Below are 126,539 nucleotides of genomic sequence, written 5' to 3'. Positions count from 1 at the left end.
TAACCCGATATGTTTGATTGAAAAGTTAGGAATATTAGGGGTTGGAGTTTGCCGTCTAAATCAAATTTTTTTCAGCGCAAATAGGAAATTAGTGCAGTAAATTTGTTTCTGTCTTACAGTTCACTGCTACTTGACTTTACTCGTCGTAGTGTTCCTCCGTCTTTTGGTCTCCTGTGTCAAGGCCAGTCAGCACTGTCAATCGTTTGAACAACCTTTTACCAACACCGACGACTAGGTCCCTTGGGTAAAGAATTTGTAAGTTGTTGTTCCTCTTCACCGCTTCGATCTTCAATAATGTCGTGAAAAAATTTGACGTTACTGTCTTTTGCGTCATTATCATCGATATCTATTATGTTCCAATTCGTGTTAAAGAGTCCGATGCATCCCATCCGCTCTGATCAACACCTTTGTTTATGACGTCACTGTTTTGGCGAAAAACGATGTTTTTTTCAGATAGATTTTCTTGTACTGTTCAGTTTGGCTCACTCTAGTTTCAGGCGATTGATAAATAGATTGGTAAAGAAAGTCTTGACAATTGCGTGAGGCCGATATATTTGATGTCAATGTAGCTGGGGTCGAGAATTGATCAGTCAGATTTGGTCCACTCTCTGATGTTCATAATAGGGCCATTGCTCTTCTATTTATTAACCCGGGAGCGGCATCATATAAACTCTGACGCAAAACAGAAGTTCGAAGGATTCAATGCCGATAATATATATATATATATATATATATATATATATATATATATATGTATATTTATATATATATATATATATATATATATATATATATATACATATATATAAATATATATATATATATATATATATATACATATATATATATATATATATATATATATATGTTTATATATATATATATTATATATATATAAGCTCCAAAAGTACAAGCCAACAACGTGTAAGCATTATCAAGACAACAAGGTGAAACTTTGACGGCAAGATTTTTTGATGCTCATTCAACAGGTTTTTTGTCTGATGTCATGACGTCATATCAGTTCGTATTCATCCAACAAAAGTCTAGATGACCTAAAAATATTAAGCCGAAAACCAGCTTAATCGATACATATCGTGGTTATATATTTACTCAAAATTAGGTTAAATGAACTTTTTCGGAACTTTCTACGTGTATTAGAACGTTTTTACGCTAAATTCAAATATAAATACTCAATTCTGATTGGCTAATATTTCTTTCATTTACTACGTAACAGTTATGCTCGTTGAAATTTAACTACGAAAACTTCTTCAACGCTGGATAAATTTATTACATCCTGTAACAGAAGAAAAGTTAAGGAAACAGAAAGTAAGAACATTTTTTTGAATTTTTTGCTGGAGTTTTTGCATAAAACTCAAACCTCAACAATTTTTTATTAGAGCAGTTAACTAAATGTAGATTTTTTTTATAAACTCTGATTTTCGCCACTTGTTGACCCATTTGTAAAAAAGGTGAAATATCTGAAAAAAGCGATCGAAAACTTCTTCAACGCTGGATAAATTTATTACATCCTGTAACAGAAGAAAAGTTAAGGAAACAGAAATTAAGAACTTTTTTTGAATTTTTTGCTGGAGTTTTTGCATAAAACTCAAACCTCAACAATTTTTTATTAGAGCAGGTAACTAAAAGTAGACTTTTTTTATAAACTCTGATTTTCGCCACTTGTTGACCCATTTGTAAAAAAGGTGAAATATCTGAAAAAAACGATCGAGCTTTGACTCCAAAAATTTTTAACATTAAAGACACTCACTTTTAAAACTAAATTAACCGTTTGCAATTGATTTCCGAGCATTTTTTGAATGCGAACACCAATCCAGCTGCCGGACGCAATCAAGACTCCCGGTTCCTCGTTCTCGGTGCTCCCTAACATTTTATCCCCTATCAATAATATTTTCAGAAGTAAGTTGCAATATCTCCTATAATTATATGTAAAACTTGAAAAGCTTTTAGACAAATAAAAAATCGCTATAATTTTTCTTTCTGTTGAAGTTAAACCAAATATTAAAACAAATCCTTAAAAAAATGTTTACCCGAAAAACTTTTCAAATGAACGAGTCCTGCCTGAATTTTTGAGGTAGTTGAGTTGAGAAAAATTACCTATGGTTAAATATACGAAGTTGTTGTTTTTTGTTGATAGTTGTAGTGTCTGTGTGTGTATGAGCGTGTGTGTGTATGTGTGTGTATGAGCGTGTGTGTGTATGTGTGTGTATGTGTGCGTGTGTGTGTTTGTGTTTTTGTTGCAGTTATACATATAATCAACTTTTATCTGATGTTGTAACCAAAAGGATTAAGAGTTGTTTGATAATACTTTAGCGGTTTGCATGAGTGGAATAATTTGAAGAGATTCTGATAGTTAACGCCCAAGTTAATTTGAGATAATTAAGTTGAGATAATAAACGGCCAAATTTTTCAAACAGTAGTTGATGAACATCAAAGACCTCGCCAGTTGCTTTTTAGTTGAAAAATTCTCTTTGTATGGAACTGAGATTATTGAACCGAAGAACTGAAAACCGTATACAGAACTGGACGTCTCTTATTCTTAAAGCAAAACATTATATCAAAAATTACCGCTAATTCAACGGTTAATAATGTCAGTTGGTGTATCCTAATGCGTTACTCGTGCAGCACTAGAACTACCAGTCAGCACAAAAAATAGTCAGGCAACTCCAGTGCGTGATCCATGAAGTCCTGGTAACCCAATGCGCAACTCCGGTGGGTCTGATACCCCGTGCGTATGTTGGTGTGATCAAGTTGGTCTGATCAGAACCGATTTGAATCCATGTGGTCTGGTGCCCCTTGTGCGCGACGCAAGTCAGTCCGATCAGAGCTGGCCTGGGTAGCACAGCTCAACCTGGTTGGCAACGAGCAATTCCAAATCGGGTGCAATAAACCTCCCGCTGTAGAAGGAGACAAGATATATTATATGTTGTCTTTGGGTTTCATAGCAGCTGCTATTCATAATAATGTGGTTGATGCAAGGTTTTGCTGCCTCTTGGCATTACCATGATGAATGTGATATTATTGGGACGGACTTGAAGAAAGAAAAAAAACCAGTGGAACCACCAAGATTTTGCATTAAAATTAGAACTCAAAATTTCACTATTCACTCACATTAAAAATAGATGGAAAGCTGTTAAACTGGCTAGCTGGATAGAAAACCAACCAGGACAATATGGTTCACAATTGTACATGATCTACAAAGTTTTCGGTTTGTGTAAACCGAATTAGTAATTGGTGTCTTGTTAAAGCTAATTTTAATTTATTTGGGCATACTGATTAGTGTAATTACTGACAAATTAATTTTCAATCACGTCACTAAAAAAAATTGATAGTTTGTCCCCTTGAAATTAGATTGAATATTAAATTGCTCACGTGGGACGCAGAAGTTGCAGGCATTGAAGCTGATCCGTGAATGAATACAAAAGACATCGACTGGGGATAATGTCTTTTTGGAACACATTGACTGGAACCACAAGTTGTCTCTTGGAAAAATTGAGTGGTTTTCACTTCTTTTGGCTCATAAAGCGCTTTTAAATTTTTCCCAGATATCATTCCGAAAAGTGGCCGTGATCATTGCTGCGGTAGAGGTTTCAAAAATTTGTAACTTTTCAGTTTTTTTTCATTTTTGCTATTGAAAGCGAAATCATTTGAAGGAGCTATTGAACACACGTATGCGACCCTGCAAAACTGATAATACAGACTTACGTCCGTACCACTACAGCTAATAGGCTAGAACGAAAGCAATGTTGCTGACGCTTTCTTCAACAATTCGAGCTAACTTCGCACTTAAACTCCGGTCTCAAAATTTTTAAAATTCGACTAATTCTGTTGTTGGTGTGTTGGTTTGGAGGGAGTGCAGAGTAGTTGCCCAGCAGCGGCGATGAATGCCCAGAGGGAACTGAGGCAAACAACTCAGATTTCAAATGGCAAAGAAATTTTTATCAGACAAAGATTTTTCTTTCCTAACAATTTTCATTCCCACCATCTCTAGTAAACCTCTTGGGCACTATTTTTTCAAATGTGATTACAGCAGTAAAATGAATCAAGAATAATTAGATGAAAAAATCGACGTTAATAAACCAAACATATTTTTTGGTAATAGCTTTACCTATAATTTAATATTTACTTAAAAATTTACTTAACATAGTTGCCCGCGCTTTTTTGGAGGCTAATTATGCTTTAGTTAGCAAGGGAAATTTCCGTTTCATTTTAGTGTGAAAAGAAAAATAGTTTGAAGAATACTTCGCGGAGCTATATTAAAAGAATGAAAAGATAGTTTTCGTTTTTCAGGTGCTCCAATCAGGCTTTCCTTTCATTTCGAATATGTGTTCTCATTATATGTTGTATCGAACATATAACCAGAAGCATCTTTCTTCTAATACCCAGAGCAAACGAAAATAAATTTTTGTATTTCACAGCAATTTTTATTTGCCATTTGAATATTGATACTAGTCCATCCTACGAACTTTTCAAATACACCTGAAAATATTGTTTCCTTTGCTTCGTTCAGTAAGATACTAAAAAACTGTATTCTAATCTTCAATATTATTTGCATTTGATAGTATTTATATAACTTCATTATTCAAAGTAGTATGCATGAAAAACGCTGGCTCAACTAATTTTTAAACCATTTGAAACAATGGTTGCTCCGAAGCACCAACATGGAAACCCAAGAGAAATGATAATCTCAGCTATGAAGTATCGCCGAAAAACACAAAAACAGCCTGTTTTTAAACCAAATGAAACAGTGATTGCTCAGCAGCACCAACATGGAAACCCAATTTGAAATGATAGTCTTATTCATAAAGTCCGGGCGGAAAAAACCGACAGTCGTTGAAAAGAAAAGCTATTAAACTCCAAAAAGATCGCTCCAGTTAAAAATCATCCTGTGAACTAAGTTTTGTTTAATACTGTTCAGTTGAAAATTTCCAGTGAAGTAATTGGTTAGAATTGAGGCGTTTTCATTCTAACTTTTCTCTATTTGGATTGAATTCAGGTTGCGTATTGAAAAAATTGCCTTAACTTCTTCAGTTTGAGAAGTGACACAGAGGTAACTTGGTTGTACTTAAGGCCCAGTGACAATCAGTACTGATTCGGAACAATTTCAGAGATTTTTCAAGTTTTCAAGTCAGAGAGTCAGAAGAAAATTCAGAGAGAATATTCTGTATTCTTTTGAATCAGACGACAATTTAAAATGAATCACTGAATAAGCTCTGAGTCAGAGAAATGCAGTGGAAAATGTGACATGAAATAAACTCTGACTCTGTACAGGTACTGAATTTAACTTGGACTTAGGTACGGGTGCTGTAGTATTTAACAAAATGCCGATCTAACTCCAGGTGATTTCCATTCAGTAACGAAAAACTTGATATGTTCTGTTATTTTTTCTTTTTTGATGCTGCTCTTTTTTTCTTTTTAGTTTTTTAATGCTGCTCTGTCACTGTTATTAACTTGTTATGAACTGTTAATTATACTAGTTTTGCCTTGTTAGTGTCTAAGTTTTGCTGAATTCCCTCCTTTTTCTAATGTCATGAAGTTTCGAGAACTAACTAAAGACCGAGGCTGATAATTTTTCTAGATCTTTTTGCTGTACCAAAATGCTGATCGTGAAACGGTCGAAATTGCTCAATTATAGTTTGTTTTGAATGTTATTATTATAAATGGGCTCGTACTATATTGCACGCAACACGTTATCTGATATTCGTGTTTGACTTGGCAATATTCGCCCAGTTTTGTGTCTGTTAGCTGTTTCTTTCCAGCTTTTTCTTTCACCATTATGAATTCTGGTATAAAAAAGGCTAGAAGAACTTACCAAATACAGAAGTTGCTAATTTTTTCAGATCTTTGCTGTACCAAAATTCTTACATTCTAAACGTTTAGAGCTACGCAATTACAGTTTGTTTTGAATGTTATTATCATAACTGTCTCGTACCATTACAAGTACTTCGTTATTTGAGGTTCGTATTTGATTTAGCGATATTCGCCCATTTTATCAGACAGTTCTAGAGTAATCTGCACACAGTCTTCTAAACTCCTTAGCCATTTCAAATTAACTAACTTTAAAATGAACACGGATTCCGATAATCTCAAATGTGATCAATGCTCCGGCGACTCTGACCAATTATTTCACTGCGAAACGTGCTCTGATTCTGATCAAGATTCGGAGTTAAAAAGACGACTTTTGTGCGACATTTGCGTAGGACCTCACACAAAACAAGGACACTCGATAACTGACTTAAAAGGCTATGAACCTTTGATCTGTCGGCAACACAAAGTCTTGGATCAAGAATACTGTCGATCTTGCGATAAAACTTTTTGCAACAAATGTATGAACAAACACAAACAGCATGACTTTGAACCGTTGGAAAAGCGAGTCTCGGAATTAAAGGGCAAGACATTCGAGATGTTGAGCGACCTTGACAATGATGAAAAACCACTTCGTGCCGCGGTCGAAAAAATGTCAAAATTTGTTGAACAAGAGAAAAAGAAACAACTTGACCTCCGTCAACACCTGGAAAAAGAAATTGAGAAGCTCCGTCATGCATGCTTGGAAACTATTGATAAAAATTGTCAAAAACTTGATTCAGATTTGGGTATTTTTTCTGAAAAAGTTGATAAATCAGTTGATTTACAGAAGCGATTTCGCGACCTGTTGGGTACTTCGAGTTCTCAGTTGCTAAAGGATTTTGATCTAACAAGGAAGGACTTTCTTGAGAGTAAATGCGTCAGAGAAGCGCTTCTATCTTTAGAAAACTTAACTTCAAATTCTTGTTCTAAAGAGTTTATCACCAGCAAATTCGAGGGTCTTGCAGAAAACTTGAAGAAAAATCTTGAATCTGCCACATCAATCGAGAAAGTTCTGAATTCTTCAACAGCAACGGTGCGTCATGATATGTGTGCCAAATCGTTAAACGGGTTTTATATTTGTGGAAAGGGCGGCAATGAATGGTTCAAAATTTCAACTGGAAACAGACGTGTAATTGTCCAGAAGATTAAATTTACAGAAACTAAACCGATTTTTACAAAACAGTGCAGTGTGACTGGTTTTAACGAAAATATTGATCAGTGCTTCGTTTTCGAACGTTCTCGTAACGAAACGATAGCTTTGTTGATAACGGCGAGCAGAACAGGCTATACTTTCGATTGGAATAGCAAGAATGTACAATTAACGAAAATAAGTTTGCCTCCTCAACAACACCTTTTGTGCCCGTATATGGTCCCTTTTTGCAGTAGAGAACAGATTTATTGGTGCTACTGGAGTGCATACGAAAAACTAATCAAGTCAACTCAATCAGCTTACTTCATAGTTAAAAGTGACACGCTTCCTACAGTCAGAAGAAACGATACTTATAACATGTATTCACTTATTTTTATCACAAGTTATGAAGTTATAATTGCGGATGCTGGCAACAGGAGGTTTTGGGTTATACCTGTTAGAAACATTTATAGAAAAATCAGTTGTATAACTGCATTCCCAAATATGGTAATAATTTGGTGCCAAGAAGACGAATCTGTTCTTATCACCACCAGGACGGGAAGTGATCACACTTTACCCTTGAAATTCAAATTGGAAAGAAATTCAATCGTTACTCGGATTGAGTTCAAGGGCGAGAGGATAAAATTGAGAACCAAGTGGAACTCGTTTGACGAGCGCCAGTATTGCTTCATTGCCCAAAAAGAATAGTTTGTAAAACTAGTCAAATTGAAAATTTTGACCAAATTTTGATTTTAGATCTAATTAAATGCACTCATCTATGTAACGTTCACTCCATGATACCACTCCAATTGCACAAAATTAACAATTTTTTGGTAATATTTTTGTGATTTTCAATGGATTTATTTTTCGACTTCGAGATCATTCATATCAAATAACTAAATAACAAAAATCTAAATAACTTTTGATATTCAAATATTACAGTTAGCAAACCAAAAGCCGAGCGACTGGATTAAGTCATACTCGGTGTCAGGACAAAGAAAGCATTTCCAAAATACACAAATTGTACCCAACGTATACCCAATTATTAAATGGTTCAGATAAACTATGTTGAACAAATCTGCCTAGGAGAAAATTTTAAATGTAAAGTCATTCAAGTGACGAGGGGTCATTAATCCGAGAGTTGCTGTGATTCCAAACTTGGATTATGACTTTAAACTGATAACTAATGGGGCATGTCAATGAGTTAATAAAGTCGGCTAAGATTACCTTACCAAGCCATATATTAATTGAATTTGGTCTCGTGTCGTTTAACAAAGGTTCATTAATTTGTCGAGGTGATTGTCCAACAATCTACCGACTGTTTTGTAGAGCCTAGATTAGGCGTGGATTAGGAATATCAGCCAGACTGTCTTTTTACTTCATTAAAGACATTTTTTACGTACTCTGTAAAGTTGAAAAGCGCTCCATTGAATATGGACTTCAAGGAAAAAATGTTGACTTCAAGGAAAAAATAAAAAAATGTTTTTCCCAAGCCAATTGTATATCCACCCCTCAAGATCAGAAACTACAAACTGGTCACTACATGAAAACACACCTATATTCAGAGATATACTGTTTTTCAGAAAAAAAAGTATTAGAGACAGAGCAGCTGAACTCATTGTTTTTTTACAATCAAAAGATTTTAATTTATATCAATCATGGTTTTTAGGCGAATCAAATAGGTTAAGTTTTCATTCACGTTCCATTCGGAGCGCGATGAAAGGAGGTTAGAAAACTTTTATGCTATAGAAGAAGATAATGCTTGCGTTCACGTACTGTACTTCAAAAGCTCGAAAGCAGTTTGTTAAAATCAACTTTAATCGTTCTGGCTCTATTACTTTTCCATATTTTCCATATATGTCTTCACGAGGATTTTTAAAAACCTATGGCACGATTTATTAAATCTTGAAGATTTCATGGAAATTTGTTAATATTTTGGAAATTTTGTCAGTTTGATGACTCGAGCGATTTTTCACTTTCACTCCAACCCTTTCAAATGTCATTTTTGCTTCGAGCAATTTCCAGGAATATTTTCGCTTCGATGAATTCCAGGAATATTTTATGTTTCGATGAATTTTGTTGATGTTTTGATATTTCGAGTGATATCCAGTATTTTTTCTAGAATTTCTAAATTTATACAATCTTATGTGTAAATGGTGCGTAATCGTTTAACACCTCAACCCTTTCCCCTGTTATTCAGTTCAATTGACAACTAACCTCGGATTGAATGGTGGGTCAGTACAATTTCAACAAGTAAAGAGCCTCATATACTGCAAAAACCAAGAACTTCCATGGGTCAGACCATTAGTTTAACTACAGTTAATACCAGTATGGCTCTTCTACGAAGATTTCAAGATAGAGACATTTGTAATTTTGGATAGTTTGAAATGATAATAGACAGAACAGATAAAACCACGCATACTTCCAACCCCCAAAAAAAAGAGAACTCTTCCTCTAGCTTAATTAAATGGACAGCACACAGTGACCACAGCTGACGCCATGATTGGCCTTTGTTCACTTCTAAGCTCAAAACCACCAACATTTCCTTCTAGGTACACATCGTCAATCAAGGAGTTCCATATGCCAACTTTCCCTGACTTTCGATGTCAAATTTTTGCTTCACTATCATAAATGAGTTTCATCTTGCCACTTTTTACTTTGATAATGAATATGAGTAAATGCCACAACCTTGTAAACTAATTCTTAACATACCTACAACTTTATGCAATCACACAAAAAACAAATTTTTAAAAATTTGTTGTTGTTCTCAAAGCAAAACATAGCCGGCAGATTGCCGGAAAATAGCCGCCGTTGACGCGCTGGACGCTTAACGGCATTGAAACAGTAAAAGAAAAAAGAAGAGAAAGAAGTTGAAAATATCTTCCTAAGTTTCAAAGATTGTTCTAATTCTGTGTGCAGTTTCAGATAGATTCTAAATCTATTCTTACTTCAGCTTCTAAACTGAAGGGTATTAAGATTAATACCAAAATCAGCTAGCAATCGCTCTAATGAACTTTGATATCCTTATTCTCAATGATTGGTCTACATCGGTTATCATTTTTCTTCTGATTTTGCTCTTTTGACATTGATTGTTAATCATTCAGTGGATAGAGTGAGGGAGGTAAGCCAGAAGTCAAACCTGGAAGTCGTGACTTATGTAAAACGAAAAAATTGATCAAAAGGTAAAGCGAATGAAACAACATAGCAGGACAAGTCCTGACAAACAACTCAAATAATTTTCACTGACTTAACAAAAACCGAGACCTGTTACGGATTATGAGTGAATTGAGAAAACCATTTCTATAAAATCAGATAAAAAAATTTAAAGAAGGAACAGTAAATCAATGTCAAAATGCCGCATGTGCACAAAAATATACTAGCGAGAAATTAAAATTTAGTTCAAACAAAAAACTAGGCCTAGAATGAACTATGAATTGATTGGGAAAGGAATTTAGAAAAAATCCGATAGCAAAATAGAAAAAAACAGTAAAAATCAAAGTGAAACTGCCGCATGTGATGTTAAAACCACCAGCGAGAAAGCGAATTTTTGTTCAAACACCTCATTCTACTTTAAAATTAGAGCAAAAAAATTCACGCCGCAAAACCACTTGCTATTTTGCTCCACTTCCTGTTTCGGTTTGAACAAAATCACTACTCCAATTTGACTTCAAAAATCCTCAGAAAATGTGTCAACAGATCTTAAAAAAACCTAGCCTGAAGAATTTTGGAAACAACTCGGAGTGAAAATCCACTTAAACGCCATCCAACCACTCATCAGACAAAACGTATCTTCATTAATTTATGATTATCTTGAAACAAAACCATAAAACAAAAAAGTGAAAACAAGAAAACCAAAGCTGTTAAAATATGATACAAAATCTGATCAAATTTTGTCATATATTGATATCACGAAAAAATTATCTCTGTCAAAATTACTTCATCAAAACACTAAAATCTATTAGAACAAACTTCGTGAATTTTTTAAAAAATACCTGAAGCAAAATTATGGAAAAAAATTATGGAAATTATGCTCTTACAAAAAACTTGGACTAAAAAACAGGAGAAACCTAATATTTTTTTGAATTTTACAATAGCATATAGATCAAAAGAAAAATTCTCTTCAGCCAATATAGTATCCACATGCTGGCAACACGACAGGCAAGTCATAGTAGGCTGAGAAACTTCTAAAAAAAGAAAAAAGTAAAACTTTAAAAATATAACCGACTAACGTCGGGCGAATTGCTCTCAAACGACCGGCGAGCGGTTGGCTTGGTCAGTAGCTAGCCACGAGGGGGGGGGGGGGGGGGGGGGGTGCACCGGAAGATGATGGCGGCAGCACTGGGTTGGGGGGGGGCAACAGCGCGGTGGGGGGGGGGGTGGAGGCAATAGTGGGGGTGGGGGTCAACAAGGGGGGGATGTCTCAACCTCTAAGAACCGCCCTTCACACCATAAGTATATGTATAAGTCTCCAAAACAGTTTGAGCTGAAACAGACCTGAAAGGCTCTAAGAGCACTTAATACCCACTGGGCGCTACCTGTTTATCCCGTTTTTGAGGACGAAAAGTCAAAAGCGTCAGACAAAAAATTGGTCAAGCGAAAAATCGCATAAAAAAAGACCGACAGGACTAATATAATTGCTACAAACTTCGTTTGAGAGCAATTAAAAATAAGAAAGATAGTTCCATTTTTCGCCATTTTTGTCACCTTTCTCAACAAAAAAGAATTCATAACCACAAAACTGTAACCGCTTGTTATCTAAAAATTGCCCCAGTAACAGGTGTCTTTTCAATAACGATTTGAGACAGTAAAACAAAACTATCGTTAAAAAATCGCAAAAATTAGCCCAAAAATCAGCAAAATAGTTGAAAAACCTGCGAATTAGCTTAAGATTTATATGAATTTCCAGAAACGTTTAAAACACTACAAGAACCAGCCAAAAATAAAACAAAATTATAGCAAAACACTTCAACAAAAAAAATAAAAAAAAACTGCTTTTAAATGCCGCAAGTAAACAAAAAATTTCGCTCGCTTACAAATTGCTTTTACACCTCAATTTTTCACTCTCTAGAAAACAGCGATATGGACAAAAAACTACTATCTTTTTGCGCCACTCTTCATTTTTTCAGCAACAGAAACACTCCAAACATTATCACGTGTTTCCTTTCCTGCTTCAAATTTCACTCCAATGACAAGTCCTGACCTGACGTACAATTCAAAAAATATTCATTGACTAAGCAAAAAACTAGACCTAGAATGGACTATTTAGAAATGGGAAGCCTATTTTTTAGAATTTAGATAAAAAAGTTTAAAAATAAACAGAAAATCAATGTCCAAATGCCGCATGTGAACGAAAAAACACCAGCGAGAAATTGAAATTTAGTTTAAACAAAAAACTAGGCCTGAAATTAACTATAAATAAATTGAGATAACCATTTAAAAAAAATCCCATCCGAAGAAAAACAGTAAAAATCGAAGTGAAAATGCCGCATTTGAACAAAACATCCACTATCGAGAAAGCGAATTTTTGTTCAAACACCATTTGCTCACTCTACTTTAAAATTAGAGTTTAAAAATTTCACGCCGCAAATTCACTCGCTTTTTCGCTCCACTTCCTGTTTCCGCGTGACCAAAATCACTACTCCAATTTGACTTCAAAAATCATGAAAAAAAGTGTGAACAAATCCTAAAAAAAAGACAGCGCCCCAATGCAATTCAAATTCTTTGAATTGTAAAATTTCTCTGAATTGTAAAAAGGACTTCTCCAATACTCCTGTTCGAGTCGTAGAAAAAGACAGCGCACCAATTCAATTCATACTCTTTGAATTGTAAAAAAAAATGGAGAGCGCCTAAAATAAAAAGCCGTTTGAGAGGCTGACGTCGGCTATTAATGAAACTTTAGAAAACACGGCAATTTCTGGCGCAATTTCAAATGGTAAAGATCCGCTTTTTCCAGAGCCTTTCACTGAAGAACAAACCCTGTGCGCTTAAAGGTCAACTGGTCAGAGGTGTAAGTGTTCTGGGACCTCAAACTAAGAATTTTGTAAAATTTACTAAAACTAGGGTCCATTTTGAAGTTGAATTTCTCCCTTCGTTTTCTCCTTTTTTTTCTCAAATGACAATTCAACGGGAACAGCTCACGCAGTTTCAAACAATGCAGAGATTGCATCACTTTATCTTCATTTTTTCTCTCCAGATTTCTTTTCAATCAAATGATTCCCTCTTTTTGTGCGTGGGCGGTGGCCCTCTGCAGCAGAATATAATTGGATTCCTTAATTTTGTCCAATTTCAATTGCAACAACTGTCTCGTCAACTCACTCGCGTCAACTGATTTGTTTTGCATTAAACCATAACGCCCTCTAGGACCATGTGCGTTCTAAACAAACTTCAAAATCTCATTGTTGCCACGTTGTTTTTTCTAGTCGTCGTCCGCGGTCACCCTGGTTAAGACCTGGGGGGGGGGGGGGGAAGGGGGCAGGGCAAGATATGAGGATGGTCTATTTTCTAAGTCGGGGCCTAAACTTGGGCACTGCATCACGAGCTGCAAAGGCGGCCAGCTGTGACAGTTTAAATGGCATAGAAGCTCCTGGTTGCAGTAATGTCTGGACAACGGTCACTTCGATGTCTGCTCAGAGCAAAAAAAGTTAAAAATGGTCAGATTAGAGGGCAATGATTGAAAAGGGTTCTGACCAGAGAGAAAAAAACTGGCGACCATCAGGCTGGGTGTATCAAGCTGGATTGTGGGCGATTGTGGACTGGACGGGTATTTGCGTAAGCAAAAACGGCCTGGACTGGTATTTTCATTGTTCACGGTCAACGAGGCCTTGAACCTGGCATATTCTCTTCTCACATCTATATAATTTTTTTACAAAACTTACTACAAAGTCGATAAACATTGTCCGTAAAATTAAAATTCACCGCAACGTTAAAACCGTTTTGAAACACCCACAAAGACAAGACTAGAGCTCTCTAATGATTTAATTATTACTAACTTGTGGTCTGACAATGAAATCTTTCCCGTCCCTTTTGACCACGCCCGATTCATTCAAATCAGCTCTCTGGATCATTTTGCATTTTGTATCAACTGAAGAGGTTCTGTTCAACATTATTGGGGTTCCAATTGAGTGACGTCTCATCACCTTTTTATCACCTCCATTGTTCACATCTGGTTGTTTATTTTGTTTACTTTGGGCGTTCGCCTGCTCGTTGTTAGTTTTGTTTATGAGTGATTGCTGATCGGCGCTGTTTAGGTTGATAAATCGACCTTCTCTGGTGGATGACTTAGCTGATCTTGAAGTCGAATTAAAAGTAGATGATGATTTATCTCCACTATCGTTGTTATTGATTTTGTCTTTGCCAATCATCACTCGATCTGCTCAAAAAGTTTCGGTCAAAATAAAAACCAATTTTCTCAATTTTGACGTGGACAAATAATAATAACCACTTCCATCCAAACATTTTTGTTAAAATGAAGTTTTATGCGATTTCGCGATTACCATAAGTTCAAGTTTTTTAGAAGATATTTTGCAAGGAATTCATCTATTAGTGCTGCAAATATCTTGCAACGTTCAAGTTTGAATGGATAAGAGGTAGAATCCAACAAAAATATGCAGTTTCAAAATAGCTTTATCATTATTTTTGCCAGTATGTAAATACCAAGGGCTCTAAAAATCCAACTATCGACAACGAAAATTGAAAGTAACAACAGGTATTACCATGTTTTTCACAGTTTTCGATTCTTCACTTTGATACTGTTGCTGGACAATAACAATTTTCTCTTTCTGGAGAACCTCGTAAAAAATTGTTCAGGTACTGGTAGTTTACTTTTGTTCCAGTATGATCGCAGCATGATTGCAAAATGATGATCGACTTCGGACAAATAATTAACGGAAAATAAACCTCATTTTGAATTTAAGAACTCTCATGGACGAAAATTCCTTAGGGAAAAGACTCCCACTCGACAATTAAGGAGCTGCTCATTTGCATTTGACCATTTCCTGTTGGCAATGTTAGTGCCTTACATAAGGTAAGGTAACTTACTGGACAGGCAGCCTGGGACAACAATTGGGTGTTACTGGGTTTGTAATGGGGGGGACACGATCCGAGCGAAAAAACGAAAAAACTACAAACAAAACCGACTAACATCGGGCGAATTGCTCTCAAACGACCAGCAAGTGGTTAGCTTCGTCAGTTAACCTTAGCCACGGTTTGATGAGGCTAGCTTTAGCTTGATTGGACTTTGCAGCTTTTAGTTTTCTAGTCTTGTTATTAAATAAATCAAACAAAAATACTGATATTTTAAAAATTTGCAAAATGTTGCCAAATTTAGAAGAAAAGCTTCCAGATAGCACAGTGAAAAGGTCCAAAACTATTATTTGTCTCTGGAGTTATGTCATGTCAAATGACCCATCTGCAAGACTCGAAAAGTTTCCTTGGCCAGTAATGATAGTTAAACTCAGAAAAGGACAAAAATGTTGAAAAATTTTGAAAACTATCACAAATTCTCACAAAATCTTGCTAAAATTCATGATATTAAAATGTTCAAAACCATTTCATTGTCCCGAGAGACTATCCAGTACGCAGATTTCAAGCTTCAAATAGTTTCACTTGCTCATAAAGATCCATAAACTTGGAACAAGATAATGTTTTTCCAAAAATTTGAAAAAAGAAGTTCATTTTAATAAAAAAGTTGCTAAAGCTGGAATCACTAAATTATTAATAACCATTTCTTTAACTCTAGAGACTCTTCAAAAGCTTATCAGCAAACCTTGGAGGAGGTCTCTAGGACGCTCGTACCGGAAAAAGTTGATGAAAAAAATCAAAAAGATTTAAATAACTTGAAATAATTGCAAATATATATATTTTTTAAAATGATTGATATTTAAATCTTGGAAAACAATCCATTACATCTAGAATCTATGCAATAAACTTTAATGGAACCTTAGAGGAGGTTAGGTGGCTCTTGAGGCTGGAGAAACCAAAGAAATCACAAAAATCACAAAAATCACAAAAAAATCTGCATACTCGAGAGACTATCTAGTATGCAGATTTCAAGCTTCAAATAGTTTCACTTGCTCATAAAGATCCATAAACTTGGAACAAGAAAATGTTTTTCCAAAACATTGAAAAAAGAAATTAATATTTATCAAGAAAGAAGTTGCTAATGCTGGAATCACTAAATTTTTAATAACCATTTCTTTAACTCTAGAGACTCTTCAACAGCTTATCATCCAACCTTGGAGGAGATCTCTAGGACGCTGGTGCCGGCATGCCGGCAAAATTGATAAAAAAATCGAAAAGATTTAAAAAACTTGAAAGAATTGCAAAATTTCTTTAAAAAATGATTGATATTTAAATCTTGGAAAACAATCCATTTAATCTAGAAGCTATGTAATAGCCTTTAATGGAACCTTAGAGGAGGTCAGGCGGCTCTTGAGGCTGGAGAAACCAAAGAAATCACAAAAAATTGAAGAAAACTTGAAGAAAATGAAAGTTTTATCAAAAAAATTGCTAAAATTTGTCATATTAAAAAATGGAAAGCTATTCCATGGCAAATAAAAAATTTTCAGGATCTTATTATCAATCCCATAAGACAGTTTTCTGGTCCCCTGCGTCTGGATAGACGCAGGGGCCAGAAAACGCGTCGGGAAAGCACAGGGTCCCTTCTTTTTGTCAAAAAAATGCATAAATTCGTGATGTTAAATATTGAAACCACTCCAAAAACACTTTAAACTTTGGAGTAACCTCTTATAAAAACTGGAGGAGGTTCTTTGACTTTAATGGCTGAAACAATTCAAAAAATCACAAATTTTTTAAAAGCTTGAAAAAAATTGTGAAAATTATTATAAAATTGCGTGTTTTTAGCGATCGGTTGTTCGTCAGTGGCCACGGGTGGAGGGGGATGGACTGGGTGGCTGATGGGGAGGGAGGGAGAGTGGGGGGAGGTGGTTGGGGCAGTAATGGGGTGGGGGGCAACAGTTGGGATATCTTCAACCTCTAAGAACCGCACTTCACCTTCACACCATATGTATAATTCTCCAAAACAGTTTGAGCTGAAAGGCTCTAAGAGCACTTAATGCCAGCTGGGAGCTACCTGTTTATCCCGTTTTTGAGGACGAAAAGTCAAAAGCGTCAGACGCAAAATCGATATAGCGGAAATTGGCGTAAAAAGAGACCTACAGGACTGAAATAATTGCTATAAATTTCGTTTGAGAGCAATTAAAAATTTTTTGTTTCCCCTCGTTCCAAACCCAGTAACACACAAATGTCCTCCTCTGATTGCATGCCTGGTTAGACACATTGCTTGACAACTTTTGTACAATTTGTTCGAACCTGTTTTTGAGAAATATTTGCATACCATGGGTAATCACTGTAGTCACCAGAGGTCATTTCGCTTAAGTAGTTGCTTTTTCGTTTTTCATTGGATGACCGATCGACCGACAAGTGTCAATGAATAGTCTATGAAGAAAATCACTTGAAAAATTGTCTGCAGATTGTATTTTTGCTATTATAGCTTAGCGCAATACTTGTATAGTAAAAGAGCAGAAACCTGAAAATCGTTTCAGATTGAGTTTGATTTGTGGAAATACTAAGCCAGTGGTTGAATATTGTACATTGAATTGTGTCAATTTGCTTCAATAGAAAAATTCTGTATATCTGCCTAAATTAAAACCTCTATCTCTACTGCAATCAGGATATAGACAGAAAAAATAAGAAGCTGTTTTTGTTTCATGTGCTTTACTTAACGGATATAATTCATTTGGATAAAAATTTGAGTTGTAATTGTAAAACTTGTTGACATTTAAACACTATAATTGTTATCCTTTGTTCTAAAAAAATTTTTTTCCCTCTAAACGAGAGAAAAACAAAGACAAACATACGCGCAAAACAAATCTTCAAATGTTTAACTGATATTACAGATTTTATTAAGATTTAGCTAATGCAATGCACAAGATTAGAATTGTTTGAATTTAAGATCGAGATTTACGTTTTTTGGAGTAAGACAAGAACTGACAGGCGGCGTATCGAGACTGTTTGCTGCAGAAGCCCAATACATTATGTTGTTTTGATTCAACTTGTTAATTTTGTTGAAGAGGTATTGCAGGCTCTAAGTTGATGGTTGCTAAACCTGGACTTTTGATAAATGATGGGCTTTTCCAGTATTTTTCAATAATCTCCCAACCCGCCAATAACCATCCTGTTTTTCGTAGTAAGATGTTTTTGGAACTTTGAAATCATAGGGAAATTTCCAACGTCGTCTCCTAGAACTGGGAGTCCAAAAATACTCACGACTATAACCAGCTACAAATTCGACAATCAACTCAAAATTATCGACTGAATAAAATTGAATGTAACAGCAGGCATTGCTTTGTGTTTCACAGTGTTCCATTCTTCACTGTAATTTTGTAGCTGGACGATAACAATTTTTTCTTTCTGGAAAACCTCATAAGCAATTTTTCATTTAATGGTAGTTGATTTTTGTTTCAGTTGGGGTTAGCCTCTAGGAACCGCCGTTCTCACTATAAGAATAAGTCGCCAAAATAGTTTCGTTGAATCGCATTTTTGGAGTCCAGTGATCTGAAAGGCTCTAAAACAACTTAATGCCCCTTTGTCTTTTTTCTGAGAACGAAAGGTTAAATTGGTCAGACGAAAAATCGGTCAAGAGAAAAGCTGCATAAAAAAGACCGATAGGACCAAAATAATAGTACAAATTTTGTTTGGGAGCAACTAATAATTTTCTCATTAATAGTAAGAGCCTTACCATTTCGTTACAAAGGCTTTTAGAGTTTTCAACAATTTATTCCGGATTCTTGAAGCTTCTTTTTTGGATATTTCGGATTTGGTTTAATGAAACTATCGACGTTTTCGGTCAACGGACCTTAAGCTATCCCCTGTATGTTTCAGAAATGACCTCCAAGTTTCACGCCTACCAAAAGATTTATCGTACTGAAAAAGAGTCCAAAGTTGCCTCAAAACGTCTTAACAAAATCTGAAAGTAAAATCGAAAATTTAAATATTCTCCAACCGGACCGAACTCCAATTCTATATCAGTAATGTTCAAGTCTGAATCCAAGTATTATTTCGTTTTCCAGTACTGTGTAAGTCTAAATACAAGTCTTACAAGTATCGCAAGTCATAGCCAAGGCTTGGGAAACACTTGGAAGTTGATTCCCAAGACAAAACCAACTTTTCCAAACGATTAAAGAAAGTTTGAACTAATTCGGCAAAATTGAATTGAATTTTAATTGCAATTGACTTTTTATTCAGTTTTATCGAATTAGTTTAAACCTTCAAGTGGTTCGTAATTGAAAAACTCAGTTCGGAATAATTGTGATCGGAATGTTTGTTTTTATAGAAATCCTCGCGTTGGTTAGTAATCAGGTCATAATTAATTACAATTTCTGTAAACTACACACACTATGGAATCCTTTTTTCTAGACAAATGAAGGATAAATAGTTTTTGCTAAAATGTCCTATGAATAATTTATGTACCTGTTTTATGTGGCAACGGAGTCTTGTTATACTTCTTTCTCTCTTCTGTCAATTCGCTTTTTGGTTTTCGAGTGGGCATCTGGCCACTGAACTTTATTGTTCGATCCGACACGCCAGAACTGGTGGCACCTCTATCGGGTAGGCTTTTTGTGAACTGAGTTAACTGGACGTTCGCTTCGGGCTGAGCTCTATATAAAACAATCAAAGATCCAAATAGTCCCCCAATTTGCTTTTTTCGCAATAATTTCCGAGCTTTATGAAGGCGTTCTAGTGAATTGGGAAAACCATTTTTAAAAAAATCAGATAAAAAAATTAAAAAAAAAAACGGAAAATCATTATCAAAAAACCGCATGTTAGCAAAAAAACAGTAGGAAGAAATTGAAATTTAGTGCAAACAAAAACTAGGCCTAGAATGAATTTGAATGAACTGGGAAACCATTTAGAAAAAAATGCGATCCAAAAAATAGGAAAAACAGCAAAAATCAAAGTGAAATTGCCGCATGTGAACAAAAAAACCACTAGCGAGAAAGCGATTTTTTGTTCAAAAGCCCTTTTCTCACTCTACTTTAAAATTGGAGCAAAAAAATCACTCCGCAAAACCACTAGCTTTTTTGCTCAATTTCCTGTTTCGGCGTGACCAAAATCACTACTCCAATTTGACTTCAAAAATCATGAAAATGTGTGAACAGATCTTAAAAGAAGGACAGCGCCCCCAATACAATTCAAATTATTTGAATTGTAAAAAATGGGAGCGCTATAATAGCCGGCTGAGAAGATGAGGGCGGTTATTAATAAGGAATCATTAAATTCCACCTCAATTCTTTTTCATTTTGTACACATGTTTGAACACTTTAGACAAGTTTTCAGTCATTATGCTCACTTTCGGATCTATTCTGTTCCTGACCCCGGCTCAGACATATAACTTTTTTGCCACCACTCGGCTCACGTGATATTTTTTACATTGTAGCATGCTGTGTAAGATCACATAAATTGTAATTGGTGTATCTGTTTTAGTTCATGTTTTGAAGATCATAATTTAATCGCACAAAATTGTTTTAACTGAAGTTATTTCTAAAAATCTATGCATATTTGAAAGTTTTCTAAGGTCACCAACACGAAAGTTACTGTTAGAGACAAGTCAGTTTTTAAGGTGCGGATATCCTTACCCTTTGTTGTCACAAATTATTCATAGAATTGAGATTTTTTAAGAATTTTTTTATTCTTAAAAAATATTTAACAGTGATCGTTATAAATATTAAATGATAATGTTCTGAATCAACCAGTTGCGTCAAAGCAATCCTAATTATATGTTGTCTAAAACATTTTTTTTTCTGCAAAAAAGATCGTAGTACCCCGATTACAAAATGGCAGTTTGATAAATTAGTGTACAAAGCATTTTTTTGTATCCGGTTTTTTGGATGTCTTTTTCGTTTATGTACGCTTTTTTGTTGTTCTTCGTGAACAATTGAACTGCTTTTTGAAATTAAAGATAGAAAATAGTTCCTATCGGTTCTCGATTTGATAATGCAAACACAACACGTTTTGATCTCATTATTATAGGTGATCACTTCGCATTAACTACTGAAAACATTTATCTAGAGTTGATTGCAATTCCTTTTCTCTTTGACACTTGTTTTCTATATGTTTTCTCGGCAAAAACTTGTCTGTGTTGATGCGAACGCTGTGTGAATACCTATCACGTTACTTAATGATTAAAGAACATATGATACATCTTTTCCAAGTCTCTAAAAGATGTTTGCGGATTCTAATTGATTCCCTTTTGTTCACAGTCTACGTTTCTGCTCTTTGTGTTAGAGTGCAGTAGTATCTTACGGGTTTTTTAGTCTTAAAAATTGAGTCTCATAGAGAGATTTAAAGTTTAAATAAATGGTTAAGCCTCTTTAAGACTTTTATAAATCCGTACCTAACTCCAAGTGTTTTTCAGTACTGGGCCAGTATAAATGCAATTCCTCATCGTTACTGAATCATAGACTGATCCATGCCAATTTTTGACTCGTCAGACTTGCGTTCAGCTTGATTTTACATTGATCAAACATGGGGCAAGTGCAAAAAAAAGTTCCCTGCGGTGATCCATCCCAAGATCTCCATCCCCCAAGACGTTTGCCCTCCTGTCTGCAACACCATGACTGTTGAAAGCTTGTCTTTTGCACCGTTAATATATACTTGAAAGAAGCAAATTGCAAGCGAGCAAGCAGGTAAAATATATTACATGGGAGACTTGCATTTAAAATAGCTCAGTACTGATTTAAACTTAAAGTTCGGCACGGGAAAGTGAAAATTAACTATACGAAGAAACATATACAAATATGAGGTTGAATGTAATTTCATCAGATCAAGAAAGTTTGACATTTCTGATATTGTACCGTCTGCCTATACTTTTTTGCATTAAAACTTAAATGAGACAAATTTCTGTTTGGAATTCGGTTTCACAGTGCACATAAACTTCTAAATGTGAATAATCAAAACAACAATAAACTGAAACTTGTTAACTGCTTGTTAACTCCACTGTGAAAAGGAAAAATTGAAAAATCTGTGATTGTATATAAATTTTTTCAAAATTCAAGATAATTTTCGTGTGTGTCTAAGGGAGTTTTGCCTTTGATACTTGCTTTTGTTTATAATTTTTTGAATTCCACACAGTTGCCTAATATTTTTAGGAAAGATCTTTGCCTGGAGCACAGCCAATCATTTGCGTTAGCAGCTTGCTGCCATCTTCTATAAGTTATACAACTCCTTATCAGCGCAAGCTAAAGCGTTAACAAAGCAGGAAAAAATTTCCTTCACTTGAGGGATTCTATAAAATCAAACTTCTCTAACCTTTGAAAATCTGCTTTGCTTCTTCGTTCTTTCTCGTGCTTGTTCTTCATCATTTGTGTTTTATTTTTAGTGGCCTCCTTTTCTCCTAATGATGCACAATTTGTCTCCTTCAATGAACCTATGGGAGAGGGGCAGCTTGCAGGCGATGGGCGACCCTAGAAATCTTCTATTTCCAAATTTTAGCTCTCATAATTACAAAAAATTTAACATTGAACATCACAGAGGACCCTAATTGAAGTTGATTTTGCCTGTCGAACAGATTTTGAAGACATCAATAAGTATCAATTACTTGGCTCCTTGGAGGTCCCAGTCAAGAATTTTTGCTATATAGCAACTAATAGATCTTTCGGGCCTTTTACAAAACAAAAATTAATATTTTTAGGGGTGGAAAACGATGAATAGCATTCCGATGAAGGTGAGGAATTAAATCAAGGAAAACTCAAAATTCTGGAGTCACTTTTTGGATGATCAAAATTCAAGATCTTTTTCCACACTTCTTGGTGGCTCAATTGCTAAATATTTCTGTTTCAATTCAAAGACATTTTTGAGATGACCAGTTTTTTGTAAGTTTTTTAAATTGAGTCATTGCTTCTCAACAGATTCTTTGATTAGGTTTTTGAACATAAAAAATGTGTATTTAGGTACAATTTTTCAAAATATGAAAGAATTGCCTGAATTGAATTCTCACTTTCAAGCGTTTTCGATTCCGATCCACAGATAATTTTTTAAAACCAAATAATTGTAAAACATATTTGTGGGGAAGCAAACCTTTTGTTGGAACTGCTGTTCATTGTTTCATTAATTGAATTCAAATCATATTGTTGCCTTTCGAGAAAAAAAATGATTAAAAACAATGCCGGAAAATAGCCGCAGTTGACGCTCTTGATGCACATCGGGATTGAAACACAAAATTAAAAAAAAAAGAGACAACTTGACTGAGATTTTTCTGTTTTTTTTTAGTGTCAAAAAGTTTTCTGATTTGGCGTGCAGTTCCAGTTAGATTCTAAATAATACTTAATTCAGCTTCTAAACTGAAAGCTAAAAAGCTAAAGGCCGATATCAGCTCACAAAAATGCTACAGGACATTGATAACCTATTTCTCAATGACTTAATGACCGCTTTTTGTCGGTTTATCCCGTCTCTTTTGGTTTTGTTGTTTTGACTTTGACCTTTGAATTTAAAATCCATTCAGTTGAAACAGTGAGTGAAGTAGGTCAAAAGTCAAACTTGAAAGCCGTGACTTGTATAAAACGAAAAACGTGAGCAAATAGCAAAGCGAATTAAAAAAACATAACAGGACAAATCCTGACGTACAATTCAAAGAATTTTCATTGACTAAACAAAAAACTAGATCTGGAATGAACTATGAATGGAATGAGAACACCATTTAGAAAAAAATCCAACCCAAAAAATTGAAAAAAGAGTAAAAACCAAAGTGAAATTGCCGCATGTGAACAAAAAAACCACTAGCGAGAAGGCGAATATTTGTTCAAACACCGTTTTTTCACTCTACTTCAAAATTGGAGCAAAAAAAATCACGCCGCAAAACCACTCGCTTTTTGGCTCCATTTCCTGTTTCGGTGTGACCAAACCACTACTCCAATTTGACTTCAAAAATCATGAAAATGTGTGAACAGATCTTAAAAAAACAAAAAGACAGCGCGCCAATCAAAAAGGAGAGCGCCTAAATAATAGCCGTTTGAGAGGCTGACGGCGGCTATTAATAATAAGAATATAACTGGCTATCATCGGGCGAAATGCTTCCAATCAAACAACCGGCGAGGGGTTGGCTTCAGTGGTAGCCAGCTGCTTCTTAAGGATGCTGGCATTAGGGAGTTTAGTGGAGAGGGTCGCATGAATGGGGGAGGGGGGAGTGTTGAAGGCGGGGCGGGCGTAGGGTTAGTTGGCTAAAGGGTTACAGGGGGTTCAAATCGCCAGCAGGCAGAGGAGGGTGTACTGATATAATTGCTATAAAGGTCGTTTAAGTTCAGTTAAAAAACTGTTAAAATTGTCCATTAAAAAGACATATTCACAAATTGCTTCAACGTTCGATCGGGGTGTAAAAGACCAACACGTTTACAGTAATTGCTTGAAACTTCGTTCAAGAGCAATCAATACAGCCAAATAATAATTGTGAAGCAAAAAATAAGCGCTGCAAATTTTGCGGCAATTAAGTGAACTCCAAGAGATCATTTGTGTCTTGAAGTAATCTTTCTTTTGCAAATTTTGGTCGAGCCCGCTCGTTTTTTTCATAAGTCAAAATCCAAACCAAATAAATTCTCAATATTGATAGAAAAAATCGGTTCTGACCAGGTAACATTGCTACAGAAACTTGTCAGTAAAAAACTTCCCTGTGAAGACGGCGCTGTATGAACTGCTGAGCTGCCGTCAATTTTCCTTTTGTCGTCTTTAAATCTATTGTTTTTGTTTGTGGTGTAATTGTTGTCGTTATCCTCTCCTGAAGAACTCTTTACCCACCAATAGGAAGAGGAGAAGTGCTGTTTCTTCATTGGTCTGTTGTTGACTTGATAAGTATGGGGAATATTTGAATCTGTCAGAATTGTGGATGAAGAAAGATCTGAAGAAAATTACGGGTCTTTCCCATTATAGCCCCCCATGAAATTATAGCCCTCCATTATGGTATAATTACCATGATTGGGGGGCTATAGGTTATCTGACCACTAAGCTGGGGAGGGCTATAATGGGAAAGACCCAAAATTACAACCGATTTTTATATTTCATGCGAATGGACCTGCACACTATAAAAAGTTAGTCCTGTAAGGTCGTCTGATAGAGACAACTCAAGATTGATCGGAATTCGGGTCTTCTAAATGTTTTTTTTCTACAGCGGCATTCACTCAATGTATTATTTTCAATAGAAAAATGATTGTCGTCACACTTTTTTGAGCGTCTTTCAAAAATTGTACGAAAGATTACCACGAAAACATACAAATCATATATGACCTTGTATCGGCCTTGTAACACCTTGATGACAACCAGATAATATCAAGTTGTTTTTCTAGTTTCCGGAATAGTTACGTGTAGCATCGCATAAGTTAGTATTTAATCTGTAATAAAGCCTTATGACTAAGAATGGCGGCTGGTTTAACGCCGGAGAAGGTGGCCGTTCCTCAAAAATCATTCAGAAATGATTCAATTTTGCGGAAAAATGGCAAACAAAAGTTATGAAACCAATCGCTATGAGGTCCCAGATGAAGTCAAGTATGTTCAGACTGAAAAAGAATGCACGAGGAAGACATCGTGCGTTAGAAATTACATAATGAGAAACCATTGAAAATCGAATTAAAATCGAACATTAACGCACCAAAGTCTGGTGAGCACAAAAGAGGACCTCTTCATGTCCTCTTCAAAGCCTGCACATGAAACATGAAAATCTTGTGAATGCGCAAAAGTTTGGGCAAGAAGGCAAGATTTTCCAATGAACGGAGAAAATCTGGAGAGTACAGGAAAATCTCGACATCAATGCACAAAAAACGGGACTTGAACGCACATAAGTCTGGTGAGAATTCTGACGTTGGGCGAATTTTCTCAATTGACTGACAAGCGGTTTTCTTCATTAGTTGCTAGCTATGGTTTAGGCCGGCTAGCTTTGGCCCAATTGAAGCAGAGTTAGAGCTTGCAGTAAGGAGGGGGGCGGGAGCGCGGTTGGAACGATGAACAAATGCATTGGATGAATACAAATTGTAGATTTTGAACCATTTTTGTCGAAATCATAATTAATCGCCCTTGAGTATAAAAAATAAAGCTCAATTATAGGAGAGTAGATATTTTTGTATTTAATCATTGACTAAACTTTTAAGTTTACTCAATGATAAAAAATTTTTGAATACCGAACTTTAGAGTTAAAAAAGACATTAGAATTAAATAAGGTAGAATTGTTTTCTCATTTTTTGCGAATTCCACTGTCAAAATTCTGTAAGTGTACGCCATTTTGCATTTTCAGTGTTTTTCACTAAACCACTCAAAAAGCAACCTGTGGAAAACACTGTCGGATTAATGTGAGTGTAGCTCAAGTTTCCGTAAGATGAATCCACAGGGCTAAAATAAGGGCGAATTTGAACTAAGAACATAACCGAATAAACGTCGGAAGAATTGCTCTTGAACGAATAGTGGAAGCTCTAATCAATTGAAGCCTGCTTCAGACGGGGGGTGGGGGAGGGAGGGGGAGGCAGGGAGAGGGAGCCTAAATGGGACTAAGAAGTTCAATAGTGGGCTTTAAATAACCATATTAGAGGTTAACATATATCACTATTAAGATTTAAAGTAAAGAATGGCACCAGCTTCAAAGCGCTTTTCATTTGACTTTCAGTATTAAATTGCCACCAGCTGAATTCAACTGCTTGAAATTGTGATTGGGAGAGAATTTTAGATCACGCGAAACGCAAAAAGTCAAGGGCGAAAATTCACTCGAAAAGTCAAATTTGTCAAGCGAAATTTTTCCAAAAAAAAGACACACACGTTTACAGAAATTGCTATGATCTTCGTTCAGGAACAATTAATAAGAGCTCTCTATCGTAGTCCATGTTAACGCAAGTCTCCAACTTGATCTAGAACCTCCCTCATGATCTCCACTCAGTCTTCACTCAACCAGCAAAAATATCATGCTCAGAAATTTGGAGGTATTTCATTACGCCGCAGAGGTATTCCTCAAAATCTCCCTTAGTCAAATTTGCTCGAAAAATAGATGCATAAACTGAACGAAGTTAGGAGACAAATTTCGTATCTTTTTTCGCAAAAGTGGTTATGCCAGTTTTGCGAATTTGAGATAATTAAAATTGTAAAATAGGCGAAAAGTCTTGTAGCAGGTTTTCGTTTACTTTTTTTGCATCTATATTTCGTATTAATTGTATCTCTAATCCGCAACTTAGCCTAAATAAACGCAAGCTTTTGAGCGTTCAAACATGATTTAAAGCCCAATTTTTGAGCATGCAATAATTTATTGAAAGCTTTAAAGTGCTATAAGGGTGGAATTAGTGATACAATATATAATTGTTTTGAAATGTTGTCGTTAATTTTGATTTCTGTAAGCATCTGTAAGTATCGCTTCTCAATTTTTGTTTTTGAGATTTGTTTATAGAGAGAGAGGGAGCAAATGAAGAGATTTTCCAGAAAAAAATGGATTTATTCTGTTTCCCCCGCTTCAGCTTAGTGGCTTATATCTTTTAAGCACCCCAGTTGCACGTGCTATTTTTTGTACATTGTAACGTGCTACATAACAACAAAAAATTTTTATTTGGGGCGCAAAAAATACGGGGGCTAGCAAATCAGAGTAGATGGGAAAAATTTTTTAGACAGTTTTAGACACGAAAATAGACGGAAAAAGTAAGTAAACACCTATAAACCTGTAAATAGACGCAACATAATACTGATTCAAAGATTAATAGACACCTGTAAACCTGTGAATAAGCACAAAAATTAGTCAATGAATGGAGGGATTTTTCAAAAATAAGTATTTGACATATAAAACAGACGCAGAATTGATAAATTTAGCACAAAAAAATTGTTATACAATTGAAAACCTGTAAACAGACAAAAAATTTTGACAAATTTCATATTGAGATATTCATCTGCTGAATGCAATTGGGAATCGTTCATTAAATCAAATTCCGGAAGAAAAATTTAATCATTTCACATGTTGTTTCTTACCAAAATCTCCTTCTGTCTAATTTATCTTGTTTTAACAAGACGAGTGATGAATTTTTTACAGGAACAACCATCGTTTTATATATGGAAAAATTTACGGAAGTAGTGGAGCAACAGTTAAAATCTCAATTGAAGTTAATTTCATTTTCATTTAAACTTAATTTTACAGTGATGCTTGAATACAAATAGAAGCCTGAAAAACCATGAAGAAAAAATGAGAGGACGTTTAAGAGTATCAGTTGATGGTATTTTAATTTTCCATTTCTCTAAATTGAAAATGAGGGACTTTTCAGAAATTAACTTATTTCAAATTTTTCATAGAATTGTCTCAAAACGTTGACGATTGAATTCAAGTAAAAGCCTGAAAAACCATGAAGTTTGTACGATATGGTATATTTTAATTCTGTAAGCCACTTTTAATCACTTAATTCCTATCAATTACTAAAGCTTTATACCACTTTTAGAGACTCAGAAACGCTCATTAAATTTGGCCCATTTGCATATTGTAGATGCAAAAGCGGAAAAGAGATACATAAATCGAGCTGATTCCTGATACGTAGCGAGCAAAAAATAGAATATAGCTTGTATCTCAATTTCGCGGTTCAAATCTGGACACTTTGCAAACACAGGTTGCGCAATTCCCTTCATTTTTGCATGTTTTTGCTAATGTATCTATTTTTTTTAATTTTTTGCAATTTATATGTATAAACATAGGAAAAGCGAACAAGAGATACACAGATCAGGCAACTTTGCTCGTGACGATTTCGGTAAACCTCTGCGTCTTAATGTAAATCCTTCTGTTGGTACATACCCAATTCAGAAGATGTTAGGGAGTGTCTTCTATTGTACAAATTGAGATCAGCAGTAGACCTCGCTCTTTTATCTTCCGATTCTTTTGGCATTTGTTGTCTGGAGTCAACATCGCCAAAACTACTCACCTAAACTTACTAAACTTATGATAACATCAATTCTACTCTTTGCCCTACTGTTTACACTCTTTACTCCACTCTTTTTAGTTACACCAGTAAAATTACACTTTAAAATGGAATCAAACCCTTAATAAACACGGGCAATAACGGTGTAAAAATACTATTATTACACTCTTTACACTCTTTTCCCCGTTATTTTTGGGCAAAATCATCGGCCCGGGTCATGCGACCTAAATTTCCAAACAAATTCGTCAAATTTGTTGATTTCGCAGGATGCTAAAAAGTCAATTGCATAACAACGTCCATTCTATTGATAATTTTATTAATCGATATTTCTTTCGACAAATTTCCTGACAGTAATAAAGGCCTTAGAAACGGCTCTCAATTTTGAAATCAGCCCTTTTGCCCGATTCGAGTAATTACTGCAAAAATGTAAACACAGTGTAGTTAACTAATTTACAGCATCGAAGATCCGAGAATGTTGTCAAAGTTTAACAATTCCTTAACAAAATTAAATCAAGTCTTTTTTACAAACAAAGCAAAATTCAGCAGTAAAAATTCATCATTTTAGCTTACAGTTTATTCGGTTAAGAGTCAAAGAAGCGAATTGCAGTGTTGAAAGCCTCCCAAATCTTTCCATCCTTGTTTTCCTTTTCAAAAACTCTCCTGGTAATTTTTTCGAATATCTAAAAACAAGATGTGCCTGGTTTCAAAAAATAGTCACTGCCGTTTTTGAATTAAAAAATAAAAAAATCTTTCGCTTTGTTCACAATTTTTCTTCTCGAGAATGTTTTCTTTGGTCCTTCAACATGCGTATCCACCCATTTCATCGAACAAGCACAGTTATAAAAGGGAAAGATTTACATTAACGCTCAATTAACAAAATTAATAGTTGGTTCAATAGAAATCGGTTCAAACCAAATTTTGTTTATCATATAATGAATGAGCTTAAAATAATGGTAATCTTGAAAAATGAAAATTGGTAAGTCAGTTTGAGTATAACATTATGTATCTTAGAATTTAAGAAACAAATTCAGCATCTTGGAACAAATTCAGCATATAATTTGTTATTGAAAGTTTTGTTAGGTCTTTAATAATGCCGTTTTTCATGGAAAGAAAAATTCATGTTGCAGAAAAAAAACGATAAAATGTTTTGAAACCAAAAAGAATTGTCCGAATGAACAATTTTGGTGCTGAGCAGAATTTACCGCAAAATATTCTTTGAAGGGTCATAAGTTCTAGATACAAATAACACTCTTCAAGGTAACTGAAAAAAAACATACCCGACTACCCTCGGGCGAATTGCTCTCAAACGACCGGCGAGCAGCTGACTTTGGTAGTAGCAAGCTGGGGCTCAGAGATGCTGGTATTAGGGGGAGTGGGGTTAGTGGAATGGGTGGGGGAGGGTGATAAGGGATTAGGGAGTGGCTAGGCTTGGGGAGGTTGTACTGTACGAGGGGAGGATCAAACCGCCAGGTAGAAGAGGGAGGACTGGGGGTGTGTTGAAGGAAACGGTTAGATATTCAGAAAAAATAACGAGTGGATTAAAACGAGTGGATAATAACAGTGGATGGGTGGATAATAGCTGTGGATGAGTGTGAGGGGGAATACTTGGTGGTCGCTCTTTCAAGATTAGGAAGCACTCTTAAAAAAATAAATTTGTCTCCTGAAAATAAAAGTTTTTCGGGAATCGCATTCTTAGAAACTCGTTAGACGTAAGGCGCTGAGAGAACTCAATGATCTCTGAGCGGTACATATTTATCCAGTTTTTGGAGACAAAGAGCCAACAGAGTCAGACGAAAAATTGGTCATGCAAAATACAAAAAATCGCTTTAAAAAGACCACCTGACTAATATAATTGCTACAAGCTTTGTTTGAGAGCAATTAAACCAAAATTTTCAACGAGATTGTTGTTGATAAAGTTTTTGTTGACATTCAGTTTTAGTGCATGCTTACAGAGAACAAAGATTTCAAAAACCGGAAATCTCTCAACGATTTTTAAGTTGCAATTTTTTTGGGTAAGCTGAAAACTTCAAGTTTTGTCCTTGACTTTATCTTTTGTTTTCTGCAGATGCAATAAATCATCAATATGAGAATAATTTGACTGAAAATCAACTTTTGGTTTTTGTTCACTTTAGCTTATGATGTTCTCCAAAATAACGGGAAACTTAGAAGTTATAGTTATTAAAGCTTTATAAAACAAAAAAATGAAAATACATAATGATCTCCAGAGTTTGCTCAATAAATTATGGCCGAAAGCTAACGTTATCAAATAACGTCGGGTAAAAAGCTCTCAATGAAACGACTGGCAAGCGGTTGGCTTCGTCAGTCGCTAGCAACGGTTTAGGAAGGCTAATTTAACTTAATTGAAGGGGATCGGCTAAGCACAGTGGGGTCGGATTATGCGGAGAGAGGAGGTTGACGCACGAGGTGTGGGTTAAGCGTGCTGGGTTGAAGGGAACGATGTGTAGGGGATACGGTTGAGGGAGGGGATGATGTGCGGAAGGTGGTGAAGCGAGGGCTCAAAATCTAACAACCGCCCTTCAAACCATGAGACTCTGTCTCCAAAACAGTGCCGGTGAATCGCATGGTTAGTCTAATAAGTCAAAAGGCTCTACGAGAACTTAATGCCCTCCGGGCGTTACAAGTTCATCCCGTTTTCTAGGACGATAAATCAAAAGGCGTAGACAAAAATTTGTTTGTCATCTCCAACAATTAAAGGTTTTGAAAAAACAACATTTTTTGCGGGCAAGCACTTCAGAGAATTTATTCAGCTAAGTTCTTCTGGTCGTTTAACGCTTAACTGATAGAGTTGCTATACCTGTTGACATGCAACTACTGGATGTGATGCAAATTCACGGTGATGACTATTGTGATGATGGTGATAATGTTGTTGGGTCTTGGCTCTGCTTTCTCCAATTGTTGATTCAGAAGCTATTTCCTCCTGCAACAAAAAAATAGAAACAACTAAGGTTAAAGTCCGTCCATTTTTTCTCTCAATAATTTTTTCCCTTATAGAGAATGTCCACAAAGTTAACACTCTTGATATTACCAACATACCCGGCAGGTTGCCGGAAAATAGCCGCCGTTGATTCCCAAAACTCTATTGGGATTGAAAAAAAAAAGAAAATATCAACAAAAATTGATTTTTGTACAAAAACGTTTCTAAGTGCGAATCATTTTGATGTCATTTCGTAATTGAACATGCTTCTGTCTCTCAGTGAGAGGCTACAAGGTCTAATATGAATACCAATAAGAATTATAGATAGTAACTAAAACTTATGGGAACAAAGTTCAAGTACCGGGCGTCTAAAAATGAGCATTGTGGGTTTATCGCGTTTCTAATTCTTACTTTAATTTTTTTTATACTGACTCTCTTCATTTTGAAATGCTTTGGTGAGCAGCTGCTGTTTAAAAGGACTTTGAGCAGAATGACAGAATAAGGAAACTAGCCTAGAGCAGTCAAAAAGATTTCACGCAAAATGTCGAAAAAGCGGCAAAATGGGAAAAAGTGGCAAAAGGGGTAAAGCGAAAAAAAGTTCGACGTAAAAAACATAGCCGGAAGAATTCCGGAAACGACTCGAAGGAAAAAAGTGCGAACAATTATGACTTAACAACTAAAACAACTATTGTGAAGCTTAAACTTCCACAAATGCCATAAAAATAAGGAAGAATAGAAACGGCATTCAAAAACAAATTGAACAAAAAAAACTTGAAAAACTTAATATTAGTTTTCTTTTAATAAAGCCAGGAAACATAAAACCGAATAAAATTCCTTTGCAATTAGAGCAATGAAAAGCTCGCAAAGCAATGGGCAAGTCATAATAGGCTAAAAAACTTGTCTAAGATCTTAAAAAAAGTAAAACTGCAAAAAAATAAGAAAAATGGTTTAAAATTTCTCAATTTTTCTGTCTTTTTTCCTTAGAAAAAAATATTTTATACCAAAAAAACTTTAATCAAATAGTATCTAAATATTCCTTAAGGAACAAGCTTCTATTCAAATCCTCTTTAAAGCTGTAAAAGAAAAAAAAACAGGCAAAAAATCGTCAACTTTCGTCTAAAATTCAGCAAAACTGATCAAAAACCTCCAAATTAGCAATAAACTCAAATTAACAACTTGAAACCTTCAATTCCTATCAAAACAAGCCTAAAACTAATACAACATCATAATCAAACCTCATAACCATAAAAAGTTGCAAAAAAGCTGCTTTTAAAAGCCGCACGTGAACAAAAAAATTCGCTCGCTTAGAGAAAATTTTTTCACACATCAATTTCTCGCTCTCTCAAAAACAGCGCTATGAACAAAAACCACTCTCTTTTCGCTCCGCTCTTCACTTTTGTTCAGCTCCAAAATCACTGCAAATTTTTTCACGGGTTTGATTTCCAGCTTCAAAAATCACTCCAATAAAATTGATTTAAAAAAAGGACTTCTCCAATACTCCTCTTCGAGTCGTAAAAATAGGAGCGCTATAATAGCCGGCTGAGAAGATGAGGGCGGCTGTTAATCAATATTAGACACAATTTCAAAACGAAAACAGTTTGTTTCAAGTTTTTGAATTCTTGAATGTTTTGAACCTTTCAAAAGACAATTGTTTTGATCTCGCTTTCATTAAATTTGCATTGTATACTTATACCCAACACCCTCTTTCTCGATATAACCTCAACCTTAAGCTCTTTCTTCGTTTCTTCCAACTCTTAAACCTCCCACCACGGCTGCGACCTGACAAAAGCTGACAAATTTTCCTTCGAAGTCTTAATCAGACAATTCATTCGCCAAAGTCAAGAACAAATTCATTTCAAAGGCTATTTGCAAGAGCACGGTCTCTTTGTATCACTTTTCGATCGAGCGTAGATTTTTTATATAATTTGAGGTTGCTAAGAAGTGCTGATATGATTAAAAAAAACTGTGAGAATTTGATCAGTTGTGAGAATTAGTGGCCTGCATACCTGTCCCAACTCTCTTCCCTCCTCAATACTGATGAGAGAAGAGTGAAAGGGTGCACCTGTTGACAGTCCCAGAGATCCCTTGCCATTATTGTTATTGATTATATTAGAGTATTGTTGTCTTCCCATTTGTAATGCAGAGCTATTCCGAGCGCTGTTTGAGTTTGAAGTATCTCTTCCGTCACCTTAAACAACACAATTTGGTCAAAAAATAAAATTATAGTTTAGAAAAATGGTTGATAAAGACATATGGGTAGATTAGATATCCACGGACTGAACGTCAAGTCTTAATTAGTACTGATTCAGTGAAGTTGCAAGCCATGGTTCACTACTGTATCAGCGCTCTGATCATGCCACTTTTTAGATCAGCGCTCTTTGCACGGCCTTAATCAAGTCTTAAGTCTTGGATCAAGTAGTGATCAAAGTTTTTATTGTTGGTTTGCTTTCGTTTGGTAACGAAAGAAGACCTTAGAGCGGCCTGCCTATAAAACTTCACAGTGGAAAAAGAGGCACAAAAAGCACAAGAAGCACAGGACAACACGAGCACTTGCACAAAGTTCACTTGATAGAGAATGAAAAAAAATTCTGATATCGCCCAACGATGCCAGTCATGTCCTCTTTTGCGACCCACTGAAAAAAAATTGTTTCCAGTGTGATTATATCAGACATTTGAAGTTGGTGAAAACTCAAATCAGAAAAAGCTGGGTCAGATTAACAAATATCTGGGGAAAAAATTAATTTTTAAACAATTTTTGCTTATTTTGAGATCCATTAATTATGAATAGTTTCCTATTAAAACTCTTCTTTGCCTGATGGAGCAATGATTAAGACTTCCAACGTGATTAAGACTGCCAAGACTTGAATCAAGAGTTGCCGAGTCTTGACTAAGACTTCACTTAAGACTTGACAAGTCTTGCCAGGCCTTCACAAGTCTTAAGACTTGAGATGAGACGTGATCAGTACTGATTTGTCAATACAAAACGTGTATTTCACCGTAGAAGTAATTACCGAGACTTGAAATTCGTCCCGGGTCGACTTCCAAATTTCTAAATGCAAAAACGACGAAAATTATTCTCTCTCAAAACTTGTGCCCACCTCAGGCTGATGTCCCAAGCCAAAATTAAATCTAATCACACTCAGTCAGGTGCACAAATATGCATTCTGCGGTCAAAATTAGGATGATCATGAGACCTAAAAATCATCATGAGTTTGAATTCGAGTGCTCATGAGTCTGCTCAAAAACTGTTTCAAACGCGCGTTTGTCTGATCAGAGACAATTTTGAGCAAAGGATAGTCTGATCAGAGACATTCCCACGCACAAGTGTGTGAGAACAAAAACGGTTTCAAGTGCATGATAGGCTGATCAGAAACGGTTTGGATCGCATATTTCGGTCTGACTGGAGATGTTTCCGATCACATGATTATAAATATTTGAAAAGGTCACATCTAAACCAACTTTGGAATTTTGCAGTATTTGAAAGCAATGAGAAGTTGCAAACAACAAGAAGCAGTACATGTACATGCATTATTTGCTTGTAATATAATATAAAAGTACAATAACAGAGTATACACAACTAAAAAGAGACCAAATAGTGTAAAAATAATCCTAAACTTGACAGAAAGGGTTTTTTTCAAAAAATGTGAAATACGTTTGGAAATAGAGGAAAATGTTTGATCTTCAAATTATTTGCAAGTGATTGAAATCTTAAATAAGAGGAGTTAAAACTTTGGAAAAACCCTGCAAAGAAGCTAAAAACATAACAGACTAACAGTGCGCGGATCACTCTTAAACAGCGGGCGAATGGTTGGCTTTGGTATTACCCAGCCTGTGTTTAGGGATGCTAGCACCAGAGGTTGAGCATTTTGGGGGTTTCAAGCGTTGGTGGAAGGTTTGGAGGGCTATACAACAGGGGGTTTAAATCGCCTAGTGAAGGAGGGTGGACGGGAGGTGTAGACTGGATAATTTAAACAAACAAATTGCTTTCCACCGTCATGAGGGGCATTTTAATTCAGAGAAGGCTGTAGCATAGATACTTAAAGGTTGAAAAAATTCGCATAATGAGGTGTTCCAAACCCCTACCTCTACCGTATTAGTCTGAATCATTACCCATTTGGCGCGCTTATGGTCGAATTTGTCAAAAACAATGTTTTCTGAAAAAGCACAATTTAAGTCACCTAAAGATCAAGTAATCAAGAGTGAAAAAGAGAAACACATTTAAAAGAACAACTTCAAACTTCGTTCCAGAAAAACTAACTAATTGCAATGAATATAAGGGGCGTGTTCAAATTACTAGACATCGTGCAGTGCAACTGACAGTGTAACAGCCCTTTCCCATTCTGCCTTAGCCATTAAAAAGTTTCAATTTATTAATCCGTTAAATTTCGACGCCTTTCCGCCTAAACTTTGTTTTACTTTTGCGCCAATTGTGCCTAGTAAATTCATTTTCTATAGCAGAACTTGGCACGCAATTTATTTAGCTTTTGAGTGTTTCAAGCGCTAATTGAGATTTTGTTCCGTTGGCCCCATTCATTCGCCCATTAACACATAATATTTTTCTGCTTTAAAATCCGGTTAGTTGAGTTCTTTCTCAACAATTTTTCTGCAGTAATTTTATCAGACATAGTTTATTCTTATTCAAAATTACTGTAAAATAAAGCAAGAAACTTTGAGGTCAGTAATAAGGTATAATCAATTAAATATAAAACTTATTTAATTTATCTAAAACAATCCAAACCACGAATTCCGCATTTGAATTTTCTAAGTCAGTTAATTACAGTTACAAACCGGGTTGTTATTTTGGTGACAGGTTAGGGATTTTTTGTTCAAGAACGTAAGTTCCTGCACCTTTCGGGAACATTAAAATTTATTGTCTTTTTTTAAAGAAAAAACTAAAATATTTGCTCTCTTTGGTAGTCTGCTTGAGAGATAACCGTTGTTCCTTTTCTTAGTTAGATAATAATTGTTTTCAAATTTTGGAACGCTTTGACAAATAGGCACTGATTTCAGAGGCTTCTCAGGAATTGTCCGATTTATCGGAAAATAGACGCTCCTCGCTTCCGCAGCTTCTACATTCCCAGTGTCTGTAGGTTCCACGTAGTACAAATAAGGGTTTTAGCCTGGGAGGTTTTGGTGGCTGCTACGGCAACCTCAACGATGTATAACTGAAAACGAGAGAACTGAAATAATCCTAGGTTTAAAAAGTCTCAGCGTTCCTTTCTTTGTTCGGTTAGCAGGCAACTTTTTCCGGCACCATACTCGTGAACAACCGGTATCTGACTTGCCGGTCGGTACCAGGGTGGGAACTTTGTGCAGCATTTCTCTCAGATGTGTTAAAGTCAACAGCAATAAAAGGCTGACGCAGCTCTGGAAGCCAAACTTCTTCTACCAGAGCCATTCAAGGGAACAAGTGATATTCAATCTTATGTAACACAATTAGAAATTTTGAGTTCGCTAAAAAAAAATTGGCCTAAAAAGCATACAATGCTTATGGTACTCCGCAACAAGACAGCGCTGGTCAACAGGTTTACATTGATAAGCGCCATACTTTTTTCCCTTTGCGATTACGAGGAAGAGCTATAGAATTTTATACGTCACTCGATGACGCCGCAAAAATAGATTTCTTAGAGCTTAAAAAACAGTTATCTTGCCCCAAAACCAGGAGCCACTTTAGTTTTTTCGTTCATCACTTGCAATACGTATTCAAGGCGAATCATATAAAGTCAGTGATTTTTTAGCTGAGCTCAAACTTCTAGCTAATATGGCTTATCCACAAGACACGCAGCCAATCAGAGACCATATTGTGCTTGAATCATTTATTGATGGACTTCACAATGTTCGTGTACGAGTCGAATTGAGACAAAACAAACCCACTGCTTTTAATATGGCCTTAGAGTCAGCACTCCACTTCGACGCAACTTATCGTCTCGAAGCAAATGCAAATGAGACTCCGACATCGGCGACTTCCGTGAGCTCCATTGAAGCGTTTTCTCTGCCCGCAAGAAGGAGGAGATACACGCCAGCCTATGGGTCCTCTGCGAAATGGTCCAATCCGCCTAAACCTTTTGGCCTATTTATCAAATCTGCAGGCAGTGTTGCGTGTTGTTGACTTTTAAAGCAATGGAAAATTCGTCTTCAGGATCCTCGCAATGCAAGGCTCAAGAACGTGACCTTTATAGCCACAAACGAAATTGACAAATTAAGGGCTTGCGTTTCCGAGCTCACTGACATGTTAGACGAGTCTTGGACGGCAAACCGTCTGCTTTCCACAGAAGTTGTTACTTAGAGAAAAAAAAACAACCTAAACGGCCAAAAACTTCTAAAGTACGCAATACTGGGTTGAATACGGACACTGTCTCTGCCTCTGCGTCTTTTTCGACGTTATGCCGTCATCTCAGAGGTCTTCATACAGAGATTTTCACTCTCTGCGTTCTCAGTTACTAAGGGAAAGTCAGAATTCAAAGCCAAAGAAAGTAAAAAGGAAGCCTCGCTCGCGTTCATCGAGCTCTTGATTCTGCTCTTGTTCGGAAACCGAATAATGGGACATGAGGACATGTCCTTCCTGAGCGGGGTGATGTAGCAGCTCTACCCAATTCGTCCTTAGGCATTATTAAGTTTCAAATTGTTAATCCGTTAATCTTTAGACGAGTTTCCACCTAAACTTTATTTCACTTTCGAGCCACTTTTGCATCGCCCATTAACACATAATATTTTTCTGCTTTAAAATCCAGTTAGTTGAGCTCTTTCTCGGCAATTTACTTGTAATAAAATTATCAGACACAATTTATTCTTATTCAAAATTACTTTGAAATCAAGAAACAAACTTTGAGGTCAGAAATAAGGTAAGATCATATATATATGAAACTTGATTAATTTATCTGAATCAACTCAAACCACGAATCCCGCATTTGAATTACAGTAACAAGCCGGGTTGTTATAACAATTTTGTTGCCAAGCGGCGGAAAGTTTTTGAGATAGAAGAAAAAGCCAAATTCTGGAAGTTCTCATTAAAGTGTGAGGAAGCAAACCATAAAAATTTTCTGTGGAATATAGATACTTCTTAGGTGACTATGATTAGGGTAATGCCAAGTTTGTTCCGGTCGCGATTATAGTAAATTTAGTGGACTCCTTTCATCAACTTTCCCATATATAGCTGTACCAAGCGATTCAGGAGTAGACTTATTCCCCTTCAGGTCAAATTTCTTCAAATTAATTGTTATCAGATACTCATTATGAGCCAGCGCCCATTTACTTTTAACTAACATTGCACTGATTTGTAAAATTTGTTGACAAAGTACAGAAGCATTGAATAATAGCCAATGAATATAATCGCTCCTTTGTTGCCCTATGCCACAAAGGTCTTTTTACATGCATTAGAATAGGTTTTGTTGAATTACATGGATGTAATTACCTGCGTTTTACTAATAACTATATTAATTTAAGAATGGAAGAAATTGACAAAACGGTCCACTTTATTTTGTAGGGAGGGGTCACGGCTCGTAATGCTTTAAGCAATAGCACAATTGTCCATTCATTTTAGCCCGTTCATAACTAATTCTATTTTCTGGTAACCTCGCCATAGATCGTCAGTTATTGCCTACGATTTAGCCAAGTTTAAATACCAAAGGGGTCAAGGAAATATACTCGCAGGGAAATTAACTCCACCGAATTAACCCCCCCCCCACCCCCCCCCCCCCCCCCACACCACCACCCACCGAACTAAGCCCGCAATCTGAATTTAAAAATTGGTCGTGAGAAAAGGGGTTTATTTCGTGGGGTTTTATGTCCGTGAATTTTTCCCGAAACCAACTTTGAAAACGGTTATGACCATTCAAAAGCTTTTTTATAGCGGTGTTGTATAAACACATGTCTAACCAGATCCTGCATCTATTTGAAGTTGTTGTCGTTGTTGCTGGTTCTGAACCATGACTTTGTCAATTGTATCCTCAGCCACTTTCACTTTGTTCTCAGTTGCATTTACGCCTCCTCTATTATGTTCATGCTTCCTCTGATTTGGGTCGTCAAACTTCTTCAGAAAGTTGTCAACCTTTTCAATCTGACAGTCGTAGTGGAACACGGGAAGTTTCTTCTTTAACTGGGTTAGTTCTGTCCGTTCACCTGATAAAATGAATATTTCGGTTGACCAAATTGACTTATTTACTGAAAATTCGTTCCCTCAATTAAAACTTTCTCAAATCATCGGGAAAAACTGAAGATGAGGCTAGAACAGAAAATGCAAGACCATTATGTATTTTTTGACTCAATCAAAAGACATCAACATTCTGGGGTTAAAATTTGGATTTTAGATTTAGTTCCTGAAAAACAAAAAAATGCTACTCTCACTTTTTCACTTGTTCTCAAAGTATTTCTCATAATCACCAAACTAAATATATGCTCACAAATTGTTGGAAAATGAAAAGAAACATACCAGCATAACTTTCCTACCGTTATTGTAAGAAGTGATTTTGTCACAATTAGCCAACATGAATGTCTTGTTGGCAGCCTCACTCGAATCGTCACTCAGTGTTGTGCTGATGACGGAGGAAGACGAATTCTCAAACTCGGTTGTCGTTTTTCCGATTTCAAGTACATCTTGAGCCGGGTTATCTAGATAATTCCAATACTAACATTTGAGGGGCGTAATTTTTATAATTTTATATGAATTTCCATGAAATCTTTCATCGCTGATTTCGTGAAAAGTTGGAAAGTAAGAAAGCAATTTTACGTATTTAGCTTGATTTAACCAAGGCCTGTACAGGTACAAAAAGAGTAATGAAAGTGGAAAAGTAGACAGCAGACTCTTGAAGAATGACCTTCGTCGACCGCAGTGACCGATGTTGGGATACCCGGAATGAGTTTCAAGTCTTGATCAGTACTCCTTCAGCGAAATACACGTCTTCAATTGAGAAATCAGTACTGATGACATCTTGTCTCAATTCTTGAGACTTGTGAACATTTGTCCAGACTTGCTCAAGACTGGTGAAGTCTAAGTCAAGTCTTGGCCAAGACTTGGCCAAGACTTCACAAGTATTTTCTTTTCAAATCTCAAATATTAAAAATTCGAATAACCACAAGGATAAAATTACATGTTGTAATATTATAAATCAAACATACTACGTATTTTTTTGAAGATTATTGCACAGTTAATAAGCAATGTAGAGTTTAAAGACGAAATCTGAGCAAGCGATTTCTGAAGTGAGATTATACGAACTTAAAATATCCCATATGTTCACTCCGAAAGCAAACTGTTTTCAATGGACAGGAAAAATGACCAGGGAGATATCAGATTTTTCATTCTATATCAAGTGAACTTTGAGGAAGTGCCCGCGTTTTTTTGTGCTTTTTTTCATCTCGGAGAGTTTTTTAGGTAAACCATTGTAAATGGCGGCCTCAAGTTTTGTTACGAAAGAAAAACAAACAACATTAAAAACTGTGCTCAATACTTGACCCAACACATGTCATATCTTGGCCAAGACTTGCTTAGGACTTGTCAAGTCTCGGCCAAGACTTGACTCAAAACTTGCCAAGACTTAAGAATTGATTTAAGACGTGCCAAGGCTGAAAATGGATATGATCAGAGCTCTGATACAGGACAGATTCAAAACTTGCGATTTCAATGAACTAGTACTGAATAAGACTTTACGTTCAGTCAGGGCAGGGACTGACTGGTATAGGAAAAATAAGCAAAAAATGAAGAGTCATATTTTTTTTCTATTTGGTCCTTAGTTGGCCTCAAATTGTAGAAAAGAAGTTAAATTGGGCAACAAATATCATATGGACAACATCAGTTAGTATTTACTCTAACATTTTTTGATCAGGTAATGCAGAAAGGTTTCCAGACAGGGCCTTAACTGTTCCTCTCTTTTTTGTCAATTGGCTCTTTTTACTGAGAACGTAACTCTTATACCGCATTATTTGTTTAACAAAACCTAAAATTTTAGTCAGTAGAAAAAGTGAGCGAAATTGGAGTAAAAACTTTGCACTAAGCATAACCAAGCCTACGATCTACTCCTATTTCTCCTTTGGCGTTATCAAAGTCAAACCATAAACATAACCGACTAAACGTCGGAAGAATTGCTCTTGAACGACTAATGGGATAATGGGAGCTCTAATCAATTGCAACCTGCTTCAGTCGGGGGGGGGGGGGGGGGAGCCTAAATGGGACTAAGAAGTTCTATAGAGGGCTTCAAATAACCACATTAGAGGTTAACATATACCACTATTAAGATTTAAAGTAAAAATGACACCAGTTTCGGCGCACTTTTCATTTGACTTTTAGTATTAAATTAACACCAATTGAGTTCAGCTGCTTGAAATTGTGATTGAGAGGGAATTTTAGATCACGCGAAATGCAAGAAGTCAAGGGCACAAAAGTCACTCGAAATGTCAAAATTGTCAAGCGAAAATTTTGCATTAAAAAGGACACACACGTTTACAATAATTGCTATGAACTACGTTCAAGAGCAATTAAACATCAATGAACAGAGAGGCCTTTATAAAGTGTCGTTGAAATACAATAATAGATCTACCTTCTGAAGAACCAACATTGACGTAACAGAGAATGTTACCGCCTTATTGGCCTTGCTTTCGATTTGAAAAGTTTTGCGCGGAAACTTTTTGCTTTTTTACTCTGTTTAAATTTACTGGAAACTTTTCAGTGTATTGTAAACAAGTAAAATTTCGTTGAAATCAAAAAGCGAATTATTAATTATTAATGCGAATTTTTTTAATGTATGGAGACCAGCATAAACTAGGGTTATCTTTTTCGTTAAAATATCTCAGGATCTGTTTTGATTTTCCAAATTGAACTCTTTTCGTGGGACGGATGCCTCTGAAGAAATGTTGCCAAACAACTGGCAGGGGAGAGTGTCTGGCTTGCGCAGTAGCTAGATCAATCTTTATTATGAGGATAAATTTATAGAGTAGGGGCGCAAAGTGGTGTGGTAGTCATTTAATCATCACCTGTTGCGATAATAGCAGGTAAATAAATTGCCAGTGTAATAAATTTTAATTCCCGATCGACACTGGAAAAACACTTCAGCATTAGACTACAAGTTTATCACACACTTTTATCGCCATTGAGACTAAGTAAACAGTGGCGATAAAAGAGTGGTGATAAACAGGTAGTCTGATGATGGAAACAGTTACATAAATTTGTAGTTTAATGAATATTACCACACGGTTGTTATCGCCACCGAGAAGCTATCAAACTCCGAGGCGAAGCCGAGGTGTTATGATAACTTCGAGGGCGATAGCAACCGTGTGGTATTTTTTTTAATCAACACATTGAACACATTCATTTTGGTTTTTCATTTTGATTTTTTGTGAACAATTATATTTTCAAAGGTAAGTGATGTTTCTTCGGATCTGTTCTTTGTTTTGCCCTCATGCCCCCCTCCTCCCACACACAGATACACACACACACACACACACACACACAAAAGCACAAACACACACACAAACGCACACTCACACACACACACACACACACACACACACACGCAAACGCTTAGTTGCAAACATACAAACACACACATAAACACACACACACACACGCGCGCACACACACACACGCAGATGCACGAACAAACCACAAACACACAGGCACACACACTCACACCACACTCAACACACACAACTTACACACACACACACACACACACACACACACACACACACCACAGACACACACACACCACACACACACACCACACACACATCACACACACACACGCACACACACCCTCTCACACACACAAACACAAACGCACGCACACATACAGAAAAGCAAAAACACACGAACAGACACCCACGCACACACGTACCCACGCACACACGCACGCACATGAACACACACACGCACGCACACGAACGCATACACTTACAAATACGCACAAATTTACACGCACAAAACCACAAACACACACACACACACACGCACACGCACGCACACACACACACACTCACGCTTACTTACATACTTACAAACACACACATAAACACACACCCTCACACACACACACACACACACACACACACACACACACACACACACACAAACACACACACACGCACACACACACCCGCATCACATTCAGCACAAACCACTTACAGACACACACACCACACACACACGAACCACACTCAGCACACACACACAATATACACCCGCACGCACACACGCACGCACACACACAAACAAAAACGCACACACACTCACACACAAACACACACACACACACACACACACGCACACGCACGCAAACACACACACTCACGCTTACTAACACACTTACAAACACACACATAAACACACACACGCACACACACACACACACACAAACAAACACACACACGCACGCACACACGTACCCACGCACACAAACACACACGCACGCACACACACGCACACACTTACAAACACACACACACACTTACACACACACATACACACACACACACACACTCAACCACAAACACGCACACACGCACATGCACACACACACGCACCTACGCACAAACTTACACACACACGCACGGACACACTACACAGACACCACACACAACAAACCACGCACAAGTTTTTTTAGACTACAAGTTTATCAAACTTTATTTGTTTCCATCATTAGATTACGAGTTTATCACCACTCTTTTATCGCCATTGTTTACTTAGTAACAGTGGCGATAAAAGAGTGTGATAAACGCGTAGTCTAATGCTGAAGTGTTTTTCCAGTGTCGATCAGGCATTAAAATTCATTACACTGGCAGTTTATTTAACTGTTATTATCGCAACAGGTGTTGATTAAAAAAAACAAACATGATTGCAACAGGTGTCGATTAAAAAAAATTACCGGAGGGTTGTTATCACCCTCGAAGTTATCATAAGACCTCAGATTCGTCTCGGAGTTTGATAGATTCTCGATGGCGATAACAACCGTGTGGTAATATTCATTAAAAAATTCTTGTCGCTATCGAAACAGTTTCTTAACTTTATCACACTGTTTCCGCGATTAGACTACGAGTTTATCACACTTCTTTATCGCTGCTGTTTATATGGTAACAGTGGCGATAGAAGATTGCGATAAATTGATAGTCTAATGACGATGCAGATTTCTTAGTTTTAGGGCGTTAACTTGATACTTTACTGACTAGTTTTGTAACTGCTCTTAATTAGTAGATAAAACAAGGAAATCAACCACCAGTAAAATTTGACCCTTTCTCCTAACGTTAATCGCGCATGTCGAATTTTACTGCTTGTTGGTTTCCTTGTTTCATCCACTACTACATATTACCCTTATATTCACTCAAAATCTATCATTTCTTGTCTCACTTAGTGAAATCCACTGGTACAGAGTTAAGCTGGTAATTGTCCATTATCAGACGGATAGTTCGGGTTCTATCCCTACCGACTCCGGTGGACGTGTCCCAGATACTAGTATAAAACTAGTGAGACCGTGTAACAAGCACGTAAAACCAACTTGCGAAAATCAACTTGAACAAAAAACCAGCTTAGCTCTTTTATAAAATTTAACTTTTTGCTAATATTTATATAATTTTAAGATCCTTGTTTTTATTTACTACTACATATTCACTCTAAGTCTAACATTAAATTAAGAAATGGCTCAATTCTAGAAAATAATAATAAAAAATAAAGCAATATCAGTTAAGAAAAAAGGTCTAAATCTAAAATATCAGGGAACGGACTCCGTCCGTGGCATACCAAATTGCTTGCTTTACCACGAGCAGAGCTCGTTTGCAGATATATCAATAAAACCCAAAAAATACATGACTAATAAATTAAAAGAAGAAGAATTAGCTTCTTGAATATTACACTTATAAACATGCTCCTTGAATTGATTTCTAGTATGACCATAACTATATCTATGAAGATAAAAACACAGACTACATTTCCTATTTCTAAATCTATATAAAGATATATGTTTATAAACATTACACATACTACATGCTAGATATTGATCAGGATCGGAGTAAAGATATCCCAAAAGTTCTATATAATCTTTCACTTTAACCATATTTTTACATACATAACAAGAATGTTCGACTTCTTTACAATTATTACAACATTCTTTCCAAGGTTTATTTGTACACTTATTGCATTTCATTTTCATTTTTCGAATTTTTTTTGATTATTTCCCTAAATAAATACATCATGTCTCAATCAACTAATACTAGTGTCATAAACTTCTGCGATGTTTGTAATTTATCCTTTGAATCCAAGAAGGGTTTATACAGGCATCAATCATATGATCTCAAACATAAGGAACTATTGGAGAAAGTGTTTGAGTCTGAAGAAGAAGAAATTTTGGAGAGGGTGTATAATTCGAATGAAGATGATTATTTTATTAAAACTAAAGCCGAAACCGAAAACAACATCTACTCTAAAATTAGATCGGCGAAGCCATTTCACGGATATGAATGTAAAGAATGTCATGAAGAATTTAGGAATTAATAGCTCTAACTACTACTCATATAGTCATAATCGTAAGTATCTAGAAAGCACAGGAGACTTCGATATAAACTCCAGTCAGAACATGAGAGAGTTTTATATTACAGATAAAGGTCGGAATTACATTGAAGATATAGATGAAGCAACTAATTACTGTTTAGAAGAAATTAAAAACTGTTACCAGTTCAGAAAAGTTCTCAGTTTTAAATATAAAGTAACAGCCGAGTGTGAGTATAAAAAGAGAACCGAAGAAGAAGTTAAAACTACTAAAATGTTTTTCAATACTGACTTTATTTTTAATAATGCTATATATGATTACGGTGACTTCAAACAATGGCTAGATTTCGAAAAAGAAATATATGAAGGTCATGGTTATCATTTCGAGTTTCTTGGAATAAGAAGTATTCAGTTAAACATTGAACCAACTAAAGCATCTATTGGTACCCATATAGATTTACCAGCTGATCTCAAAAACTCTAAACCGATATTAAATATACGAAGTTATAAATACAACTGCTTGCAACTAACTATCACCGCATGGTTACATCCAGTCATAGGTAATGCACCTCGAGAAAGTAAATATGTAGATAAACGAATTGAACCAAGACAACAGCATGAAGATGACTTCGGCTATATATTGAGAATAAAGAAGTCATACAATTTTAATATTTGGTTATACACCCCCTGTCGTGGAGGTAAAGTAGAATTGTTTAAACAAGTGGATAATTTTAATAAAGCTAGAAAAGATGTCAGAATATTGGTTTGGGGAATTAATAAAGACAACAGTCATAAAACTGGTGAAGATCTAACTATAGAGTATTTACAAAGTGATGTGGAAATATTAGACTACTGCATGAATCAATATGTTAAACTAAGAATTCAAGCTCAATCCCCTACACTATGTAAGTCTGCCAGGCTATAGTTTTGATTGTTGATTAATGTCAAGCGGTGTAACATCAGATACATTACAAGATAAACAAATGCTAGATGATTTCGTTGAGGCAAAGAGAGGTGGTATATGTGGTATAATGGGTGATAGGATGTCAACAATGGTGAAACAGCGATAAGGTCACATAACAGAAATATCTGGTACATCGATGCAAACAACCTATACGGCTATGCAATGATGCAAAAGCTACCTTATAAGGACTTCCAATTTACTACTACTACTCTAGATGCAATATTGAATAGTCCAGATGATAGTGATCATGGTTACTCTATAGTTTGTTATATTGATTATACTAATGAATGAAAAGAGAGAACAGAACAGTTAGCACTAATGCCTAATAAGAGAAAGATAAATGATAGTGCATTAGAGAAAGAGATGGAGGCAAGGCAAGATCAGAGAAATTAATCTTAGACCAAAACAACAAAACAGAATATATGGTTCATTATAGGATGTTAAAGTTCTATGCTAAGATGGGAGTAAATGTAACTAAGATACATAGAATAATTAAATTTAAATAAAGTTATATATGTAGAGATTATATACAAAACAATACAAAAAAAGAGCAACAGCTAAAACTGAAGCAGAAAAAGATTTAAGGAAATTAATGAATAACTCCCTATATGGAAGAATGTGCATGAATCCTCTACACTTCTTTCAAAGCCAGTTCTTGCATGATGAAGAAAAGATAATGAAAATTGTAAGTAAACCAACATTTAAGAATATAACTAGATATAGAGATTATAGCCAAATAGAATTTATAAAGAAAAAAATAGAATATAGCTCACCTGTATATGTAGGAGTAACAATAGTCGAAAATAGCAAATTACATATGTTTGATGTATTCTATAATATTCTACAACCATCCCTCAAAGATCTAACACTTTACTATATGGATACGGACAGTTTCGTATTAAGTTATCGTGATAGCAAAGTTAGTGATGAGCATATGGACTTAAGTAATCTAGACATACCTATAAAAACTAAAAATAAAGTCCCCGGCAAGTTTAAGCACAAGCTGGGGAGAAGGATTATTGAGGAATTTATAGCATTGTCCCCTAAAACATATAGCTTCAAAAATTATCCTAAAAACATTAAAGAAAAAGGAAAAAAGAAGCATAATAATGCTAGGCACATAGATTATTATGATGCATTAATGAATAATACACAGAGAACAGTAGATGAAAGCAGAATACAAAAATTTGGGGATAGCAAGACAACAACAAAAACAGGTAAGATTAGTTTAAATATATTTGATGATAAAAGGTTTTATGTAAACAATATAAAAAGTTGTCCACATGATGAGGAACTATATTTATTTAAAAGGGATTTGATAAATAGGATTGAGAAACTATATAAGGATAAGGATAAGGATAAGGATAAGGATAAGGATAAGGATAAGGATAAGGATAAGGATAAGGATAAGGATAAGGATAAGGATAAGGATAAGGATAAGGATAAGGATAAGGATAAGGATAAGGATAAGGATAAGGATAAGGATAAGGATAAGGATAAGGATAAGGATAAGGATAAGGATAAGGATAAGGATAAGGATAAGGATAAGGATAAGGATAAGGATAAGGATAAGGATAAGGATAAGGATGAGGATAAGGATAAGGATAAGGATAAGGATAAGGATAAGGATAAGGATAAGGATAAGGATAAGGATAAGGATAAGGATAAGGATAAGGATAAGGATAAGGATAAGGATAAGGATAAAGATGTAGATAAACTGATCTGCGAAGCATGTTCCATGGTTAATGATATTAAAGAATTACCTATAGATAGCAAAAGAAAATTAATAGAAGCAGCTATTATGTTATATAATGAGTTATTATAATTAGTTATTTTAATTATAAATATAGATCTAATTCATACTTAGTATACAATTTTTATTTAAAAAATGGCTAAGTTAGATGAACTTATAGAATTAAACTATCTAGAAAAACAAAGCAGAAAGAATCGATTAGAAGATAAATTAAAACAACAAGAAAATTATGGTGAAATAGAAGAGTTATTTGATCCTCTAACTAAAACTTTGAATACTAATAGTGAAATACAACAAGCCCACCAAACACAAACAATGGAAGCAATCGGTGAAACCGCTTCTCGGATTGGTGAAAAAACTGCGCAGATCCAGGAAGCTGGTTCCCAGATCGGTGAAACCGGTTTACGGATAGAAGACAACACAAATGCATTGAAAGCTTTAGAGTTCTCCCCCGTTCAACAAAGCGGGTTCTCTGTCAGAGAGCCTATCACATTACCAGGACGAGAGGGCAAGTTGTTTAAACTAAGTAACGAGAAGCTTGATATTCTAGCAGATATGAGAGAACAAACGAATATTCAATTACGATTAGTCCCATTCGATGCAAATGAAAATAAGTTTACAATTAATAATGTGCCCACTCATATAACACCGAATGGTATAAAACTAAGAAATAACATATATGATTTCACTAAAGGTTTCCTTATGTTTATTACTAATAAAAATGTGACAGAAAGAGTCGTAAAAGGTGATGAAAACAAAATAAAACGATGTCTAAGGGATATTGGTTATAAACAAAGAGGGGATAATAAAAGTATTAGATCAAAAGTTATAAGAGGATTATCAATTAGTATCGCATCACCGAGAAGAGATTCCTTTAGTAGTGAATCCACTGTTTAGGATACTAATGAAGAAGAACAAGTTAAAGCTAGTGGTCTTACTAAGACTGACCCCAATAACTTAATCTGCAAAGCAGGTTCCCTGATAGAAAGACTAGAATTACTAATACTAGAAACAAAAGTTGGTCATGATGGATTATATGATGAAATGCTACATATATCTAAGCAACTATTATCTATGAATATTATTACTCCAGAGCAACTAGATAATTTTGTTTTTAACTATGGTAAATAAATAATGATGGAACAACAACAACAACAACAACAACTTTTAGCTAAAGAAGTATTCAGTCCTCAAATAACAAAGTTTAGAAGAAAAGAATAATACCATTGTATAAAGTTGAAACATGGTCAGCTGATTTAATTGATAAGTTATCTCTAAGTAAATACAATAATAATTATAAGTTTATATTAACTGTTGTAGATATATTCACAAAATATGCATGGGCTATTCTATTAAAGAATAAATCTGGTTTATCTATAACTAATGGTTTTAAAATAGTATTAGGTGTAAGTAGAAAACCAGAAAAGTTATGGATAGATAGAGGTAGTGAGTTTTACAATAAAACATTTAAATCTTTACTTAAAGAATTTGAAACAAAACTACATTCTACTTATAGCGATTTAACGGCTGTATTCATAGAGAGATTTAATAGAACATTATTACTCATAATTAAAAACCAATGTCCATCAATTGTGATGGCAATTGCGTAAATATGTTAAATGATGCAGTCATAACATATAACAATAACATTCACTCAACAATTAACATGACACCAGTTGATGATTCTAATAATCCTGATAAAGTTAAATACTATGTTAAATCTACCAAAGCAACACCAAAAATTAAAGTTGGTGAATGTGTTAGAAAAGCAGATAAACGTAATATCTTTTCTAAAGGATACACTTCTAATTGGAATAGAGAGTTGTTTAAAGTTAATGAGATTTTAAAAACACAACCAGCAACTTATAAGATAGAAGATATGAATGGAGAGATAATATAAGGTAAGTATTATGAACAGGAATTCTTAAAATCCGAGTTTGACTTTGAATCTAATTATAAAGTTTTAGAATCATTAGACATAAATCTTACTGTAAATAAATACAAAGATGACAAGAAATAGATTCAATCAGGCTAAACATCAATCAACATCAACGTCAACATCAATGAACAACTTAACACTAAGCAAGGCTCGTGGTTTATTCCTAGAAGATAATGATAATATTGACATGAAAGATACTTATAAAATTACAAATGTACATCCTCCGTTAGATGAAAAAGATGTTGTTAATAAAGATTATTGTGATAATAACTTAATATCTTCTAACGATAAAATAGATATTTTAAGTAAAAACATAACTGAACTAAGAAAAGGTAAATTTGAAGAACTTACAGTTGGCCGACTAAATGCAAACATTATTGGTTTGCCATCATCACCAATCAATGGAGATACAGCATAGATTGATGGTGATACAGTTGAACTAGTTTCTCTTAACTCATCTAATATATCTAAAATGGATAGTAAGTTGTCTGAAATTAAAACTAATTTTGTTCATATTTGTAGCAAAGTTTCAGCTGGTACCATTTCTAAATATAAGGAACTAAAAGTAGAGTTTGATAACAATAAGTTTAATCAATCAATTACTAATATTCAATTAGGTGATGCATGTGTTGATAGATGGAGAGGTTTAAGAGAAAACCATATATTAATGATGAAGATAATTATAAAATTTATAATGGCCATATTATTAGAAGGTAGGCTTCTAGACGAAAATGATCAAGAAAGACCAGAGAATCATTATGAGATTAAAAAAGATGATATAAGGGAAGATATTGAGAGTTATTTTACCGCTGAAAATGAGTCAACCAACAGCACCGAGTGAGAGATTACTATATCCAGATTTGTCATCAGTATCAGAAAGATTGATAAACTAAAAGAATCAAGCTAATAATAAATTTAACAATAATATTAACAATATAAATATATTATAAATTATTATGAAACTGAAACTAATAACTATAATAAGAAGATAAGTAGATATAAAAATTATATTAACGTAGCTGAGATAACAGAAATTGTATTATCATGAATAGCAACAACGGCAGCAACAACATCAATTGCTTTAACAGGTATAGGATTACATTATTCTATACCAACAGCTTTTGCTACAGCAACTGTTTGTGGTTCATTATCAAAAACAATTAATACTAAAATAAGAAATAAAATTGTAAAGTATTCACAAATGTATATTTTAAGTAAACAGTTTAGCGACAAGTTTAATAAAATATACACTAAATCAATGAATGATAATAAAATAGATAATGATGAATATAATGAATTAGTCAAGGTATATGAAGAATAAAAAAACAAGAAAAATATGTAAAGTGTTTTTTTAGATTAAAGCTATTAGTGCTTAGTAATAACAATGATTTTAGTAATAATAACATTAGTATTAGTATTTATAGATAGATAAAGAGTTTTAACTGAAACTATAGTTTTAGTCTTAGCCATAACTAAATTATGTTTTTTGTACCTAAGTATAACCCTCTTCTTTTTAGTACTACCTTTATACCTTCACCAGTAGTTGCAAATTTAAATAAATCAGGTGTGGCTGATAAAGCAGCTCTAGGGTTTCTAGATGCAGCTGCATTTCCTATTTTACTTGCTATTTCTAATGCTCTTACTGGATTATTAGCAACTTTCTTTCCGAAGTTAACTGTAGCTCTACCATCACTTTTAAAGAAATCTTTCAATCCCCCTGCCTCTATTGTTGCATCACTGACAGTCATTGACTTATTTCTCTTACATTTAACACAATTACCCTTTAACATTTTAGTACCTTTTGAAGTAATAGCTCCACTTATGTTATTAGTACCACTATAATGTCTACCTCCTGCGCAATTTGAATTAGTTTTGAACTTATTTAAAAGACTCATTTCTATATATGGAAAATAATGGAAGTTGAAAAGTTTAATCCCTTTGTTGTTTTTAAGCCTAAGCCTACGCTTAAGGTTAGGCCCAAGGCTAAGATTAAGCTTGAAGCCGAGAGGCTTATCTCTAGAGAACAAAGAGAAACTAGATATTATTTATGCTAGAGGTTTTGTTAAGACAAGTAAGAAAAAGTTATAATGACTAGGGCTATAGTTATAATTATAATTATGATACTATATCAACCATCTTATTTCCATCACTATTCACACTAATAACCTTTCCAGTTAATACTAATGCATGACATATAACATCGGCAACTGCAGCACTAAATTTAATATTAAGTTGTATTGGTTGTGGACCTATATGATCACTTTGATATCTAGTATCGAATACATATATTCTATAGTTACTTTTGAATGTTACTATGATTCATATATGGTTTTATATTATGTGGTAGCCCTTTATAATCTTTATTAAAGCTAACAATCTCTTTAAAACCCTCATTATAATTATTAGTACCAAAATTAATATTCATTCTATCCTCGGGATAAAACTCGCTACCAATCTTACAATAACATTCAGTAACATTCGTTATATCAAATGTACTTGCATCATGAGTTTGTTCATTAACATTATTAATTTCAAAACCAACTATTATATTTTGTGGTCTTTCCATACCACTTTCCATACCTAGATCAAACAAGATGTTAATAGCATTGGGTACATTCTTATAAAATGTCTTTCTTTCATAATAATTAAAATCTATATTATTCTCTTTATTGAAACTCTTTTGCACAATAATTCTATTGTCATTACTAAGATTAATACTGGGCACACACCATGATATATCTCTAATATCTATATTACCATCATTACCAACTGCACCAGGATTAGCATTAATTCTATATAGAGCTCTATCATTATTACTTCTTTTTTAAATTAGTTTAAATCGTAAATCATATATAATCTTTTCCAAATCATTTACAAAACCACTCTCATATTCATCATCAGTACTAGTTAATAACTTATACATCAATAGATTAGGATGGCAATGATCTACATATTCAGTAGTCCTGCCACCACTAGTTTCAAGTTTAACTGAACTAAACAATGCCATCATACCGTAATTAACTAATCTAATATTAGCATCACTAGCAAATACACCACCAGCGTCATCTGATACAACAAAGTCTATCTGTAGATATGAATCACGCAAATTTGAATGATTCTCTTCTCTATTGAGTATGATATTAATGTTAGTATTAACCGTATTCATTGTTGCTAGGCTATTTGGTTTATACTTTATAATCTTACTTTTGTGTATATCATTATTATAACCATAAGTTGTATCCAAATTAAAATCCCTTTTTATGAGATAAAAAATGACAGACAATTTAATTCTATATGAACTACAAAAGATACATGAAACTCTAACTAAAACTAAAGAAGAGCATACACTTAACCTCAGAATGATAAAGCCAAAATAAAAGTTTAACTTTAACGAACCTATACTTAACTCGTCAAAATTAGGTTTAATTAGATAATCTGTTTATAAACGGTGTTTAATGTGAATAGAGGGAATAATCAATTCTTATTTTTTGATGGTGAAACATCGGTGGAACCGCTTCACGGATGGGCGAAGCCCCATAACAAAGCAATTACACCAGGTGCATATGAATCAACTGAATGAGCAGAATTAATAAAAGAAGAAACTAATGGTAATGTTATAATAGAACCCGATAAGAATACAATGAAATGTTTAATGGGAATAAATTAAGGTGCAATTAACTTCGATGTAGAAAACTCAATAGCCTCATTACTAGGATTTAGAAAAGCAGTTGAAAAACAAGGTAAATATACATCTCAGAAAACTGTTGATATTATGGGTTTTAGTACTATTGACATTCATTGTATTGTGATATCTGGTGTTAAAGATAATGGGAATAACACAGACATACTATATACTTTTACTCTAGCAGAACCACCAGGTTACTTGATAAATATTATACCAACTAATATCTTATATCAAAATGTAACTAAAGATAGAATAGAATATAGTGAATTTCATATTAAAGATGAGCATGGAAGACCTCTAGACTTTAATGGTGATGTATTAATTTTCACTTTGCATCTAACATAGTTAGCAGACCGAAGGTCTGTTTGTGTTAACAACTTCGTTGATCTAGTGTAACTAGCAAATTTGTTGATCTGAAGTAGTCAGCTGGGCGAAGCCCCATCTATGTTAACAGCTAAACTTAGACTTAGACCTAGACTTAGACCTAGACTTAGACCTAGACTTAGACTAAAAAGTTCCCATCTCCTTAATAATCATAACACATTTTAAAATAAAATTTTCCCTTAAAAAATAATAAACAATGTTTAGTATTAAATGTGATGAATGTAAAAATAAGTCCTGGGCTCAAAGTTGTAATTGGTGTCAGGGTAAACCATATCAATGTTTTGTATGTAAAAGAGTTATAACATATAGAGATAAACATGATCATTTACTAGAACATTTTAAAAATCCTGATCAATATCTAACATGTAGAAAGTGTAAATTATATAAAAATATCTCTCAGTTTAGATTTAAACAATTCTATTGTAGGTTATGTACTAAAGAAAGATTTAAGAGATGGAAACCAAGTGAAACATGAAAACCAAGTCAAGCATCAATTTGTATAATAATAAGTAATTTACAAAACTCTCCGATCCCAATTAATTCTTAGTTTACCATTAATATATTCTTTTAGTTATATCAATGACAATTTAATTATAAGGCTCTTTCCATACCTTATTACATATATTAGCTAAATCATTATAGTTAAGTTCAATATTATTAAAAAAATCTTGATATATCGATGCTAGAACTTTACCTCTCTGTTCAAGTAAAATAAATAGATTACAGTTCTCTCTAACACTCTGCCTATCCAGAGTGAACAGGTTTTGATTAAGATATATTATATTGCAATTATTATGTCTACCTCTATAAAAGTATTCATTAATAACTGGTTTTTTGGCTCTAACATCATCGAATATCAATAGTTTCTTCAAGTCTTTGGGTAGTTTATCAGGAGATGGTAAATCTTTAATATCTTTAAAAAATTCTATAATTGCTTTATCGTCAACAGAGTTGCGAATTCGTTGATTATAACTTTCTAATCCATTGTATTGATCACCAGTAGGTCCAATTATGTAAAGCTTATCAAAATATATACTAGCTAGAATTAGTTTTTTTAGTAGGAATGTCTTAGCACATTCACTAGGACCAGATATTATACATCTAAAGTTATCTGGGAATTCAGCTTCAGTAATTATATCATCATCATTTAGCCATGATAGTAGATCATCATTTATATTAACAGAGATATCACTAGTAGGGGTATTATTGTTAGGTTTACCCGTTTGATGTTTTTCATCAAATAGATCTGCCAAGCAGGTTCCCTGATATATAAAATTATCTTTATCACTATCACTATCATTAACATTATTAGCAAAGCTACTTTGTAGATCATTGACATTATCATTACTAGCAAAGCTACTTCGTAGATCATTATCATTATCAGTAACATTATCATTATTATTACCATTATCAATATCAATGTCATTATCATTATCATTACTTTTATCATTAACAATATCATTAGCTTTATCATTAACATTACCACCTACAGAAAAACACTCATTCTATATTCCCGGATAATTGCATTGATTAACTAGAATAGTCAAAGCACTCTTAATTCTAAATCCTCTATCAATAAGATAGATCATATATAAACAATGAGCCCCATAATAAGATTCATCGTATTGTTGTATTCTTTCATTAGAGCCTAGATCAACATGTTCTTCTAGGAATAATGGTGGGATCTCAACACCAAAACTATCAAAGTAATATAAAAGGTCCCCCTTCTCGTCTTAAAACCCAAGGTGTACCTTCAGTTGGATGCAGATTTACAAAAACGTTGAAGTTAGGTTCATTAATATTACCTGGAGTCTCATCTCTCATTACAATTTCAATTGGTGTTAGACTTATATCTTTACCTATATCTTTTATTCTGATATTGCTCATAGCACTATGTTCAATATGAAATTTATTATTGTATTCCTCAAAAGTTAGGATAAGCATTATATATAATAAATTTAATAAGTCTAAGTCTAAATCTAAATCCAGTCTATATTTTAAATATAAAAATAGAGACAGGTAGCGCAGTTATAATTTTCATGTTCTTAATTGGATTTTGTTATATAATATATGATTCAATAACAAGTAAACAAAACTAGAAGAAAGCTTTGGTGAATTTATGAATAGGAGTCTAGTTAGATTTGAATATGAAAAGTCACCATTACATACTATTGTTTATGGTGAAACTGGTACAACTGATATGGGTGATAGGTTAAATAAGGATATAGCTTATTATTTTACTGAAGGTAGACATAATAATATTCAAATGATTGTAATGTGTCATAAACCCGCGCAAATAATTAATACAGCAAGAATGAGTTGTGATACTATTTAATTAACAACTTATAATGGACCTGATCTATTCAAAAACTTTAATGAGATATATAAAGGTGAATATGACTTTAGTAAAATAATTAGTGAGTTAAATAGTAACCATTATAATTGTACAGATGGAATGTCAGATGAACTTCGTTATGGTATAATTAAATATAATAAGAAGGAAAACACTTTTATTAATATTATTAGTATTAGAACAATGATATATGATTCAAGAGTTGGTTTCCTTGATTTAAAAGCTCTTACTTTAAAAGATGAATTAGAAAGAGAAGATATTAATAAACTTATAGCATATATGAAACCACTCATGATAAATGGAACAGATAGAAATACCATCAATCATGATAATTACCCTTTTTATTTTAATAAACTTCTTACTTTAAATAATATTAAAATTCAGAATGATCTTTTAACAAAAGAGATGGGTAAAGCGAAAGGTTTAAAACAATTATCAAATATTGGTGGAATTATAGATTGGGGTTTAGTTATAACTAATTATATTAATCCTGATTCAATAATAAAAACTGTTGGAGCCGTGGCAATGAGTGCAAGCAATATGGTGAATAGAGCAATCACTTTGGTTAACGTTGGATATGGAGAAGATCTGCCAAGCAGGTTCCCTGATATGGGAAATGATTATACTGGTCTACGAAGTAGCTTTGCTAATATGCAAAGTGATTATACTGATGGTGAAACATGGACAAAGTCCTATTTGCAAAGTGATTATACAGTTCTACGAAGTGATTATACCGATAGTGAAACATGGACAAAGTCCTATATAAAAAATAGTTTAGTTAATGGGGCACGTAAACTTTTTTTACCCTTAGAAAAACTAAAAGAAGAATATATAAATGAAGAGATGGGAATTTTGAATGGAAAGGGTGGAAAATTTTTAACCAGACTATATGGAAATAATGAAAAATTTAGAGAAGAGATTATAAATTTTGTTAGAGATAAAAAAGAATTAGATCTTGAATTGACTTTAGATAAGAGATGTAAAATTTATACACTCAATACGTTAAAAAAAATTTAGCAGAGTGTATCACATCTAAAGATAATACTAAAGATTTAATTGAAATCATGGCTAAATATTACCCTGTGAAGGATAAGGTAAATATTATCTGCGAAGCAGTTTCACTGATAGTTTACCCTATTATAAATGCTTTTACAGTGTTTAGAGTGGAACTATAAATGTGGAAACATTGCTGTTTTAAAATATCATTATGAATCATGTCATAAAGATAAAACTGATAAATGTATATGTAGTAATACAATACTAAGTGGTATTTGTGCTAATAATTTTTCTCCATAGGGTTGTTCTTTAAAAATTGAATCTAGTTCTAGTTCTAGTTCTATCTCTAGTTCTAGATCTGGATCTGGTTCTAGTTCTAGTTCTGGTTCTGGTTCTAGTTCTATCTATGACTCTAACTCTAACTCAGACCCTAACCCTAACCCTAACCCTAACCCCAACCCTAACCCCAACCTTAACCCTAACCCTAACCCTAATCTTAACCTCAGCGTGAACCTTAGCCCAGAACTCTTAATTAGAAGTTGTAATAAATGTAATTATATAAAACACTAACTGATTTTGATGAGAGTAAGTATACATGTAGAAGTTGTACTTCAGCTAAAGTTAATTGCCCATATTGTACTTCTGTTGTGAGATCTGATTGAATACGGGCTCATGTAAAGAAACAACATCCAGATGTAGAATTACCTAGAGGATTTAGTAGAAATCTGCGAACGGACGAAGTCCATGGCAAGCCAGGCAGTTACACTGATTTGAGTGAGAAAACAATTAATCCTAGTTGGCAAAGCAAGACTGTAAGTCCTTTAGTTATTAGCCAAAATGAGGAAATTTGTTCGTTTATATATTATAATTTTGTATCATTTCTTATTAATAATGGGTTAAATATAGAAAAAGTAAAAGAAAATAACATAGCTGGCAGATTGCCAGAAAATAGCCGCAATAGATTCGTAGATCGGCAGTCTAAAAAAACAGTAAAAAGACAGACCAAAAAAATTCGTTTTTTTCTGATCTGTTGTATTTTGATTGAAAATCTGTATAAGTTATTGCTGCTTCTATTAGCTGATCTCAAATAACCTTCATTTAGAGTGACACACACCCATTTCACCTTATCTCTTTGAATTAAATAAAAGTCAATTTCAAATTGAGGAAGTCATTTTTGAGAGTGAGGTAAGTCAAGTGTGACCAAAAATTTAATCACGCGCATGAACAAAAATTTCGCTCCACTAAGAGCAAAAAATGACGTCACACATGCAATTCAGTTGAAATTGCATGAACGAATGAACAAAAAGTGGCGGTGTCGTCATATGGTCGTAACAAAAATCATGACGACGAAACAAAAAAAACCAAGAGAAGGCCAATAATAGCCCCAGCTATCGCTCTGCGGCTATTATTAATTTTATTGAAGAGTATGGATAATTTGAAATAAAAGTATAAAAAAACATAGCCGGCAGATTGCCGGAAAATAGCCGCGATAGCGTTCGTGGCCTTCCAGGAATTGAAACACCTAAAGAAATAAGATAGACAGATCGACCACCAGTCCTTCAATAGACCACTAGACGTTTCGGGTTAGCTTCGGACTGTCAATTTTTGACACATACGTTCTATAAGGAAAAGGCCCTTAAAGAGCTATTTCAAAATTGATATTCGAAATCAAAAACTCAAGACTAATAATCACAAATTAGGGCATCTAAGATTGGCACTACTTAGATGCACACTATTAACTAGTAAATCTTCACAAAAAATTAGAGTTCCATAAGTGAGTTCAGAAGTCAATTTTTTGAGTGAGGTAAGTCACGCAATTGACCTAAAAGCAGAAACAACTTCACGTACACAAATTTTAACTGCAAAGCAATAGAATTTACTGAAGTCAATTCCAAGAAGTCAATTCCAAGAAGTCAGGTCGTAAGAATCATCGATGGAGACGACGAAATAAAAAAAACCACAATGTCCCCAATAATAGCCGCTATCGCTTCGCGGCTATTAATAAAAAAATATCAAAAAAAGAGGGAATCACTCTTTAAGAGCGAAAAAGAGCGATCTTTCTACTGGGGGATCACCCCGAATAAAAGTGAATCACTCTTAAAGAGTGAAATGTAATTTTTGCTTTGATTTTTTGATTTTTTGTTTTTTTTTTATTTTAATTGATTTCTGATTGATTTTTGATCGAATATAGAGCTAATATATAGTAGTGGATAATACAAGAAACTCAACAAGTAGTAAAATTTGGCCCTATTCGACATGCGCGATTAGCGTTTGGAGAACAGGCCAAATTTTGCTGGTGGTTGATTTCCTTGTTTTATCCACTACTTTCTTATCACTAAAAGTTGACAAAAAAGTATGAACTAAGTATTTACAGGATGCAGTGTTCTGTTGTTCAATTATCCTTGTATGACACTCTGGTTGTCTGTAAGAGGGCACCATTGTAAACTGCCAGTTTGTGGGTTTCAGTCTCCTAGGATCGTAGCAGTGACTGCAACTTGCTCGTCTCCCGCTCAGAGACCTGACATTCAAATCAGACACGTACAAAATTTTTTTTTAAAAAAGATTTTTTTTCAAAATGGGAGGTTTTTCTCACCGCTTTGGTCCTTATATGAATATTGTTCTGATATAAATATAACAGTTATTTCTACAGGAGTCGGGTTTGGCACTCAACTTTGCAAGAATATCAACCAAAGCGCATCCAAAGGGCCAAAAAGTCAAAGAAATATATTTGAAATTTATTTGTGTGAATCCCTACAATACAAAGGAGTAATTCCAAATTTTCAAGTTATTCTTAAATTGTGTTAGAGTTTTTAATGAAACAGTTACGATTTATTCTTAGCTAACAGAAATTAAGTAGTTTTTTATTCGATTAATTTGTTTCAATTTATCTTTTAAAACGCACATAACTATAATTCGTACTTACGATTTCTAAGAAGAACCATTGAAAACAGAGCTCGACCTGAATGAAATTAGATGATGTTGAAACACATCTATTTTAAGATCGTATTTTAAGATCGTATACTAACATCGTTTTTTAAGATTTTACAAGCGGAACATACTTTTGCAGGAATTTTGCAAGATCTTGTGAGATTAACTACCAGCCCGGGTCAGGGTAGATTGAAACTGCCGAAGAAGTTATAAACGGAACAAAATCACTAACTAATTTAAAACGAGACAAAACCAACTTAATTTAATATTCTCACAATCATGATGAATTTTCAATACAGAAGTATATGAACCATATTTTATAGTACCAAAAAAAAATTTTTCTTAAAACCTCAAATAATGAAATACGCACTCCGTGTAATCTCACCTCTCGAATGGCGCTTCAGAATTCAAATTGTTCCACGGTTTGAAATTTTTCGAATAGCTGCTCTCCAATTGGTTGAAAGGAAGAGCAGCTGATTGGCTGTCACCTGACGGACCACAGAGCGTGTATCGTCTGCTATTGTCAATCACGTTTTTATTGACGAACCTGAGTTGTTCATTCTCTTTATTGTCCATGTGATCCGAGGTAAGCTCTAAAGTTACAAAGAATTTCGTTTATTGAACCACGTTAAGAAGTTGTCGAGTTCTTGGAAACGAACTGGTGGAAATTTCGACCTATGCAAAATATTTCGAAAAAAAAGAAAATTTGATATATCACCACCTTAATCTGAATTCCGTTCACTTAAAGTTGCTCCATAGTTCTCCTTAAAAATTTTTCTTCCCCAATCACAGGAACCTTGCTAAGATTTTGTCAAGTACCTGAAAAATAGCTTGTGGAAACTTCTACTTATCAAGGACCCAACGGAAAAAAGCCACCGTTGATTCCAATAAGCATGATTGGGATTGAAAGAATAAAAGATATTGAAAAAAAAAGATTTTTGTACAAAAACATTTTTTAAGTCCGATTTGTTTTGAAGGCATTTCGTCGTTGAAAATACTTTTGTTTCTTAGAGAGAGGCTACAGGACCTACTATCAATACCAATAAGCATTAGAGATTGTAACTAAGACTTATAGGAACGAAGTTCAAATAGCGGGCATCTAAAAATGGGCTTTATTGGTTTATCCCGTTTCTATTTCTGACTTCAATTTTTTATACTGACTCTGTTCATTTTGAATTGATTTGCTAAGCAACTGATGTTGAAAATCATTTTTAGCAGAATGAGAGAAGAGCGAAACTAGCCTAGAGAATCCGAAAAGATTTCAAGCAAAATTTTGAAAAAGCGGCAAAATGAGGTAAAGCGAAACATTTTTTTGTTCGACGAAGTAAAAAAACATAGCAGGACAAGTCTTGACGTACAATTCAAAGAATTCTCATTGACTTAACAGAAAAACTAGACCTAGAATGGACAATGAGTTAATTCAGAAAACCCTTTTTAAAAAATCAGATAAAGAAAGCAAGAAATAAACAGAAAATCAATGTCAAAATTCCGCATTTGAACAAAAAACCACTAGCGAGAAACAAAAACTAGGCCTAGAATGGGCTGTGAATGGATTGGGAAAACCATTTAGAAAAAAATCAGATCCAAGAAATCGAAAAAACAGTAAAAATCAGCGTGAAATTGCCGCTTGTGAACAAAAAACCATTACTGAGAAACAGAATTTTTGTTCAAACACTGTTTTCTCACTCTGCTTTAAAATTAAAGCGGAAAAAGTTCACGCCGCAAATCACTCGCTTTTTCGCTCCATTTCCTGGTTCGGCGTGACCAAAATCACTACTCCAATTTGACTTCAAAAATCATGAAAATGTGTGAACAGATCTTAAAAAAAAGACAGCGCCCCAATACAATTCAAATTATTTGAATTGTAAAAAAAGTAGGAGCGCTATAATAGCCGGCTGAGAAGATGAGGGCGGCTATTAAAAATATGTATCTTTACTTTCTGCTTAGGCGCTTTCACAGAGATAAAAATTTCTCTTCCGTTTAATAAAGATCTCTTGATTTTGAAATTGGTTTTCCGTTAAGCAAAATTGCTAAATATAGTCGACATATTGCTGGAAAATAGCCGCAATAGACGCTTAAGGCCTACCATGATAACCAAAGAAATAAGATAGACAGATTGACAACCAGTCCTTTAATAGACAACTAGAATTTTTGGTTAGATTCTGACTGTCATTTTTATCTAAAGGAACTTGTTCTGAAGGAACTTTTTGAAAATTGTTATTCAATATCAAAAACTCAAGATTTAGTGCATATACGTTAGACCATTAAGTGAGTTCAGAACCCATTTTTTTAGTGAGGTAAATCACTCAATTGACCTAAAACAAAACAATTGACGTCACGCATACAAAGTTTCATTGCAAAGCAGCAGAAGTCATTGAAATTCAATTCCAAGAAGTCAGGTCCTAAGAATCAATTATTGAGACGACGAATTAAAAATCAAAGCAGGACAATCCTGAATTACTATTCAAAGAAATGAATGAAAAACTTAAAACCACTTTACTTCACCGTCAGATCAATTGAACAATGCCAGCCAAAACACAAACCAAATCATTAAAAAAAAATTGAGAAACTAAAACAATCAAACAAACTAAATAAAAATATACTCATTGCTAAAACTCTTGAAGCATTTCCCCCTAAGGCAAAATTTGATCCCTTTAAATATACCTATTTGAAAAATATGTTCACAGTATTTTTTTGTTTCTGAAATCCGTCCAGTATTATATCTCCAAGACCCGAAAAAAATCATTGGCCCTTGAAGATCGATTGACTCGAAAATGACCGCAAAATTTAAATAGGAATGAAATCAATTGCAAAGTTTATAGAAATGCTGCTAAAAATCGTGCTAATGATCGTGATTCAGAATCATTTCTGTGTCTCTAGAAGCCACCCAGTAACCCAATTCGAAGCCTTAAAAAATTTATTGGCACAAAGATCGAAGGGCAATAATTTTTAGAAAAAATTTAAAGTTTCAAAATTTAGAAATTCGTTCTACTATAATGTTGAAAACCATTCAATTGCCCCATAGCAACTATTTAGTAACATACTATCAAAACTTGGCTGAGTTTACTTGGCTACGGAGAAAAAAAACTGAATAAAGGAAATGTTTTGAAAAATCTTGAAACAAATTGCATATTTTATCAGAAATACTCTGAAATTCGATAGGTTAGATTGTTAACAACAAATCCATTGAAACTAAAAACCAAGCACTAACTTTTTTTTTAGACTGTGGAATAATTTTTCTGGCACTTGAGAATGGACAAATATCAAAAATTGACAAAAACCTTAGGAAATCTTAAAAAAATTGCAGATTTTATCAAAAAAGTGCTAGAAAATAGAGACATTAAAAAGTTGAAAACCAAAGCATTGTTACTAGAAAATGTATAATGTCCTATAGTCAAACCTTAAAGGGGATTCCTTGGCCCTTGGAGCTAGAAAAACTCAATAAATAACAAAACTTTTCAAAAAATTTGGAAAAAATTGCAAATATTAGTACCATTTTGCGTGTTTATGTTTGTAGTACCAAATCATATCGCTCATAAAATGGTCATAACAAGTAATTTTGTCTCGCAAAAGGCCTTCATTAGCTTTTAAAGTTTTCAACCTAAAACTAATCAAACAAAAATCTCAAAAAAACATGAAAAATTGCACCATTTTGAGACCAAAAACTCCTAAAATTGACCTTTCAACCTTAAATTAAGGCCTACCCAGCAGCTACACCACTCTAAGCACTTGAAGGTTACTAAAACCCACTTTGTGCCTCTAATGGAACACAATGACCGCTGGGCTTTACCTGTTTATCCCGTTTTGAAAGATCAAATTTATTGAAAAATGTATGAACACATCTTAAAAAATCACAGCGCCCCAATACAATTCAAATTATTTGATTTGTAAAAAACACTATGTACCCAATAATAGCCACTACTGCTTCGCGACTATTAATAAATTTACATGATGTCATTAAGATGCAAAAATTCTCACGAGCACACATTTAAGGAAGTTGTAATCTGTAATTAGTCTTTTAACTACGTGTTTTCTCAAAATAATAAGTCAAGAGTTTCAAACCTTTTTTTTTACAAAATACGGTTATTCGAGTGCCATGCATCGCGTAAAACAGTCCCAAGTGCAAGTATAAATACTTTTCCGAACTATATTTATTGTAAGTAGAGGTTATCATAAAAAAATAAACCAGCCTAATGCATCGAACTTACTTTTTTTTGAGCCAATCCAATCCAATCAAATATTGTATGATTTTGTTCATGACAAAAAATTTCAAAAACATTGAGAAGCAGTATGCACACTATTTATACATAAACTAATTTATAGGCTATTACCACAAAGCGCATTTAGCTTGGTGGTTACGACTTGCTAAGCAAATTAATTGTTACAAGTAATCACGCGGAAATTCGAATCGCATATAAAGAAAACCTTGTTGGCGGGAGTTATTCTGAGCATATTATTTTTCATCCAAACAATTTTACACAAAAATCACGACTGGTCCATGTAGATTGGGACGTGAACACAGTACTGGTCTCCCTAAAAAACAGGATGTCTCTATATCGATTCAGCGCTGATTTACATTAGACCAACCTCCGTGAACTCAAAAGTCATTAACTTAAATGAAAGCTAATTTCACAGCAACTTGTTAGATTCATTGAAGTGGCCAAGTGAATGAGACAAAAAATAGTTAAAAGAGTTTTTTGTGACATTTTCTGTATCGAAGTGTAATACGCTTAGAATGAAAAATACTCGAATGAAAGTAGCTTTTAAAAATCAACTCATCTCTCAAAAACAAAAAACCAAAAAGATTTTTATTGGCGTACTTTTACAAAACGAGCATAATTGTTGCCCTAAAGCGCAAGAGCGGCAAGTGCCACTCAATTTGGCTTTGTGCTGGCTATTTACTACCAGTTCTTGGTGTGAACAACAATCAAAGATCAAAACGGCTTGATATCTGTTAAGAAGTCCAATATTCTGTGTAAAGAATATGCGGTCCAGAGTACACTTGTCTTAAAACAATCTGATTTTGAGTTGCGTTTGAACACTTTCCTTATTCAATTAATTTTATGCCGTTATGCAGTTAGAGATTGCGACGCAAATAACTGACTACATTGTGAGGACTGATTTGAGAGCGATTGATCAAGATTTAAATTGGTAGCTGCATTATGAAGTGATAGTTAGATTGAACAAAAAACATTAAACATTAAGTCAGAACAGGAGAGAATGTAATTTTGAATAGATCACGCATTACAAAAGGAGACAGCAATTTGTTTGTAGTATGAACTACATCCTGTCTACAGAATGAAAACGGAAGAAATAGAGATTAAAATAAAACTAAAAAACTGCACCGAGTTAGGAAAATGAACAAAATAAAGTATGACATTGATGTCATATCCGTTTGATAATAACTTTGTCATTGATGTACCGATAATACATATAACTGAAGCAGAGGAAAGCTGTTTTTGCTAAGTGCATTGATTACTGCAAATTTTTCATGGTTTTAGTTCTTAGTGGTTTGCCAGTTTGGTTGCCAACTTCATCTCAATCAATTAATTGAACGTTGGCTTTGAAAGTAAGTAAACAAAATCAAGAGAGGGTTTTGATACGGCGAGAGAAAATTGAGAAAAAAGGAACCGAAACATTTTGAAAGCGTTAGTTTGTGTATTTTTTTTGTCACTGAAAGGCAAAAGAAAACCCCTCTATTTGCATGGAAGAGGAAATCAATTTCAACCATCTTTCCATAACTCGATCAAATTACCAAAAAATTTTGACAGATGCGATTTTCACCTGAAAAAAAATCTCAGAGAGATTCAGTGTAGCGCCTTATTTTGCTGTTATAGCAGTGTAGCAGAAGCTAAATTTTCTCATTTCCCGAATCAATTCCAGAAAAGCCAAGTAGGTTGAACGATTTTCTGAAAGTTTGATAGGTAAAGTAGTCCAGCTTTTGGAAATTTCACTTTTTCCGCCTTGAAACGACCTAAAAGCACATGAACACAGACAAGACAAACAACCTAAAGCAAAATGAGTACTAACAACAGCTAAAGTGAACAGGAGTTTCTGATTGACATTGCGCTCAAGGAGCCATAAAACAAACGCTTTTTAGTTACTTTCTGCTAAATTTAATTCATTTTTTTATGTAAAGTTTTAAAAACTTAGCTATGACTTCTCCAGGTTACTCATGGCTTAATTTATACTTCCCTTCGAAGGTCAAAGCAATTATCTAGCAAGATTATTATCCTAGACAAGTGTAGGCAGACAATTGAAATGCACGCTTCTTTTTACACCGTCTCATTTAGGAACTATAAATTGCCTTCTTAATTTCAAATAAAAACGAATGCGAGAGAAGAGAAAAAAACTTTGACATATTAGCTGATGGACAAAGAGCAACAAAAATTTACAAACTCTACAAATATCTTTTCTTACGAATATCTCATTTTTTTTTAAAAATGTGTATAACTACTTTATATATCGCCTTCCAGTTTCTCTCTGAATTCATAATAAGAAAATTTTAACGAAAATCTCAACGAATGTCTTAAATTTGCATCTCAAAAACCCGGACCTGAGTCTCAGGACTTTTTAGCGCTGAACCAGCACATTTCAAGTGTAAAAACTTGATTCAGTTCTGAAACATTGCATCTGCAGAAGTTTCTTTATGTGCAGTTCTTCTTCATTATGATTATATTGAAGTCAACGAGTTAACCCAGGCGAAACTTACCCTGTACAGTCTGAAAATTACTCATGCCACAAATTTAAGTCTGAGCAGAGTAATGTCATTTTTTAGCTTATAACTGTTAATTACTTTAGAAGTATACACACCATTTATTTATAAGCTAGTTTGTAGGCAGTTACCACAAAGCCCATTTAACTAAGCGGTTACGACTTGATACGCAAATTAAAGGTTACAAGCACCCACGAGGAAGTTCGAGTCACATATAAAGCAAACCTTGTTTGCAGGAGTTACGCTCAACATATTAATTTTCATGCAGCAACTTTTAAAATTTTACTCAAAATTCAAAACCGGCGAGTGTAGACCTGATCAGTACTGGCCACCTTATAAAGAAATGTCTCCTACCACCAACCTCCCGGGGATTAATTCCCACAGCGAAGGAGAGGCATGGCCATGGCCAAGAAACAATTTAGAAAATTCTTTAAAATCATGCTATGGCTGACAATTTTGCTTCGATGAGTTTCTAATTTCGTTGATCAGAAAGTAGATCACCCAAAAAAATCACAAATGAAAGCAAAAAAGGTTATGAAAAACAACCGACTAACGTCGGTTGAATTGATAAAGCGCCAAAAAATGCTTGTTCATCACACCGTCTTATCAGCTGTTTATTTTGTGCCCAGGAGCAAAACAATTCTAACTTGCATAAAATTCGCTCTTTTTCCCAGCAGCTGGTATGTAACTGAAGTTGTTCGCGTCATTATCCCTCCCGTTGTTTAATTGGCTTGTTGAAACCCATTTCTTGTTCAATTTCAAATCACATTTTGTTTGATTCTCATGTGCATTGTGTCTCTTCAGTTGGTGGTTAACTCGACACTTCTGCGTAGTGTGAATTTGAGCCCTGAAATGGTGCAACTACCTCTGAGTTTCTGTCCAGTCATTTCTGAGTTCAGCAATTGATAAAACTGACTCATGCTAAGGAGGCCCTAGTCGAGACCTGGAAATATTAAAAGACCGTCCTCGGCAGATTTAAGGTATGAAAAGACTGTCATCGACATATATTGGGTATGAAAAGAATTTGTCTGGACCTAATGTGATGTCCTAGAATTTGGCTGGAACTAAAACATACGTCCTGGAATTTGGCTGGACAATAAAACATGTCCTGGAATTACGCTCGCGACCATTATAATGACTTGTTTTCAATTTCCTTTAAATGTAAGGATATGTAGTGCAATTGGTTAAGCATTGGGTAAGATTGGAGAAGATCACGAGATCCAACCCAGGTGCTGTGGGAACTTTTTAGTTTGCCTCATTTTTGCATATGAAAAGAAATTGACTCGACTTATGGAAAGAATTAGCCTCGAATTTAACTAGGGTCCTCGACCGTGTAATTTAATTCATTATTTACCCCCCTACTTGGAGTTAATAGGTCTTTTCATAAATTCCAGGTCTCGACTAGGGGGCCCAGAGTGAAAAATTGGACCCTTTTACTCTGGGCAAAGAATTATCGGACGAAAGTTTTCGTGGTCTGGGAATTGAAGCCGGGTAACTATTTTTCAATCAATAGAAAATTTTGACTGGTCATATTAAAAATTTTGACTAGTTATACAACAAAACGCGTGTTTTCAGGATACATACTTTCGAATGCACGTCGCCTTCCTGCGTTCACCCTTACCTTAGCTGGGAATTCTCCAATTTTTAGACAAAAACTAGTCGGTATCATCGTACAACAACAAAAACTTTTGTTTTGTCAACAGTGCTGTCGTTTTTCTTTGCTACTAAATATAAGAATAACGTCAGTACCCGGCTTCAGGTCACATGCCAAGTGAAACGGTCTGATCAAAAGCGGGTTCGAAGAGAACTTTTCTGATCAGGGGTGGTCATCGAGTGCAAACTTCTCTGGTAAGAGGAAGTTTTGGCGCGCAAAAGTCTGCGTAGGGACGATTTGAATGCTCGATTATCTGATCAGAGGAGACGTTAGAGCGCATGAATGTCTGATCAGAGCCGATTGCGATTGCACAAGTCTTTAGAAGCGATTTCGATAAAAATTTTGAAATAGCTAAGTAGTGTCAAAAAAGTTTTAATCTGAGCGAACGACAAAATATTTGTATCAAAGTAAAGAAAACAAAGCAAGAGATCATCCAAAAAATTAACAAGTTGAACTGCTACATCCCAAGTGTGGTACTAGATAACTCCATATGCTGCTAATGAGTTTGAGCTAACAGGACTCCCTCCTACTATCTCCCAAATAGTTTCCAGGCATGCTACCGTTGCACCAAAGATCCGATCATGATTCAACAATGTTACCTTGATATCCCAGAAAGTGCTGCTAACAAGCTTCCGATAATAAACAAATTTTTAGAACTTTCCAGTAATTTGTATTGGTGTTTCCTCATCTATTTTTGCGAATAAATTAAGCAAACATAGCCAACATATTGCCGGAAAATAGCCGTGATAGACTCTTGTGGCCTTCCAAGGAATTGAAACAACTACAGAAATAAGATAGACAGATTGACCACAAGTTCTTTAATAGTCCATTAGATTTTTTGAGTAAGATTCGGACTATCAATTTTATGAGACACATACGCTCTACAGGGAAAAGTCTTAATAGAGTTTTTTCAAATTTAATGTTCTAAAGTAAAAACTCAAGACTCTATACTCAAGAATTATGGCATTCACGTTTGACATTACTTGGATGCACATCATCGACCCTTAACTAGTAAATGTTCATAAAATTTGAAGTTGCATGGAAATGAAACAACTAAAGAATTAAGATAGACAGATTTACTACCAGTTCTTTAATTAAATTCATTAAGTGATTTCAGAAGTCATTTTTTGAGTCAATTAAGTCACGCAATTGACCTAAGAGCAGAACAAATGACGTCACGTACACGAATTTTAATTGCAAAGCAGTAGAAGTCACTAAAAGTCAATTCCAAGAAGTCAGGTCGTAAGAAGACTCGATGGCGATGGCCAATTAAAAAAAACACTATGTCCCCAAAAATAGCTGCTATCGCTTCCTGGCTATTAAAATCGATGTCAAAAACATGAGACATATCTTTTTTCCATCAAAAGAGAGAACATTATTGTTGTTTTGGAACCTACATATTATTGGCTAAAATTTCCTGGCTTCTGAAAAGTAAAGCAAAAAAACTTTAAAAATTCGATTTAAACGTTCTTCATTTGGAAAGTTAGAAAAACCATTTTTACTTTTAATACGGCTTCGCTTAAACCGCTCCTTGACCCAACAGGTTTTCTATTTATCAAATGCTCTGACACCTATCTTGATCAGAAATCAGTTTGGTCTGAAACGGTGAGATCAGGGAGCGTTTTGATCGCGGACTACTATGGACAATGGTCTGAGATATATCTGATTAGAGGTCACTTTAGTCAGCGATGATGTGATCAGGGGTTTAGTTGGGTTGGGACGGTCTAATTAGAGGTCGTTTTGGTCTGGGATTTCAATCTTGTTGTTGTTGTATTCAAACGTAAAAAATGGTCTTGAGTTACTGACTTTTGGCGCGGGGCCTGAGCCTGGGAGAGCCAAAAGAAAAGACGAACCGTGTCTTTTGAAACTCGTCCTCAGTTGTAGATTTGATCGGTTGGGTCACGTGACCCAAGGCTGATGTGGGCACAGGTAGAGATGTTCGTCTGTTTGTACGATGTTGCATCAAGGCAACTGTCGTTGGACTCTTCTGTAATTCGTGAGGTCCAATCTCAGTGGGTTTTAAAAATGCTTCGTCTCCTGAAAATCCAATTTTATCTTAATTAACCAAAAAACTGGCTTTGCTTTTTTTTCATCACCTCTCAGAGTCGAAAAAGAGACCGGTCTCAAAATTAAATTTTGAGAAATTTAAGGGTTTTTTATTACCTATTTCTGAGTCTTAATGTCCAATTCTGACAACTATTGATAAATTTTTGAAATGAATGGTCCTTGATGCTTAGTTTGTAAATGATTACAGGAAGTTTTCCTTTTGTTGAATCCAATCCCACTAATTTGTTTCTTTGTAGTTTTACTAAGCAGAAAACTGCAAATGATTAAACCAGCCAAGTGTCACTCAGAAAACTCTTTCATTTTTTTAGGAAGTTAAGAATGCGCTTTAACAAATCAGAGCAATTTCGCAATCCTCACAGTATTAATTTATATTTTAAATAACTAACAACTACGCTGGTTTGCACAACATCGTTTCGTAATCACAGAATAACGGCAGTTTTGCAGGCTTCCCATTTCTTTATTCTCAAACTAACTTAATTACCCTTCAGTCATTTTTCTACATTGTTTCATTATAGCGTATCAATTGACTCTTTTTGGTGCCTCAGAATATCTGTTTATTTTTTCAAATTGCATAGAACGCATTACGCATATCGCATTGTGACCAAAGTTCAACAACAATTTTTTTGGCTTTTTCGCGGACCATTTGTGAGACTATAGTTGTAAGCGTGTGGAAATTAGTGATTACATTATTTCAAGGTTAATGCAATAGGCTAATTTAGTTCAAAATTGCTTAAAATTATCTAATTATTGGATGCAGTATCTAATTATTGAAAAGAAAGCTAAATTGGTTAACTATTTCAGAAATATTGCTCTAGATACTATTTTTAGATTACGAAGAAAGTCAAAGGTTTTCAAATTACCCATAGCATTGTTCACGCGAACAACTAAGTTTTTAAAGTTGATCTCGAGTATTGCCTATAAAAATTGGTAAAAAAGTTTCAGGCTAGTTAAACGCTCAATATGATTTTGTTTCCACAAAACGCAAAATTTATTGAAAGTTGACTTTTCGGACATTGAGCGCGTAATGGGTATCGTAATCATGCGCAAAACTGTTCGCTTAACAGTTTTAATTGCATATTTACAAATATAACCAAGTGAACATCGGAAGAATTGCTCTCCAACAACTAGTGGCAGCTCTAATCAACTGCAGCCTGCTTCAGTTGGAGGGAGCCTAAATGGGTAAATGGGACAAAGAAGTTCAACAGTGGGCTTCAAATAACAAAACTAGAGGTTAAAATATACCACTATTAAGATTAAACACAACCGACTAACATCGGGCGAATTGCTCTCAAACGACCAGCGAGCAGTAGGCTTCGTCAGCAGCTGGCCACGATCTAGTGACCTCAGGGCGCTACCTCTTTATCCCGTTTCGGAAGACGAAAGTCAAATGAGTCAGACGAAAAATTGGCACAGCAAAAAATTGCATAAAAGAGACAAACCGGATTAATATATTTGCTACAAATTGCTTTTTAGAGCAAATAACAATGATTTCTAAAAAGTTTCTGTTAGATCATCTATAAAAGAAATATATTTCTACTATAACTCATTGACAATGAGGATCAGAGATGATGACATTAAGCCACATTACAGCAGCTGAAGTTCGGCACCAAAATATATAGAGAGAAAGAGAGAAAAACGTGAACGAGAAAGAGAAGGAAAGGAACCCTAATCGACAGAGAGAGAGAAAAACAGACTGAAATGTCTTCCAAGATTGGGTTCGATTCTGCAATTTCGTTTTCTAGCCTCGTTAATAAAAAATCAAATAGAAAAAAACTGAAAAAAGCAAAATTAATAAAAAAGTTTTCAATTTCAGAGAAAATGTTCACAACCCTCTTTTTTCCCGAAAGTTCTGTCAAGTAACCCATCTTCGAGACTTGAAAAGTTTCGTTGGCCAGTAATTAACCTAAAATAACGTCGTTAAACTGAGAAAAAGACAAAAAATTTTGAGACTTTTTTGAAAATTGCAAGAAAGTGCTAAAAATTAAGACATTAATATCTTAGGAGCCATTTAATTGTCTCAAGAGACTATCCGGTATTCCCGTTTCAAGCCTGAAAGAGTTTCAAAGGCTCAAAATTATCCATACACTAGGAACATAAATCTTTTCCAAAAATTTGAGAAGTTTAAATTTTATCCAAAAAAATTACGAAAACTGGAGATAAAACAAAGTTGATCAGCATCCGATTAACTCTAGAAACTATGCAACCGCTCATTATTAAACCTTGGAGGAGGTCCCGGGGCCTCTGATACCGGAAAAATTTCAAAAACATGAAAAAATTGCAAATATTTTAAATAAACTGCTTCAATTCGTGATATCTAAATCTTGAAGAACTTTCCAATACATCAATAAACTATGCAGTAACATATTTTCAAATCCTAGAGGAGGTTCCGTGGCCCTTGAGGCTAAAGAAACTTAAAAAATGACAAAAAAATTTCGAAAAAATTAAAATTGCAAGTTTTTTTAAAAAAATTGCTGAAACTTGTGATATTAAATAGTGGAAAATTAATTGATGACCAAGATCAACCAAGATCTTCCAGTAACTTATTATCAAACCCTCGAGGCTCAAAATCCTGAATAATGAATTTAAATGTCAAAAAAATTGAAAAAAAGCAAAAATTGTCAAAAATATGCTAAAATGATGTTAAAAAATCTTTCAAGACATTCCATTTAATCTAGAAATTGTTAAATAACCTATTTTCAAACCCTAGAGGAGGTTCCTTGTCCCTTGAGGCTGAAAAATTTGAAGAAGCGACAAAATTTTCAAATAAACTTTGAAAAAAGCAACTTTTATCAAAAAATTGCCAAAATTTGTGACATTAAAAAGTTGAAAATCTATTCCAAGGTCAATAAAAATTTATCAGTAATGTTGCAACCATTCCATTACCACTAGAAACTATGCAGTAGCCTATTAATAAACCCTAGCGGTGGTTCTTTGACAGCTAGGGTTGATTAAAAAAATGTCAAATATTTTCAAAAAGCTTGAAAAAATAGCAAAATAGTATAAATGTGCGTTTTTAGCAAGCGGTTGTTTGTCAGTACCTGGCCATCAGGAGGGGGGGGGGGGGGGGGTGCACCGCGTCTGATGGGGGGAGGGGGTGACAACATTAGGGTGGGGGGCATTAGCGCGGTGGTGGGGGGGGGGGCAATAGTGGGGGGTCAACAGTGGGGGTGTCTTCAAACTCTAAGAACCGCCCTTTACACCATAAAAAGAAATATAAGTCTCCAAAAACAGTTTGAACTGAAACAGAGGCGCATTGTTCATTTGATTTTAGTATTAAATTGCCGCCAGTTGAGTTCAGCAGCTTGGAATTGTGATTTAGAGGGAATTTTGGATCACGCTGAACGCAAAAAATCAAAGGCGTAAACGTCACTCGAAAAGTCAAAACGGTCAAGCGAAAATTTTGCATAAAAAAGACACACGTTTACAATAATTGCGCGTCTCTACGACAGCAATTGAAAAAAGTTAAGCTTGGCAGGAAAAGTTTATCTTTTAAAAGAAAACCTTTCCGATCAGGTTGTCCCTTCCTAGGAGACGGCAGATTGTTGATTCCATCAGTGATTATGTCAAATATATTCCTTGTATGGAAGGGAGGCAACACCTTTCTCTTCCTCATTACATTTAATTCATTTTTGTCTGTTCTGTTGTTTGTTATTATGTTGTTTACACCACTGTCATCCTTGTCGTTATTGTTGTTTGTGTTGTTGTTGTTGATTATGTTGATGCTGTTGTTGTTGATGATGTTGTTATTGTTGTGTGAGGTCGTGATTTGGTTCTCCTTGCCTGTTGATTGTTCGGCGGGATTGTTGTTCATTGCAAACTTTGCGTTGATCGACACTGATCAAACGAGGGAAGCGTTGAAGAAATCTAAAACATTATCGTATCGTTATATAGCATGGGGTGCTCAGTAGTTCGATGGTACCTGTGAAAATTCGACTCAGTTTAACCCAGAAAAACTAGAAATGCCTGTTGACCATGTAGAGACCGTGTATTAAAACATGATGAAACTTATAATCGCACTGATAGTTTTTCCCTTTTTTTAAATCAATACTTGGTCGAGACATTCTTTAGTTATCAATACATTGCATAGATGTGCTTTATGGGTAAATACTGTTTAGGTTGACCTGTTTCCGGTCCGCATACAGTCGAGGCTCTCAACAAAGTCAGTACAAATATTTTCATGGCCCATTTCGGTCGAGCGCAGTCTTTTCACAGACATTTTTTGTCTCGACTAGGGGAAGTCCAGACCGTCCCAGCCGGAACATGTCGATGTCCAGACGGCCCATGACGGAAAATACCTAGGTCCAGTGCTATCAAAAAAAAATTACGTCCGGAGTCTCCATAAGAGCCACCCCCTTCCGGTCTCAAACCCCCATAATTAAATTAAGCATGTAAATGTGGGATAATGAAAAAATCAAATTAATTCTTGCCGGTAATTTATCGAAACGAAGTTATGGCAGGGATGTAAATATGTGCTAACACATTTCCTTTTGATTTTTTCTCCAGATTTTTCTAGGTTTTTTAGTTGTGATATAGTTTTTTCCCAAAATTTTCAAAATTTTCCTCGAAAATATGTGAAAAAATAGCCCATTTGTAAACAATGCGTATAATTTTTGCTTTGTTCTTGAAATTACAAGAAGAACGAAAAAACGAGCTAAGGATTCAAGTCTATTTGTTTCTCCGAAATTGCAAATATTCTTTGTATTTGAATTCCAAAATATGACAGTGTTGGAAAGATAGCAGGATTGTTTTTCTCAGATGCCCTTAGAGAGGGCTTTTTTTAAATCTTAAATGACAGAAATGAAATCTTTTTTTAAAACATCTGAAAACTTATTGACCATGCAATCAGAACGGTAAAAAAATATTTGAACGAGAGGATGGGACCGGTATAAAGAATTTCAATTTTGTTTCAAAATTTGCGCGAACAGGTGTTCGTGAAGAAAAATTCAACATAATTACTCTGCTCTGATTATTTGGGGTGGTGGCTCCAGAATTTGTGTCACGTGTTTTAGATGCTTTCATTATTTTCTGATAAATCAATTTAAAAGTTTTTGTTGTTGCTTGTTCAGATTTTTATCTAGATTTGAAGCAAATCTCTCCCAACCAATTGTTTTCAGTTATTTATTTTTTGTTTCTACTGCTGCAATGGTATCCATACGGATTGGAAACAAATTTCATAATAATTATGCTTCCAATAAAACGTATTTTTAGTTCTCTTAAATCAAATCACCCCATGTTACCGAGTAAATTGAATTGAATAAATTATATCATTAGATAGAGATTTTTTGTGCGTATTATATCAAAACTTTCGCTTAGATTTTCCGTTCTAAATGCAACATATGTACTATTTCTGAGAAATACCAAAGCCGATTTCCCACTAAGAATAACTTCCAAAATGGCTTAAAACTGTTCGCTTAGCCTAACAAATTCGGTTTTTGAACGGATTAGTTTGAATTGGTGATTTGCCTCCAAGTAAACGATGCTTATTGCCTTGACCTTTCGATACAGTTGACTATATACTGACTATATATATAGATCTCGATGAATTGAATTTACGAAAGACTGCCTTTTGTCAGCTTTATTTTTGGTACCGCGCCCCTTTATAATTCCGTTAATCCCATTGCATTTAGCCTGTGATAAAACTTACTAAATAGGTTAACGTAGTTATAAACAACGTTATAAAATGATTGGGAGCAACACAACGGGGCTGAAATAATTGAAGTAAACTGAAATAAACAAGATGAACCCAGAAATAAATAAAAGAGCCCAAGTTGGAATTAAATAAAAAAGCTTTATATCTTCTCTCGGCCTGGCGGTTACGACTTTATGTATGTGTACATATGGCGAACAAAAACGCTAAACAAAAGCAATTTTTGACCAGAGTTGTGATTTATAATGGGCTCTCATTGAAATTTGGGCTCTCTCTTGAAATTTGCATCGCTGATCAATAAAAAGTTTATTCTGCATTATTACTGCTGGACTACACTCTAAGATCTTGTTTTATTAATTGGAATGCTAATCCGCAAAAAACATTGAGAATGTATGCAGTTATTAGCTAAAACGCGTGCAACGTTTATTAAAGCTCAACCTGTTGCTTATAACGAAGTATTAATAAGTTATTCGTTTTCCTTATTTGGAACCTTTTACCTTATCAATCAGAACTATTAGTTACGAACGGAGCATTAAGAAATTTTGGAAAGCATGTGGAAATCGCCTGAACAAACACTGGACCCGACCCAGATGTCTGAAAGAAAAAAAATATCGTATTCATGGTTTACATGAGGAGTGAATCAGGCTGCAAAAGTGCAAAAGAAAACATTTATTGCAATTATTGACTGGATCAACTTTCACTTGAAGCCAACGGGGATGCAAGTTGATGACTTTTTCCAGGACATCAAAAAAGAGCGGATAGTGGTCTCAGCTTCAAAAACAACACATGTAAGAACTATCCCAAAAAAAAACTTGAACGTTATATTTGATAATTTGAAGCAGTAAATTATTCTTGTAGCAACCTGCAAATCTAGTAACCCCCCTTGTTTTTGGTTTAATTTCCTCTAAATTTCCCGGTCACCAAAAACCCACCCCTTAGAATTTTTTTTGAATAAAATACGATTTTGACAAATTTTTGTCATAACCCAGAGATAATCAAATTGCGGTGTTTTTTGCTGTTCTTGACATAAAGGCGAAGCAAAAAAAAAGTTTGAAAAAATTGACCAAATTCGGTAAAATTTTGCAAAAAAAGTTATATAAAGCGTTGGTAGATGGCGGATCGAGAATCCCTATAAAAAAAGGGTAGAAATAAGAGTTTGGTCAAGATTTTCAAATTTTGAAAAAAAAGAATCAGATAACTGATTTTTTTTGCAAATAAGCGCTTAGTCTTGTTAACTCGTGAAAATCGTGCCTTTAACATCAAGGTTCGGAGTTTGAGCAAAGCTCAAGTCAATTATGTTGTAAAAAACATTATATGGTTTTTATATTAGCTGCAAGTTCACTGCATCACGCCATAAAAACCTTGCCTCAAGCGTTACAAGACCATTATAAAAAAGGAATTTACGCATTACCGGGTCTGAGTTTTAATCCTAACGCTTTGAAAGTCCGAAAAACCGCGCAATTTCAATTGAGTCACTTCTTCCGTGATAAAAAGAGGCTAGTTATATGGCATGATGTGGTGAACAATTCATTGTCCCGTCATCGCAGTAACAACAATAGGCCTTTAACACCTTCGCAGCTTATTGAAGTGCTTGAAACGTATCAGGAGCGCATAGAAGCTATAGTGTATTGCCCCAGAGAGGGAACTCCTGATATTTATAATCAGCTCAAGCGTAGTACTCTAGTGACCATCCATTTAGTTAAAGACATTGTGTCTAGACGTAAACAGAAAGATCCTAGTTTACTTAAAGAGTACAGAGCATTACACCAAAGGCCTGCGCTTGAGCTGAAAACACTCACTATAGTCTTAGCTCGTAAGAACAACCTCCGGTCCTTGATAGCACGCTCCCGTCCGAAGAAACTTTCAAAGCGCCGTCGTAAAACGCTTCGCACCCGTCATGCGTTTGAGGAAGCGGAACTCATACAAGCCTTTGATAATCTGAATGTCACTTAGTCTTGCGTTGTTGTGGGAGTCTACCCACTGACTGGCGGCGTGACTTAGTTAACTCACGAGTTACGGGTTAGTTTGTGGTTGGTTCACTCCGATAGCGCTTTACTAAACGTTTCGCTCTCCCCATTCTTTGAGTTATTCGCTACCGTCCGTTTTTGGCAAGGTTATCTGGTTTCATTTTTCCGTTTCCTTTCTTTTGTTTCCGTGTCACCTTGTTTCTTTCTATCCCCCGTTTAATTTGTTGTATGATGTAGTATGTTGAATTTTTGATGTAGTAAAAATTTCTTTGTGCTAGTATGCTGGTTTGTTGTTTAGTCTCGTTCCTTGCTAGGGTGTGACTTAAGTTCATTCTAGAGTTACGGCTGGTTTGTTTCGTGACTTTCACCACACTTGTTTGCTAGCAATTTGTTGTAGCTTATTAATTTTCGTGATATGCCTTTTTGTTGTCTGGGTAGGGTGGTTTGCTAGGGTGTGACTTAAGTTTGTTCTGGAGTTACGGCTAGTAAATTTCATGACCTTTTCGACTTTTGGTTATACTACATTGTTGCCGTAAATTGTTTCATGTTTTGATGCCGTTGATAAAGCCCCATAATGTTTTGTTCTAGTTTACCTGGCAGTAGCCCCTCTCCTTCTTTCTAGGGTGTGACTTAAGTTTATTCTGGAGTTACGGCTAGCTTGTTTGACTGAGTTTGTTGCTGTGGTCTGCTAGCATCGATCTTCCCGCCTCCTCGCTTGTGGCTTCCGGCCCGACCGTGCCGTTTTCCCGTTTCGTCGCGCGCCATCCGCCCGACGTTTCCGCCCCGCCCGTGCCGTTTTCCCGTTTCGTCGCGCGCCATCCGCCCGACGTTTCCGCCCCGCCCGTGCCGTTTTCCCGTTTCGTCGCGTGCCATCCGCCCGACGTTTCCGCCCCGCCCGTGCCGTTTTCCCGTTTCGTCGCGCGCCATCCGCCCGACGTTTCCGCCCCGCCCGTGCCGTTTTCCCGTTTCGTCGCGCGTCATTCGCCCGACGCTCCCGTTTGTCCGTCTGGTTTCCCGTTGCGTCGTGCGTTATTCGTTCGGCGTCTCTTCCCGTCCGTCCCGTCTCCCGTCCTATCCCGTTTCGCGCTCCCTGCGCACCGTTCTTTCTTTCTTTCGCCGGGTACTATTGTACTCGACCAACATCTTTGCTCTTTGGCGGTTTGCTAGCCAAACCGTCACACTAGGGTTCGGCATAACCCCTTTGTGTTGTGCTGTTGCATGTGTGTGTACTTTATATTAGTACCAAATTAAACTTGTGGTTCCTGTTTTTCTTAAGATCAAGACAACTTTGCAGGACAAATTCAACAAACTTTATAGTGCGAGGACAAAATTAGAGGCTGAACTTAATAACAACTATGGTGAAATTAACAATGCTGTGGATAAGCAAGATAGGAAAGTTAAGATCGAACGTCTGCTTGTGAAGTGCAAAGACGCTTTTATTAGAGTAGTTGATAAAAATGAAGAGCTCTTTGATCTGGCACAAAAGACTGAAAATCCAGATGCTGCCTGTAAGAACCTTGAAAAATGGTTAGAGACTGTAACAAAGAAAACTGATGAGTTCATTGCTGCTGCTCGAGGGTATATCAATTCGGTCCATGACAAAGAGACAGCAGAGCAGTATACCTCTCACCATTCAAAATCAAGTTCACATATGACTTCCTCAAAAAGATCAAGTCAGCGTCAACGAGACTTAGAACTATCAAGACTCAAAAGGGAGGAACTTGAGAATCAACATGAAGCATAGCTTCGCATTTCTAGACAGCGTCTCGAAATTGAAAAACAAACGAAATTGCGGGAATTGGAAATTGAGCAGCTTGAGGAGGATCATCGCAAGGAAAGAAGTTCAGTCAAGAGCAAGAAACTTGTTCAAGATTGGGTTAATTCGTCACCGGCCGGGAACATGGCAGATGTTGCAAACGAACCGAGTTTGCACTTTTCTGGTTCCATCGCCCAATCCAACCAAGCAATTGTCCAACGACCTTCTTCAGCTCAATTTCCAAACTCACATTTCAATCTCAATACACATGGTCAGGTTGAGGCCAACATCAACCTCCCTGTCCAAGAACCAAGTAGTAGAACCAATGATGCATATGTTGCAAACAACATCATGCAAGAGCAGCAACAGCCTCAATATACGCCTCCATCACCAATAAACTTTGGTATGCCAACTCAACTAAACGCCCCAAACACAGCCCGACAACTGTCTCAAGCAACAATGCACTTCGATGGTTTACAGTTAGATCATCAATTCCCTCGCAGATCGAGCATGCCGGGACAGTTGAATTTAGTCAGCCCTCCGCATTCACCACCTTTTAATACAATCGTTAATGCTCCTCTAGCACCTAATCCGCCACAAGCACACATAAATGTACCAGCCCCACCATCCCCCGTTCTAAACCTCGCACCACCGCATTTCCCGTTAATCCCACCAGCATTCCGTTTTCATCCTTTGCCGCCACAAGCACTACCACTACAAGCCACTAACCCCGTGGCGAATAATGTCAATCTGTTACCCCATTCTCCGCCTGCACCATTCGTTTCCTCCGCAAACGTTTTTGTACCTCAATTAATTCATCCACCACACCCCACAAAAGAGCTTTCAGCCCCAAAGTTTTGTCCCTATAACCCACGCACCTCCTGCTCCTCCAGATCCAAATGTCTGGCGTTTTCCAGCAGCAGTCCCATCTAATGCAGTACCACTTGTACGAACATCCGCAAACTTATACACCGTACAACCGGCCCCGTCAATCAACCCTCATATATCTACATCGCACCGCTCCTCTCATGTACAAGCAGCAGCAGGCGCTCAAAATTACGTAACATCAGACTTCATGCAAGTGAATCCATTTAGTTCTTCCACAGGTACCGCCCCCACCTTTGTCACTCCGATCATTCCGCCAACGTATGGAGCTACCGTTCCGAACCCGTTGTGTTGGGGTGGCCCGCCGCATCCCACACCTTCGGCTCCTTCTTTGGACTCTGCGGATTTGATAAAGCAGTTGGCGGAGGCAATTACTTGTAAGAAGAACGATCCACTGCCCGAGTGGAAGTTGTCACAGTACAATGGTGATCCCCTGCAGTGGCACGAATGGTTCGGACAATTTAAAAGCGCCATAGACGCACAGTCCTTAACTGATGATGTCAAAATAACATACTTAAAAACTCTTGTAACTGGAAAAGCAAAAACCGCCATCGCTGAGTTCGCATACTGTGGTGTAATGTATAAGGACGCACTTAAGACACTCGAACGTAAATTTGGCCAACCACAGGCAGTAATCAGTGCACACTTAGACAAACTCAGCTCTTTTCCTCCACTTAAGATGCACAATAGTGATAACATCATAAATAATTCTGCAACAATTTCAAGTCTTGTAGGGGTCTTTAAATCACTCTCATACGACTCAGACCTTAAGAGCGCCTCACTTCTCAACACGGCTGTGCAAAAATTGCCGCCCAATCTGAAAGAGTCTTGGTCACTCTTCACAGTGAAGAAACATTGGGTAAAGCCAACACTCCTTGACTTCAACGATTGGTTGAAGGAGAAGGCCGAGGCGCACGATTTAATGAAACAAACTTCATCGAAGGCAAGAACTGAGGATAACACCAACTCAGTAGTAAAGACCAAAGTTGCCTCAAGAACTTTTGCTGCTAATACACAAACTAAGGGCACTCAGAGACCAGCCTCAACATCGGCAACGCCTGCAACCCCTTGCTGCATCGTGTTTAAAGGCAATCATCGCATCTGGGAGTGTAGGGTATTTAAAGAAAAGTCTCCCACTCAGCGAGCATAGGTAGTGGCGGAAGCAAAACTGTGTTTCTCATGTTTGAGAGAAAAGCATATGTTTAGGCAATGCCCAAATCCCAGGAAATGCAGGAAAGACGGATTTAACAGCTCCCATAATACACTTCTCCATGGAGCTGAGAGGGTTTATCCATCAAAATCCCCTTCAAACAATAACAATAGTAATTCTAACGCCGGCGCAAATCAAAGCAAACTTTCTGGTGTCCAATCATCGAGTAAGACCACTACTTTGTCATCTGTGAGTAATGTGAAAGGCCTCCTTCAGGTGACTGAATTACAGTTGAAGAGCTCCTCCGGTAAAGATACCACGGCTTTAGTTTTGTGTGATACTGCTTGCAGTAACTCTTGGGTGTCCAATGATCTTGCAAATAGACTTGGTTTGCACGGTACAGCATTGAAACTAACAGTCAAGGGTATAAATACCGAGGAGGTTGTAGACACTAAGTTAGTTGAACTAATTGTAACACCACGCGACAACCAAGCATTTGAACCATTTAAAGTCAGCCCTTACGTAAAGGAAAATTTGAATATAGGCGCCGATGTCATTAACATTAAAGCACTTCAAGAAACATACACGCACCTAGCAGTTCTAGACCCAGTTACATATTGCTATGGAAACATCGAGATGATACTTGGACAGGATGTGTATCATGCCATCCGCCCGTTAGAGTACTTCGCTGCTGACGAGAAGTCCTCGCCCTTCGCTGTTCGCTTGCCCATAGGTTGGGTTCTAAGCGGCCCTCTACCGTCGTCTTCAGGTTTAGTCTCAACTTATTTCAAAGCTAATGTGGAGCAGGATTTTGAACTCGCTAGTCAGGTAAAATCTTGGTACGACATGGAGTCGTACGGCGCACTTAAGCAAGTAGACCCACGATCCGCCTCGGATGCGCGTGCGCATGAAATTCTTGAAAACACCACCGTGCATAATGGAAAAAGGTACGATGTAGGAATGCTATGGGCTGAAGGTTACATCGAACTGCCCAACAATTATTTCTCAGCGCTTGTTCAATTAAAGTCTTTGGAAAAGCGGCTCACGAAAGATCAGACATTTAGGGAAAAGTACTCGAGTACCATCAAAGAGGACTTCGACAAAGGCTACGTAGTACGGGTCAAAGATGCTCATAAGGTAGAATGTCGCTCGGAACGAGAGTGGTACCTACCACACCATCCGGTTGTTAACCCGAACAAGCCGGGCAAGGTCCGTAGGGTACTAAACGGAGCAGCTAAATTCCATGGCGCATCTCTTAATAAGTCATTACTCACCGGACCTGACTTACTGCAGAACCTAATCTATGTACTCGTACGGTTCAGACAACACCCATTTGCCGTATCCGCCGACATCGAGGGAATGTTCCTCCAAGTTGGAGTGTTACCATGTGATCAACCATCATTGCGCTTTTTGTGGCGGGAGGACCCCACATCAAATGTTGTGGTACACCAGTATACGCGCCACATCTTTGGGGCAAAAGATTCGCCCACCTGCGCCAACTACGCACTTTAGCGCACGGCACGCGATAATGCTAAGGAGTACCCAGAAGCTGCGAAAGCCGTCCTTGAGAACTTCTACATGGACGATTACTTGGACTCAGTGGAATCCCCCGAGAGGGCCCTCATTAAGTCGAAGGAATTGGTACATCTTCTCCATCTAGGTGGGTTCAAGCTTACTAAGTTTGTAAGCAATGTACCAGATCTGGCTGACCGAATTGATGGGTCTGCTCAATCCACTGAACCGAAGGTCATCGTTTCATCAAAGGAGGAATCAATGCACGTGCTTGGGCTTAAGTGGGATCACAACAACGATACTCTTGTTGTGAGTAGGGGCACTAACAGCACCATCAAGAAAAGTTTAACACAGCGCTTGGTCTTAAGTCTTGTGTCAAAGGTCTACGACCCAATTGGTCTTGTCGCACCTTTCACTGTTGGTGCTCGGTTAATCTTGAAAGACATTTGGCGTGTCAATGGACAAAGTTGGGATGACGAGTTACCTAAGGACACAGTTGACAGATTCCTTGCCTGGTGTATTGAACTGCCGCGGTTAGCTGAGATCACTATACCGAGAAGTTACTTTTCAGGACCATTCCAACATCTTGAACTCCACATGTTTGGTGATAGCTCGCAAGACGTATTCAGTGCAGTAGGTTTTCTTAGGGCTCAAGTAACTTGCCCCTCCGGGAGATTATAACAGAGCTGGCGTTTGTCTTGGGAAAGGCCCGTGTTGCACCTATGAAGGTAATGACGGTTCCTAAGTTGGCATTACAAGCCGCTCTCCTCGCTGCCCGTTTAAAAAGGGAAATCTGTCGAGCATTAACGGTTACTGTGGACAAAGTCTTTATGTGGACAGATAGTACAATTGTCTTGCAGTGGATAAACTCAACAAACAAACACCCCATCTTCATTGCAAATCGGGTTAGTGAAATCCTGGAGAACACCAGCGTTGACCAAGGGAACCACGTCGCCACTTGTGATAATCCGGCAGATGCTGGCACGCGGGGTATGTCCGCTGAAGTTTTGCAATCAAGTAGCTGGGTGAGGGGTCCTGACTTCTTGAGAACTAAGCAATTCCCTTTTCCGCCAAATACTGACGTCGTTGATAACATCAAGCTCGGCGCTGTAACCAAGGAACAAGATGATGACTCCATCTCATCTTTAGCCGCATCTGTAACCAATCCCCTGAAGAAACAAAGCATTAATCTAATCCCGTTTGATAAGTTCAGGTCTTATCAAAAACTACTTCGTGTTACCCCATATGTGCCCCGTCTTTTGCCATCTCATGAAAGTTACCGTACCGTAGACGGCAGCATAGCGGACCCTGCTGAGCTTGACGAAGCCGAGCGTCATCTCCAGTACTTGGTTCAAGGAGAATTTTTTAATACTGAACAAAAGGATCTTCTCGACAACAAATCCGTTAAGAAGAGCAGCCGCATTGCTCAGTTTAGTCCGTTTATTGGGCCTCATAGTCTCATCCGTTCTTCTGGTCGACTCGACGGCTAGTGGAAATTGACTTTGACACTAGGCATCCTATCGTGCTGGATGCGCGTCATATTTTTGTTAAACTGTTTCTGCGGCATACTCATTTGAAGAACCATCATCAGGGCATTGACTACTTAAGGTCAAAGGTACAAGAACGTTATGCCATCCTAAAACTACGTTCCACACTGCGTTCCATCAAATCAAACTGCGTCTTGTGTAGAAAGTTCCGTGCAGCAACCATTCAGCCTATCATGGCAGACCTCCCAAAGGAGAGACTCGCATACCAGTCTCCTCCCTTTACCAACACCGGGGTTGATTACTTCGGCCCATTCTACGTCACAGTTCGTCGGACTACCGAGAAGAGGTGGGGATTTCTTTTCACTTGTCTCACTACTCGAGCTGTCCATAATGAAATTGTCCCGTCCATGGACACTAGTTCCTGTGTAATGGGAGTGGAGCGGTTCGTCTCCCGTCGGGGTACTCCTGCTATGATTTGGTCGGATAATGGTACGAACTTCATTGGAGCGGAGAAAGAGCTCCGTGAATGTGTGGAAAAATGGAATACACTTAACATCGCTGCCGAACTTGCACATAAGGGCATTAAGTGGAGGTTCAATCCACCCAGTGCGCCACACCAAGGTGGCATCTGGGAGAGGTTAGTTCGTAGTTTTAAAAGGGTACTGTACACTATCCTCGGTACGCGTCGCCTCACAGATGAGGTGTTGAGCACTACTTTTTGTCTGGTCGAATACGCACTAAACTCACGTCCCTTAACGCCCGTAAGCGCCGACCCGTCCGACCTAGGCGCAATAACACCTAATCATTTTCTACTCGGTAACCAAGCAACCAGAATTCCGTCCATCGTTGGCGTCGACGAGTTTGATCATCGTAAGCGGTACGCCAGTGCACAGTCATACGCCAATGCAATTTGGGCACGTTGGCTCAAGGAGTATGTACCTACGTTGAACCGTAGATCTAAGTGGCAGACGCCTGCCGAGCAGCACCTCAAAGTCGGTGATTTAGTTTGGATCGTTGAAGAAAGCAACCCTAGGGGTTACTATCCAACTGCTCGGATTGAATCGCCCGCTCCGCCGTCTTACGCACGTCATCCGGATCGCTCGTCCGCCCACTCGTTAAGCTTGTACCATTCCTCCCAACATTTTCTTCCGGGCCGGAGGATGTTACCGAGTAAATTGAATTGAATAAATTATATCATTAGATAGAGATTTTTTGTGCGTATTGTATCAAAACTTTCGCTTAGATTTTCCGTTCTAAATGCAACATACGTATTATTTCTGAGAAATACCAAAGCCGATTTCCCACTAAGAATAACTTCCAAAATGGCTTAAAACTGTTCGCTTAGCCTAACAAATTCGGTTTTTGAACGGATTAGTTTGAATTGGTGACCTAGGCTAAGACCTGCTAAAAAAGATCAAGCTAGATTTGCCTCCAAGTAAACGATGCTTATTGCCTTGACGTTTCCATACAGTTGACTATCGACTGACTATATATATAGATCTCGATGAATTGAATTTACGAAAGACTGCCTTTTGTCAGCTTTACCCCAAAAAATTGTTAGACTTCAAGAAAAAATTATCAAAAAGTGTTATAATTACTCCTCTTTTATAAAAACTGTTACAATAAGTGTTATCATATAAAAAGTCCAAAGTGTAAAAAATTTAGGATAAACTAGCCAAATGTATTTACGCATAGAAGAGAATGGGATATTCACTCCAAATTGTTTTTTTTTAAGTTTTCTTTACTTTGAAATCAACCTGCAAGCGTTACACATAGGACTTGACCTGACAGATTTGTCAGTAGATTTGTACTAGAAAAAGTTCACAAACTATTTTTTAGACTTGATCAATTTTCCCGCTCTGTATGATTTGCCATCAAAGCAGTTCAAATTTACAAAATTAAGCAAAATATGCTCACAAAAGAATTATGTTCAAGGACTATTAACTTGACATCAACAAAAAACTGAGCCGATATTTTTCGGGGCTGCAATTAATTCAACTGAATGCAAATGTCTCTCAGTTGTTCAGTTATTTTAGATAATTCTTGAGATGGCCCCTTTCGGTACAGAAACAAGTAATATCTAATTTTTGCAAAAAAAAATGTCTGAGTTAAGAATCAAACTATCAATTGAAAAATGAAGAAGGAAATTTTCAAGAAATACGGCATATTATTATGATTGACAAATAAACACGTAACTGTCGCTCAAATGACTCTTTAACTAACCTTGACTTGACTTGTAATGTTATTGCTGTAAAAAACGTTGGATCTTTTCTCTTTCAGTGTTCCAGTTTGGTGGGCATTAAATGTTAATCCCCACGTTCACATGTTATTTGTTTACATTTTGACGCCAGCATTCTTATTGATATTATGGGCAGTGAACGTTTTAGGGAGACAAAACAAACTAAATCCAATATCAATCAATTACTCACTTTCGTAAATGCAAATGAGATTCAACGAAATTGTCTTTCCGTTTTGCTTTTTTAAATTATTTTTTAGGGGCTTTGTGTTGAAGTCATTTGGTAAGGAAAAATGTTTATTTGTGAGTCACCTTTTCGTTTCAGCGTAAATTGTAGTCGCCCGAGGGACCTAATGCCCTGCCATGATATTGCCTCAGCCAGAATGTAAGGTATAATGCCTAAAGCATGTGTTATGTGACTCTGCTTAAAGTCACTTAGAGAACCCAGGGTACGAATTTTTTGGTCGCTAAAACTTGGAGACGCGTGCAATTAGCAATTAGCACGTGCAAAATTGGAATGCTAAGTTTTGCGGCCCTAACCTAGCGGCCCACTCGCAGTAAGGAAACACAAGTTTTGGCGGTTAGGCCAAACCCACTAAATTTTTTTGACATTTCCCATCAGAACCTGAAACGAATAAGTTTCTGATAGGGTGTTACAGATAAGAGGGTGTTTCCAAAATATAGAAAAATTGACGAAAACTTCTCGTTTAATAATTTGCAAAATTCTACTCTTAATTTCAATTTTATTTAAAGTTTAACCCTTCGTACCCTTTGGTTCTCTAAATAAGCACATGAATCTTAGCCCCCCTCGGACCTTCTGCCCAGCACTCGGGCGCGATCGCGCTCGTGTCACGGCACTAAGTCCCTCTGGCCGCTAAGATTCATGTGCTAACATATACTCAGAACACTCAAGCCCTTATCAAGAACTGCGTAGCAAATAGGGATATAAAGACTTAATTTTGAAGTGACTTCTCATAAAGTCATAAGATCATAAGTCATAAATCTCTACATATAACACGCAGTTTGCAATTTTGAAATTGTCGAAAGCTAATGGAAGTCAAATTCTGGCCAGGTACCTGGGAGTTTCTGGCATTTTAACTTCTGGTACTACAATTTTCTGGCATCTTAAAACGTATAAGTATTTTAAGAGGACAACAGTTTATGTTCAGAATTTTTCAAGGAATCAAAAGCGGGCAAACTTTTTTAACAAATGAAAAAAAAGTCAAAATTTAAATGATGTCTGCACCTGGGGGCATCTAGGTAAGGCAAGAAATTTAAAGTAAGTAAGCCAAAAAATTAGAATAAAGGGGCAACTATTTTTTCATTGCTTTTTCATGGGCAATTTGAGGAATTAATTTATAAACTCAATGATGAAGATGTCCTAAATGAAGGATTTTGAGCCCGACATCTTTTCACACTTGATTCTCTAACCGCAGCCGCTTAATAATATTAATGCCTGATGCAGAGTTTGGAGATTATGCGTTATGTTCTAAATTAAGATCAAAACTTAAAATTAGTTTCAACTCAATCTCTCAAAGAAAAACTACACAATACTTCTATTTGTGAGACGTTGATCGTTTTTAAATTAAACAAATCTTTATTTGCAGCTCTTTATTCGATGACTATCAATTCTCTCAAAGTTCCATCAATTTACTGAGCTCAAAAAGTCAACACTCAATATCTTTAATAAAAAAAACAGTTGGGACCTATATATATCAAATTAATAATGTTTAGAAAATAATACTTTTGCAACGGTGATTGCCTACACAAGTGCTCTTACAAAATTTGGTATTTTACCTTAAATGCCGATATTAAATTGATGCCCGAAATCATCGTCATCGAACGAAATACGATTTCAGCAGCTCTAAGTTTGCTGAGATTTTGGTTAAAGATAATTTATTATTATAAAGAGTTGAGGGGTGGCACTTACAGGTTTTACTAAGCACTTGAGAACAACTCCGATGACTAAATTTTAGGTATAATTATTTTAGGGGGACTGCAGTTTATGTTCTGAGCTTTTCGAAGAAGCAAAAGCTGAAATTTTTTTAACAAATGAGACTAGATCAAAATTTAAATGATGCCTGCTCTTGGGGGTGGCTAGTTAAGGTACAAAACTTAAACTAATTCAGCCAAAAAATTAGAATATCAGGGTAACTATGTTTCATTGGTTTTTCGGATCTATTCTGTTTCAACCCCCCATTGTTTTTATGACCCCCTAGTAACAAATTATGTGTTGGTATATAGCACGTTACAATGTAAAAATAATGCACGTGCGCCTGGGGGTCATAAAACATATATTCCCACTAAGCTGGGGGGGGGGAACAGAATAAATCCGGTTTTTCCATGAGCAATTCGAGGAATTAATTTATAAACTCAGTGATGAAGATAACCTCAAAGAAAGTGTATGAACTGGACAATTTTTCACACTTTATTCTCTATTCGTAGCTGATAAAGAAAGCTAATGCCGCCTTGATGCAGGTTTTTTTTTACGTACATAGGAAATTATGTGTTATCTTCTCAAAGACGAAGAAAACTTAAAATTAGTTTCAATTCAATCTCTCTCACAGAAAAAATACACGAGACTTCCATTTGTGAGACCTTTATGGTTTTTATAAACTTTAAAATGAAAAAAAATCTTTGTTCGCAGCTCTATTTGAAAAATATCAATTCTATCAATGTACTTTCATAGTTCTTTCAATTTACTGAGCTCAAAAAGTTACTACGCAACATCGTTTATAAAATAAATACAGTTGGGACCTAAATATATATCAGAATAAAAGTGTTTAGAAAATAATTTTTGCAACGGTGATTGCCTACGCAAGTGCTCATACCTATATCTGAAGCTCAAGCAGAGCGCAAAAATAAGTGTTTTACCTTTAAAGACAATTTTAAATTGATGAAATCAGTTGAGTTTCTCCAGGAGAAAGGTTTTCTTGCGTTGCCCGATATCATCGTCATCGAATGAACTACGATGTCAGCAGCTCTAAGTTTTCTGAGTTTTTAGGTTAAAAATAAGTAGAGCAAATAAAGATCGAAAATTCAGCTTTTGCCACATCAATATGCTTGGTGCTAAGTTAATTCTGACAGCCAGCATAATACTCTGTATTCGCACATGAGTAATCGGGACAAGTTTTGGAGTATTTGTGTACCATTATTAATTAATACAATTTATTTTGTCACTCTTATTGAAAATTTTACTTTGATTCAAATGAGCTTTATTTTTTTCGAATTCACAATTTCTGCAACCCATTTCTGTGTTTTCCAAAGAGGACATGTGTTTTTTTTCTAACTGATTTACAGAAAAAACACGAAACCATTTACAATTTTTGTTAACAATTGGTAACAATTCAGCTATGACTTACTGCGAGAGAGCGACTCTATCAAAAACTCAAGCTCAGTAGGCCATAAATTCTAGATTGTGTGATAGCAGTTGTTTTAAGCATTGCACGCAGACAGGTGGGCAGGAAAATTAGATTTTGGATGAGTATGTCTTTTTCCAGTTGAAATTTTCTCAGTTAAATGCAAAAAGTGCCCCAAGGCTGTACTACTTGACAGTTTTTTGCTATGATGGTAAAAATAAGTCATAAAAGAATATGATTCTTAATCAGCCTACTCAGGCTTAGTGACCTAAAATGAGTAAAACTTTCGTGCAAGTGCTTGTTACTATGCGAATTAGAATTCATGTTCTTATTATTAAGATGTGTCGAGTTGTAAGTGCCTTACTATTTTCTACCCTCGATTCTTTAATTATCTCGTTTCTAAATTCTAATAAAAAGATACGCTGAAAAAACACAGGTCTAATGTAAACAAGAGACATAGAATTCTGTATTGTAGGACATTTTAACAACTGGGCAGATTGTAAAATGGTTTTTTGCACTTTCTTGCAAGATATTTGATAATGTTAACAATTCAAAACAGGAAGTGTGACTCACTACAGCTCTTATCAGGGTCGACTAGGGTCAGGCACGAGGCATAAACCTTGACCCTTCCACAGAGTTTAGCCAGTCTAACTTTGGCCTGAAAACTCTGATCAGAGCCCAGACTTCGCTAGGTCTGATCAACGCACAGACTAGGCTACATAAAATCTGATTGAAGAACCGTTCAGGGTGTGTGGCAATCAAAGCGTGGTCGGGACTGTGGATTGGTTTTCTGGTGTGATCTGGATACTCTAACCCAGGTTTATGTGCGCGAACCTAGACCGCTCCGATCAGATCATTTCCCAGACTTTATCCTCTGATCAGACCATCGTGGAACCCAAATCCCTCTAATCAGACTATCGTGCGACCCAGTTTTTTCGTGCGGCTCTGGTGCGACTCAAATATTGTGCGACTTTAGAGCGACCAACGTTCCCTCTGATCAGACCGTGCTCCAAACTTTATTCTATTGTCAGACCGTTCCTGAACACATGTTATAATCCGTTGTTACTTGTTTAAAATATTCCATCCAAACAAATTTACAACTCAACTTAAAATTGAATGATTTAGTATATCTTGTTAAGGTTAGGACAAAACTCATTGATAAAAACATAAACAAAAGTCATTTTGAAGTGCCTGCAACTTTTCTTTTGAGTCATCAAAAACAGTGATAGAAAACTGCAGTAAGATAAATATGGTCAGTTAATGCTCTGGGGTCAGATTTTGGGGCAAATTATGTGTGGAAATTCTACTTCAAATCGTTAAACTTACATGACACTGAAACTTTCATATTGGGTGGTTAGGAGGGTAAGTTTGCAGAGTTTAGGAGCTAATCTTGAACAAATTGACTATGCAAACAAAAGGAACGAATTTGAGCGATATAAGTCATTCTTTTGTAATTGAGCTTTTCTTCAGCAAGTGTTTTGCTCTAAAAACAAGTGGTTGACCGAGTCATTTTTTTTAATGATCCTGCTTATATGTTTTAGTAATTGTTTAATCACTAAAGGGTGCTCTGGGCATTATCTAAACTGCTCTATTTAAATGGTTCGCACTTACATTAATTAAGTTAAAAAAAATAGTTCGGTGCTAAGGAGATAGTGTGTTAGTGCACATGGGCCGACGGATTTTTTTGTATTATTCGGGAGAATAATACTCTAGGAGGGAGGAGTGTGGAAATTCTACCTCAAATCGTTGAACTTACATGACACTAAAACTTTCATAATGCGCGGTTAAGTAGTTTGCAGAGTTTAGGAGCTAATCTTGAAAATATTGACTATGCCAACAAAAAAAAGAACGAAATTGAGCCATATAATTTGGAGCGAATTGATTAATTGTTATTTAGGTAAGCAAAAGGGAGGCTAGTTTAGCAAAGTGATCAAGTTGTCAGAAATAGTCAGAATGAAACTCTGAGGTCATTAAAGGAAAGGAGCAAAGTATGATAACAGCAAAAAAGGAATGGAAGAGCTTGGGAAAAGCAACAACATTTATTTATGAATTCCCCCCAAATCCCAAAAATGCACCCTCTAAGAAAAATTTCGGTATAATAAAAGTGAGTACTTATTCACTATAAAGTAGCTACAATTTTGGGGTTACCGGTTAATGTTCTAAGGAAGTATGTAATGGGTATGTTAACTAGAAAAGTTACTGCTAAGGAAGGGAGAAAAACAAAAGATATGTTCTGAAGGATTTGTCGGACAAATTAATTGAATTTTTCCCAGAAAAAGGACATTTGTTTGCATCTAATGATTACCCACAGCACGAAGAATAAAAAAATAAAGAAAAGCAGATAGAAGTATTTGTCACCAATTTTATTGTTTGAAGAAAAATTGTACCGTATAGTAAAAACTACACTTACCAATCGTTTTTATTTTTTGAATGGTATGGAAAAAAAAGTTTTGATGGTTCTTTTTTGACTAATGGTTCTTTTATAGTGTAAGTGGGCAAGATGTTAGTTTTTGTAGAATAACTTGACGGGTGTGGTATCAAATTGCAATTAAATAGATTAGGAGGTTGGTTGAAAGGAAATGACTGCAGAATTGAAACTAAAAAGAAAACTGAATCTAACTTTTGTTTGATTGTTTATATAGTTGTAGTTTTGGATGAAATGTCGTTAGGCAATCATAAAGAGCATCCCGTGGAATGATGTTTTCAGAGTAAATTTGTTATTAAGAGGCACAGGTGGAACAAATCTGAGTAAACAAGGCAAAAAATTTGGTGTTCTGATTTTCAAATTGTAATACAGTTTAGTATATCAGGTGAAATTTGGGAAATTTACGGAATTTAATTGTACTAGAGCTAGGTAAAAGAAACAGTACTATAGTGTAAGTAACTAAACAGTGGAAGGAATGATTATTGTCAAGAAAAAGCAGTAACTAAAATATTGGAGCTTCGAAAGGTGAAAAAATTTGCAAAAGAGAATTTTTAGTGGAAATAACGAGTTATGAAGTGAGTTCGATGGTTGAGATAGGACTAATTGTTGCTCGGTAGCATTCTTGAGAATAAATTGATAAGTCGAAAAGAGCACAAGGTCTGTTGAAGGAAATTCTGATAGAGAGAAACTCAAAAGCTAGAAAACCAAGCGTCCACATTTTTGCGACCCTACCCCAAGTCCTGAAAACCCTACTTCCTCAAGTCCGATCACCATGATGTTCTAACTGATCTCTCGTAGGACAATTTTTTACACATTGAAAAAAAACAACGGGCTTTTTCCGGTACCTGAAACCATTCATTTTGGCTTTTAAAACAAACAAAAAAGAGACGATAACTGACTTTTTTATGCTTCTATGAAAAACAACACTCTTATCAGAATCAAAATATCTACCAAGCACCACATTTAAACGTGAATAACGCAAAATAGTTACAATTCAGTTTCATGTTATTAACGAATATTCTACAAAGAAAAAGGCAGGAAGATCTTAGTTCTCCTTGATTTTTTTCTTCACTGTGAATATAAGAAAATAGTTTAATGTTGATTAAAACAAACATTGCTAGATCTAAAATGGTTTGAAAAGTTTTCAAGGATTAAATCAGAGAAATATAAGTAACATGGAAAGGGATAAAAAAGAATACATGTACTTGTAAAAGAACTGTTGAAACATAAATTTTGTTGGATCTTGATTTTGTCAAAGCGAGTTTTTCACAAATTTCTGGTCATATTGAGCAAACAATTATATAAGATAAACTGCAGCCCGTGAACAAACTTCTACGCCCACTATTGCACTTATACGTTAGGTCAAAATGTTCTAAAAGGAACGACACGTTACGTTTTTCTCATAAAAACTGATACGGTTGAATACCCTTAGGCATCAGACGCGAGAGAGCAAGCCTGAGAGAAAGACTTATGAGGCTGAGAAACAACTGTTCGTCAGTAAAACACTTGAGGTAGAGAGAGAGCTCAAGTGGAGCAGTTGGTTCTCAGAGTGAGAAAATTGTTGTTGCTTGAGAGTTCTTTGCGAAAGAACATAGTTTCACAGTTGCAGTGAGTGAAACTGCAAAGTTATTCAAAATAATTAACTGTGAAGATAATAAATTTCTGGCCAGTAACATCGCTACTGGGAAGCAGAACTTATTTTAGTTATCTGGGATAGGAAGTAAAGTAACCGATTTTTGGATACTTGGGGAGAGAGTGATTGAATTGGTTTGATTTAGTGTGAATCATTAATTAGTTTTGATAGAAAGTTTCCTTTTGATTGTTGAATTAACTCAATCAACTGTCCCTGGCTATAAAATTACAGTGGCGCTCCTGGGTGGGCTCTCTTTTGTTAAAAAGGGAGTTACTCAGAAAATTTGAGTACGAGTGTGAAGAGAGTTCTGTGAGACTTGCAACAACTTCTCAAAGCTGGCGACTTTCGACGCAGAGCAAGTCGAAGCACACGCTGAAGATAATTGGAATGATACTACAAGTGTTGTGGAACGAAGCAGATCGAGAGAATTTGAGCAACAGAGACAGATATTACCAGGAGCGGGATACTTTGGAAGACAGTGAGTCATTTTTCTCGGAACGAGGATTCTAACTGAGCGTAGTGGTGGAAGTACCCGAGCAGATACATTCAGGGGACCACTCAAACAGAAGCGAGAACAAGAGCTGAGAAGATTTGCAGCAGAATTTGACGCCACAGAGGAGCATTCAGAGTAGAGTGAAGCATTTTGGAGAACAATGGCAAGATTCGGTTTTATAAAACATTTTTCTTTGCCTGGGCATGAAGTTTGGGAGAATTGGAGTGAGTAGTACTTGGTTGTTTGTGAAGTGTTCATGTGGACAGAAGGGGAAGTCAAGAGATACTTGCCAGAGAAGTTAAGTGGTTGGGCTCTTGTTTCTTTGAACTAATTGCCACTTGAACTTTGGAAATCCGATCAAAAGTTTCGTGCTTGGACACTTCAAGAAACTTTGTACTTCTTTGACTTGAGACTGTCGATTTTTCCAAATATGTATCAAATTGCGTTTGCGAGATACTTGATAGAAAAAGCGGAAATTGAGAGAGCGGCTTTGCACAGTGAAATTGAAGAACCAGTGTTTCGAAGTGACATTGCTGACAAAGAGGAGTTACCGCGCCATGAGCGGACTCAACAATTTGGCATAAAGAAGGCCGTCCAAGTAAAAACCAATACCAAGTAAAAACCAATATTGTCAAATCCGTTATGACGGGAAAATTGGCAAAAGGATCTTTTGTTAAACGTTGGTCTGCGGTTAAAGCTATTGGGTTTGGAGTAAATGCGGTGCTCGAAGCGAAGCCAGATGTCAGAGACGGGAGACACAGAATCAGTTCAAAGAGGAATGACAGTCTGTCTGGTGCGGAGACTGTTGACGTCAATGATGGCAGTCAAAGTCTTGATTATGACGGAGAAATTGAAAAGCAGATTACGACAAAGCCCAATTCCGAAAATGAACAGTTCGGGGAAATGATGGATCGATACATTGCATGGTGGGACAATGGTAAGAACATGAAAGTTGCAAAACTGAGAAGCGAAGCACTTGAGGAAATTGGTAACAGTAAGTTGGAATTTGATGCAACTTCAAGTGACGACGATTTTAGCGATGACGACAGCTTCTTTGATAGTGACGATGAAGACAAATTTGAATGCATGGATGACGATGTGTTCCTTCTAGATTTTTGTGAGCGGAAAAGTAAATTTAATTGTTTTGCGTTGACTCCAAAAAACGACCTGACAGTTGAGAAGAAATGCTCGAAAACTTTGATACCTCATGAGCAAATCATATCCGGTCCTTGTATGCCGTACTTTGGCAAATGGATAAATGTCGGAAACAGCTATGCCGCATTTTAGTTTTGCTCAAAAAAGTGATTTGGCCACAACATCAGAAGATATTTTTAGAGGGAATTTGATTGCTAATAGTTCACGCCAGGGTAGAATGAGTACTGGGTCGCAGCACAATGATCAACTTAGTTCTACCCGAACTTCACCTGAGGATAGCTGTGCGAAATTACAAGAGGGTTTTGTAACTTTCTCAACAGACGATGCGTATTGCAAAGAAACCAAGGGTTGTAAAAGCAAGGCTCTACAGGCAAAGACGGATAGATTTTCAGAGTGGAGCAAAGAACAAAAATCGACAACACCCGCAAAATCGGGCGAAAATTTTTTCTCCAAGATTTGGAAAGAAAAATCAGTTGATTAAACAGATAAAAATGAAAGCGAGGACTCAAAAATTTTTGCAACTTTTGGAGGCAGCGGTGATACAACACAGGAATGTGAAACTGTTTTTGGAATTTCGCGTCATCGGCTAGCGCCTGCAGGTTTTAAGAAGCTGGAGGATCAGGTCTTCGATGCGGAAATAGCGGCAGCTGTTGAATCAGTTTCTTATAATGTTTGTGACCATTCTACTGCTGAAGAATTAGTGATATGCGCCGCCTTCATTGATAGTCAAGATGGAACTGGTGTTGGCTCGGCTGATGTGGTTTTTGGTTAAGTTCAGATGAATTTGGAAGAGCCAGATCGCAAGAAAAACAGTTCGTTAAACTCAGAGCGTCAATTACTCCACTCAGGCGAGAGAAACTTGGAGGCGAGTTTCTCCTATGCTGAAAATGATGGGACTCTTCAGAGCAATCAATTTGAAAGAAAAACGTGGTTGAGCACTCAATGATTTTGGGGCAAAGTAAGGTTTCTACTGCAGAAGAAATCTAATTCCAAAACGTTCATCTAGCGAATCAGACTGTGTTGCACATCAAAATAGGAGATATTGGTGACGATAATTCAGCGTCAACTTCAAGGGAAAGTGATCTGGGGCTGAAATTTCAGAATGATGGAAAAAAAATTGTTCTTTTGATTCTGGAGAGAATGTAGTGACAGTACACCTCCAGAGCTCTTATTCAAAGCAAGATAATGAACGGGAGCAGTCCTCTGATTTTGAACTCAAGAAATCAATGGCCACTAATCGGAATCATTTGATGACGGGCATAGCCGGCCAAGAAGAGATAGTATAATATAGGAGGGAGGTGTCGTGTCGGTCTCCTCCAAACCTGTTGAAGGCGAGTGACGATCAGAGAAGACTGCAATTGGAATACCCTGAGCAGTGCAAGTTGTTGTTTGGAAAACGAAGTGTCAGTCGGAAAAAGAAGTGGAAAAAATTGAATTTGGAGTGTCATTCATCCAGAATTGTGTGGCAAAGACGAAAGAAAATGCCGAAAAAGGAGACTGGAGGCGGACATCCATTCAAGCATCGGAGGAAGAAAGAAGAGTTGACAAAGTTGGTAAAACTGAACTGTCTTTCGTGAGAGCTAGTTAGTCCAATTTGCGGTTCTTAAGAATTTGAGTTATTATGTCATACATTAATTTGGAAGCTCACAATTGAATCAGTAAGTCCTTTGTTAATAATGGATTGCATATGCTCTAAATGACAAAGGTTTTTGAAAAAGATGGTCGGTTTAATTGGTATTATTAGGTTTTAATTTAAGATTAGACAGAATTAAGATTATTGTTGGAAAAAATTTTTTTTGTAATTGAGCTTTTCTTCAGCAAGTGTTTTGCTCTAAAAACAAGTGGTTGACCGAGTCATTTTTTTAATGATCCTGCTCATATGTTTTAGTAATTGTTTAATCACTAAAGGGTGCTCCGGGCATTATCTAAACTGCTCTATTTAAATGGTTCGCACTTACATTAATTAAGTTAAAAAAATAGTTCGGTGCTAAGGAGATGGTGTGTTAGTACACATGGACCGACGGATGTTTTTGTATTATTCGGGAGAATAATACTCTAGGAGGGAGGAGTGTGGAAATTCTACCTCAAATCGTTGAACTTACATGACACTAAAACTTTCATATTGCGCGGTTAAGTAGTTTGCAGAGTTTAGGGGCTAATCTTTAAAATATTGACTATGCCAACAAAAAAAAGAACGAACTTGAGCCATATAATTTGGAGCGAATTGATTAATTGTTATTTAGGTAAACAAAAGGGAGGCTAGTTTAGCATAGTGAGAATGTCAGAAATAGTGAGAATGTCAGAAATAGTCAGAATGAAGCTCTGAGGTCATTAAACGAAAGGAACAAAGTTTGATAACAACGAAAAAAAGAATGGAAGAGCTTGGGAAAAGTAACAATATTTATTTATGAATTCCCCCAAATCCCAAAAAATGCAACCCCTGAAAACCCTTTCGGTATAAAAAAGTGAGTATTTAATCCCTATAATGTAGCTACAATTTTGGGGTTACCGGTTAGTGTTCTTAGGAAGTATGTAATGGGTATGTTAACTAGAAAAAATTACTGCTAAGGAAGAAAGAAAAACAAAAGATATCTTCTGAAGGATTTGTGGGCCAAATTTATTGAATTTTCCCCAGAAAAAAGACGTTTGTTTGCATCTAATGGTTACCCAGTGCATAAGAAATAAGAAGAATAAAGAAAAACAGATACAAGTATTTGTCAACAGTTTTATTGTTGGAAGAAAAAGAGTACCGTTTAGTAAAAATTACACTTACTAGTTGTTTTTATTTTGTTAATGTCATTGAAAAAGAGTTTTGATAACTAAAAACGGTTCTCCTATGGTGTAAGTGGGCAGGTTGTTCGTTTTTGTAGAATAACTAGACGGTTTTGGTATCAAAACGCATTTAAATAGATTAGAATTTTGAATGAAAGGAAATGACTGCAGAATTGAACCTAAAAAAGAAACCGAATCTAACTTTTGTTTGATTGTTTATATAGTTGTAGTTTTGGGTGGAATGTTGTTAAGCAATCATAAAGAACATCCCGTGGAATGACATTTTTAAAGTGAATTTGTTATTAACGGGCACATGTGGAACAAATCTGAGTAAATAAGTCAAAAAATTGTTGGTTTTCTGATTTTCAAATTGTCATACACTTTTGTATATCAGGTGAAACTTTGGGAAATTTACGGAATTTAATTGTACTAGAGCTAGGTAAAGGAAACAGTTTTATAGTTTTAGTAATTAAACAGAGGAAGTAATCATTTTTGTCAAGAAAAAGCAGTAACTAAAGTATTGGAGCTTCAAAAAGTCAAAAAATTTGCAAAAGAGAATTTTTAGTGGAAATAACGAATTATGAAGTGAGTTCGATGTTTGAGATAGGACTAATTATTGTTCCGCAGCATTCTTGAGAATAGATTGATAAGCCGAAAAGAGCAGAAGGTCTGTTTGAGGAAAATTCTGATAGAAAGAAACTCAAAAGCTAGAAAACCAAGCGTCCACATTTTTGCGACCCCACCCCCAAGTCCTGAAAACCCTACTTCATCAAGTCCGATCACTATGCAATTTTAACTAATTACTCCTAGGATAAATTTTAACACATTGAAAAAAAAACAACGGGCTTTTTCCGGTACCTGAAACCGTTTATTTTGGCTTTTAAAACAAACAAAAAAGAGACATAACTGACCTTTTTGTGCTTCTATGAAAAACAACACTTTTATCAGAATCAAAATATCTAACAAACACCACATTCAAACGTGAAGAACGCAAACTAGTTACAGTTCAGTTTCATGTTATTAACGCTACCGAATTTTCTACCAAGAAAAAGGCAGAATGATCTTAGTTTTCCTTGATTTTTTTCTTCACTGTGAATATAAGAAAATAGTTTAGTGTTGATTAAAACAAACATCGCTAGATCTAAAATGGGTTAGAAATTTTTCAAGGGCTAAATCAGAGAAATATAAGTAACATGGAAAAGGATAAAAAGAGAATACATGTACTTGTAAAAGAGCTTTTGAACATAAATTTTGTTGGATCTTGATTTTATCAAAGCGAGTTGTTCAGAAATTTCTGGTCATATTGAGCAACCAATTATATAAGATAAACTGCAGCCCATGACCAAATTTCTACGCCCACTATTGCACTTATACGTTAGGTCAAAATGTTCTGAAAGGAACGACACGTTACGTTTTGCTGATAAAAAGTGATAACGTTGAATACCCTTAGGCACAAGAAAAAACCAACAGACGCGAGAGAGCAAGTCTGAGAGAAAGACTTACGAGTCTGAGAAACAGCAGTTCGTCAGTCAAAAACTTGAGAGAGAGAGAGAGCGCTCAAGTGGAGCAGCTGATTCTCAGAGTGAGAAAATTATTGTTGTTTGAGAGTTCTTTGCGAAAGAACATAGTTTCGCAGTTGCAGTGAGTGAAACTGCAAAGTTATTCAAAATAGTTGGCTGTGAAGATAAAAAGTTTCTGGCCAGTAACATAGCTACTGGGAGGCAGAACTTATTTTAGTTATTAGGGATAGGAAATAAAGTAACGGATTTGTGGTTACTTGCGGAGAGAGTGGTTGAATTGGTTTGATTTAGTGTGGATCATTAATTAGTTTTGATAGAAAAATTCCCCTTGATTGTTGAATTCACTTAATTAACTGTGTCCTGCCTATAACATCACTTGTTGCTGGTATTACACATTTTAATTATTAATTCAATTATCCAGAGTGAAGTTTTCAAGCTGCCGAGAGAGCAACATTTTTTAGGGGCAACACAGTACACTCCCTACAAGAAGAGGAACCACCAAACAAATTTTTCGGAATTTTGATAGAGTTTTGGGCGCTAGCCATTCCCCAGCTAGAAGTTTTCTTACGACAAAAATACAAAATTCTACATTATGCTCAGATTTTGGTCTCTGATCAGACCGTAGTGCGACAATTGTCCAGACTTTCGTGCGACCTATGATCAGAATATAGTGCGACTTTGCCCTCTGATCAGACCGTAATGCGACCATTGTCCAGATCATCGTGCGACTCAATCCTTTCCCAGACCATGTATTTTGGGTCGCGTCACGCCACCAGTGGGCGACCCAAATAGTCTGATCAGAGCAGTCTAGGCTCGCGCACCTAAACCTGGGGAAATGAAACTGGAGACTGAACTTTTGGAGAGCCTTTCCAAATCTCACAGGATGAGCATAAAAATCACGCTGCAGACTAATTTTTTTAATTGCTGTTGAGCTGAAAAATGTTTCGATCGGAACCAATATTTTATATTCAAGAACTCAAAAATCATATATAAAATGACGCAAATGAATTGTAAATTGACAACTGTTTGCCAATAATGGTCTGGCACCGCCAGTGATCCACCCAAGTTATTTTGACATCACTGCGACTCCCAAATTTTTTGGCAACCCAGTGATCGAAACAGGTGGGTCCGATACCTCCGAGCGAAACTCAAGATGATCTGCTCAGAGACATATTTGAACGAGTTGGTCTGGTACTCCCTTCCCTGTACACGACGAAGTTCAATCTGATCAGATCACACTGGGGTGGCACACACCATCCTGGGAACGATGATTGATAGAAGCACATGATCACGGCAGTATTAATTAATTTACGTTACGTTAATCTAATTGTTTATCCGAGTCCGCTGCTCAATCGTTACCTTCCTATAAAACGTTCAATCTCGGATAGCTCGCTTTCAGCTTTCTAAGTTAATTTTATGTTTTTCCTTTGCTCATCAATTATGCTACGTTTTATTTTTCTTTTGCAAAACTTTTTGTATTTTTTCTTTTGTGCCCCCAGTTTGTTATGAAGTTCACCCAATTGCAGAGCACGTGTCATTACACAGTTAATCATTTTGTAAAAACATGACAAATGAGTCTGGGGTCATCTGGGGGAGCTTGCGTATAAGCTGGTGGGGGGGGGCACAAACTGAAATGATCCAATTTTTTGTTGGGAAATGAATCAAAACAACTATCGCCATGTTTGTTCCAGAGAAAAACACATAGAACTGTCAATTTTAACAAATCTCTTCCCTCAAAACCCATAACTTTCAGGATAATTTTTCATATCTGGGCTATTTGCGTAAACACTAACCTTCTTTGCAATATTTTGTGTAATGCAAAGCTGCGATAGCTCTCAGCCCTGACCCGGGCCGAGGTGTCAACGCTAAAAAACGCAAAATTATGTAAGATTGACGTTGAATGCGTTGAATTTATGTAAGATCTACGCTTGAGCGTAGATCTTACATAAATTCAACGCATTCAACGCCAATCTTACATAATTTTGCGTTGAATTTTGGCGTAGATCTTACATATTTAGCGTTGAATTTTAGCGTAGATCTTACATATTTTGCATTGAATTTAGTGTAGAACTTGCATATATTTCTTGAGTTTAGCCTAGATCTTACATATTTTTCGTTGAAATTAGCCGAGATCTTACATAATTTCAACGCATTCAACGCCAATCTTACATAATTTTGCGTTGAATTTTGGCGTAGATCTTACATATTTAGCGTTGAATTTTAGCGTAGATCTTACATATTTTGCATTGAATTTAGTGTAGAACTTGCATATATTTCTTGAGTTTAGCCTAGATCTTACATATTTTTCGTTGAATTTAGCCGAGATCTTACATAATTTCAACGCATTCAACGCCAATCTTACATATTTTTGCGTTGAATTTTGGCATAGATCTTACATATTTAGTGTAGAATTTTAGCGTAGATCATACATATTTAGCGTTGAATTTTAGCGTAGATCTTACATATTTAGCGTTGAATTTAGCGTAGATCTCACATAAATTCAACGCATTCAACGCCAATTTTACATATTTTGCGTTAAAATTTGGCGCATATCTTACATATTTAGCGTTGAATTTTAGCGTAGATCTTACATATTTAGCGTTGAATTTAGCGTAGATCTTACATAAATTCAGCGCATTCGACGCCAATCATACATTTTTTGCGTTAAAATTTGGCGTAGATCTTACATATTTAGAGTTGAGTTTTAGCGTAGATCATACATATTTAGCGTTGAAATTAGCATAGATCTTACATAAACTCAACGCATTCAACGCCAATTTTACATATTTTGCGTTAAAATTTGGCGCATATCTTACATATTTAGCGTTGAATTTTAGCGTAGATCTTACATATTTAGCGTTGAATTTAGCGTAGATCTTACATAAATTCAGCGCATTCGACGCCAATCATACATTTTTTGCGTTAAAATTTGGCGTAGATCTTACATATTTAGAGTTGAGTTTTAGCGTAGATCATACATATTTAGCGTTGAAATTAGCATAGATCTTACATAAATTCAACGCATTCAACGCCACTCTATCATAATTTTGCGTTGAATTTTGGCGTAGATCTTACATATTTAGCGTTGAATTTTAGCGTAGATCTTACATATTCAGCTTTGAATTTAGCGTAGATCTTACATAAATTCAACACATTCAACGCATTCAACGCCAATCTTAAATATTTCCAAGTTTTTTTTCGAGAAATCAAATTTTTTTCAATGTTTCGACTCCTATGCTGCAAAGTTGAGAAACGAATAGTCAGAGAAAAAACATTTTTAGTGCTCTTTTATAGTGCAAAATCCAATTGAGACTATTTTACGATTTCAAATTTTTCAAATTTTTTTCAAAAAGTTTATTTTTTAACTGTTTCGACCCTATACTGCACAGGTGAGAAAAATTGCTTTTTAGTGCTCTTTTATAGTGCAAAATTCGTTTCAGACAATTTTACGATTTCAAAATTTTTTCAAGTTTTTTTTCGAAAAAATAATTTTTTTACTATTTCGAACCCTATACTCCAAAGCTGAGGAACAAGAAGTCAGAAAAAATCTTTTTTTAGTGCCCTTTTATAGTGCAAAATCCAATTCAGACCATTTGAAGATTTCATTTTTTTCAAATTTTTTTTCGAAAAATTAATTTTTTTACTGTTTTGATCCCTATACTGCACAATTGAGAAAAATGAAGTCAGCAAAAAAACCATTTGCTCTCTTACGGTGCAAAAACCATTTCAGACCATTTTAGCAATTCAAATTTTTTTCAAAACTTTAAAAAATTTTCCCAGTACTTCTCACATGATAAATGCGTTGAATACGTTGAAATTATGTAAGATCTCGGCTAAATTCAACGAAAAATATGTAAGATCTAGGCTAAACTCAAGAAATATATGCAAGTTCTACACTAAATTCAATGCAAAATATGTAAAGTCTACGCTAAAATCAACGCAAAAATATGTAAGATCTACGCTAAATTCAACGCAAAATATGTAAGATCTACGCTTTATAAGGATTGCGGCTCTTAAGGAAACCAAGGTACGGTGGCGCAATGGTAGAAGAGGCGACAAGGAAACAGGAGGTCAGTGGTTCGAGTCCCATACCCAGAGTTCTACGCGTAGAATTTTTGTAAGATCAACGCTAAATTCAACGCAAAAATATGTAAGATCTACGCTAAATTCAACGCTAAATATGTAAGATCTACGCTAAGTTCAACGCTAGATATGTAAGATCAGCGGCAACTAGCGTTGACAAGTTGGAAAATTCACCGCCGTTTCTTACATAATTTTGCGCTGAATGCGTTGAGTTTTTGTCTTTAAATTCAACGCATTCAACGCAAAATTATGTAAGAAAATTGCGGTGAAATTTCTGACTTGTCAACGCTAGTTGCCGCTGATCTTACATAATTTTGGCCAAATTCCTCGGCCCGGGGGATTTGTATAAAATTTTGTATGAAATATTCTGTTGGAATATTATCTCAATTGGGAGAGCGTGCTCAACTTTTTCTTTGTTTTTTGGCTTTTATCATCTATATTAAAACAGAGAATTCTATTTTTAGTTTGAGGGAACACTCGTGAAATATATTTCTAATGAGGTATAGATAAGGCTAATGGCTTATGTGCATTTGATTTTCACTTCGTTTCAATTCCCAAAAAATTTGAGTAAATGATGTTTTTTATTAGTATTATCAATAGCTAGACAGAAAAATGATCTTTAAAGCTTCGCAAAAAGGAGAGGTAAAATGGGAAAAACTCCTATTAAAAAATTAAGGAGACTTTCATGGCAATCAACATGGATTTGATGGCAACTATGACTTTCAACTTCAATTTTTGTAACAAAAATTTTAATTAATGGTACGAATAAGAAAGTAAAGATTTGATCTGAAATATTTTGTATCTTTTCCGTTTGTGTCCTCCCTCCCAGTACGTTATGTTCCTCTTGTTACACAGCTTGGGTCCTTAGATGGCATTAATTAAACATATTGCACATGCGCCTGGGCGGTGCTATTAAAATGCAACCATTAAGCTGAAGGGGGGGGGGGTTGGTTGGGGCACAAATAGATCCAAATTTTGTTGAGGGAAAATACGTACACATTGAATAGACAACACATGATTGAAATGTGGAGGAACTGGGAGGCGAAACTCAATTTGGGACCTGCAACTTTAGCTATACTAATAAAAAGGATTCAATATACATTAGTTTTGCAAATATTTTGTTAGCCATTCCGGATCTTTTCCGTTTGCGCCCCCCCCCCCAGTACGTTATGCGCCCCCCAGTTACAGAGCACGTGCCATTACATAGTAAATTACTATGTAAAAATATTGCACGTGCGTCTGGGGGTTGCAAATAATATGCGCCCACTAAGCTGGGGGGGGGGGCACAAACGGAAAAGATCCGCCATTCCTACAATTTAGCATTCACCTTCATAACAACCAAATCATTTAAGTGCTGAAATTTGAGTGATTTAATTAGCAAAGCTCTTGGAAAAATTATTGGAGTACTTAAGATCTGATCAATTCAACCTAAGGCAGACAATCGATTAATTTAATCTTCAGCTTTCACAATTTGAATTTCCTGTGTTGACTTCTCTCAAAGGTCAAAAGTCACAGAAAAAAGTTGATTTTCTGTGTTTTGTAACACTCGTTCCTTTGTCTGATCAAAATGCAGAAAAATCGGGGCCTGATGAAAACTTCTGAAACTAATAGGGGATATTAGGCCAAAAATCGATTAGTCGGGCGCATTTTTTTCAGCTATTAGGCAAATCCCTAATAGCTGAAAAAATTTTGTGGAAGTTTTGAGGAAATTAGGCGAACACCAAACAAATATTGAAAGATGGTACTCCAAAATGCAGTCGACGCTATATAGTAATTAATTGTCCGCAGCAGTTGTTTCAAAATCAATTATGTTTGATAAATGTTTACAAAATCAATTATATTTTCAAGAAATGCAGATACATAAGGCAGATAAATAATACATAAGTCTTTGTATAAACATGCAACACCTTTATTTACACTTGCCAAGCACTGAAAAACTTTGGCGAAATTGCGATTAGACGTACATAATACTTGCATTGACTCGAAGCGAGCTGCTTGCATGTATTATAAAGAGAAAGTTCAAACAGCAGGGGTATCAGCATCACTTGCCATGGTGTCCCAGTGACGCACATTCTGATTCTGATTTAATAGTTCTCGAACGTTCTCGCGAAATTGAACTTAATAGTAGGGGATATGGGATATTGGGTGAACACTCGATCAGACGATTCGACACAATTTTTGTAGTTATTAAGCGAAAAAGTTTGTACACCATAACAATTGATTCCACTATCCCTGCTGAAACTGTTTTGATATTTCTCTTCATAATAAACGCATGCAGCTTGCTTCGACTCAGTGCTAGTATTTGGAACTTCTAATTGCAAATCAGATCAAAGTTTTTCAGTAATTGGCAAGTCTAAATCAAGGTCTCGCATGTTTATAATCAGAAATCAGAAGATTTTATAAGTTTTTTATAAGTTGATTCAGAGGACAGAAAAGAAATTAAAAAAGATTCAACAAAAATTTTTGATTTCTAAATAATTTTTCAGCAAGCCAACTTTTTGAGAAATTTTTCTGCCACCTTCCGAATATCATGTAAAAGAAAAAAACTGTTACAAGCAATGAATAAATGCCATAGTGTCAAAGAAATGTACCGCTTTGGTTTTTCAGCTATTTTGAGACGTCTTCAGCCAATTGGGTTCTTTTTTGATCGTTATTATACGGATTTTCACAATTTTGGCCTCTTTTCTTGAAAAAAACAGGTTTTGAAAAGTTACGTTTGCACGTTGAAAACTCTGAAACGATTTGAAACTGTTAGAGTTTTTGTGCTCACCCGGGAAAGACCTTTCCAAAAAAATTGATTCAATCGAAAAAATATTTTGACCAAAAATTGACTCCAAATAGAATGAGATGATAATCAAGATTTGGAAAAATTTTTTAAACTTAATTCTGACCTTTTAAATTGTCGAAAATATCTTGGCCAAGACTTGCATTTCGTCTGTCACGTTTCAGATGTGCCGATCAGGACTAGGTGTTTTCAGTGAAAAAAATTATATTATCATTGCTCTTAATCAATAGTGATATAAGACTTCCAATTAGACATAGCCATTAATGATATTGACTCGCCATTACGTCCCCTAGGTCTTGAACAACTGAGGATTCACGTGAATTGAGTTCGCGATAAAAACACAGAGTGGGTTGGGGGTAATGCTTTGGAAATTATTTAAGTTGTCCGCAGCAGTTGTGTCTAGATGATAAATGTTTTAAAAATAAGTTATGTTTTTAAAAAATATATATTGAGGTTTCCAGTAATTGAGTTTAGTTCAATATACCAATTATAGCAAAAATTTTCTCGAATTTTTTTCTTGGTCTCTCGAATACTACTTGGTCAAGCGCCGACGGTTCATATTTTATACAGTTATGTAAAAAGATATAAAGAAATTTAAAGGCTTGTTTTAGTTAAACAATACCAATCAATAAAGTTGAATTTTTTCAAGTCCACCAAGTATTTTTATTAATTTTTTAAAATAACTATCAGGTAAAGTTTGTTAATGAATAAGTTAATGTAGCTAAAGTTCGTTCAGTTGAAAATGTTTGGCTTTATGCCCATTTCTGAAAATATTGTGATCAAATTTTCAGTGCTTTTCAATATATTTTGTGCTCTCTCTTCATAAGCTTCGCTCTTTGAGCTCAGTTGATTTGATCCTTCTTTGATAAAATGTTAGCTGATTTCAAGTTCAAATCGCGAACTTCAATCGTTCAAGGTAAAGTTCATTAAGATTGAGTTATAGGCTTTTTTTGTTTAGTTCTGATCAAATAGCTATAACTGTTGGTGCAAGTCGTCGAAAATATCAAAATAACAGGATTTTCAGGCTTTACAACTGTTCGTGCTAACCAACAGTCATCGTGAACGTATTGTTTTTGTCAAAAAATCAACAATCAGCGGTTTAATTGCTTTAAACTATATATATATATATATATATATATATATATATATATATATATATATATATATATATAATGTTTTTGATTATCTTAAGAAGAAAAAAAATGAAAAGAAAATTCATCAGTTCTTTCGGTTTTACTTGAACACAAAATTAAATCAATATTTGAGCTTTTTTATTTCAGCAGCCAGCAAAAGAATTTCTCCTAAAATTACAAAAAAGTTCGCACTGAGATCAAAGTATGTTTGATGAGCTGCTTGGCAGTCTTAATTGGGAATTTTTCACGTACAATGTTTTTCCTCAAAAAATTTTAGATGTCTGATTAAAACCATGTTACTGTCAATTCGGTTCAAAATATTTGCGAGACAAATAAAAATGACCTAGAAAAACAAGTTTATAAAGCTAACAAGGAGTCCCAGTAAAGTGTGTTTGCACATGAAGATTCAACCCCGCTCATCCACATTTTTGGCATAAATTTTCTACCCAAAAAGAAAAGATAGAAAAACCAAAAAAGAAAAGATAGAAAAACGCATGTATTTTTCATAAAAACTGGTCTATGCACAAAAATATTGCCTCCAACGCAAATACATTAGTGGAGTAAAAAAACCGTGTTAGATTGATGAGATCTGCCATTATTAGGAAAGCGAGGCAAGACGAAAAACAAAATCAAGCAACAACAAATTAATTACATCCAAAAGTTTTTTATCCATTTTTATTAAAAACATAATAGCAAAGTCAAGATATCGTCAGATAAAACCGAAACTGAAAAAATTACTTGTACTCGATTAGAAAAGATATGGGACTATTCCATAACAAGGCTCGGTTACAATTAGATAGAAAAGAAACAAAACGGCAAAGTTAAGAAATTCGCTGAAATTTTAGAGAAAAAATTAACTTCAAAGAAATGAAAACCTTTAGATATCACCTGAAAACATTTGAATTTTTTAAATCATCAATGCTCATAGAAGAGGACATTGAGAACTGTCTTTTTTACATTCTTTATGCGGTTACAATAAAAACAACAAATAGAGACAACAAACAAAAATTCAATTAAAACCTGCGAGAAAACGCTGTCGAAGTTGTAAAAGCCGTGTTTTGCCCCTCAGAAACTGTTCGGTGCGAATGCAAAAATGTGTTCTGTGACCGTTCTTTTATGAGACTAGTTAAAAAATGACAAAAAGTAAGAGAAAATGGTCTGAAATCAAGAAAAACTTTTGAATTTTTCAAAAACAAACACTTTCCCTGTCATGAAAGCCCTTAGCTACAAATTGTAAGAACAAACAGGTTCATTTATTTATCATAAAAAACTCTTGAGACCTGTAAATTTTCAGATGTAACTTATGTTTACGCGAAGAACTTGAAATATAGTCAAAAATCAAAAATTAGTTTGCAGTTTTTTTTTTGCGAACGAAACCAGTCTCGAAGCCTCTAAAGTCATAACGAACTGTTTAATTTCTTTAGATTTTTTACACTTGTGCCTGCTCAGACGCCAATAATGTCATATGTGACCTGTAATTAAGAAGACTATGTAACAGATACACATAATAAAAGAACACAAAAGCAAAAAAAGCGTGTTTTTTTAAAAAAAAAAACAATTGTTTTCAGTGTGATGAAAGCCGTCAGCAATATATTCAAATCAGAATATAAGCTTATCTTACCTGTCATAAGAAGACAATGAGACCTGTCATTCTTCAAAGATTTCGTACGAATAAAAGACAAAGCGAAAACGTCAGTTGAAGGCAAAGTAAACAAAAAACTCAATCAAACTCTTCGAGAAAGTGTTGTCGAAGCCATTAAAACAAAAACTTGTTCCTTTAAATATTTTGATATTTTTGATTGTGCCTTATTTCGAACGCGAACAATGTGTAATGTGAACTGTCAATAATGTGATAATGTTGAAAAACGAGAAAAAGTTTGAAAAATGGGCTAATGTTTAAAAATCAGAAAACAAAATGAAATTACAATTAAGAAATTTGTGAAATTGGCACTATCAAAGCCAGGAAAACAACTTAACGCGTGAAATTGCGATGGAAGTTAGTTTTTTTTCAGTAGAAAGAAGAAGCATTCTTTCGTCGCTGACAAAGGGCTACATTTGACAAAAATCAGAGAAAAATAGTCGCGATATTCAAAACTCATTGTTTATTTAAAAATCAAATAGTTTTAGAAGTCGAAACAAACAAAAGGTTTCAAGTAAAAAACTAGATAATTTAATTTGGAACTGCTCAGGAACTATCACCAGTGAGCTCTGATTTGAATTGTTCTGTTCTTTAATTAACCTAAAAAAGATCGATTTTTTTTAAAAAGGCCGACTGATTACAACCCGAATTATTTTCGGATTCTAACAGTCCAAGACTGGACCAAACTGGCCTTGTTTTTGGTGTTCGTCCATTAAGACCACCTAATTTTTCCAAATGTTATAGACAGAGCTAATTTGTTAGAAAAAGAAATCGAAAATAATTCCAGAGCACTCTCAATAGAAATGAAAATAGGACTAGCCCCCATTGGAGTTTACAAAGATTGTGTTAGTGGCTTTTGGGTGTTTACTTGCGGCAAATGTAATCAAAGACCAAAGAAGCTTAGTTCGTACCATTTTTGATAAAAACTGCTGAAATTTGAAATTTTTAGCAAAAATTTTAGCCAAAAAAATTAAATCAAAGTGGCCAACAATAATTTTTTGACTTTGGAAATCAAATCAACAACACTATTGTTAAAAATTGTAACATATTTTAAGCAAAGTTTGTTAAATTTTAGGCAAAATGTCCAGGAATTGTGAATAAAAATAACGCAAATCAGTCTCAATCTTCACAAAATATTAAACCTCGATAACTCGCTCTAGAAAACGAATTCCAAAAAGGTCCTTTTTCCATATTCTACGCCGGACGGGCTTTTTAATGATACCACTCATCACTCTCTAAGATGAACATTTCGATCGGTCATATTTGATTGAACAAAAAAAACCCATTTGAGTTTATAGTCCCTCTCAAGAGGGGTCAGAACAATATTATAATTGAAATGGAGACTCTTTCAGAGGCAAAAGCTATATCTAAAAATGGTAAATGGCATTTATTTGCAATATTTGATCTCTTGCTCTGAGTTTAGATAAATAATAAAAAGCGACATTCACTTCTTCGTAATTTTCTTTTTCTCTTTAACCAAGTCCATTTTTTGCTAATAATTTTTTTTCATCAATTTACGTATTGCTCCCTATTAGTTATTGAATCCTTAGAAACGAGATCAATCGAAAACTAGGAAATGAGCTCTCAGTAATAGCTTAAGTTCGGTTGTCATTTTAGGACCAGATATACTGATCATTTCTATTCATTGCAATTGTCCTTTTCTGATGAATTGGTTTCTCTGTTCTTTGTCCTGACAATCATCGTACATGTGCAGCTAATTGGTTCTACTAACTGGTTGCTAACTGAAGAATGGTTTTGCTCCAATTGATTTATGCAAATTCCACATGCTTTCATGTCGAAAAAATTAGTTGTTTATTGCACAGTTTTGTCGTTTTTCATTAGACAAATTTTACTTGCGTTGAGAAACGTTTTTTTTTTCAAAAGAACTTAAAAACCACAGTTATTCACTGTTTCGATGAAAACAGCTACAACTCTCCTCAAGATTTTTCATTTTTAGTACAAGATAAATAATAGCGTACAGATCTATATTTGTTAATTCATTCCCCAGTTAATAAATTTTAACAATTTACAACCCAAAAATTATAGATTACCCAATGAAAACTGAAAAAAAAATTAATTGTTATCTATAATTTTTATCAAACGGCCAGATATTTCCAAGCATGTTGTTATATTGCTTTCAGTCTTTGTTAATCTGGAGAACAAAATTGCCAAGCAATATTTCAGAATTCCCTCTAATTTAATCGTTTTTTCGCAAATGGCAACTTTTATTGTTTTGTTTTGGCAGTTACAAAATTTATGACTCTTATCCAGAGTATAAAAGATCATCCTGAGGCCCCTATCGAAGTATTAGCCCCTCAGAATTGAGATGTCATTATTGTTACAGATGATAACTGTAACAAGTTCTCCCAGAGTAACTCAGATCCAAAAATTTATCACAACATTAGATCAAAACCTTGCTAGGAATCTGGCTGAGGATGAATGAAAAGTAATCTCGGATAAAGCAATTTCTGACGACTAATTTTTGACGTCTCAAATCAAGATTTTATCTGAAATTGTATATTTTTTCTCTTTTTTTCGCAACGATCCATGGCGTGATGATTTCTCTTGATTAAATCTAGTTATTCTAGTCAGTTCGACAAAATCAGTTATAATGATGAGCAATAACTGGAAGAATTTTCGACGTCGAGGAGTTGTGACCATAGTCATATCTAAATAGAACTGTTGAACACACTAGTATGTATCGTGGACCTATATTACATATTCGCGAAACAAAATTTTGAAAGCTCAAAAATTTGTACAATGTTTATATACTTATTAGCTGATTATAAGACACTTCTACTAGGCATTGCCTAATCAAATGACAAAAAGCGCATAATTCATAAACACAACATGCGTGTTTTATCGAAAGACATTTCATTATATTTTTGAGAATACATATGCGCAAGGAGGCTCGTTAATATGCGTTCACAACTGATGTTCCGACTCGAGCTCAGCTACTTTTTGACTTAATTGTCAACCAAATGAAGAGATAATCAAAAATAGATGTTTGGGTTTAAGAAAATCTTCACACACCCAAACTACTAATTGAATTGCATAAGGCGATGCCTCATTATAGCGCCCACGACATCTGTCATTAAAAAGACTACGACTAAAAAAAACAAAGAACAGAAAAAGCAAACACAAAAATTTTATCGCAAACACTCAATATCTAAATTTAAAAGCACCTAGTTACAACGTTAGAATGCAATCAGATAACACCTTAACTACACAAAATTTTTTTTAAAAACTGCGCATCATATGGGACTTTTCCTTAATGGAAATAGGCAACAAGTTAACAAAAAGAAGAAATAATGAGGCGAAATTTTTTTAAACATTGAACATTTTTTAAACTAAATAATTTCAAACGTCTTGAAACTCATTAGCTTTTTACAAAACAATTCGAGATAAATCTACAAAGAAGTCATTAAGAACCAGATAGTACCTGTTTTTGACTATAATAAGAATTAAAACGGACGAAAGATGCAGAAAAACTAAAAAAAATTACGAACAATTTGCCAAAGCATAAAATATTGAAGCCATTATAATCATTAGCTATTATCTGAAAAATAATTTTTTTCTTTTCAATTTTTATTCATATTAATTCAGCAAAAATCATACAAAATTTAAATAAGTTTGCTTGAGCCTCATTTGGAAATCATTGGGATCGGTTAATACGCTTATGTGCTAAAAGAAAAGAAAAAAAACAAATTTATTAACCATTCACAAAACAATTATGAAAACGCATGTTATCCAACAACGAAACATCAGCTGCGACACAATATCATTAGACATGTTCATAGTGAAAGTACAAGGAATTGAAAGAGACCTCTCAATGATGAGGATAAGTTGCAATTTGACGAAAAGAACAGCAAAAACTGAAAAGTTTTGACAAATTCTTTGGAAAAGAATAATATCGTAAATTTTAAGACTGATCGGTGTACAATAACTGCATTCAGCATCTTCATTCATTCAAACCTCAATTAGAGGCTTGTGAGACCTTTTACCACTTTACTACTTTAAAAAAAATCAGGCAAAAATAGCAAATTCAAAAAAAAAATTGAGAGGGAAAAATGTTGACGCCAAAAAATAATAAATTTTTCGTATGAACTTTTCTATTTCAAATTAATCACTTAATTATTTAACTTTGAACTGCTTTGAGGTTTTTCTTTATTTACTAATATTGCTTGAAAAATAGAAAAAATTGTGAACATATATATAAAAACCAAGAAGTTTTTGAGGAAACCCGTAGTATCAACAATAAAGTCAATTGCTTTCAACGGAAGTCAATGAATACACTACTATACGCCTCCATTGGAAGAAAATGATGTTTTTCATTCATAGGTTATTAATAGAAAATAACAATAAGTCCTATGACTTTGAAAACCAGATCAAATACAGGCAAAACCCAAAAATTCAGTAAAAAAGTGCGAGAAGAAAGTATCGCTGCAACTTAAAACAAAAGCTTTCATTTGAAAACATTGTCTATGATCCAATGAAAGTCCTGTTTTAGTCAATAGAAACCATCAATATTAGGATAGTATGATAAGATTTCAAAAGGAACCAAATTATTAAAAGGTATCCAAAATTTAAAAAATATATGAAAACTCGTGCCTTCGAAGTCATAAACCATTTGGTGGAAAATAAAAACAATTACCAGATTAATTTTGGTTGCAGTAGAAAGGAAGAGGGTCCTTTCATTGCTGAGACGGACTGACAGTTCACAGAAATAAGCTTTAGATCAGTTGTTGTACAAAAAAGTATTAACAGCCATTAGCTGTCCGCTCAATGTACTAGATAGGTTCACTTAATCCTCATCACGAAGCTTATTGCACTTTTAGTCATAGGTTCTATGGAATAACACTACAAAGATTTAGTTTAATCTCAAAAAGAAAATCAAAAATTCATCAAGAACAACGAAAACTCAGAGTCGAAGCCAAAAAAACACGAGTGATTTTTTGAAAACGAATGTTTTAAACTGGGCATCATTTGACGGTAAATGATACTTGTCATTAGCGGAACCTCTATATGAAAATCGACGAGTCTCCAAGCGAATTAAAAAAACAAAAAATTTGAAAAAAATTTTCTAAAATACAGCTCTCAAATAGATTCCGATTTTTTTTTTACAGTAAACTTCCCTATGAGACCGGAACTAGCCTTTTTTATCGCCTTTCGTTTATTGGAAACACAAAAATGATTCACTTGATAGCGTGAAATGAAATTTTGAATAAAAAAATTAGAAAATTAGAATAAACTCATGAAAATTAGAGTAAACGCAATTAGAAAATTAGAATAAACTCATGCCACATATCCCGTGTTCACGCAAAACTTTAATCCTCGATAACTCCGCGAAAAAAACGAAATTCAACATTTTTTTAAATTTCGAACCGTACGCAAAAATTTGATTATATAGTTTCTCCGCCCAAAAGTGGGGTTGGAACAATAAATTTGATCAGACATGGTTCTGAGTGCAAGTCAGTCTGGACGATGGTCTGGAAATGATCTGGACAAATTCTGGGAACTGGTCTGAAACATATTTTCATCAGAGCTGATCTCGGACTAGAACGGTCTAATCAGAGGTGGTTTTCAGTCTCAACGAAAAATTTGAGAGCGGTCTAATTTTTAATCGGAGGTCTGATCGGCAAGGGATGGCTAATCAGATGTGATTTCTTGCTAGATCTATGCCTTGGAAAGCCTCTCACAAATTTTGGAATGTATTCTGGAGAAAAACCGCTGCATCTGCCAGCTAAAAGAACCAACCGGCTCGTATGTGGCTAACGGTGAAACAAAAACGAAACAAAAATTTTCAATGTGGACAATAGTCACCTAATTCTGCAATTTGTTGACAAAATTTGAACTAATTTTACTCAATGCTATAGCGATTCACAAACTCACACTTTCAACTCTAAACTTCACAAATATGTCTCCAAACATGGTAACAATTTCTAGCAATTTTTTGGATAAAAATGTATCTTTTGCGTATGTTTTTTTGGACGCGTATAGACAACTGCTTTGGTTTACTCAATTGTACTCGTCTTGTCTCTTCTCTACAAAATAAGGGAGAAAAAGTAAATTACAAAATAAAATTGAATAAACATAAGGGGTTAATAAATGTGCACAACATCAGTTAAAGTTTAATTTCATCTACACTACTAATGCTCCAAAATAACTGTTTGTTCATCTGTCAGATGAGGCATATATAATTAATAAAATCTCAAATCTGTACATTCGTAAGTGTTGCCGCCATACCACTGGCAGTATTGCCCTCCGAAACACTCCACGTCCGAGTGGCAAGGCATGCCTCTCTTCGCCGAATCCCTCTCCAAAACTGCCCCAGGGTAACCCCTTTCAGCTGGCCACTGGCCCCTTTGTCGTCTCCTCCAAGGTGCATCGGCCTGTACCATCACCACCACAATCAAAAGAAGCACAAAGGCACTTTGTCGAAGCATGTTTTCCAGTTCTAAATCAAATCAAAACATCACAGTAATGAGGGTTTCCCTAGCGCTCAACTCAACGCATTCTATCGAACAATGTTTTAATCGCCCGGGTCGAGGTGTCACCGCTAGAAATTGCTAAAAGATGAAAGTTTTGCGGTGAATTTGAGTAAAACTTTTGAATCAATGCAATGAATGCGGTGAAAAGAATTTTTTAAGCGGTGAATTTTTTTCAGCGATTAAGCGGTGAAAAAAAATTTTTTTACCGCTTAAGCGCTACCAGTAGAATGCGGCGAAAAAAATTCAGCGCTACCTGCAGAATGCTGTGAAAAAAATTTCACCGCTAAAATCGCAAACCTTACAAATATTCACCGCGCTGATTTCAACGCTTATCTTAAATTCAAAGGAAATATGAGTTATTTATGTGAGAGACGGCGCAGTGGAATACGAAGTTGTTGACACGTCGGAGGAGAGAGGTCCAAACCCGTGCACGGCAGATTCTTTTTTGTACGCAATCCGGTAAATGCGGTGAAAAAATTTTTTCACCGCTAAAAATTGAAAAATTCACCACATTCAACGCTTAAAGATGCAGGCGCTTTGCGATGAAAACAAGTTTTTTTTCAACACTATTCACAGCTAATCTTACATTATTTTTTGACCAAACCTCGACCCGGGCGCCAGCGCTGAATGTGCAATTAAAACACTCCCGTGCACATTTTAAAATGCCGAAAGTCTGCAGTGCCAGAAGTTAAAAAGCCAGAAGTACCTACTTAGCCAGAAGTTGACTTCCGTTGACTTTTGTCATTTTAAAACGTGCGCGTCTCGTGTTTCAAGTATGGTTACCTGACTCTATAGAAATGAATTCAAAATTCTCACATAATATCTCAATCCGCTTCGCTTAGGAGTTTGATAACTGGATTTTGAGCGAAGCGGGTTGAGCCGAGTGAAGCTCTTAGCCGAGCGAAGCGGTCCACGATAAACGTCAGAAGTTATCAGTGACTTCAAGCAGAGTCACGTAACCATTACTTAAAATGCCTTCGATTTCCCACATCAAAAGACGTATCCGCCATATTAAACAACAACTGTTTCTATCTTTTGCTTTTTATCTGTGTAATTGTGTTTAATTTATTTTGATTGATTTTACATCTCTTCGACAGTCAAGTGGGGGTTTATTTCCGTAGTTTTTTTCCTTGGGGGTTTTTCCTATCTTATTTTGGATGGTTTTTTTTCTGTGGGGGTTTTATTCTGAAACCGAATTTTAGTATCTGATCACTTTCGCTTGATTACTATGTTTTTATCAAAAAAAAAACTACAAGAAAAATAGAATACAAATATGAAACTAGATAAAAGAAAAGATTTTACAGAGAAATAAGATAGAAACTTACACTGTTAATTAAGCTGTGAAGCTTTGAACGTGTTGTTTGAATAGAAAGTTTTCAAAAAATGATGGTTTACTACTGTTTGCCCCTTTTTTATACTCTACTTCTAACTCTCTCAATCAATTTTCACTCATCTGATTGGCCAGTTTCAGTTCACTTGAAAGATATTGAACTGATTTAGAAGGTTTTCAAAAAGTTGAATACTGTGATAGAATGTATTAATGAATTGTTTACTTTTTGAGCTATGCATTTTTCTATTGCTAGTTTGGATTGAAAACCAGAAACGAACGAGTAGTTAGTTATGCATATCTACTCAGCTCAGATCTAATATTCAAATTGTGCGTAGTACAAAAGTTATTAATAAGTTCAATTTTTCTAGCATTGCCATGTAAGTTTCAATTAAAAAAACTTTAAACAAATACTGAACTATTTGCTCGTTGATAGATCTCAACTTGCGTATACTTAATTTGATACTTCCTTTGTAGATATTGTTGACTATGGCATAAGTTAGCATAGATGCGATAGAAATTCTCAAAAAAGATATTCAGAACTTCAGTTCAGACAGAAATTGACTGTTCATAAGAGTGATTATAATACCAAATTGACAATTTATAGTACCATAGATTCTTTTGAGTGGATATTTGTAATGGTGTTTGTACAGTTCTCCAATTCAAGCAAATTGTTTTGAAGTTCTCAATTAAATCTCTGACTAGTATAGTTATTTTAAACAAATTGTGTTCTGTGCAGAATTCAGTTCATAATTTTGAGTCAAAAGGCCAGAAAATTTGGCTATTTACAGTATGCACTTTTTTCAAAATAAGTACAAAATTGAAGTATAAAAAAGACAGATTCGCGCGAAGTACCTATAAGATATTAAATTGAACTTAAAGTTCACATGCTTCCTCAAATATCTCAAACTGCATTTCCAACTCAGGCTTTATGAAAAATCATTTTTATTGCACAATTTTACTCTACTGAAGACTCAATTTAATTTTTCCACAAATTCAGAGCATAAATGCATCTAATCATAAATCAAGTTCTTTTTATATGATAAATCATGCGCTAATAGCTGATGTGTCTGAAAAAGTTTTTAAAGTTGACTGGAGATGATAAAATTCTGTAATTCAAGAATAAATGGATATAAGTTAATTTGCCTTCATAAAAACTACCGAACTTAAAAGTGAGCATTGTTTTAAATAACATAAGTTAGTTCACTGCGAAAAAGTGCTTTTTCGGGCCTCAAAAAGACATCTCAATTCTCAATGTTGCTGATCTAACGAATTTGAACTCATGAAGCAACGTTTATCTGACAGAAGGTTACAAATTTCTGGAAGTTTTGTAATGATTCTTATAGCACAATGTAAGGAAACATAATCAGACAATTTCATACAATAAACACATGTAATCAAACTTTTGCTAGTTTTCATACGAGCATATTTTTACTTCCTAATCCGCTCTTGCTCATTTTAAACTTTTTTTAAGAATTTCATACAAGTGGATATCCCAATTTTTACAATTCAAAGAATTTGAAATGTATTGGGGCGCTGTATTTTTTTCAAGATCTGTTCACACATTTTCATGATTTTTGAAGTTCAATTGGAGTAGTGATTTTGAAACATGAAGTGGAGCGAAAAAGTGAGTGGTTTTGAGGCGTGAATTTTTTTCACTCTATTTTTAAAGTTGTTGGAGCTGAGCTTAAGGAATAACAAAATTGCGTAGGAAGTAAAAATTCAGCGCAGATTCAAAACAAATCCAAATAAATGCGTAGGACGAAAACTATTACTGTGTTCTATTTTTGTCCGGAATATCCGTCCCCTTTGCGGGAAAACAGTGTATAGCGAATCAGAAACAGCCGCGTATGCTACGTAAGCAGGAAAAATTGTTAACAAACAGAACAAAAATAAAAACTCGCACTTTTTTGTCAGCCTCGCAACTCGAGCTAGCACATAAACTCAGCAATAAAATTATTGCAGCATTTTTGTATATTTGTTACTGCGTCTTGCCAAAACCAAACCTTTGAGCAGTATATCTGTTAAATTGTTACTGTGTCTTGATGCCAAAATTTGTCTTGAGCATGATTCTATCTAATATTGTGTCTTGTATCGAAAACGTCTCGAACAAAGAATTAAATTTTCTTTGTCCTGATCTCTAATCTTCGACTCGTGAGTACTCTGCGACAATTGCAACACACACACCTAGGTTTAAGTTAGAAACCAATTTTTCATATTACTTCTCAGGCATATATTTTTGCCTTAGATTTGTTTCATCAAAAAACGATTGAATTGGTAAAAATATAGAGATCCCGTATTGTGTGATCTGTGAACCCAGTTCAATTGAGAAAAAAATCCAAAACTAAGTTAGTTAAATTAGTTAATGCAACGGAAAGTACAGCAGAACAGATATACCGTTACAAAAGCAAACTGCATAAACGAAGTACCCGGACAGATTTTGTAACTACTCAGAACGAACTGGGCGGTGTAAAACTTTCTTTTTTAAGCACAAGGAGAGCAGCCGTTACATTTGGTGCGTCGACCCAGACAGTAATTTACAAACTGCTGTCCAACTCAACAAGTGGAGTGCCAAAGGCATCAACGAACAAAGCAAAACTCCACAGGCAATTCAACGATGCAAAGTCAATGAGGCAAAATGCATTAGAAATCAAATAGCAAGGCTTAAATAAAGCAAATAAGCAAAAAGATTCAAGCTGCAATCCCAAAGTACAGACAAAGTTAAACTAATTTCAAATTACAGTAAACTTCTTCCGAAAAATGTTCTCTGATGCCGCAATTTATCAGGTATCTTCTTTCATCATTATTTGTTTATTAGTTGGGAATTTATTCGAATCAAATGACCTCCGGACAGTGGTGTTTTCTCTCCAATGCAGACGCTACACGAAGTGAGAAATTCACCATCCACAGATGTGGGCAACAGAGCCTCATACCGCAGCCCATTTTTGCGGTCTTGTGAAGATTGATGGTGTTTAATGTGGTACGTGTCGTTATATTTTTTCTAGGGACGGACGCCAGTTTTCATACATTTTAATGCGATTCCGTCATGATTGTATTCTTTTCTTACAATCAAAAATTTTAATTTTGCTTGATTTATGTCTGATCATGGTAAAAATCAAGTTCGATTCTGTCAAGTACAAAATCATGGTTTAAAAAGTTTTTCTGAATTTTTCCTGCCCAGAAAAACCTATAAATGGACTGCAAATGTACTGATTCAGAACTGATTTTTTGAGTTAGTATGGGAATGTAAGGATTCAGCGCTGAATTGTCCTGGCACTAGGGTCCGGGTTACGTTAATGATATTTCCTGTGAATTTAAGATAAGCGTTGAAATTAGAGATGAACATTTGTAAGGTTTGCGATTTTAGCGGTGAAAAGATTTTTTCACCGCATTGATCGCATTGAGCGCAAATCTTACACTTTTTACACAAATTCACCGCAAATCTTACATCTTTTAGCGATTTTTAGCCGACACCTCGACTCGGCGTGTTCTTTAGTGAGCTGAATTATAAGCTTCGTTTTTAGCTGGAAGTTTCGGTAGAGCAGCGATTACTGTTCAACTGGGACCCTATTACGCTAACTCTAGTGTCGCGAAGGTAGCATGAACTCTTTTGCTGAGATATTGCTACAAATGTAGATATGCAGGGTTCCCCAATATTTTGAGTGAGATCTGTCTATTGATGTCTGAGAAAGTATTCTTCTGAATATCGCCTCGAATTGTTTTGGCGCAAAATTGTCGCAGTTCCTTCTCAATTTTTATAAATGTTTTTGTTTACGGGAACCATGTTACAACATATTCAATAATTTGCAAAACAATAATAGCTTTTTTAAGAGTTTCGAAATGCAGTTTGATTATGCAATAACGCTGACGCACTCAAAAATGCTATTTTCTCTTTTTCGTTTTTGAATATTTTTAATCATTGCTTGATTTTAGGGAAGAAAAAATATTGATATTTCAGGTCGCAATAAATATCTGCTGAACCCAAAGCCGTAATTTTATTTTTCTAAAAGTAAATGGTTTATTATCCGCACGGCTCACAAGTTGCTAAATTATAAGTTTCTGTTCGTAACCCTGAACGGCTCAACAATTTCAACTGTTCCAACAATCAACAGATTATGTTGGAACAGTTGAACCGTCAAACCAGACTCAATTTCGGTGTCATCCGAAAAATAAAACTTGCAAATTGTTTTTCGTCAAAAAATACCTTCGCAAGAGTCTTTGTCTAAGACGAAACAAACAGAGACGTTTCTCGGTATTTCTTTTGTAGAGTAGTTATTGAACTGAATGTGAGACATTAGGTCTTTGCGCACTTTTTAAACCAGGTAATTTTTTGAACCGAGGGTCAAAGGTATCTCTAGGCATCACACTGAAAATAAGATCGTTTTTTGAGATCCACTGGATCACGCACTTACCATAAGAACATTGTTGTTATCGATAATAACTGTTCTCATAGTTTAGATTTTTTGTAGAATTTAAACAAAAAAGCTTAAACGTAATGCAATCCAAGTTGACTTTTCCTCACAACTTTCTAACATCCAATCTGGACGAGAAATGTTAACTCTGACCTCGGAACTACAAACGTTGAGCGGCACGCCATGCTGGTATCTCTATATTAAACACGAATTGTGAAATAACCATCAAGTTTCTTTTTCACTACCCGGGTAGTCATCGAAATAGCTTCTACAGTGGAGCTTGAAAAGAAGGACTGCACCTTCATACGTTCTCCGCTCATCTCTAAAGATATCACTCACGATGCCTAACTTTCTTGCAATGAAAGTTCCTTCTAAACGTTGCCCTCTATAGTTCCGTATAAAGCATCGCCTATCTGAAAAAAACATAATGCCCTCTGTATTTAATGCGAAAAAACCTATGCACAATTATTATTAATAGCAGGCAATGTTCAATTAAAAGACAATGTGATAACGACAGCTTCATAGCATATCAATGTCGAATAAGAGCTGCAAAATTTCGAAACTGTGGCTATATTCTGCTTTGACACTAGTCTATCTTTTTCTGCCACTATTTTATGCCAATTTTATTATGTGAAGATTGGTGCAAAATTATTGATGGATAAAAAATAGGCAAACAATCCCATTGAACGGATAGTTGGTTAAAAAAATTTAGTATTGCTTGTTCGAATTTTTCAACCCTTCGGATTTGACGCGGAGTTTGGTAATTTCTCGATGTGAAACAACCGTGTGGAATAAAAGAAAAACGTTTAGAGAAAACAGCAATTTGTAAATTTGATTGTGGTTATGACTTGAATTTATAATTCGTAAATTCAATGACGTAGTTCGTTTAGACTAAGAAGTACCTTGGAACTTTATTGATGACCAATCAACTTACTATTTGAGGATCACTGGTGAACAAAAGAAAAGTTGCATTTTGATTCCAAGAACAAATGTTTGCTCATATGGACATCCGGTTTGGATATGAGCAACAGATTATTTTGAAGAGCGTCTGGGAATTTTAAACGTTCCTACTTCTTGTGTACTGTAAATTTTCAAGATAATTTATAGGCAATCAGAATTTTTCTTGCCAAGTCTTTACACTTTTTTAATGATTTTTAACATGACTAGATTTTGACATGACTAGATTTTCACATGATTTTTGACATAATTTTTGCGAACTGTATTTAATGACAGATATTCAAAAACAAATTAGGTTGAAGAACGAAAGCGTTTTGAAGTAACAACAGCATAATGATGAACTAAAATCAAAACGTGTTTTTCTTAGTTTGTTAGTTTTTACTAGCAGCATAGTAGTTATTCAGAATTACGACTAAAGTAGACGTAGAATTTGAAAATCACTCTTGCTTAAACTCACTAAGTTGCAATCCTTTTTGAATTCTTCGTTGATCATATTTGCTGCAATCATTTTACAAGACCTTTCCGGTGTCAACCTAGCAAACTAAAGTGTTTTTTTTATGTCACTCTAGGTTCACAATTGATTCCTTGGGACTTTTATTAGGATCATAAAAGATCCTTAGATTTTGTGCAGGGATAATAATTGCTTTAATCGCTTCTAAGTTTTTATCTTGTTTGTTGTTGATGATAGTCTCAGCGAAGTTATTGCGAGACTCTTTCAGTGTCACCACAAAATTTCGTAATGTTTACATAGGTGTCATATCAAGATCATCTTTGATTTTTGTCCTCTCCAACTAGGGTCATATGCCTAACGGTCCCCTCAGACGGGGACCGTTAGTTTCTTAACCACAAATACTTATGTCTGTCTCCTCAGTACATTAGTTCCACCATGGTCAGAATGAAATCATATATGGCCCTGTTCATTAAACAAAACAAGAAATTTCGACCAGTAATAGAAACTTTACAAACACTTTTCCAAATATAATATGTTCGATATGTTCTCTCATTAAACCCAAGCAAAGTTTGAAAAGATAACAGTTTCTTGTAAATGTTTTAATAGAAACTTTACAAACACTTTTCCAAATATAATATGTTCGATATGTTCTCTCATTAAACCCAAGCAAAGTTTGAAAAGATAACAGTTTCTTGTAAATGTTTTTCATGTTGTAACTCATAAACAAATTTGATCACGAAAATTAGAATTTGCCTCAAGCGGTCCATAGAGCATTCATTGGTGTTTTTTTACTCATGATAATAAAGAAGTCATGTCCACGTTTTATCCCCACGTGGACATGACTTCTTTATTATCACGAGAGAAAAAAAACCACCAATGAATGCTGTATACACGGCTGGAGGCAAATTCGAATTTTCATGATCTAATTTGTTTATGATTTGCAATATGAAAACCATAAGGCCTAGATCCTTACAGATGAACATATACACATTCGATGTGGATCTGAGTACGAGATCCCTTTGAATTGCGCCTGAAATTATTAACACGATTTTAATTTCTCCGGAGAATCAGCCGTGTTTCATTGCTTTTCTTAATAATAAAAATAATAATTGAATTTATTCACGGAACCGAACAATATAATCATATCAATAAATAGAAACAAATTCCGTAAAAAGGACACATGATTGAGCCATAGCTCATCCAGCATATGCTCTAATTCTTGAATAAATTTCACTCTACCAAGATTTAAAAGACAGCCACAAATTATAAAGTTTTCTGAAACGTTTTTCATAAAAGATATCAAAAACAAAAAAGGTCGAAAAAATGGTGAGTGACAATTGTGCGGTTATTATTTTGGGAATGATAGCGCTGCTGATTGGTTCATCATTGATATAGATTCCCTGCACAATAAATTGTATCTAGTTGATTTTTTCCAGAAAAAGTTTTGCGTTTTTTCCTCAAATTATTGTGCAAATGTCTCACTTGAACCAGAAGTTAAAAATGATAA

The 126,539-nt window shown here is 35.4% G+C and overlaps 1 protein-coding gene and 1 long non-coding RNA gene across 4 annotated transcripts; both read right to left on the bottom strand.

The window, feature by feature from the left end:
- Positions 1 to 13,122: 13,122 nt before the first annotated feature.
- On the bottom strand, positions 13,123 to 88,844 carry LOC142338707 (uncharacterized). Of its 3 annotated transcripts, none has more exons than XM_075388583.1 (16): positions 88,710 to 88,844; positions 75,259 to 75,621; positions 71,544 to 71,727; positions 68,684 to 68,883; positions 61,707 to 61,914; positions 60,766 to 60,911; positions 40,301 to 40,462; positions 39,731 to 39,973; positions 33,862 to 34,043; positions 31,736 to 31,858; positions 28,797 to 28,923; positions 24,675 to 24,899; positions 22,322 to 22,478; positions 19,484 to 19,671; positions 13,984 to 14,363; positions 13,123 to 13,367 (listed from the first exon to the last, which is right to left on the bottom strand). In XM_075388583.1, exons 2-16 carry the CDS (start codon positions 75,566 to 75,568, stop codon positions 13,200 to 13,202), a joined length of 3,003 nt encoding a protein of 1,000 aa, XP_075244698.1. In that variant the 5' UTR covers positions 75,569 to 75,621; positions 88,710 to 88,844; the 3' UTR covers positions 13,123 to 13,199. The 3 variants fall into 3 exon arrangements, with proteins under 3 accessions (XP_075244698.1, XP_075244696.1, XP_075244697.1); XM_075388581.1 differs by having other exon boundaries at positions 88,591 to 88,723; XM_075388582.1 differs by lacking the exon at positions 88,710 to 88,844 and adding an exon at positions 88,385 to 88,557.
- A 28,602-nt stretch (positions 88,845 to 117,446) lies between these two features.
- LOC142338706 (uncharacterized) lies at positions 117,447 to 119,389 on the bottom strand. Its single transcript, XR_012759004.1, has 2 exons — positions 119,211 to 119,389; positions 117,447 to 117,851 (listed from the first exon to the last, which is right to left on the bottom strand). It is a non-coding gene; the product is annotated as an uncharacterized LOC142338706 (long non-coding RNA).
- Between the last annotated feature and the right edge of the window lie 7,150 nt (positions 119,390 to 126,539).

This window comes from Convolutriloba macropyga, chromosome 4, assembly GCF_964194025.1.
Source record: "Convolutriloba macropyga chromosome 4, txConMacr16.3, whole genome shotgun sequence".
Taxonomy (NCBI): Eukaryota; Metazoa; Xenacoelomorpha; order Acoela; family Convolutidae; genus Convolutriloba; species Convolutriloba macropyga.
This window is presented reverse-complemented; position numbering and strand designations above follow the sequence as displayed.

Coding starts and splice junctions, on each gene's coding strand:
- LOC142338707 (XM_075388583.1), bottom strand. CDS start 75,568: ATGAACAACAATCCCGCCGAACAATCAACAGGCAAGGAGAACCAAATC. Junction 71,728..75,258: donor GGGACAACCTGATCGGAAAG/GTTTTCTTTTAA, acceptor TTGGATTTTCAG/GAGACGAAGCATTTTTAAAA. Junction 24,900..28,796: donor CCTAACATCTTCTGAATTGG/GTATGTACCAAC, acceptor AATTTTCTTCAG/ATCTTTCTTCATCCACAATT.